We start from the raw sequence: 104,152 nt of genomic DNA on the forward strand, positions 1-104,152 counted from the left end.
GGTCAAACCTATGCGTACATTTTAAAGGTCGTTTCTTGTCCTGAGGCACTAACAGACAGGCGGCACAAATCTTGTTTTTAGTGCTAGAGCAGGGATTAAGAATACAGCTTACACCCGTCACAAACATAAAACTACTTACCGACTAATTCTGTGTGGCCTTTGGAGGAAGCATTTGGAAAACAACTTTGCCATCTTCTCCTGGGATTTAAGGTTTGACCTAATTCTCTGAAATAATGAATGAAAACTTGATTTAAAATTACTTTCAAAATCCTCTTTATTAAATTTAGAAAACACCATTATGTTAACAGTTTCATAGCAACAGCGGGAAATAAAATGAAACTGTCCAAGAGAAATGGGGCCTGGGCCAAGCCCTGAGTTAAAAACCAGTTTGTGTTGTGATGCTAACTCGTGGCTACGCTCTAGCTCTCTGAAATCACCTGCTCAGCTCCGGCATAGACTACACAGACAGAGAGAGACAGCGTCAGTGCAGAAGTCAACATCTCAGCTCTAAAAGAAAAAATAAAATAAGAAAACTTCAAAGACATCAGGTAGAAAAGTTGATTTGCAAAGTCACTTTTCAAGTCAAGATGTTTCCTGCCAAAATATACCGAGTATACCGAATATGCAACATTAACACGTAATTAGGTTGCCAAACTGTATCGGTATGTACTGGAGAGGTCAGGGGAAGAGTTTCTGCACAACTTTGAGGACAAGGGCTCGGGGAAACATAGCAGTACAGATGTAGTCCGAGAGGAAGTGCAAACAATGTCTATTAGGGGTTTGTTGGAGGGCTGGGTGGGCAGAGGGTGTTGGGGTGTAAGCTTTAATGCCGCCCAGCCATTACGTGTCAAGGTGCCGAGAGTGGCGACTCTCTGGAGGGGGAGCCTGAGATGTCCTCAGGGGGGAACACTGTGAGCGTGCAGGCCCGAATGCCTCCCAGAGACTCGGGTAAGTCAAACACTTTGTGCCACTCGTCCTTTTCCGGGTCGTACTTTTGCACTATTTCTACCATACACCGATTGTTCCACGAGTATCCGCCCACAACGTAGATCTTATTCTCGAACACGGCCACGCCCACGTCGCTCTGACCGCGCAACATGGCGGCGATAGGAGTCCACAAGTCCAGAGCGGGGGAGTAATACTCGCAGCTGAGCACGTCGTCATAGTCACTGGTGCCTCTGAAGTGATTCCCTCCGATCACATAGAGCCGGTCCCCCACGGTGCACATGCAGTGGAGGCCGCGCACCGTCGTCATGGGCGCTTTCTGAGTCCATTTGTCCGCATCCGGGTCGAAACACATTAGCTCTTTCTGGAAAGTGTCGTGAGTGATTCCTCCTGCAACAGCAACACAAGGACAGACTCGGATTAGCCTCAAGAACACAGCGAGCTTTTCGAGGCGCAGAGAAAGAAAGTTCTCTCAGTGAAAGAACGATTAATGATTAATTTAGTATGTGCGCTTTACAAATAAAAGAACATTTATCACTGAACTAGACATCGACTGTAATTCTTCACAACTGGAAAAGCAACAAAAGTAGAACCAGCGCTTTGACAGAAGTTTATTCTCATGGAGCAATCAGGCAGACTGCTTCAAAGTCCCTCTGGTCCAGGCTAGAACAATAGTTACACCCATCAAATATTCTTCTTATTGTGGCCCGATTCCTCTTTTCAAAGCACTAACCACACAGCTGTTGAGAATTTCACTACAATCTGGAGTAGCATCACTTCTCATTCAGTCTCTTTTCCCGTACAAAGTGAGTTAATGTCGATGATGAGCGGTTTCTATAAAAAGGTGCACATTGCAAACCATCCGTGCGCACAGAAAGATTTTTAGACATAACAGAAACACGCTACAGGAAAGTGGGGAGGAAAACGCGAAAAAATACAGGACATGTCTACAGGGAAGGCTTAAAATAAAGAGGAACGCCATCCCAGCATGCATTTGGGTTGAATTTACCCCCACCCCCCCTCCAGGCATAGAGCAACTAGGAGCAATAGGAGAATGGCAGGATCACTCTGCCCAATGATGGTGCACTGTCACGATTGTCCAAACAACAACTCACATCTAGGAAGCTGGACGTCTCGGGCCGATCACATTCAACAACCGCGCCACGATCAATTTCCCTTATCCGAGATCTTTTCAGGACAAGCGTGCCATTAGAGTGTGACAAGAAGAGAGGGCTGGAGCCGACATCCAGTCTCTCTAATTCCTCTCAAGAGGCTCCTGCTGTTATTTCAAGTCTGGACACTGTGATACAGCGATGTCTGATCACTCTCCCACTCTCCCACACTGAAGTCAGACAGCGAGCGCAACAATTAGTCAAAACTGATTGGAGAGCCGCCCTGCGCTTTTGGCTGCCTAAAAGATGTGTCCAAGATGCATTATTGTTCAAATTAAATGTTGCTCTTCAGAGTGATTTCTTGATAAACCAACACAAAATGACACAATTTCTCAACAGAATGCGTTCAACACAAGCTGCAGCTCAATTAAAGAATAAAAAATAATGTGTGAATTAGCTGAACAGACTATTAAAACAGCAAGCAGGGACACGTGTGTAATGAAACCACAGGGAAACATCTTTGACTCTCTTACACAACGTTTTATCCCACATCTTTCTGTGCCTTTTTTTAAATACTTTCTGGAGTGTCTCAATATGCTCTGTGTATTTGCCAATTTGTGTCTTTATTTGGTCGACATCCTCCCATTTCCCAGTGCGTTTTCGATTTTCAAGAGGGCGCCACCGAGGCCATTTTGTTGCCATGAAGATTTTTTTTAGACACTGACGGAATCTGTTCTTGTGCAAGGGGGTCAAACTTGAAATTCCTTTTGGCACAATAAAAAGTACTGCAATCTGCGGATATAATAGGGCTCGGTCTTTCTCATGAAACCGATTGTGAATGTTAACTTCAAATCCTACCATGCTGCACATATGACAGCAGCATGGGCTTGTTCGGCAGCTCGACTCAGTGCTGGCACAGGCGGGACCTGGGGACGAAGTGACTGAGGACGCACACAGGTGAGGCGGAACGGGCGGATCAGCGATTTCCAGAAATACTCTTTAAAAGATTAAGTGTCCAGACCTGAGCCTCTGTATCAACTTATAATGATCTGACTTTAAGCCCCACCAAACCACTGTACATCCAACCCCTGTAGACTCAGTAAAGTGAAGATATTATACTGCGATATTGCTAAGGTGTTACCCTTTTATCCGAAAATCGACATGTTTAATTTTATGTAGCTATACTTGGATCATGTAACTGCTAACGTATTTAAATAGGGGACACAGGGAAGAGCGTGGTCGCCTCTAACTTCACCCCCGTTTGGCCCCATGGAGGAGAGGAGGAGAGGCTAAATGCCAACAACATCTTTGGTCTTTTGTGTGACTGAGTGCACGCGTCAAGACCAGACAGGTACGCATCAACTCGTCTAAGCTCAGGTAAGAATCTCAATATGTAAAAACAGTGGCCTATTCCTTTAAGTTGTGCCACATTAATAAAACATAAATGAAGCTTGTTTCTTAAATAATGAGATCATGCAATTCCCACTGTATAAATATATATTTTTTGTTTTCAATCACAGTATCGACAGGACAGGAGGCGCGGTTGTGATTTGAGAGGATTTGAGTGTCATTACAGAAATGGTTTTAATTGTGAGCCTGCAGCTTGTGTGTGCAGATGTTGATCCCTGGTGCGGTATGTGCTCTGCGAGGCTGGGCGTTTGTCAGGGTGATGGGGCTGACAGGATTCCTTCAGACAGCTCAGCAGTGCGGCCCGCACACTGTGAGCTGATCCACTGTGACAGACGCACACAGCAGAGCACTGCTGCACGGGTCACCTTGTACAGGACCCCAGCCCAGGAGATCGCAGTGCAAAGGTTTATATGTAAAATACTGCAAAGTTTATACTTAATAAATAAATAATATATCACATTGTTTTTATTTTCATTTTTAAATTAGGAATAAAAATGACATATTTCTATTTAGGACACGTTAGCTATTTTTTGGGTTTGTTTAATTCATATTTCTGTAAGAGATAAAATGTTTGTGAGAAATTTAAGTTCTTTTGTGTCTTTATTAAGAAGTCTAGCATTTGGAAATGCTACTTTATGGCGCTCTCAAAACAGTTTCTATAACCAAAAAACAATGTCTACATTAAAAAGAGGCCTAATGAATAAATAAGTCATGGGCTTCATCATTATTAAGCATTGGTAATGGGGACATTGTATAGACTTGTATTTAGCCCTGGTCTGTCGGTGCAGAACCTGACATCGTGTCACTGCTTGTCGCGGCTCCACCGCGGTCACATATAAAGGTTGTTGGCCGTTCAAGTGAAAAGAGCGAAACATGAGGCTAACAACAAAGGAGTCCATTAGAAAGAGCAGAAAAGCCCAGAATCAGTGTGAGGCAGCAGAGTGAAGCCTGGAGCGAGAGGGACTGAAACAGCTGGCACGCAGCAGATTAGCACAGACGCGGCTACTTTCTTATTCACCATTTGAGTTTATTTATTTTTTTAAATGTGAAAAAGCGGCTTTCATCTGGTGCTGCTCCGATTTCAGGGTTGGTGAATTGTGTAGTCCCTCGTAGACACCGAGTCCCAGCTCATTCTTGAGCCAAATGCAATATTGGCGCTCCAAAAAGTAAGTAGAGGTAATTGAGCATGCTGAGTATGAGTGAAAAGCGGACAGTCAAGTAAGAGGAAGTAACAACAATGTGGAAAACACAAAGGCATGAGCTGCATTTTTGTTAAAACATCCATTAGGATGTGCCACAAAAATCAAAGCACTCTAATCTTTGGAAATTGGTGGCTATGTAGCTGTAAAGTCCAAATTGAAAGTAATTTTCTCTCATAAAAAACATAAAACAGGAGTGATGCGAGACAAAGGTTTCATCAGTAATAAGACAGATGGATTATGAAATAAATGTAGGGTCTGAGGCGCGGCATGGTGCAGCTTGAAAGGACAAGATCTGAGTGAAAAGATTAAAGTCTCCTGGAAAGAAGAAGGAAATGGGGGGATTTTAAATGAACAAAACGGTGATTTGAATGTAAATGAGGACATTATTATTATTATCATACCCAGGTAAAGTAGTCATGTGAAATCTCCAGTTATGAAATGAAATCATTACAGCAGTTGATGAAACAAGATTTACCGTAATCCCCGGCATTTTGTAAATCACATAAATTAGTTATAACAAAATAGTTATAACAAAAGGTACATGCTCAAACTAGTCACACAAATGTATAAAAAGACACTACACCATCATCTTCATTCAGCCGAGTCATGGTGTAGATTGTTGACCATGATGACTCGGCTGAAAGAAGATGATGGTGTGTGACTGAAATGAAAATGTTTTGTTTTATATGAACACACCTGAAGCATGCATCGAGTCAATAATGCGCCTGGTTGTAACAAAAGAGCAGAAGGCCAAGACAGATTAACTCAGGGCTTTTGTGCTCACCTCCTACACAGCCTCCAGTCTCCTTCACTCTACTAGCTCCTAACGCTCCCCTCCCTCCTCTATGGAGCGTTGCACTGGATTAGTCACACACAGAAACTGGGGCTCATCTCCATAACGCTGGGTTTTGGTTCAATCCGAAAAAGCGAACAAGGGCTGAGGAGACGCCTACGAAGCGTGAGCCAGTTTTATTGTCTAGTCACCGGCCCCAGCTCAAGAATCATCCCTTTACCTGGATTCAGGAGCCGATACAAGGCAACGTGGGTGTCTCATGGAAGAAATATCTGAGGTAGTGTTTGTGGCCTAATCCTAACACCAAGTTTAAAAGAGTGCGCAGCAAAATTCATCTTGAAAAGGTAAATCGCACCTGCATATTTGCTTTTGTAAACATGGATAATACCGAATAATTATGATTCTGCTTACATTTGTGTTGCATTTGCTTCAATTGAAACATCCATTTATAATCATTTACAATCTAGAGTCATAATTATACGCCTCTGAAAGTGTGATGTTGTGGAGAACATTTCCTGGCATCTAGGTCAATGGTGACAGAATCTCTTTTTTCCTTCTTTAAAACATGACCTAAACTCAGCCTCAACCCGGTGAGTCATGGCGATGATGCACAACTCAAACACTGAGAGTTTTAGACAGTGGCATATAATTATTTTTGAGGAAGAAATAAAACTGTCCATCCAGAAAGTAAAGAAAATATACAGTATGTCTGTTTTATTCAAAGCTTGAATTTCATTTGAAGTTGGGCTGCACAATCTTGGAAAAATATCTGCCGTATTTTCTGAACTATAAGTCGCACTTTTTTCACAGTTTGGCTGGGGGTGCGACTTGTACTCAGGTGCGACATATATATCAATATATTTAATTTCACTTGTTCGTTATTGTCACTAGAGGGGGCTTTAGGCTTGTGTACCGATGAAGAAAACAAAAAAACGAGAACGAGTTTGCATTATGCATTTTTTTTGGGCTGGTGCGACTTGTAGTCTGGAAAATACGGTGTTTGTGTTGTAGCTCGTTGTGTATGCCATGGTAACAGGATATTATGTTGTTAAGTTAATATGACCCATGCAACTTTTTATGTGAAAAAAACCTTGATATTTGCATGTATTTGACCTTTTCATCACTCTGTAGCGTTCTGGGTGCAGCATGGCACCTTTGCTTTCCCTCACAATGGCCTTTATGACGCTCCAGAATCAATTGTTTTTGGGTTAGGAACCCCTAAAAACATTTGACCCTGGCAGGGCTGTCACGATAAATACTATATCGACTAATTGTTCAATAGAAAACAGAAAAACAATACATTTTTTGGGCTCAATATTAATCGTCTGTACATTTATTAGCATTAACCCCCCTATTCTTTCTTTGTAGCACTTAGATTTTTCACTGAAGCAAATTGAGTTCTATTATTTGTCATGTTCATTGCAGCTCGTGTGGTATTTTAGGATATGATGATGCACTTTTAGAACAAAGGTTTACTTTAATTTTTATGAGTTGACAGTATCTGGCATCATTAGAGTCAATAACATCGTTAGTCGCGATACTTTCCTGCCTCAGTATATCGAACTGCAAATTTGTTATCGTGACAGGCCTAGATCCTGGAGCGTCATAGAGGCCACTGTGAGGGGAAACAAAGGTGCCATGAGGACCCATAAAGCCACTGACTCATTAAAAGGGTGAAATGCGCACAAATATATATATTTTTTCTCCCCTCCTAAAAGGTTGCATAGTACACGTTTAACAGCTACATTTGTGATTTGCTTATTGCTACCATTCATATTTGTGATACAGTTTGCAATTAATCAAAATCTGAAGCAGGATATACAGTATAGTAACTATAATACATACCTGAAATATACATGTAACCGCCGTACACCGTCCCGGCGTGTCCATAATGCGGCTCATTCATTTTGGCAACGTACGTCCACTCATTTGTCCTGGGGTTGTAGCACTCCACGGTAGCTTTAAGAGAAAGACGAGGAGAGAGGAGAGAAAAAAAAGAAGAAGAAGCCGGCATTAGTAGAAAGTAGGTCGGGACACAGCTAAGGAGGACAAACAGAGGCAAATAAGGCCTTGGAGGGGCTCGGCGTGGGAGCGAACACACACTTAAACACTACCCCACCAGGCTGCACAGGAAATAAGGAGATCGAGATGGGAGCCCGCGTTATCTTACAGCCCCCGTGGATCTTTTCACCAAATCCAGGAAACGCAGGCGATGGGGTCCACAGGAGTGATGCTCATTGGGAGTAATTGGGGGATACGTGACCCCCTAACAAACAGGGAGCGACTTTTTCAGGTTGGCAGGGGGAGAACTTGCAGCTGATGTTTGAAACAACTACAAGGGATTTTTATTGTCAACATGCTGCTTTTCTAGGAAAGTTGTATCGACCTATTTCACTAGGAGCTGCAGGATATGAGGAAAAACTGCAATATTGGCCTATGATTGTTATTGCGATAATGATGTTATTATATTTTATCTGAACAATGTGACACAGAAAGTTGATTATTATATAAAATACGTAATACCTATAATATCACTAACTCAATGTCAAAATCAGCACTAATGATGGAACCAGAACTGAAACAAAACTAATTATATATTGTATTGTAAGTCTTAAAGGTGCATTATGCAATTTTTTATGTGGAAAAAAAAGTTTATATTTGTGCGTATTTGACTATGTAGTGACGAGCGGCTGTATGAGTGCGAGTTACTTTCCATCATAATGGTCTCTAGGACGCTCCAGGATCAATTGTTTGAAGTGAAGGTTTTCACTGTGGACGGAGCCGCTCACCAGAAAACCTACAAAACAATTGACTCTGGAGCGTTTTAGAGATCACTAGATTAACTCTAAAAATGTCATCAAAATCAATAAAGGGGAGATAATGAGAGTCGGTGTCAGAAGAAGTCGTCAATTCATCAAATCAGAATTTAAAACATTTTCCACAGTGTAATTCTTGAGTCAGTTCATGTCACTGAGCTGTAATTACCAGCGTATTTAGGATTAAAAGCTTTTTGTTAGCTTGTTCCTGAAAGAAAATTAAAGACAATCAATGAAAGACTTCAACTAAAACAAGTGTAGTGTAGGAGTAGCATGAGTAAAATGATATAGTATTTAAAGGGTAAATCTGTTCCACTCGGGGCTGCGAGCTGCAAACGCAGGTCCCGGGACAGCTGGGTAAATCACAGTGGGGGAAAATGAGCCGCTACCCTTCTTTGCTTGCTCAACAACTCTCATCAAAGTCACCTTGAGGATGCACATAATCTAGCAGATGCTGAATGGCTTGAATTACAGATAAGACAATGAATAACATGCTGAGGTACTAACAGTAGTGATGGGCGAAGACGGGCGCGCCCAAGTCCAAATATATAGTGCGACTGTTGTGTAAATTAAACCTAAAATAAAGACAAAAGTATCAAGCTCACGGTGACTGACGATGTAGTAAAAATCTTTAAATATATCTTTTATAATTCAAAGCCTGTGTATTTTTACCGTCTTGGCTTTGAGACTAAACAATAAAACCCCACCCATTATACGCCCTGCACAGAATAAACAAACACAATAAAAGGAGGGGCTGGGCACGGTCTGAAAAAAGAAAACTTCAAGGCGAAACCACAGGCAGCAGCACACGGGCAGTAAAGCTAAAAACAGACAGTAGTGTAGACAGCCAATGAATGGGGCCCATGTATTTTGGTCTAATTATAACCCGGAGAAGCAGACAGCGCTGTGTCCGCGGCTCTTACTCACTGGCTTTAAACACTGGGTGGCACCGCGCTGTGGGTCACTACTACAGAGCCCACACCAGTTACTCAGCATCAACCAAGAAATGTCTGATCACATTTTCAAGTTAGTGAAGACTGACCTCCAAACGGCCAAGTTACGAATCAAATACGTGAAAATGATTGAAACAAATTTGTAATAAAAAGTCACCGTTAGAATGAACTAGATAAGATGTAAAGAGAAGAATATAAAGAGTTCACCAATTGGACAAATGATAAAAAAAGATACAAAATAGAGATATTAAAGAGGGTGCGGTATGCTTTTGCAGCTATTTGGTAATAATCTCAAACTCATTTTTATTTATCTTAGGTTGGTTAGAAAATGCAAGACAAAATACTGAGTAGCTTCAGTTCATGGTTTTTACCCTACCTCCCCGTAAACCCCTCCCATCCTCCCTCCTCTTGCTCCCCTTTGCCGTGCAGCCGCTTCCCCCAATGTGGAGTGTTTTAAATCTCGTCTTAAGACCCACTTATATTGTCCGGCTTTTAACACCACGTGACTTGTGTGGTCCTCTGTTTCTTTTGTTTTGTTTTTTTAGAGGTTTTATCTGAAATTCATGTTTTATTGTTTTATATTTATATATTTTTTTCATTAAATCTATTTCTATTTGTATTGTGTTTATTGTTTATTGGCTGTTAATGTTTTATTGTTTCTTAATCATTTGACTGTTTCTGGTTTAATGGTGTTTTATTTTCTTAGCAAGAGATCGAGAGCTGAGGAAAGCCTTTCTGGACACGTAGGACCTCAGGAGGATCTACAGTGATATCATTTTCCAACCCCTTCTTGGCATTTAGGGATCGACTGCTTCATACAATATTTATAAAAGGCTTCAAAGTCAAAAACAGCTTACCGAGCTCTCCGGCAGCGTTCCTCCCCCCCACGGCGTAGAGGTGTCCCTTGAGCGCGCTGAGGTGGAAGAAGGTGCGCTTCTCGTTAAGGCATGCCACCTGCATCCACTTGTTGTAGCGCGGGTCGTAGCGAAACACCGTGTCCACCGCCGTCTTGCCTTTGGTGTCGTAGTTACTTTGGCCGCCCACCACGTAAAGGAAGTTCCCGATCACCGCGATGCCGTGCTGGTACCGCGGCGCGTCCATCGGTGCCAGGGCTTTCCACTCGTGCGCCTTTTCGTCAAACAAACGCAGCTCTTTGCTCACGACCAGCTGTTGCCGCAGAACACCGCCCAAAGTGACCAGGTGGGCACTGTCCGAGCGGATGGCTGTCCTTTCTGACTGCATGACCGGCTGCATGTAGGGCATCATTTGGTAGTTGCTAGCTTCCAGGAGGAGGTTGACACAAGTGTTATCTGTGCGCATAAAGTCTACTGTCTGAACGTGGTTGATGAGCTCTTGAGGGTTCATGAGGGGGAACCTGATGTTCTTCATGAGTTTGGAGGCATAGTCCATTCGGCCGTCCTCGTAGCGCAGCCAGCGACACGCGGCTTTGAACAGGTCCAGTTCGCTGCAGTGTTTCAAGCTGTTGCTCGACAATACAAAAGCCAAACGCTCAAAAGGTAACTTCACAAACTCTCCCGTGCCGAGCAGCGAAGGGAAGTTTTTCAAAATGAAATTGTTGACATATTTGTCCACTTCAGTGAGGTTGTACGTGTTGGCGATGCGACCGACCTCCACACAATTGTCAAGAGAGACCTGTGAAATAGAAGAACAATGTTACAAGACGCCCCAATAATCCCAAACTTAATATTTTCAAATGATATGCAGACACAGGAACAAGTGCATACATTAAACACATTTTAGAAGCAGCGATAATGCTCCAGCGTAGAACCAATTTCCATAAAAGCACAAGCACAAATCTTCAGCAAGAACATTTTTGCACTTACATTTACGAGGAGATTTTGGTCCCTTTCTTATCACTTTTAATGTTTGTTTTCAGATACACGCTGCGCTAACAGAGCTGGCTCCTACTTCATATTTCTCTCAGGGTTACGGCGTCACCATAAGACAACTTTTACAACCATTTATATTAGAAAATGTAATCTAAAATGTTTGAAGTTACACAGGCAAAAGTCTAGGCCTAGGATATTTCTTTGATGACGAACTTACCTTTCGGCGTAATCAACACAAAGAAAACTGAAGATGCAGACAATTCAACGACTGATAATCACACATATAAAACCCAAATTGACACATAGATAAAAGGTAGACATGACCAGCTTTTATTCCACGCGGCGTCCTTACCCCAGATATGAGAAAAACCTTGCAGAAATCCAGCACGGGGAGGATTTGGAGAAAGCTCGCAGCCTCGAGCGTGTCCTGCAGATTCTCCATGTTGAGCGACAACTTGGCCGTGTAGATAAAGTCAATGATCTTCTTCAGGCCTATTCGGTTCACCCCGTGGAGCTTGATGCACATTAAATCCTGCTCTTTCATCCCACCTGCGAGTTGAGAGCAGAGAGCGGGGGAATAAGACGACTTCTTAAAAGTGGCAGAGGAATGCATTCATAATCCTATTTGGCTGAGTGGTTCGCAAGCAGCCACTTCCATCTGATTTCAAGCGGCACAAAGTAAGGCTTACATAACGAAAATTACTCAATTGGGCTCACAACCTAGAACACATTAGGTTCTTTTTTTATTTTTTTAAGGCAAGTGTTGTTTCGTTGTCTCTTAGTCTTGGTAATAACAACAGCAGGTTTCATAAAAATGTCTGAGTCAACCTTTGTCCGGGATGAAGTAAAACAGACTGATCTAAGGGTGAAGGCAGCAGATTGTAATATGCAGAATGTTTAATGGTGCCACATAATTTCAATGTAATAAACTTTCAATGTCGGAGAGATTCTTCCTCATCATCATTTGCCTCCAAGGTCAAAACTTTCAATCATTTCAGAGGTAGCTTTGGAAATGATTTACCGAGAGCAACATTTTTCTGAATACAATAAAAGGAGCCACTTAAAGTTAATGAACGAAGACGCTGCACATTAAAAACACGATTAAATAAAAAATAAAGAAAATACTGGCAGAAAATGTTGCTTACTGAACACAGAACACTTTTAATTACTGTGTGAAATCATCTTAAAGCTACACTACCTATTTCCTCATGTTTTCAAGCCTGAATATACAATGAATATACAAATTGTATGTAGCCAGATTAAAGCAAAGCTGAAAATGTACACCTGAAATAACTGTTAGCTGCAGCCCCAGACTCGTTTCTGGCTCCCACCATACATCCTGATTGGTATCGGCAACAAATATCTGATACTGAAAGTTTTGGCTCTCACTGCTTTAAAAACAACAACTTCCACCGACTAAATGTAAGTGCTGTATCTCATTTTGAAGCTAAGAAGAGAATTCAATCACGCCGTTAGTTTAAACCTGAAACGTATCTTTGATCGCCGCGGACAATGCTGCGACTAGCAACATCATGCTAATGCTAGCGGCAACTAATCAAAGCTGGGACAGAAACTATGATAGAAATACCTAAAGTGGCATAATAAAATAAAATTGGCCACTGATGGAGAGGCCAAGCATTTGTATTTTAGTTCATGAAATGCTGTTAAATAATAACTAATAAGATATTTGTGATGCACAAGTTGTAATGATCAATCTGATCATTATCGCTTTATGCGAGTTGTTAATGTAAAATAGCCTGACCCAAGGATAGTGTCGAAAATCAAGTGATCCTTGTTAAATGCTTTCCAATAATGACGAGACTTAATTGATCTCACAATGGAGATACGAGGACCAACCGCTTTTTCGCTCAGAGAAAGACAATTTAAAGGAAGTTGGTTAATATCGGATATTGGCAGATACTCAAACCCCCAGTATCAGTATCGGAATCGGAAGCAAAAAAGCTGGATCGGTGGAACTCTATTAACAACATCACGAGAAACTTAATCGACTACAAGATAATGTAATGGCTGCACCCCTGTTAATACACTTTAAAACCCTTTTGTTCCTAAGTGTGCTGAGGAGTGACCATAACCAGACATCGAGCGTGTGTCAGGTAGCAACCTTTATGAATTATAGATACACACAACACTGGAGGCCAATGGGCACAAAGTCTTTGTGGGCGGTTCTCATGAGGCAAAACGGCTGTGACATAACTGGGACTGCTCTGAAGCACTGCATCGTCCATGAATAAAAAATATGTTGCTTTTTAATCATACAATACAAGAGCGGCTAAATGAGATGCATGCATAAGGGTCAAAACATGCACAACTCTTGCATAATGCGTTATATCCATGCAAATGTTTAATCATACCGACCTGTAAACATGGCTTTGAAATAGTCGGAGGAGGAGGCCATCATGGCGCGGTGCACAGGAAACGTTTCGTCTCCATCTCCTGCCACCAGCGTGACGTCACAGAGCAGGCCCTCTATCCTCAGCTGGTCAAATCCCTGTGGGGAAAGAGCACAGAGGGAAATGTGAGCTGTGGGAACTCAATGATGTTACATGGGCGTGGATTAGTAACAAAAGACATAAATTCAGCAAAGGTCTCTGATGCACCAATTAATAAAGGAGTAAGCAATGCTCCTTCAACACAAAGTCTACGTGAGTCCGTCCCACGTTGAGATAAAACAGTCAGGTAAGCTATATTTGGAGTAAGAGGTAATCATTTCACACGAGGAAACAGAATCTGCTGCATCAACGTTACAGTAAGAGAGATGTATTGTTCTTCATACCGGGTTAACAGGCGAAGGCTATACTGCCACATAACGGTTTAAGTATCCACAGTGGAATAGTTGGTAATTAAAACAAAGAAAGCAGTCCTTTTACTTGGATCAATGGGGTTACTGGCGGTGAGAAAGGCCCAGCTGTTTGCTCCTGCCATGGATCCAGCTCAAGTGACTCTTCGGAGAGTCATCTTTTGCACATTAGTTCACACTTTAAATGTGGTTTGTGCCAAAGCCAGTCTACACATGATAAGTGCTGCCAGATTATAGTTTTCCCTCCACCATCCTCACCCAGCTTCCTTTGCTTTTAAAACATCCAGGTAGTGACTTTATTTTATAGCTGAAATCAATACTAGTACACAGTAATATCTGAATGTTTATTTCTACTACGACTCATGTTTTGTCATTCATAGGGCACATTTAAGGCACATTCACAAAATATAAACTGCTAAACTAATACAAGAATGACATGCGGAAGTGTAATCAGGGATTGCAGTTTTATTCATGTAGAAAGAAATTGGAAAGAAATTGAAATTTGCCAACTGCAACCATTAAAATTACGATTTCAATCTGTATCCACTTAAAGGTGCAATATGCAACTATTAATGTGTGGGGGAAAAAAAGTTGATGCGTATTTAACCTTGCAGTGACCCAGCGGCTGCGTGAGTGGTCAGCATGGCGCCTTTACTTTACATTAGTGGTTTCTATGACGCTCCAGAATCAATTGTTTGGAAGGTTTTCACTGCTGATTGTCCCTCTCACCAGAAAACCTACAAAACAATTGATCCTGGAGCGTTGTAGAGGCCACCATGATGGAAAGCAAAGGCATCATGCTGACCACTCATACAGCCACTGGGTCACTCACTGCAAGTTAAAATCTGCACAAATATCAACTTTTTTTCCCACATACAAAGTTGCATTATGCACCTTTAACGCAGTGACCAACTACGATCACACTGTGCGGTTCCTATCGTCAAGCTTTTTTGTTTCAGTACAATGTCCCTGATGCTTTCACTGATGCTGTAGCCCCACATGTTGTTGATTACACCACAGTCTGTAAATATTGTTTAAAATGTGAACACAGTATTTGGTAATTAGCCCAGTGTGATTAGGTACACAAGCTAACTGTGTCTGCGGGGCAAGGGTTCAGCTGCCCCAGAAAATCATTATCATTCATTACGGCGCGGTGACTACAAATGATTAATGAAGAGAAAAAGAGGCCAACACCCATTTATTTCCACCGAGAGAGAGTGACACGGCCGACACTGCAGCAGCCGCACAGTCCAACGGCAGAACCGCGCTGATGTAGCTGCCACGAGCTGATGTAAACTTTATGCAAATGAGCGGCGACAGGCGAAGCAGCCCCAGTGTGGATAACGGATCGATTTGGGTTTCAATATCTCCCTCTATAAAATATCAGCAGTTTGTGTTGCATATATTCTCCTTACGGTGAAGGTCTCTCTACTGCGATGCAAACGCTCGATCAAACTTAAGCATTCCCGTACACAAACCGTGATACTTCAGAGCTTTGTATGAAGAGAAGGACATTTAGTTTAAACGGTGAATAGATAATAAAAATAGAAAGTGAATAGTTCAACACATTTTTTGAAAAGTAGGTCAAACTTTAGAGACAAAGGAGAGGTTTGAACTTACAGGGGAAGATGTTTGCTCATATTTTCCGCTGCCACAGGGCTTTTAAATGATTATGACTGTAAAAATGGTTTGATACGAAAAAACAACAAACAGACACATGATGCAAAAAGATGAACTGAATAAACCCTTTAGTAAATATTGTACTAAAACTAGAGTATCCAGTCTGAAACAAGAAATTGACAAGCATTTTGAGTGTCGACTGTAGGTGGGAAAGCGTGATATACATTTTGAGACCATTTACCAAAACATTAACAGGATAAAATCTAGAAATATCCATGTAAAGTAAAAAGGTCCTATTATTGATTATTTTGGCTACTTTTGGACATTGGCATTTCAGGTTTTATTGACTCATTGGTGACTTCAACATGCATGAACCAAGTGAAACACAGCTGTCATCACTTCCGCTAATTGCTAATTGGTTTATTTCACTGACAATCTGTGCGCGTTAGGCCCGCCCGTTCAAACTGCTCCAATTGCTCCGTGACCAGATTAATTGAAAAAAAAGGTGAATTGGAACAATATGAGCCCTCTAAAGCAGAAACATTGCAAATAACAAGAGAAATCAAACCGCTGTAAAACCTGTAATCGAGCAGCAGAAAGTCTGAGCGAGAAACTTGTGAGGGACTGGCAAAAAGCGGAGGTTACTCTTACTGCAATGAGGAAAACAGAGAAAGCTAATCGCAGGCTAAAAGCTAGATGGCAACAGCTAGCCTGATAAACCACACACACCTATTTCTGCGCGAAAGAAGGTGGGTCTGGCCACACACGGTAAACAAGTGTCTGATTGGCGGCTAAGGCCGAACCAATCACGACCATCATAGAGAAATGACAAGGTTACGTCACTCGCTGCACCAATATGCTGTTAGTTCAATTAACATTAACATTAGCCAAAACTAATCATGGATGAATTAGTTGAGGATTTTGCCTCTCGTTGTCCGCGTGAGTTTATATTCACTTCATATTTTTTGAATTGGACTGGAGCTGTCATCACTTCCGCTAATTGCTAATTGGTTTATTTCACTGACAATCTGTGCGCGTTAGGCCCGCCCGTTCAAACTGCTCCAATTGCTCCGTGACCAGATTAATTGAAAAAAAAGGTGAATTGGAACAATATGAGCCCTCTAAAGCAGAAACATTGCAAATAACAAGAGAAATCAAACCGCTAAAGCCGCACTCAGTAAAAGCGAATGATCTGGACACTGACCTGAAGAACCACAGAGCTGTGCGTGTTGCTCGTGAAGAAGCGCGTGTTGCCTGTTTTGGAGGCCTGCAGGTGAGCAGAGATGCCCATGTCGCCATAGCCCAGGGCCACTTTCATGTGCGCGTCGTCGTCCTCCACAAGAGATCTACAAAGAGAGAGGGAGAGAAATTTTACTCAAAGAAAGGTGTAAAGGGAACAAAAAAAGGTGCATTTGGTCTAAATTTAGCCACCCAGAAGTAGGACATAGAAGTTTTCAAAGTGATACTACTTAAAGGACATATGGGGCAGTGGTGATCTAAAGGTTGCAAGTCTAAAACCAGTGGGATATTTTTCTTTTATTGTGCATTAAATGGAGGAACCTTTTTTCTCATAATGCCTTTGCACAAGCATCTTTAGAGCGATTCTTGGCCCAACGCTTCCCAGATGGAGACATTACAGAGGAGGAGCTCTCCCAAATTGTTTTTTATTCACCAAGAATAAAAGGTGCTGGTTAAGTATTTCTCCACTTAGTTTGTTCACTTTATGTACACGTGCCTTTGGAGCATAAAATGAAACTGAGGACAAGGACTGGATTGAACCAACAACCTCCTTGCGCCTACTACACCGAAAACTTGCAATACACAATTAAATACTTGCACTTACATCAAGAACTCCACTGAGTACTTGTACAGCACTGCAGTACACTGTGTATAATTCCTGCACCAGGTACTTGCAGTACTTCCCTGCCTGTGTGCATTTTCTCTCGAGTCTGATTCAACTCTGTGTTAATCCTGCACTTTAAGACAATACGAGCGAAATATGTTGAGGATTAAGTGGAAGTTGGATCCTGTGCTTGTGATGAAACGAAGTGTAAGCCGCTCGCTGCTGCTGCCGCCGAGCGCGCACAGAGCACTGGGGAGAGTGAGTCAAAGCTCCAGGGGGCATCCTCTTGGGACGTGGGTACATTTAGTGCCCGCTAAAACAACATCAGAGTGAGGCTCATTTGAGTCCAAATGGTGAGTCTCAGAGTGAAGGCAGCCAAGCATTCGTCATTTGTAAAAAACAGTCTCTGAACATCCCGTAAGTAAACACACTGCACTAATAGAAGGTTATTCAGCTCCTCTGAGTCCCCCCCCCCCCCTCCTGCCAAGTGTCCTGCATATTCATGTCCAAACAACAGCTCAGCGTGGACAGAAGGATGTGTTATGTCAAGAGAGAATACTCCATTAGAAACCAGCAAGGCCAAAGAGTCAGATGCTCTGTTATAAAGGGTGTCAATTATGGAAATGAGTTTGTTGTGTATTCAAATAAGATGTGCTACGTGACGTCTGAAGCTTTACATTTACAACTCAGGCCATATGAGCAGATGCATCACATTAGATCATGGTTAGGAAAAAAAAAAGGAATTTGGATTTAACTGTGGCGCTCTCTTTGATTAGTAGTTTATTCTGAAAGCAGACTAGTAACTACTTGACTAGTTGGCGCTGTACAAGATTGAACTGTTTGGACTAACTTATTGAAAATCAGTAAACAAGGCCTATTACAATTCATCCAAGTATTTAAAAAAAAGCTTAATACAAATATAGTACAGATACAAGCGCACCGCTGTCTGCCATAAACAGTGCCATTACTCAAAAAGAATAAAGTTGCAGGCAGATGAGAACAGTGTCCTCATCACAGTGGTCTTCAGAGATCTGCATTGCTCGGCCTGGATGATTGTGGGCTTCAAACACTACACAACTATCAGCTCAGCGCTATGTGGAGATGACAGAGCAGTCAGCGCATGTGGCATCGGAGTTAAAAGAAACTAATTTTCCATTTCCAACGAAGATCAGCCCCGTTATGATAAAATATTCTTTTTATAAAAAACGACTGGCTCAGCATCGCAGTAGATTTGTGCTTTTAAATGGTTTAAATGAGCTGGCAGCACTCGTCAGATGTGGAGACTAATGGGTTTAGGTGGATGTTTTATGTAATGAAGAAAGTTTGGAAACGCACGTTGGATTCTGTTGTGGTAAGCAAAACAGTTTAGGTCTTTTTCTTTCTATTTAATTGCCTGTATGAACTTTTCAATTACCTTAAACATGATGTGAAACAGCCTGTGTAATCGGTTCCAGAAATTGGACCTGGGATTAGATGTTAATACGTTTGGGAGCTGCTTTATGCGGCCCATGTTACTGCTGTTTCTGTAAAGGCAAGTGGCACGGAATGGCAGTACCAACCGTATCGGTGCGCCCCAGGACACACAGCAATAATGACCTTATACCCTATGTCAGCAGTTCTCTTTTATGTCTTGCGAACCCCTTCGTTGTCCTTGTACCCCCTCACTCAAGGGTGTGGCAGTTTATTTAGGAAGGCATTACTTAAAGCAGAACTAAGTAACTCATGCCCCTAGAGGCCATAAATGCCACTGCGGGTGTCGTAGCATGTGTTTTTTTTACTCATTAATTGTCCGTGAGAGTAAATAATACGCGGACAGAAAAGACAAAAGGAGAGAGGGATATTGTACATTGTGCCACAACCCAATGACACAATGGAGATAATTTTTTTCACTCAAACCTGTACACTGCTAAAGTGGCGCTAGCCTGCAGTTAGCTTGGCCTGCTAGCCTGTTAGCTTCCTCTTCGTGATTCTATTAGTGTGTATTTCGCCTCCGACCCAGAGGCAGGGAAGTTGCAAGGTTGTTTTTCTGTACAGAGACACAAGGGGAAGATGAAAGACCCTCCAATCATCCCATTAACAGTCTTGTATTACGAAGTGTTAATGGGATATTACAAAAAGGATTAAACAAGCTACTTAGTTCTTCTTTAAGTACTTTCTGATGATAGTGTTTGGTTTTAACTTCCTATTCACGTTGAAATAGTTCCAAGTACCTGCTGCTTAGTCCTTGAGTCCCTGTAACCATGGTTGGAAAACACTGCCCTACGTGACTAATGAATGAATGTAAAGTACTTTAAAAACTTGTAAAGCTTTAAATGAATATGAGCAATTTACCTACAGATCATTAGAATAATATGTGTGGGCTGTGGCTGAAGAGAAAACAAAAGGTCTCCTCAAAAGATACCCGCCTAGATGTCACCATTCACCTCTAAAATGGAGCTGGATGTGGATTCCAAACCGCATTTTCATCTTGCACTGTGTCTGAGTGGTAAAAACTCGACTTCTACAGATATTTCTCTTGAGGCTCAGATTGTGTGAGCTCACAAAGTCGGATTGATCCAACGCCTTGTGTCACCTCATGCCACCTCGCTCGCAGTGGCTTCTTCCACGTGGTTTATTGGGATGGATAAACATCAAATCGTCATTCCCTTTCACATGCTACAACACTGAACCGAGACAAATGAAGACACGGGAGCTGTCGGACTTTCGGGGTGGGGGGAGGTCGGTTATGGAGCAAACAACACATAGACCAGGAGACTTATAGGAGGGTGTGGGTGGGCGGATGTGGACAGCGGTCACGGACACACGGCACAGGCAAATGCAGTGGTACAGTTACCCCATCAGGTGGTAAGTCGGACAGGCAGCCAGCAGCGAGTGGGTTGTCCAAACCACAAAGGAGTGTTGGTGGCTGCCCGGAACAAAAAGCAAAAAAAAAAAAAAAAAAGAAGAGGGAGGAAAAGAAACAGCATCTGACTGAAGCGAATCTACGGAGGGTTTGTTTAAGACACAGCGGATGCAGTTTGCACACTGGCTATAATGTAACATTTATTGGAGGAGCATCATTATTCAGAGACTGTCAAAGGCCCGCCACTGCTGTAGGACTTATTCCATAGCTGTGTATTTAATAATTTACAGATTAATAAGCATAATACAGTTCATTTATATTCATTGTAGTTTCACACAGTAATAAATGAGTGCGTTTCACAATTGTTTTAAACATTGCATTAGAAGCAGTGAGTGTGCACATTGTACTGTATATTAACAAAGAGGTTAAAAGTAGCACAAAAACATTAATCATTTAAAGCGAACAAAGCATTATATTTGTTATAGGGCTGCGCGATATTGAAGTCACTTGCGATATGCGATACGGCTGTGCAATATCGCGAGAACGAGATTATTGCGATATTTTACTAAACCTATTTCCAACGCGATACGGTTCATCCTCATGAAACACAAATCACCAGAATCGAGCTTTTCCAGCAAATTGTGTCAAAAGAAGACTTAGAAAACACAACATCAGGACCAAAATGACTCAAATTGAACTAATTCAGGAAATGTTGGAACTAAAACTGAACTTTTACACATTCATAAGTTCAATGCATTGTTTGTTTTTTTGGCAGAGTTTGCAAAAAAAAAGTCGATCTCAGTCAGATGAAGCTGCGATATATTGCGGCTTTTTGCGATATTGGATATTGCATCACCTAATATTGCAATATGAGATTTTTTGCGATATATTGTGGCTTTATGCGATACGGACGTCATGCGATACGATACTTTTTGCAATATATCGTGACTTTTTTGCGATACAGATATTGCATCACCTCATAACACGATACGATATTTTTGCGATATATTGCGCAGCCCTAATTTGTTATTTAAATTACTGTGATTAGTTGTATTCATGAAGACACAAAGCTCAACCTGAAAATAAGCATAATTCATGTTTGACCAGACTTCAACCAGACATCTGTCTATTTTAAATTTTATGCATCTAATTTGACATACGAATACACCCGCATCAGGAGCGCGAAGGCTTCATTTAAATGTTTGCACGTATAAATTTAGACTTTAAAAGCCGAGACCGCATCCCCCTATCGCTTCAAGATTTGCTCAGGATTTGATGAGTGCAGAAATAAAAATGAAAAATGGATACGGAGACAAGAAGGACGGCTGAAAATAAGTCAAAGTACAGGGGTGACAGTGGATCCAGCGCGAGGCTTAGACACGTCGCTCCAGCGCTGACAGTTTGAGGGAGCTGAAGTCTCCTCGCCGGCTCCAACTGAAGGGTCTTAAAAGATTAAAAAGAGTGAAGCTATATGCCGTCTCGTCATGTTTAGCCGTGCATTGATTGAAACTTCATTAATTGTATCTATTTTGGTGCTCGGGACGAGAGAGACCCAAAGTCGGGCGTTCTGAAGCTCACTCTCGTATATGCGGCGTGACAGGGCTTTGCGTTTTCTCTTAATCGATTCAAAAGAAAGTTTAAATAATCATCTTTTGAGTGAAAACTGCTGATATTAAAGTGATTTGCTAATCAATATTGTGGACTGAGGAAATGGCAAGAAAGGTGAAGGCGGATAATGAGACAGGAAGGACGTTATTCACAAAAAACAGACATTCAACAGAAGGATGCAAAGGAAATGCAAAAAGAGAGACAACTCAAGGCCAAGAAACGGCCCTTTTCTGCCAACGCACTACAACGTAGTGCCGTTTCACCCGGCAACAATAAAAAGTACAGCATGCTTCCATTTTAAAGACACATCTTGGAAATTTGTATTTTTTATTGAAACGTTAAAGAGGAGGTATTGTGCTTTTTAGAGCAGCCCTTCCTTTTTCTTTCCTATTTACAGTAGAAGTATCATCTACAAGATATAATTTAAATTGCTGTTTGGAAGATGTGGAAATTTACAATATCGAGTTTATGTTGACAAATGTGGGAAAACAAGACAAAAACTGAGAGAAAATATTGTAAAAAATAAGAAAAAAATTGAATAAAAATGTGAAAAATTATGAAACAAATGAGGGAAAAAATGGTAAAAATTGGGAAAAATGTGGAAACCGTTTCTTTCTGTCATTTTGTAAACTGTTCAGGACAATTATCTTTTTGTGCAACAAAGCAATGAAGGTGTTTGCAGCACATTTTTGCATATCTGATAAATACCGCTTCATCATCGTTATCGAGAAAGTCCCCAAAAATAGACATATTAATTAATTTCCTTTTGCTCCCCTTTGATGTGCAGTGATAAAAAAAAAAAGGAAATAAAAAGTTCTTGTTTGGCTGTAGTGAACCAGAGGAGGATTACATTTATCAAGAGATGGAGAGGTGAGGAAAGCATTTCCTCGATATGTAGGACCTGAGGAGGAGCTTTTTGGGAGCTGTCACCGCAATGCTAAGCCATTTAATGATTTACGCTAAGAATAGCCTCTGGGGAAGATGAAAAGATTACTGAAAGATGCGCTAGCGGCTCGAAACACAGCTCCAGGTATGTTTTTGATGAGAGAACAATGTTGTCATATCCAATTTGGCATAATACCCCCCCCCCTTAATAAAAAAAAAAATCTAAAATATTTTAAGACCAAAAAACTTCCTAATAATGCCAAAGAAATGAGGCATTCGTCGATGATACTGTATGGGTGGAAGCTGTACGTTAATTAACACAATCAAGTTCTAATTAGACAGAAGCAATATTTTATATCTGGCCGACGCCATTTGCATCGGAGCTGAGGACTTCACTAAGAATCTAAAAGCAGACGTAGGCAGTGCGGCCGGCGACAGCTGAAGTGCACTTCTTGGTGTTAATGATGCTTGACTGTACTGCCCTCCTGTGTGGACCTCTCTCAGTCTGACCAGGTGTGACTAATGTCTAAAAAGCCCATTACTGATGAGGTCTCCTGACATTTTAAAAGCCACTGTAGCTTGACACGTCCATGCGAATCTATGATAAACACCCTAATCACCGTTAATAATCGTTTAACAGGCGACTGGTTAAGCATCTATGTTGTCCGTCTCAGATTTTAGCCCACGATGAAAGAGTGCTTTAAGGTGAAGGTAAACACTTAAAAAATAACATTAGAGCCCAGTTATTAGAACAATCGCTTCACCCAACAGTTTTCTGAAACGTCCGTGTGGGTGGATTGCTGTTGTTGACCAAGACTGTAATCCGAAGTAGGGCTCGCCGATTGCATCAAATGGAGCAAGGTTACAACATACTATAGAGAACCATATATATAATATTACACAAGCAAGCATGTGTGAACTGAAGGCCTGTGTCTGTTCTATCAGAGACGTGTCAAAGCTGTAGGGAATGGTGTCAGTGTAGTTCAAATGAGTGCTGAGGCGTGGCACAGCAGCGTGAAGGATTTTGCATTCATTGGAGACATTCCACACAGTTATTGGAGTATTTGTGCCCTATCAAATCGTATAGCAATCTTCCAACTCTAATTCATAGAATGGAGAATTAACAACTCGCACCTTTACATTTTCAACTATTGGACATTGCCAACTGCAGCATTATGATCTCTACAGTAATAAAAGTTTGATGTTTGATAAATAAGTTGTCAGTTTGAGGGCCATGGTCTCTTTTTTTAAGCATCCTGTATTGCGAAGCTGGTTGATATCATCAAGGATAAGTTTCTCTTATCTGACAGGAGTGTCGTTGGATAAGCAATACAATGAAAAGTGTGATCAATTGACTGTGTTAACGCTGGATTTCTGTGTGGAGCTCTGAGCATGTTCACATAGAACAGGTGAGTCAGCACTTAGCAGCAAATCACGGCCATAGACACCAATGGAGACAGTTCATCTGAATATCACTGAGAAAAAATCCATGCACTTAACTCATGATGAATATCATGCAGCGCCATGAACAGAACAGTGTGTCTGAACTGAACACTCATATTGTGTGATTCAGGAATTAGCCACTGAAATCTGTATCTACACAGGTCTGAAAAGGTGCTGCAACTTTGGGCGCAATTCTCAAGCCACTTTTCCTGCTCCTCGATCTACTCTACACATCGGCAACGTTTTTTTTGTGATCAATTTTTTTATTGAAGTGTTACATTACATTGGCATTTTGCACTTTTTTGCATGTTACACTTTCATTTTATACCCCTTTCTTTTTTACCCACATCCCCATTTCCCTTATGATGGGCAGAGAGGCTCAAAACTGCGTAAAAAGCAGTCCCCAAAAAATGAAAAAAAATAGACAAATAAAAAATAAAAAAATAAATAAAATAAAACAGAAAATAAAACAAAAAATAAAACAAAAAATAAAACCCTGTCAACACAACCCACATCAGCAAACATAACCTCTGATTGGTCAAAAAAAAAAACTCTTATCTTAGACGGGGACTTAACCTGGTCCAGAGCAGGGCAACTATATCCTTTGTCCTTAAACTGCACTCGACACTCTTGGTTAATAATTTAAACTTTTAATATCTTTAAAAGCTGTCACCACTTTAAAGAGGGGGTATTATGCTTTTTTCAGCCACATAGCACCAGTCTATAGGACACTACAATGATGACGAAACCTTCTGTTGGTCTGTCAATGCAGTAAATTAGAATAACTGCCTTGTATAAAATTGCTCTTTCAAAATGGCGTTAGCAAATGACTTGAAATAGGCCCCTGTCTCTTTAAGAACCTCTGACCCTTTCCGACACGCCCCCTCCACACGCTGTCTGTGGCATCACAACAACACTCCGCTCGTTGTCTCAAGTATTGAAACTACGATCGGTGCATTTTAATTTTTATTGTTGGAAAGGACCTACTGTTTATCACTTTGTGAACAATGGCCACACAGGATATTATTTGGAGACGAACCTTCCACACCGGACGCTTGGAAGGGGCTCTTGCCTGAAAAATAACTGCTGTTTGGAGGCTATCTCTTTGCATCTGCCATGCCCTATGGATCTCTAACTATACCCCCATGGACGACACCAGGATCTGCAGGAGCCCATACGATTCAAAGACGGACATTATCTGTGCAAGTGGACAATGGTTTTTCGAGGTTACCCGTTAGCTTGTTATAATCGACTACAGCTCATTGTTGATGAAAAGTCTGTAATAAACCACAAATGTGTAAAGCCAGGCTCATTGTGTGATCATCGTAAAGGCTGCTTCGAGTAGTTGCCGGCTTTATTGACGTTATTTGTGCATAATGTGCTGCCTGTTTTCAATGAATGTTGTGAAGGTGAAGGTTGTTAGCTTGTCGCGGCTAATAGTGCCTTAGCTCCGAGAGAAACCACTCGGCTACGACTCACTGTAGATGAAATGTGAGCAATAAACTACACAATCAACAAGCCAGGCTCCGTGTGTGATCATCATAAAGGCTGCTTCAAGCAGTTGCCTGTTTTAGTGACGTTTTCAATGCATAATATGCTTGTATTCAGTGAATTTTCCCGTTAGCTTGTCGCGGCTAGCTTGTTAGCTCCGGGAGAAAACCACTCGGCTATGACCCATTGTAGATGAAATGTGAGCAATAAACTTCCAAATCAACAAGCCTGGCTCCGTGTGTGATCATTGTTAAACGGTTCTTTATGTGTGTGGTGGTTTTATTGACTTTATGTGTGCATATCTCTCGTTTTCACGTGATGACTCGAGGTTTAGCTTAGCATTAGCTTTCTCCGGAGGCTCTGTGCATCATCAAGGCCCAGCGCAGAACCAGACACTGAAATAAGCGTTCCTGTCACCGGTTTTAATCCTGGGTGTTTCGGTAACAGAAACACTGATGTGTGTCTTTGTAAAAGTCTGCTGTGGCTCCGGTTCACAACACATGAAGCTAATCATCCATGATGACTCTGTTTACATCTTAGGGCTAGACACTGCGGGGAGGGGGTTCTGCTGAGGAGCAGTGGTTGGTTACTCGGCTGGTGACGAAAGGTCGGAGGCGTATCCTGGAGGTCGAAGGCGTTTCCTGAAGGAATCAGGCGTTTTATCCCTAAAATGGCTGCCATCAGAGTTTCTACAGATTACTCGAAAATACGTGAATGTGCCAAGGCAACACTTCAGGCATGGTTTTAATGAGGGAATGACTTAATAACATGATGTAAAGCTTGAAAAAGTCGATTTTGCATAATAGGCCCCCTTTAAAAGCTTTTCTGAACATAGCGACAAGACACAAAGCTACAGTGAAACTACATTGTCCAACTATTTAAAGGTAGGATGCTTCCACAACAGCGAGGGATGAGCAAAAACATGACTGGCCTGAACAAAGGCTTTCTGCTCTCTAAATGAAACAAATGATCGCAATGTAGCATCAGCATTCAGTTCAAAATCTCCACACTCAGCAAGAAGAAAAGGACAGGTGAGGATTAAGCTGCATGACTTTTTCGGATACTGCATTTATTTATTTTCTCTAGCTCTGTGTCTGTGTATGGGAGAGAACGCACGTAACCAGAGCCCTGATGTGGTGCCAGAGATGGGACTTTAATATTGCTCACACAAACAATGGAGCTCCAACTCATCTGAAATGTTTTAGCAAGGTTATTACTACAGGTCTCCCATTTCATTTCACAACGAGTAGTCGATATCTGGGCTGACATTCGCTCAATAGGAATAACTGTGGAGGAAGGGGATGCAGAAGCCGGGCAAAGCGACACAATCTATACTGAACTTTCCAGAGCATGATATGGAGACAGCCAAATCACACATGTTCACTCAAAGTCGAGCACTCCAATAAAGACGTGAGGGTGAGGCAAAATGTAACACTTCATCCAGAAGGAGTTCACTTAGGTTAAGTTCATAATCAGCTTGACCAAGTTACAAATAGGTTGTAATAGTGTAAAATGCCACTCCGTTTTGCAGAGTATGGTGTTTTTTTTACTCTATTTTATTCACCTGCTGTAGCACTTTGGAATTTCCTGGACAAGTGAAGTGCAATACAAACAAAATTGATCATTCATTAAGATATGATTAATCGATTACCACGTTAGTTGACAAGAGGAGTTGCAATTGATCCATCTTCTTAACCATTGCAAGACATGGCTGTGACTTAACTGTACGTAAAGTTTGGGCTGAAGGGATCGCAGCAAAACACTATAAGGGGGAATTCACAGTTTTTATTTTGGTGATTACACATGTTCGGACAAATGATGATGGTCAAAGCATTGGGAATGAGTGGTTTGGCCTTTGACGTCTCAGCGGTGTTGCGCCATAGACAGTGGACACAGCATATGAGGAGAACAGGACCTGTACCAAAGGTCTGTGGTTGCAGCGGAGCAGGGCGGTGGCACTGAGGACAGCTCGCTCACCAGGACATCCCCATGAGGTGATTACCCACGACAGCGGTCACACACATTAAGTGCTTAGCCCCAAACCCCTGTAGGAAGCCAGGATCCGCGTGCAGAACAGAGTGCTGACATTCATTTGAAGGACATTTTGTGGAATTACAGAAACAAGACTTCTGAACAGATTATTTCATGAGCTGCACAAACATTTCTCCAGGATGTGAAATCAATGGTACTTCACCAAGTTTAAAATGTGTCTCTGTTGGATTAAAAATAAATAATCTATAGTGCACCCCGAGTCCTAAAAGCAGACCTATGAAAGAAAGTACCCTGTAATTGGGAGTCTGATATCAGCCTCTGAAAACAGCGCTCATGATATAGCTGGTTTAAAATAGTCAGCGGTCTGTAGTGCATGGCGCTGTGGGGCTGTGGCGCACCGAAGAGAAAAAGGTGGAGCCTCCGATTTTAAGCACACTCCACTTGCCCTATACTCTCCTGAGAAGACAAGACGTGCCAACTCCATCTGCTGCCACTCATCTGCACATGATGCACATGTATTTGAGACGGCGTTGGAGGCTCGCAACACTTTGTGATGCTAGGTGCTGCTATATTACAAATGCAGCGGTTCATTTCACACAAGATGCCAACAACATGAATACGCTGACATTACAAAGTTCTCAGTGCAAATGTGGACATAAGTAAAAATGTCATGTTTTACATAATTGTTTGTCAAACACTGCGTAGCGTATCTGTACACAGTGTACACAGAGCTGAAATGCCAGCCTTAAATTAATATTAAAAACATCAAGATAAGTGAATCAATTGTCAGTAGTAAACAGTCATGGCTTTGCTTACAGAGTGATTTTACTTGGTCCAGTTAATTCAAGTGTAAAAGATGTATCTACCTCTAATGTTTCAGTTCACAATATACAACAACACTACTGAAAAGTTAAATGAGTGGGATCAATGGGATCATAAGTGCCTGTGTGAAAGATGAGAGCTAATTAATAGCAGACAATTGGCCGCCTCTGTGTAGGCCAGTTCCATGCGACTAATCAAAAGTCCCACTCCACACTTGACTTGTCCATTTGAGCAGCACATGAAAGGGCAGAGAGGGTGCTGGTGCACGGCTATGAGAGGCGCTCTACCCTTCCCCCTCCTGAACAGTAGCAGATGACAATAGCTTCTAAACCAGGGCACGCCAGACATCCTGACAAAGGCAGGCTCCTCCCAAGCTGCTGAGTATCCTCTCCCAAATAAACACAGGCGCTGGAAGAGGGCAAGAGTCGAAGATGTCCAGACTTGCCGCAAAAGCAGCCCCTCGCCCCAGGAGCTGAGCACAGAGCCAGATAGCCGTAAAACGCATGCTGGACAAGGCAAATCCTATCACACGCTACAATGCTCCAGTCACATTCTGTCCAATTAAAGCTTCTCTCACAAAATACTGCTTTCATACATTTGCCAATCAGTGCAACCTCGGAGTAGCAAAGCAGACTAATCCACCTCTGAAGCACTAATAAAAAGAGGCTTAGCGACGTAGCTCATACTCACATGTAAGCGGGCGAAAGAGGTGAGGACCGGGATGTCTTAAGGACTGGCACTGGGAATTTCCAGCTGACAGGAGAACCGCTTTTCCATTTTAACGGCATGTTGTTGTCACCAGGTCGGTGCAGGAGCAAAACCAACAGCAAAGACCATGTCCATGAAAAGGCTCCCAATGCAGTCTTCCATCCCACTCTGCCCACACCATTGAAAGGGGAGGGCAGCGGCGATGGCAGCGGTCGATCTACAAATACACTGATCGAGGCAGTGCAGGCTACACTTGGGCTGGTGACTTTAGCAGCAGCGCTCAGAAGCCAATAGATTGTATCCACCGCGACTGCTTGCCCTGCTGCATTCACGGCTGTCTTGTGGTAGGAGGGGGAAGCAGTGCTCCCTCCCCACAGCCTCACAGGGTTCATGAATAGCCCAGTAGCTAAGCAACAGTGCCACCTTGTTAAAGCAGTTGTGATTACACTGGTGGCATGCTGTTAAAATAGACGCGCGCACTCAGGACCAAATGGCAGGAACAGATTAACAATTTGTATTTTTACACTTTTGCAATTTTTTCAAGGATCCAGTTTCTCTCCACACAGCACATCATCTTAGAGTTAATCTTAGATCAAGCTGAAAAGCTCCATATACCCATTGACCGCACCTCACTAAAGATCTATGTTAAAGATGTTTGGTCCCTAAAACAAACTGGATGGATTGGCAGGTCAACAATGAGGAGAAGATCAAAAAATCTAATCATCTAAATAAGTCTTTAGTGTAAAATTTCTTCACAGCATCTGATCTTTAGCTGGAAATCTCATTCTACACAGTCAGAAGGGGGCAGTAACAACCAAAAAACATATTTGGGAGATAACTTTTGATTTATTTGTAATAGATTTACTTCAACTGCATCATACACAGTCAAAGTGTAATAAGGAAATCAGCATGTTTTTTTTTTATCTTGGTGACTTCACTCCTTTAAAGCTGTGCCAAGCAGCAGCGCACACATAGTGGAAAGTATTAAAAAGAAGAGATAGCCGTTATCTTATTAAAAACAGATGCCTCCTCCCCATAAAAAGGTTCCATTGTATAATCAATTAGATTTGTCGGATTACAGCAAAAGACATAAAACACAGCCGCAATTTGTAAACAAACTACTTCACTGCACAGACTCTTTTTTTCTCTTTCTTTTTTTGCTCTGTCTACTTGATGATGGTAATATACTGTTATAATTAGGGATGGAAATTTTAACCGATACCGATAATGACACCCAATATTTATTTTGTGACAAGAAATCAATGTAACAGTTCACAGTTCTGGGTTGGGGTAATCGGGGTTGTCGTGCTGCCTCGTTGTGGACATTGGTTTGGTCTTCCCTGGGGACTGCTGTTCCCAGGGTCTCGGGTCTCGGGGGTCTCATGCTGTTGGGGTTTGGCTTCAAATTGGAAGACATTTTGGGTGGCGAGGTGTTTCAGTGTTAACCCTGACTGCACTTTATCATGGGTTCGGCCCGGGGGAGAGCGTTCGATACAGGATTTGTTTATTGAAGGTGTGTTTGCGTCTTTTAATCGGCTGCGTCAGAATCTTTATTTGCGGTCCGTGTTGGATCGGTGTTCCCATCTTTTCCTCTTCGGCCTCCCAGCTCAGACATGAATGCTGCACTTATGAAGGATCCATTGAGGAAGGGTTCAGTTTCTAGAATGTGTGCCTTCGCTTGGTCCCCTGGAGCTTGTTACCGGTGCAGCCAGGACCAGGCTTCACTAGCTCAGACTTTTTGGAACGGTTTACTGGACTAAAACTTGATGTCTGATGTTTGTGGAATATAGTTACACCCTGATCCTGCACCATTGGAGTACCCCCAGTAACTGCTAATCTTGCTAACAAGCAAGAAAGTTTTTTCTCGAAGACTGATCCTACTAAGATGGAAGAAAAACGCCAACCTACATTGATTTGTTACTTGATGTAATGAAGCATGTTCAATTGGAAAAAACTTAAAGCAGTACTAAGTAACTCATTTACCTTAATAAATCCTTCCCGTAGTCCCTGTGGGGGTAATACAAGTGTTTATGGGATGATTGGAGGGTCTTTCATCTCCCCCTGGTGTCTCTGGCCAGAAAACCATGTTTGCAACTTGACTGCCCCCGGTGCGGAGAAAGCAATACACACTAATGTAATCACGAAGAAGAAGCTAACATGCTAACGGGCAAAGCTAACTGCGGGCTAACGTCACTTTAAACAGTATTTACAGCCAAGTTTGAGTGAAAAAAAATGTTTCCATTTTATAATTGGATGCACAGTAACCCTCCCTCCCTTCGCCTTTCCTGTCAGCGTAGTATTTACTCTCCAAGACAATTAATACATTAAAAAATCGTAACTTGCTACTACACCTGCAGTTGCGCTTATGGCCTCTAGGGGGAAGAGTTACTTAGTACTGCTTTAAAGGGAAGGTGGATGATTTTCATTTGATATGGGATCCGTTTCTGGAGTACTTCAACAAGTTCAAACAAACAAATGTGCGAGTATGAAATATAGCACCAAAGCGAGACACTCTCTCCTGCATTGGGCTGATTTGTGCATTTCTACATTCGTATGGCAGAAAACATGAGCTGCGCGGCTCATTTCTTCAATGTAAAACTTCTCTCGTTTGCGCTTTGACCACAGGGCTATCCGTCTTTATTTTCTCAGAAATACAAAGAGAATACATCGGTTTAGGACCCGCTTTGTCCGAGTGACAAACGTACATTTGCAAGCGCTGGTTCTCGCTGTACGCATTTTGTAAAATGTTGAAGTGACTTCGATGTAAAAAGTTAAAAAGCTCTTACTTTAGGGAGAGCGTCTGCCCAGTGTTGTTTCGCTGGATTATGATAATATTGAGCTCTGCTAGCTATAATAAATCTATTTCATCAAACATTGCAAAATATATCAATCTGATTTTTTTTTTTCCATTAATTTATTCATTTATTTCAGGCAATGGCACAGAAAGTACAGTATACAGTATGTAAACATGATGATCCATATTAGTGGTGGTTAAAATGAATTATGGCCTTTGTAATTAATTAATTGCATTGAAGCATCATTTTTTTCGGGGGTTGTATTGACTTTTTAGAGGTATATTTTAGATACTTCTTTGTATTTTCCTACATTTTAACATATCTTAAGTGGCGATGCGAGGCCTGTGTGATCATTTCAAACACTTCAAAGACAATAGCAGTTTGATTTATTTTTGAGAATGATCTTTTTAAATAAGTTTATGTCAGATTAACTGTGTGAATAAACAAGTCTGACAGTAAAGTAAAATTGTTTTTGGCTTTACGCGGCGAAAAAGTTAATTGAAAAAGTGCCACTAAAGATAAGTGTGATTATTTTTGATTCATATTTTTAATCGCTCTAAACCTTATGTAAATAATTAATCGGAATTAATCGAAAAAAGTCCGGGCCCAACATTGTTTGCATGACTAGAGCAAGAGTAAAAGATTTGTGAGACGGAAAGGCTCCAAATTTATGCAACACACCTGCCCAATACCACTGTGAAGGCAAAAACATGTCCAAAGAAAACCCTCCCATTTTACCGCTATCATCCAAAACCTGACTGAAAACTCTCCTACTAAACAAAGGATCCTATACCATCAATGAATCAATGAAATGTCTTCTGGAGTTTCAGTCACACGTGAGTCCTTTGCAAAGATGCACGACACGTACAGTCAGACTTTTCCCACCCGGGGTAGACACTTTGAGGGCCCTAATGCTGAGTGCGGCTCGGTCAACTCGTGGTAAGCTGGTGTTTGTATGTGTGTGCATCAATGTGCGCTGTACAGATGACTGTGCACAATAGATTGGGGACTTAAAGTGAAGAAAAAAACATGCATAGGCGAAAATTATATTGTTGTGACCGAACTTCTATATAAATATTTCTCTGTTATCTTTGAGTTGCTAGTCATAAGTCACAAATGTGCTGCGCTTTTGTTCTTCATAAATCAGAAATCCAAAGTACCGTCAACTTTTATGACACGTCTGTACTTCTCAGAGCAGGACAATAGCAGTTTACGGCACTCACAGATTAATCGCATTGTTTGTAAAAGGCTATAGCAACACAATACAACTCTATAAAGTAAATATGTGTATACGTCATTGAACAATAGTGCTACGAAATTGCGTAGATCAAATATTAGGGTTAGTCCTGAGCTGCTGAGACTCTGCACATCGCCATCATGGGCCAACCTGATCAGGATGAAGCTGTATAGAGAAAGTTGAATTTGCGTGGATTTATTGACGTGTTCTGACTCACAAGGTCTTCATCAGAATTACTAATTCTGATGAAGACCTTGTGAGTCGAAACGCCTCAATAAATCCACGCAAATTCAAAGTGCCCCAGCTTTCTCTATACAGTCTTACTAATTTTATGCCCTCCAAGCCTGAGGAGCACCTGATTTTGATAAGTTTTTTTTCACAAGAAGATTTCTACTTAAGCCTACACTTTTGATCCAGTGCAGCACTCTCCACCTCTCTCCTGATCTGGAGGATTTTCCCCCACGATTTGGGAAAAGTACTAGCCAAATTATTGTTGACTAAATACTAGTTAAGTATCAATACAGGCCACAACAAAAAATATCATACAAAGAACGGGTGTTACATGAAAAAAACACAGCAACAGCAGATACAAAAGGTTTAAAAGAAAAAGGGGAAGTGACATGATGTACAAACATAGACATGTGTTGATGGAGAAGATTTCTTGCAATTTTAATTTTAAAGTGCCTCTCCTGTGATGAGAGCTCTCAGAATAATTAGTTTTTCCTCTGTCACCCCTGTTGTCTGTTTACTTGAAAGTGTTAAGCAATTATATTTCAATTGTTCAAGTTGATAATCTTTGGGAAGCTAAGTAATAATTACATTTAAAATTTAATACGTAGGTGGGAAAAAAAAAAACTTCTTGTAAACTCTGGTACAGATTTAGATAGTTGCATCTGGGAATAACTAACCCTTAAAGGCAGAGCCAGAACTTAATCACAGTCCATTAATATAATCAAGTTCATACCTGTCAGGAAGTCCAAGAGGCATCGTTTCTCCTCTGTGAACAGGGTGCTCCATACCCTCGCCAAAACCACACCTCTGAAAGAAATCCAAAAACGTTCTGAGGACTGTTCTTCATCCTTAGAGAGTATTGTAAGATATAACCATTTACTATTTACTGTTAGTATATTTCAAATGTATTGTATTAGAGTCCTACTAAACAGTAAAGAAGGCCATTATCTGAGATGCATCATGAATGTAGCTTGTTGCTTCACACAAAACTAGGCTAATTAAATCTAAAAATATCAAAGCATGAAGCATGGTCTATATTCTGACAAGAATAGGCCTATGCCTATTTCGAAAAGTACTAGTTATAGAAATATTAGGCCTAATATATTTGGAAACGATGATGACAATATTTAACAACAAGGTCTTCTTGTACCAATAACAAAACAAAACAAAAATATGTTATTGTTATTTTTGTCAACACTTAACTTACCAAGAAAACACAGCAATAAGAATTTCAAGCGTTATGAATGTAAATGTGTGTGTTAAATGCAAGCATCGTTTGTTTGTGCACAAGCTAAAACATGTTCCTAACGCAACAGGAAACTATTTTTGCAAGAGTTCCAGTGAATTTGTCAGCTGGGAGCTGTCCCAGGCTGCCCTGGTGAAACATGTGAGTGTTTATAAGCCTGGCCTCACCACCTGCACTGTCACTGAGGCAGCTCGGCAGGCTGGAGATCCGAGCTCTGCTAATTTTATGGCCATGTTGCTGTGCACTGCCTCCAGAGGGAAGAAGCTAAGTGGCTAAGCTAACTAGCTATGCTAACCTTTACACCAAACATATTCTTTCTTCATAAATTGACGCCTGTCTAGTGTTTACGTGCCACACTAACTCGCGTGTGAGCATCACGATGGTTCAGTGAACATTAAGGACAACCAACAACACAAATGTTAAGGTAAGTTTGTTGCGCTAGTTGAGAGTTGGTGTGGTTTCTTTGACACCATCTCCAAATAAACATTACAGACGAAACGTAATCGTTTATCACAGTAAAAACTAAAATAAGTAATAATCCTTTGGATTATATTAAAGTGTTTAATAAACTTGTAGATTGTTAAATCCATACCTTCAGCGGAGAGAGAACGATAGCGCCCGTGTTTTCCTCCCAAGCCCCTCTCAAATCCACTTAAACTACTGAGAGCTCCTTCCTTGTTTCATCCAATGCACTTGGAGCTTACTGAGAAACACGGAACATCCTAACTTTCTATTGGCGAGAGTCTAAGGCAATCTTTTACGATTGGCTCAAAACTTCCGTTACTAAATAAAGTATCTCTAAGGGAAGTTCTGTCAAATCTGTAACAGCTGTCTTTTATCTTGATAACAATATGGTGAATATATGGTAATAAGCCTTTGTAAGATGGTAATAGGTCTAATAAACAATCAGTACAACTTCCTGTCCTTACATACCTTTGGTGGAAACTCACTGTAGTTAGGCTATATTACCATATCATATTCTATTTTCTGATGTAGACATATTGCAATATTAAGAATTATGATAAATAAATATGATCTTTGTTTTCATGTTATATCTATGATAAATAGCAAAAGATAGCGGCTGAATTATATGTTTGGAAATTCATTAAAGATTAATCAATTTCTTAATCATAAAACAAAACTAAACTAAACATTGTCAAAGACTCCATAGACTATCAATGTGCTCTACACAGCTAACCTCAGGGCCCATTATTGTTGTTACTCTGTGACATCACAGTGGATGTTTATTTTTACAAGGTTCCACTGGCTTTCCAGTTTGCCTCATGTTTGCCTGCATCAGTGTAACTTTTATTCGTCCACTAGAGAACGCTATAGTATCTGGATCACAGCTCCCCATAGTAGAAAAAGTGCACCACAGAAATGTACGCTAGATGAGTAATTGCCATGGTAATCTTTTTGAACTCATGTCCAGTCCTGGTGGCCATGTTGCGATGGTCCATTCTACTCAAGAGATGCAAAAGTAAATTAATGGGAGACTCTTCTTCACAATTTGTCTTTCAGTTTACGTCGATATTTAGAATTTAATATAGTTTTGCTTTCTCTTCTAATATAAATAAAAAAATCAATCTTCAAAACTGTTTGGTTTGCATTTTGCTCATACAAATCTCCAGTCCTTCTACGAAATTGTTGAGGAATAAATATAGAATCAGTTTACCCATCTTTTTACATTGAGTACATTATTTTCAATTAGAATTTGACAAATCAAGCAATCGCAAGATGACCGCCACAGTTGCCATGGCAACGTTAACCATTTCCCACCCTGCCCATTTATTATAGACATGCGAGTGCCCCGCCTTTGTGTCACTCCTCTCCTATGCTTTCGCTGATGTGTTTTTCTCGTCTGTTTTGTTTATACGGGATCACTGATTCCCGTTAGATTGCTCGGCAGCTTCATTACATCGTAAGACCGGCTATTTATTATACAGGGATAAAATTGTTCACCCTGTGCAAGCTGATGCAAAAGTGAACGCGCTTTTTAAACTAGTAGTGGTGCGTGTAAGTGCGGTTTCTCAGTGTAGCAAACGGCTAGCACTACTACGGCTATGACATGACAGGAATATGGCCCTTTGACGACGACTGTCACTTTACAATCAGGACTATAAAGACAGTTTTATAAAAGGAGACGGTCGATGTGACTACTTCACAGGTCGTATCTAAGACAGTTGTCTGCCAACTTGGATTTGCTGGTGCTAATTTGTTAGCATGGCGTCTGATACAAGTGACACTGAAGAATTCTACGATGCTCCAGAGGACGTCAATTTTACTCCGTCTCCAAAAGTGTAAGACATGTTGGTTTATAATTTTGTTGACTCTGGAGAAAAACATCAGCAGTAACTTGAACTTTGAACCGCGTTAAAGCTCTCGTTAAAAAGAAATCTGCTGGTCTTAATAAAAGTTTTCACATCCAACGCTAAATCGTTTGTTCGTGCTTTAACATTACCAGGCATTAGTAGTATTTGCCATTATCTGTTCATTGTGGTTTATGCAGTTCATAGTATCTGCACTCGTGTTTTACTGAGCTGTACTTATGTGTGTTGTAGGTCACCTGCAAAGTTTGTCATTCCCTCACCCCAGGTATGTTTGTTTAGACCAAGTTTCTGTTTAACCAAACTGTGCATGTGGAGTTCAAAGTGAACCTTGTTATTTGACTTTACTGATATTATTTACTTTGCTTAAGGGCTCAAGTTAGAAAGTAAATCTGATTTATACGACTTAATTAATACTTAATGATACTATGCAGAAAAGAAATGAGTGTTGAGTATTATTTGTTTGAGTTATGATGTTTTTTCCCTCTCCTTTTTCAACAGCTTGTACAGAGATCTGTAAATACTGTTAAAAATGATACCTGTGATCCCTCTCCAGCTTCTGCCCCACAAGATGATTCCCTTCAGGTAGATTACTCTTGTCAACCCTGACTGTTATTCAGGTGACACTATCTGACTGACATATAGATTGATTTTAATGTGCAGATGCAAACACATTGCTTTGCCAGTTCAATTAAATTCAAATTGACAGTTAAATGCCAAATGACACGTCATTAGTCACTTCTTTGGTGAGGTTAGTGCAGTTCAAAGCGTTTTTCTGGTGTGTCCAAACTTTTTTCATTGAGGGCCGCATATTGAGGTGTATATGGTGTGGAGGGCCACAGATCGGTGGTCAATGCAGTGAAAATTTCCACCGAGTGAGTTTTATCCATGCCCCACACCTTAATGTCGGCTTGGAACAGCTCTTTCCCACAGTATAATGTTAGTTTTTGAGTTTATAATTGTGTAGAATTATGAAAGTTGTTGTAAAATAACCGATGTGTGTCAATTCAGCAAGAGGCCTTGGGCCAAATGGCCAAGGCCTCTTGTGTAAACTTTAATTAAATATAATTAGATTTACACTTACACACAAAAAATGTAAAACTATATTGCATGAGTTTAGTCTTTACTCTGGAGAGCCAATTCTGAGGTGTTTAGGAACAGCACTGGGGTGTTATTTTTTCAACCTGGATGTTCACACTGAACAACATAAATCTATTGGGAAAAAATCTGATAAAATATTATAGTCCATAACATGTAAACAAAGGATTTCAGATCTAACAGTTTGTTCCCTTTTTCATAGATTATTGACAGTATTATAGAAGAGAGCCAGAAAGGAAGTGTTGATGAGGTGGCTGAGCTCCTTGATAAGCCTAATGTTGATGTAAGAGTGGAGTCGGCGCCAGCGGAAGGCGATGATGCTCAGGAAGTTCCTGCAGAGCACGGGGAGGCAGCTGGCATGCCTCAACCCCTGGAGAAAGAGCAGGAGCAGCCACACAGGGCAGAGGCAAACGGAGCGTGCTCAGAAGCAGCACCTGAGCCACTGGACATCCCAGAGATAGCAGGAGCCTCACAGGAATGTATTCAGCCCCCAGATATTACCAGCACTTTAAGACAGAATGATGGGCCGTGTGCAGGTCCAGAGGGAGAGCAGAGACCTGCGGACATCTTAGACCAAGTCCCACTCTCAGACCAATCAGTAGACTCTGACCCATCTGGACCGTCTAAACCTCCACGTCAGTTCACAGTGGAACCGGACATTGTAGCTAGCACCAAGAAGCCTCCCCCTTCACGACCACCACCTCCCAGTGGAGGTCCACCCCCAAGGCCACCCCCACCTTCCAGACAAACTCTGCCTTCAAAAATGTCACAGGAGTCTCTCAGGTCTAGTGGACTGGACGGTAAGTCTGTGCACGGTACATTTATCGTATATACTGTAGGTATTACAGTACATATGAATTAACTGTTAAAGCTGCTTTATTGTAGGATTGTACTTAAGCGTTTTATTCAACTTTTTAGTTTTTAGTAAGTAAATATGTTTTTTGTAACATGCCACTGACAGTGAAAATTGTAATTCATTGGGTGAGTTGCTACTACTGTTGGCAAAATGATTTTAGTGAAAACAATGTAATGAAACTCTTACTTAGATACTTAATATTGATCTAAGAATGTGCAGCCGATAGTCAAGTGGTTAAGGCTTCAGTACATGTGGCAGATCATTGTTCTATTCTAGTGTCGTGGGTTCGAGTCCCAGCTCCAGCAATTCTGCTGAATGTCGCTCTGTCTACACAGAGAGACATTGTGCCTCTGTGCCTTCACCCTGTGCCTTCCTGTCCAATGAAACGCCTAAAAAAACACAATAAAAAGAATGACATTTCAGAATATGCATATGTTTTACTAAGATCAAAGCAAAACTTCTCTCTGGTTTACCCAGTGACTGCAGTGAACCCGATCAGCCCCGAAGTCCCAGAGCCTTCTGGCCTGTTGTCTCCGAGCAGCACAGTGAGGAGTTTGACCAAAGACCTTCAACATTCTCTGGATTTAGCCAGTGCTACGAGCGGGGACAAGGTGGTCACTGCGCAGGTAAGAAAGGGTTATATATTTATGACACAAAGTGCAGCCATAAAATAAAAGTCATTTTTATCTGAAGGAAAATGAGGACGAACAACCCTCGTCTCAAAGTGGCAGCCCATCTCTAGGCCCTCAGCGTCCACGCTCCAACTCTGGAAGAGAACTGACTGATGAGGTTTATCCTTTTTATTCATTTTTGGATTATGGCCTTAATCCAACAGAACATTTATTACAATTTTAAACTGAAATCAGGAAATCCTGGCCAGTGTGATGATCAAGAATCTGGACACTGGGGAGGAGATTCCTTTAATCCAGGCAGAGGAGAAACTACCAGCTGGAATCAACCCACTCACTCTGCACATCATGAGGAGGACCAAGGAGTACATCACGTGAGCAGGAAAAATCATATTACGTTGTATTTATGTGTTCAGGGGGAACATTTTTATATTTAGATCTTTTCCTCTTAAGGAATGATGCTGCACAGTCTGATGATGATGACAAATCATCAGCTCCACTGGCAGACACTGATGGAGGGAAATTGAAACAGAAAACGTAAGAGACATCCTATTATTGTGTTTTGTTTTTATCATACACTTACTGACTACATATTTCTGATTAAGGACCCAGTTTAAGAAATTCTTGGGCAAGTCTGTGAAGAAAGCCAAACATTTTGCAGAAGAATACGGCGAGAAAGCAGTGAACAAAGTGAAAAGTGTCCGTGACGAAGGTATATATTGTAATTACAAATTAAAGGGTTTAAAATAGTAATTAATTGTAGAGGCTTTTATCAGGCAGGCACGTTCTCCCTGTGCCTGCAACTGTGTAGGTTTCCTCTGGGTGCTCGGGTTTCCCTCACTACTAAAAACTTGCACAATAGGCGAAGATGAATGAGAGTGTGCTTGTGAGCACAAGTACATACATGCATGTCTCGTGTGTTCATTAATATGCACTGTCCTGAGTAAGTAAATAAAGAATGAGACCATTGTTTGTGTTGGTCTCAGTGTTTCACACGGATCAGGATGACCCGTCCTCCAGTGACGATGAAGGCATGCCGTACACAAGACCTGCCAAGTTTAAGGCAGCACACAGCTTAAAGGGACCGTTTGACTTTGACCAGATTAAAGTTGTGCAGGACCTCAGTGGAGAACATATGGTGAGGGAAGCGTTTTTGTCGACATATTTTCAGAGATGTATGTAACTAAGAAGTCCTGTGTTGTTCTCTCAGGGTGCTGTTTGGACCATGAAGTTTTCTCACTGTGGGAGGCTGCTGGCATCCGCAGGGCAGGATAATGTTGTTCGTATTTGGGTGCTAAAAACTGCCTTTGACTATTTTAATAACATGAGAAAAAAGTACAATACTGAAGGTATACACATGTTCTACACGTGATAAATAAATTCAGTGTACGTTAATGTTAATTTGTTTTGTAACATTTTAAACTCTTGCTCAGGGCGCGTTTCACCCTCTCCATCTCAGGAAAGTCTATGCTCCTCTAAATCAGACACAGATGCAGCTGTAAGTACAATCAAGTATGGTGTAATAACCAAAAGGTGCTTTAGTAAATATTCCTTTTCACATTTCAGGCGAGTTGTGTCCCAGAAGATCCAGAAACAGATGACAGGAGCGCTCCTTTCCGTCCGGTCCCTTTTTGCAAGTACAAAGGTCACACAGCTGATCTGTTAGACCTGTCCTGGTCAAAGGTGACACCCTCCCGCCTTTCTCTGTCTACTTCAATGTGTTACTTTTATAATTTGACACTTTTTGTTGTTGTTGCAGAACTTTTTCTTACTGTCTTCGTCTATGGACAAAACAGTGAGATTATGGCACATATCCAGAAGGGAGTGTTTATGCTGTTTTCAACACATAGATTTTGTCACAGCTATCGCCTTCCATCCCAGAGTAAGTCTTGTCACTTGTATTACATAACCATATTTGGCGTATATTTACACAAATGCTTGATTATCTTGTTTTCTCAGGATGATAGATACTTCCTTAGTGGATCTCTTGATGGAAAGCTGCGACTCTGGAACATTCCTGACAAAAAGGTGGCTTTGTGGAACGAGGTGGACGGACAGACTCGGCTCATAACGGCCGCCAACTTCTGTCAAAACGGGAAGTATGCCGTGATTGGGACCTACGATGGCAGGTGCATCTTCTATGACACAGAGGTAATCAAATTCCACAGAGTATTCCCGCCTTTTTCCCTTTACAACGCTAATCCAAAATATGAACTTGTAGCGTTTGAAATACCACACCCAAATTCATGTGAGATCGACAAGAGGTAGAAATAAAGTGGGACGCAAAATCACTGGCATTGAACCGTTACCAGGAGAGAACAAGGTACGTGTTTTGAACATTTGTGTTTTTATGCTTCTCACTCAAATCAATCTTGTTTTCCCTTAGATTTTAGTAACATCCAATGACTCCCGCATTCGCCTTTACGATCTGAGGGACTTATCACTGTCTATGAAATATAAAGGTTATGTCAACAGCAGCAGCCAGATTAAAGCCAGCTTTAGGTGAGCATTTTAGCATCCGTTTCTACCATTCCCTATTCCACGGTCTAAACTCTCCATGTCACAATTGAATGAGGCAACAGTGGTTTTGACATGCTTTGTTCCCACAGCCACGACTACTCCTTTATAGTGAGCGGCTCAGAGGATAGGTACATCTACATATGGAGCACTTACCATGATCTGAGCAAGTTCACTTCTGTACGACGTGACCGCAATGACTTCTGGGAAGGAATCAAAGGTAGTAGCGCTTGATTTGTTTTTTGTCCTATAATCTACCATTACTTTTGGAACACTCTTGTAACTTCGATGTTACTTTCAGCACACAACGCGGTGGTCACTTCAGCTGTTTTTGCACCACAACCGGGTCTTATTGTCCCACAGGAGACGGGGGCAGAGAAACCTGACGCCGAGTGCAAGAGTCTGGACTCCACAGACTCGGAGACAATACCCTCAGGTATGTAGCCAAAATATTGAATCAAGAGAAAAGTTGGTTTAAAAATGTACCTAAGTTGAAGTAGTCATTGGAATCGTTTATCAAGATTGGTAAAGTATTTGGAGGAAATGCTACTTATTTACTGATCAACTGTTTTAGTGGTGATGTAATCAGACAAAACAAAATGCAGAAGGTTCTTATAATAATCAAACAATAGATGAAATATTGTGTTATGTTATTTAGATGTTAATATGAAACTTGTCACTCAGATTGGCAACAAAATGTTTTAGCTCATAAATGAACCATCATAAAACTATTTAGAAGTACATTTTCTTCCCAAAGTAAGAGTAAATGTATTTGAGTTTCTTCCCAACGCTGTATAAATATCTTTTCTCTCATATTATCTTCTTTTTTTTTCCTTCAGGTGCACTAAAGACGGATCACACAGAGGTTCTACTTTCTGCAGACTTCACTGGAGCCATCAAGGTTTTCGTCAATGTTAAAAAGTACTGAGCACTGGACTTTTTCGAAGTGCGGCGACAATAAGGAAAGTGGATTGACAAAATGAGAAGTTGTTTCTCTAGTTTTAAACCTGTTGAAACACTGAACTGCTCTGGAACACAAGTTGTAGACATGGTCGTAACAGTGTGGATGTGACAAAACCAGTGTGAACAGTAATGGGCACCTTACTGCTTCTCTTTTCAAAAGTTCTATATTTCAAGGCTCTTTCCTCAGATCTTGTATGTTTCTTGTGTGTAAATGATGTGAGTTGGTGGTGGTTTTGAAAATGTAATTTACCTGTTAAATGTGCCTACAAAACCCAGCTTTTAAAATCCTCTGTCCTAAATATATCAAGCTAAAGAAGCTACAGTACATGAGTATATGCAGTTCATCATCAGGACTGCAGTTTCTGGCTCTGAATCACTTTTGATACAACCTTTCGAAAAGCACATTTCATTATTAAACTGTACTTGTGTAACATTGCGTACTTACTGCTTTTGTAAACCAAATGCTCTATTATTTCCTCAATAAAAGCCCTCACAAACAGGACCTCTCGATACATAGTTTTACTTAAAAATGCATCAACCACAATCACTCTTGTTAGACATACATTCATCACAATCGTCATTTTTGTTCTTCGCTTTCACAGATATGCAGCAACACGTCTGATTATCCCTCTAAAAAAAACATTAAAACAGAAATCTGAATTGTTGAAAGGTCATTATACAAAATAGTGCTGGAAAACAATGTAACGCAGTAGCGGTTGCATGGACGGTTGTGGAAACAGAAGTCAGTGTTTGCTCTTCTTTGACTTTTTGTGGGAGCGATGCGGTGATCGTGAGCGGGACCTCTGTCGTCTCTGGTCTGGAGATGACGATCGAGAGCGCTTGGATCGTTTCGGTGATCTCGACCTGGCCAGGAAGTAAAATACATCATACAAGTTGTAATTAAGGGAAAACGGCGTGCAACTTAATCATAACACAATATTGCTTCTACCTAGATCGGGAAATGGTTGACCTCCTCCCGTCTGAATCTTTGCTTCTGCCGCGTCTACTGCTAGTGTCTTCTCTCTTTCGGTCATCTTTTGATTTCTCTTTTGACGTCTTGTTATTTACACTTTCTTTGTCAAACTCCTAAATTAAAGAGTAAAAATGCTTATACTTTAAATCAAATGTAATGTGTCCCATGGTCGACTTGGTGAAGCTTACCCTTTGTAGCAACTTGTTCCTGTAGTAATCCACTTGCTGTTGTATGCTCATCCCCGACTTCCTCGGCCTCTTCCCCAACTCTAGTTCATCCTGCATCTTCAAAACTTTGACCTTAAAAAGACACCCATTTGATCAAACATTACTTCCTGCTCTCTTCACGTGTGTGGCACTCATGGTGGAATAAAAAGGACATGAATCTCTCCACAAGGATTTGACCCACCACTTACTAATTAAGAGGCATAACAGTAAACCACTGCAGTGGAGCATTCTAGTTTTGTCTGAAATGTACAAATCCATGTTAGAAAGACACTTGCCTCCAACTCCCTTAGACGCTTCCTTTTGGTCTCTGACATTTGGAAACTTTTGAGGGAACTCTGGAAGTCTGCACTTTCATATTTGGAGGATGAAGAGCAGGAGTCACTGCTGTCACTGTCTGAGTCGTCTGAACCTTCATTATTTTTTCTACAGTTGGGAAGAAGATGACATGTAAATCTTCATTACAGCTTGCACTGGATAAAAATATATAAAATAAAACTACATTTTCTACCTTGGGTCTATGTCATTTTCATGCTCTTCCACATTGTCCCACTTTGAGGCAGTCTTTACTAAAAATGTAAGAAAAAACGTTGGTAACATTGAAAAGAGTGACCGAAACAAACAAGGGCCTGTGTTACCTGGAGAAAACATTGCAGAATCATTTGCCTGCTCCCATTTAGACAAAGGCACTCTGCTGTGAGGACCATCCTCCACTAGGAAATTGTTAAACTATTTAGATCTCCTGAAATCATAACTTCACAACTTATATTAAATGTACACTTACAAGGAAGACCATCAATGTCATCAATGGACGCCCCTAAAGGAACTCCATCTATATCGTCCACCGGCTCTCCATCCAGAGGGTCCCAGCGCAGTGGACAGCCGTCCAGGTCTGCTCTGTCTAACGGTAGCCCATCAATGGGAGCACCTTCAAGATCAGAGGATCCCTCCTGAGGAACAGAAACAAACCAGGTCTGAGTTTTGAACCTTTTTTTGTAAAACAGATTAAACAGTAAGTAAACAAGAGGCAGGAGAGAGAATGATATATACTGTAGGTACATTTCAGAAAATTAGAATATTGTTTAAAAGTGCATTATCTCTAATATATATATATATATTTATATATAAATTATATTCAAAAAGTGACACAGGTATTTATACTTTGAATACACACAGAGTGAAGCATCCCAAGTTTGTTCATAATTATGAAAAATATAAATTACACTGAAGAAAACCCCCAGAGTGAGTATTCAGAATGTTGGTGTGAAAACAGTGACTATTGTAAGCGGCTTGTGTCCCAGGTAAACTCTAAATGAAGTGAAAACCTTTTTAAATGTCGATCTTCATGACCCGTTAGATGCCATACTGTGATGTGGGCTGCAGTCAGTCATTACTCATCAAACTCAATAGGAATGAGGGTGGCTGTGCTTTAAGACACTGTGCTGTAAGCTCTCCAGTGAATACGCTTCGAGATTTGGATATGCATAATTAAAGTAACTCTGACCCTAAGATAGTAGTTAACTGGTTATGGACAGATCTATCAAGACCTTTCCTCCAGGAGCACACTGAGGCAGTTATTCAGACCAAACACGTCTAAAGGAGAACAAGTACTCATGATGAATACAACTGATGATCTAAATGACTTTCTTCAGTATAACTGCTTGGAATGCTTTACTAAGTGTACAAACACCTGACGTTCACTTTAATATATTTGTTAATGTACTTTTACACTTTTTCTTTTTTTCCCCCCGATGTGCCAGTAGAACAAATAAAACTGCTCACCTTTGCTGTATCAATGACTTCCACTTCTGGTTTTGTGAAGCCCAAAAATATATTTTGTAGATAGATTAAATATTGCTCTGGGTATATGGCCCACTCCTCCCATGCTCTGAAACAATTTATGACTTTTTGCTGAGGACAAAAAATATGGAATGTTTTGTCTGGCTTTTTGCAGTGATCTGTAAATTATTTTTGAACGAGACAAAAGTAATATTTTACCTTAAACTGCTCAGCCTGCAGCCTGGCTTGTATATTCTTGTGTGATGCACAGAGGTCTCCACATATCTGGATTAGCTTTGATTCAAAGCTGAAAAGACAGACAAATAAAAATTTACAAATAAAAATGCTTCTGTGAAGATAATTGTATTGATCCAAAGGAGTGTCACCTACTATTTGCGATAATATGATGCACCAGCTACTTTGGCACAGGAGTTGTGTAAAAGGTCTGACACAAGATAAAATCGAGCAACCTGAACAAAAAACAACAAATAATAATTACAAAATAAAAAAAATAAAAAAATAATGTACTGATGAATATGATAGGACAGAAAGGCACAAACCTTTTTCTGAAGAGGGGTTTGAAGCATTGATAAAGATTCAGCGATGAGTCCCACTACTTCCTCTGCAGCCTCTGCTTTCTGAAGACAAAACACCATGGCATCGCCAATGTCGTCCCTTCGAGGGGTCAGTTCTTTCAGCAGCGTCTCCAGTCTTAGTCTGTGTCTGAAAAAACATCTCTAACGTTAAACTGGTTCCACATCGTTAGCATATGGTTAGTTATGTTAAAACATACTCACTCAGCTTTGAGTTGGCCTTTCTTCACCTCTTCCTCAGGCGCAGCCACTTCCTCGTCCTCTGGTCTCTCGTCTCTTCTCAGGGAAAAGTCATTGAGGATCGGCGGTCTCCAGAGAGAACCTCCACGAAACATGCGGAAATCTGCAGTCTTCCATTTAGTCGGGGCCTCTCCCTGTAGAGACCAGCGGTCAACGACATTTAATTCTAATTCTCTTTGACAAATAGTCATAATTTTTGTAATAGCTTTAACATCGTCATACAACGATCAAAATCATAATTAAGAATAATAACAACGTTAAGACTCACGTGAAGGATGGAGTACAGTCTCCAACGGTAGTACACATGATCTTGGCTTTTGTTGTCAAAAAGAAATCTGAGAAGAAACGTAAAATAAATCTAAAACCTTAAATAACAAATCAAACCAAGCAAATCTATTTACACAATCTCTTACCTGTATTTGGGGTTGTTTTTCTCTCTGTTCATTATTATGGCTTCAAACATTGGGCCTTCACGAACCACAAACTCTATCATTCGGTGAATTAGGAATATAAGATTTCTACAAAAGAAAAAATAATAAAATGCTCAAATGATAATGCATTACAGAAGCTTAGTTGTACAGTGAACAGTATTACCTGTCAGTTGGTATAACCACTTTCACTATGGCTTCAGACAAACTCTAAAAAAATAAAAGGCAGAGAAAAGAAACTTTAAAATAATGATTTCCCTACCATTAGCAAATAATTAACTACACCGGCTGCTCAGCATTATTGCAGTGCAGCATCTAAAATAGAAAAGTCCAGGCAAATACCTTGTCAAATTCAGCCTTTGACCCACCAGGCGGTTTGGTGAAGTCATTGCGGAAGCGATCTCTGGGCTGTGCGTTGAAGGGCAGTCCAGATGGAGGTGGAGGTGGGATTGCCCTCACTCCCAGCGGTGAGTACAGTGGCTGAGAGGGGATACGAGCAGGTCTACCCCACCCCAGCTTCATTTCAAAACCCATAATAATTTTGCCTAAATGCAAAAAAAAACCTATCAGTATTCTTTGCACTCTTTATAGCCTCAGAGTTTAGAATTTAAATCACCTTCAAGTGCAGTCAAAGCTCTTTCTGCATCTTTCCGCGTCATGAAGGCCACAAATGCTCGATTAGATGTCCGGTTACGCTCCTCATCGTTTCTGGGCCACATAATCTTCACACTGGCCAGGGGTCCATATTTGCCAAACTCTTTACAGAGCAACTCCTCATTCATCTGAAGACACCATTTAATTCATCAATCAGGAAATAAAATTAAAGCTAGGTATATAGGTATATATGTGTGTATATATATATATATATATATATATATATATATATATATATATATATATATATATATATATAATATTATATATTTCTTTGTTTTTTTCTTTTACCTTTGGACTTATGGCACTAATGTAGAGGTTAGTGCTAATAGGTGCAGTTGGATCATCATATAATGCAGCTGAAAGACAACGTCACATCACACAGTGTACAGCACATTAATGTAAACAAGTGTGAGATACTTACATGCTCGTGCTGTAAATGGTACTGGAATCTCTCCAGGCCCACCCCCTGGGTCTCCCCTTTTTCGTTTATGTTTTTCCTCACGTTCTTCCTGTAATCTGCAATGTATGAGTCACATGAAAGTCACAATTATGTGATTTAATTAATTGTAAATATAATAAAGAGGTTTCACTAAAGGCATTAAAATACAGAATCTAACTTTAAGTGCACGCTTACATTTTTAGTTCTTCTTTGAAGAGTTCTAGGTTACTTTTCTTCTTTTCTTCTGTCTTCTTTTTGAAAATCTGTTATTTGCAGAATAATAAAACAAGAGATTTGTATGATTATTAACTTGCTTAAATGACAAAGTACAATAAATAGAAACAAACATTGCACCTACAGTTTTTTTACTCTCTGGAGATGGTAGTGGTGCGACATGTTGTGGTGCTGGGGCAAACCTTGAACTGGGGCGATAAAGTCGTTCTACTTTGGTCTCTTCGCCTCCTGCATTAAAAACAAATGTATGTAAAGCTCAAATGCAGTGTGTTTTCTCTCACAATGAAAAGTCAGCTTCTTCATTATTATCACTAAGAAGTCAGGGTCAACATTGGTACAGCCTATCAAATGCAGGAAAATGAACATACTGACCTTTGGCTGGATTGGCAGTAGTACCACCGTGGACAAAGGTTTTTAACCCACTTTTGTTACTTGGCTCAAACGTAGCCAAAAATTCTTCAAAAACCTCAGCTGCCTTTTCCTCCTCCTGTGAAGAATATTCTGTTAACTGCAATAGTTGTCAATTAAATAACGTAGTAGCCATCACACTTTGCTGGATTACCTTCTTCTTTAGCTCTTGCTGTTCTTTCTTTGACAGTACTTTGGCTGGAGTTGCAATCTTTCCTTTTCTCTCGGCCATTCTCTGCTTAAACAGGTTAGTATTAGTACCTGCAGTAACGTTAGGTGTGAAACCTACAAGAATAATCCTACAAGTAATAAACCCAATAAGTAATAATCAGGACAATTTCTGACCAGGGTAAAAAAATATATAATAATAAAAATATATATATATATTAATGCGTCTAAGCCTAAATCCCCGACTCCCTAACCCATAAAAGATTGTAGAAAATATATGTAATCGTTATTTTTGTTCTTTCTTTAGGAGCATGACACGAGCCCTACTGTAAAACATAGTAGGACTTGCATTGCTACACTGAATATGTTGAGCATCATCCAAACAGTCACAGCAATAACTGCATTATTATTATATTTTTTACACAACATGTAAAAGCAGAACCATGAGGGGCCGGTGGGTATTGATAAAACTACAACGTGCTACAACACAGTATCTTGAGTAAGCTATAACATTGCATGCCACTGTTTTGTTAACGGTGGCTAACAACATTTAGCCGTTTTAGCTAACATGCTAACTGTCACATCAACACTGAGCGAGGATGGAAGAGAAGTAAAGCTACATGCAACGTACCCTTTGAGACCAGCAAAGACTACAATTTCTAATTCATTTACAACCACCGTATCAAGGTAAGCGGTGAAGAATAAATGAGAAGGATTTCGCTCATGCAATTTGTTTAGCATTAGCCTACATATGCTACAAACAAGCTCCCCTGTGAGACCACCTAATACTACTAGAGATTGTACATTATACATGCATTTACTGTATATCTGAAGGTTGGAGGTGTCACTCACAATAGATGTGTGCTACTGCTTCAGCATTTTGGTTTCGATGATAAAATATTTCTTTTACTACAGGCTGCTGAGAAGGGGTGAGACATCCGAGCTGCAGAGAAAAAAGCACGCCTGCTCAATGGGTTCATTCTGCTGCACAGACAGGGAGAGGGGACAGTTGTGTTAAAGGGATATCCTTACAGCACGAAGAGGGATGTGAGAAATGTATATATTCCTACAAAAATCGAAACCTCAAAACTTGGACCTACATTGAAGTTAAATTATGAATGTGTCAGTGCCTCCAAGCATTACCAGGGCCATACTAAACCAAAGCAGACCTACAAAAAGATACAATAAAATATCAATTCAATTTGGTGAAAACAAGAACAAAAGGCTCTGATTTAAACAAATAATCAGAACGACTGATCAAATCCAGTGATGAAAGATTATACAGAAGTAAAAGTATAAAATCACTCATATGTAGACATGTGATGCCAGCAGATGCCAATAACCCATTATTCTGGTCAAAATTTGAAAGCATGTCAAATTAAACGCAAGGCAAAGTTATACATGAAAATACTGAATGAAGGTCCAATATTCTGTTAAATCAAATTAATTGTTTTTATTCAATGTGGCGTCTCCTGTCTGGGGTTGTGACGTTATGTGAATTTCACTGACTGAAAGAGTTTTGTTGTCAAACAGGTCTAAACCTTGGGCCAGGTGATATGACGATTAAAACTGATCGCTGACCTGATCTCAATGACGATCTGCTATTTTGGAAAGATCGTCATATTTCGATTCAGTGTTTTTGTATGTTAAATGCAGCACAATGCTCAGCACAATGCTCAAACACCAACTCACTGTTTCTGCTGGTCGGTCTTATCAAGCTCAGAGTGAGAGAGAGGAGGATTTCAGCGATCACAGTGAAGTATACCATCTTATCTGGCAACTCAGACTGACAAAGGCATGGCAGTGGGTCTTCACCTGCAGCTTTGTGCCCTGTTTATTCCAGTCTAAACAACATCAAATCAGTAGCAGATGGGCCTTAGTTGCTTCTAAAAGGCAGTATACAGAATATAGGTGCGCGATTAAATTTAAATAGTCATGTAGGCCAAAGAAAATATAGATTACAATGTTTTTTCCATCATCCAGCCCTATCTAAAACAGGACTAAACTGTCTTAACAAACTCTTAAACAGCTCGAAACAAGGTCGAACGTCAGAGACCAAATGAGCCACTAGTGTGTTCTGACTTCATTAATGTGATGTTTCTGATCAGAATAGCCTCACTGAAGCTTTAGGTTCACCGACTTAAAAGAGGTAATTGTGAAAAGACATCAGTTTAAACCACAATATGAACTAGTTTTCACTTTTAATTCAGGTAAAAATTGTTGTAAAAAGTTGCACCTGGATTTAAATAACTGTTATGATCTGGGGTCGCTGCACCTGAACATCCTGAATGACCAGGTTATTCCTTCCTATTTCTCCTTCCCGGATGGTATGGGCATATTCTAAGATGACAATGCCAGGATTCATCTGGCTCATGTTGTGAAAGAATGGTTCAGACAGTACGAGACATCATTACACATGAATCTGCCTGTCTGGCAAGGGATATCAGTCGGGGCACCATGCCCTTGTTTGCTGCTCAAGCCAAACTCAAATGGACCCGTTCAATCAGATTAGTTTATTTACAGTCACGTGTTGTTCGCGAGCAGTGTCACTCTGGGGATGCGGAAGTCCCCTCAATAACACTCCATTGATGCTGCACAGAGGCTGATAGTTTGTGATTTCTAATTCTGTTAGAAATTTTGTCTAGTGCCAAACTGCTAATAAAACCGCAACAACGAGACACATCCTTCGCTGATTGGTTTACCCGCTGCCTGTTTGCACCACCTCAGAAATGCAGTTGATGCCACAGTCACCAGACTCAATTGGCACAACAGCAGTGAGCCTACATTTCAAGGATTGGCCACCACAGAATCCAGATCTTAACCCCAGTGACAATCTTTGGGATGTGCTGGAGAAGGCTATGCGCTACGCTCACACTCGCCCATCATCAATACAAGATCTCAGTGAAAAATGAATGCAACACTGGATCTTTTGACATCGCTGAACCGTATTAAAACACTATCACAGCAAATGTGTGCTGTGGTCACAGCTAAAGGTGGTCCCACCAAACATTGTGTGTGTGACCTTTGTTATTTGTGGCATCTTATAATAATTCATTTTAGAAATTTAGGATTTGGCACAAATCACACTAGGCAACGCATCACCACAACCTTTTTGAGGGCCCCTTTTGGCACTGGGGCCTACAGTAGGCTACCCTTTGTTCCCCCAGTCTTTTCTATGTCCTCAGTGCACTTTTGTAATAATCTGGCATGGCTTTTACAGCCTCAGGTAAAAAAGCCGCAAATTTGTCTTAGTAATTTCCCTTTATCCTCCTGACTGTAGTGCAGGAAAAAAAAAAACACTGGAGATATCCTCTTCAATCATACTCATGTGGGAAGTCCATTGACCTTCCTTTTGTTACAGCAGATCCTGTTTTGTCTTTGTATGCTCTGGAATGTTAGTGTATAGCACTGAATTAAGCAACATGTATTGGCTTTGCTTTGTTGTGCCTATTATGTTTCAGAAATGTGTGACACCTACCTGGTGCAATAAATGTGCACTGGAGTTGACCCTTGACAACAGCGCTGCAGTGTATTCAATCTATCACAGTGGTAAGCATTTTCCTATTGTGTCCATTACAATGCAATGCATCATGAATTGGTTTAGTCTTTTATTTGAAATATTCAAGTTTACTTAACAATAGGCTTGTAGGCAAGATGAGCATGGGTCAGGATATAATTTTTTTGCAAATTCAAGTCAATTTTCTGTAATCAGCTTTTGTGTTGGTATACCAATAGATTAGCTTTATAGAATCTCTCATTGTGTTATCAGGAGGATATCTCGTGCCATGCCAAGCACTTGGGGGTCCCTAATGGGAATATGGTAAGCAGGTGTAAAGCCCTAAAATGGCCTCCATACCATGCTTATCACAATTACCTCCACCCGCAGCAGCAGCAGTAACAGCAGCATCATCACCACCACCTCACAAGCCCATCCCCTAGCGCCCGTCCCCGGAATGAGCCGATAGTAGTCTGTGTTTGCGCATGGGCGGAGTGGCTGCCGCTGTGCGCTCTTATTATTGAAAGAGTAATTTCTTTTTTACGAAAATGGCGTCTAGTCAGGGAGGTGTGGGAGCTGTCCCGGCGCTACAAAGCCATCATTACACCACTGGACCTCACTGGAGTCCCGGTAACAGCCAGTACCCGCACCTCCAACAGCAGCAGCCCCACACGACGCGCAGCCTGGACCGTGCCCTGGAGGATGCCGCCTGCTCCGGGATCCTCAACCTCAGCGGGAGGAAGCTGAGGGAGTACCCGGGCATGAACTACGATCTCACGGACACGACACACGCAGGTGGGTTGGGTTAGCTATCTACAGTGGATCCTCAGACCACCGCGCGTCCTACAGAAACAGCTCCCTGATTTGTCTGATGCACCACGTCCGCATTGTGCACAGATAAATGTCTGCTTGTCAAGAAATGTGCATGACAGCACCATTAATGAGGAAACACTACACCCCTTTATCGCCCTTGTAAATTCACATTCGGTTTATTGAGCCGTCGTTTACCTCAAATCATTGTGTTTTAATGCTGGTGTACATTGGTAGACGTTAACAGGCTTTAGTAGTGCTCCCCATGAGACATGAATGAGACGCCAGGCGCACCCAAGTCAGGCGCTGTGCAGCGGTTTTGGACTGCGAGCTGCAGTTCATTTGGCATCGGGAAGCTTGAGCAGAATATGAATGAACCTAGAACCACGTTTCCCATCACTATAGCATTTGAATGAGAAAATAATAGCCGACCTTTTTAATGATTTTTTTTTCCTCCATTTTTTTTTTTTTTTTTTGCATTTGGCATATTTGGCACATGCAGACAAAAGATGCATGGTAGCTGCCTCACTCGCTCCCTGCCTATATAATCTGTCATAGGGAGGGAGACAGATTTTGATTTGTGCATTGACGTTGCCTCTGCCTGCCCTCCTTCTGTCTGAGAGGTGCTAATGGGAAGGCCTAATGGTGCCCTTTGCTGTGCTTATAGGTCAGCAGTAGGTTGCTACGATGGTAAGTCATTTGTTATTGCTGCACAAGGTGATTTAATTGTGAAAGACAACACACATTCCTGGTGGGTGTTGGTAATTTAGTACTTTCACTTGTTTTTAGTATTTAAGATAGTTTTTCTTTTGTGTTCAGACTCATAACCCATCCATGATGCTTGATGATTGTCTTTAACAGAGGTGTCCACAAACCATATGGTGATGCAATTTGTCATGGACGCTTATTAACAAGCCAGTGATTTGTCTCGGAATACCAGCTATATCATCGCATAGGCTACTTACCATCTTCTATGCAATTTAAACACTAAGGTGCTTTCGAGATATTTTAGTAAATCAATGTTCCAAATTAGCTTCAACCCATCATTTGAGCATTGCATTCAAGGCTCATAAGAAGTGCACTGTTGTATTTGTTATAACAGCGTATTGCATTTTATTGTTCTCATGAGCACTAGTATTGTTGAAGCCTTTCAAGGGGAAATGGATAAGACAGGAAGTGAATGTGAACTATTTCTGGACCGCTGCGTTGAATTTGCAACTTGGAGCCACATGACCACGTCTCTTTTAAAGAAAGTCTGCCTAGATCTGTCATGCTTGTTGCATAATACATCAGACAAGCTCTTCAAACGCATAAAGAAAAAGCATAAAATTGTTCCTTTTCCTGAGTTCCTTCCTATGTCTGGACTCGTGCGCCGTGGCAAATGCATCAACTGTCATCATTGTGCTTTTCCGTTCCAAAGCTGTGCCAGAGGGATGTCGCACCTTCCCACATGCGCGAAGGCAGATCTGACACTTTGCAGTATCACTATATAACATCTGTTGGGACAGCCATGAGACACAATCATGAATAGTAGCGTTGCAATAACTAATTGGATTAGTTGTGGCCAGCCGACTATTAAAATACTTATTGACTAATTTGGAAATTGATTTATAAATGATGTATTATTTACAAACGTTATCTTCACTTGATGGCTATATACAGTGCTATTAATATGACCAAGATGATAATTAATTGCAACTCTTGATTAGTAATGAGTGGTTAGAATGTCAAAACCGTCCCTTTTACATTACACCACTGGCTTGTATTGCTTCTTGTTTGACTAATAGCTCTATGTGGAGAGTGCGGGGCCTGCTCTCACATTGGTGTCTGTTTGCACGGTGCCACTGGCAGTTTGGCTTCAGCCACATTGAGTTCCCATGGGAAAGTGCTGAGCTTTTGAGTGCTGGTCCGGACCTTAGAAAGAGAAACCTGGACAGATGTTCAAGTTCAGCGTGCCTCAGCCAGCCATTAAGTCTCCAACCCCAGGGGAACTTTTGCCAAGCGTAGGGATTTTTTTTATTTAGGTACTGGTAATTGTTATTTAAAGGGACTATATAGAGTTTTCAAATGTTTAAATTATGTATTTTCCTCCCCCTACATGTTCCAGCAATGTCCTAAGGTGTAGAATGAGCCTAGACTCATTTACCACAACTGCCTCTAAAATCCTGCACTGTCTCTCAAAAAGTTGTTGCCATCATGCACGAGCTTAATATAGAAGGTGCAGTTACACGTATGACCTGAGGTGGCAGTAGTGAGTATAAAATGGCCAACTTGCATCTAGCCCTTTTAAACTATGTAATAAATCATCATTATTTCATTCTTGTAATATGTTCCTTTGTAAACTAGTATGAGCATAAACACAAAGTCTCGAGCAGTGGTTCTTAACAGTCATGTCGGGAGCTAAAGGTGGGTCGTGTGATTGTTTTCAGTGGTCATAGGCTTTTGCTAAAAAAAACAAAAACAATGTTAAGTTGTTTTTGATTGTTGTTCTGTGATAATCACTGCACAAATCAACTGATCTCTGCAAGACAATACTGCATTTTGATATTTTACACTAACAGTTATTAGCTCATGTTTTGTTGAATACTTCTTTTTCGGGTTGGGGGTTGCCATGAAAGGTTGTTTTCAAGCTTCGCCAGTTGGGAACCACTGGTCCAGTGAGCTAGCAAGTTCAATAGGAGAACAAAGAAAAGAAAAGACATGCAATTTTGCCACCATCTGAATGTAAACATGTTTTACTCACATCTAAAATTCCATCCGAGTGCAGGTCTGCTCTTGTTATTAGCTCACACAGGCGGGAACATGAACATGGTTTCTTCATCTTTCATAAGTTGTCAGATTTCTCTTTAGGTCTTGTTGATAGAGACTGAAGGCCATTCATTCAGACAAGGACACATGTGTTTGACATTGTAGCCGTTATTTCAACGCTCATTTGTCCTTCTTGAAACAACACTAAAAAGTTGGCCTCATTTTGCATTTTTTGTCAAATAAAGCATCAGTCAAATTGGTGTGTTTCAGTGTAGAGGCTTGTCTATTAAAGAAATATCAAAATTCCTTTCTGATGTTTCGTCCCTTAGGCCTCCCTTTAATGTGCAAGTGCAAGTCTAGACAAGACAAAGACAAACGTGCTGTTGCAAGAAACTCAGAACGCCTTGATACACTTTGGAACCATTTTCTCATGATATTGGCTGAGCTGTAGGTACAATGCTATTTCATTGACATCAATCATTTTATTATCCATAATACAGTTGTCTGACATATTGCTACATGTACCATATGAAGTCTGTTTGTCGAATGCTCAACAATATGCTTTAGTAAGCAAGTCTTTCATATAAGTCTCGTTGCATCATTTTCCAATAGGAATGTTAATGATGTTTGCTGAGTAAATTCAACAGGAGCTTGCCCTCTCTTTGGATACGCCGACAAACCCTTACGAAAAGTCTCTCCTTCTGACCTTGTCCTCCTAAGCTCTTTCCTGTCATTGATTAATAAGGTTTTTTAAAGTCAGAGCAGGATCCAAAATGACCTTCCCAAAATTCACCGAGCGTATACGAGGTAGGGCTGGCATGAGCAGACAGCAGTTACTACAGGTTCAACTGTTGGGTTTTGGCATTCATCTTTGTTGTTATGCTTTGTTTTTTTTTCTCAATTATCTAGTCTTGCTTTCACAAGCCACAAAGAATCTGCCACAGTAACTAAAATAAAATCTGCATCATTTTTAATAGCTTTAATGGGGTTCCCAGACTACAGAGCCGGTACATAAATAGAGTAGGGGTTCTCATACCTTTTGGGACAGGGACCTAAAATGTCCTCCACACCCAATTAGTTCAATGTTGCATTTAATTCAGGTGTTTACAACCATACGTAAGAGCAAATTTAATTTAAGATGTGTTGTTTTGAGTGATTATGTTATTATGTTATTTGAATAGCTGTTACATCACTAATCATTTAAAGAGGGGGTATTATGCTTTTTTCAATCACATAGCACCAGTCTATAGCACACTACAATAATGACGAAACCTTCTGTTGGTCTGTAAATAAATTAGAATAACTGCCTTGTATAAATTGCTCTCCCAAAATGGCTGTAGCAAATGTCTTGAAATAGGCCTCTGTCTCTTTAAGAACTCTGACCCTTTCCGACACGCCCCCTCCACACGCTGTCTGTGGCATCAGTGGGGAGGGGGTTCTGCTGAGGAGCAGTGGTTGGTTACTCGGCTGGTCGGGGGCGTCTCCAGGAGGTGGGGGCGTTCCTAGGAGGACTCAGGCAAACCTATCCCTAAAATGGCTGCCATCAGAGTTTTCACAGATTACTCAAAAATACGTGAATGTGCCAAGGCAACACTTCTGGCATGTTTTTAATGAGGGAATGACATAATAACATGATGTAAAGCTTGAAAAAGTGGATTTTGCATAATAGCCCCCTTTAAGAATACAGTTTGTCATTGTTATTGAAATCACATAATTATTAGGTCAATTCCTTATTTTTTTTCTTATTAGTTCCTTGACCCCACTTTGAGAGTCACTGGTAAAGAGGTTGTGCACTTGAATTATTATCTAAACAGAATCCTCAACGAGTCTGAGTGACTCAATGTTGACACTAATTTGGCTTCTGTTGCCAAACTTGCTGTACCGTTTTTTTTGCTTTCACATCATCTGAATACCGTCTATCCCGGAAACTCGGATGCAGACACAATCCATTCTGGGTTACCCCAGTTTTACATTTGTATTTGTAGTCTTTGTCATATTGGTAGAATTATTGGATATAGATAAATCCTTTATTTGGATTTTGTCTGAGCATTTGCCCTCTAGAGAACACTTAAGGAGTAAATGAGCCGTGAGGCCAATTTTCCATCACAGAAAACTAACTTCCCTTTGTCTTACTTAATTAAAAAAAATACACATGCGGCTGTTGAGGAGATTTAGAATTAAATATTTGCCGGACTGCTTTGACCAAGTGATCTTAGATTAGCTCTATTTTTATTACTTAGATTAACTCTTTCATGGTGCTCCTTCCTGTATTTCCACTATTGTTTACACAAAGCAGAAACGCTGGTGCACTGACAACGCTGATGTGACTCAGCAGCTATCTACAGTCTACAGTTTCAGTCCACAGCTTCTGCTTTTCTCCAACGTGATCCTGTGCGTGATGTCAGTGTGGGTCAGAGCTGTGACTGGGGTTTGAGAATGTGTAGCTAAACAAATACCCCTGACTCCAGGTCGTCTCTGTGTGCACACGGGCCGCATCAACTCCATTCCCGTCATCACATTTGTGAACTGTCAACAGTGAACTGCTGATTTGTTGACCCCCATAAGGCGTATTATGAGCCATAAGCTTTTCTGGACGGGATAATGATGTGCTAATGCTTTTAAGAGGTTTCCCCATGGGCAGCCACTCTTCCATATTACCAGAGCTGCTCTTCAAAACCCAATTATGAAACTGGACTATATCCTGTAAACTTGTTAAAAGCAGCATTTAGCAAGTGGCATAATCTGAAAACATGCCTCCTGACATACATGTCACTGTTGTCGGCAACAGTCTGCAGTGTTACGCTCCTTTTCGTACGTTGCCAACTGCAGTTAAAACTCAAAGAAGAAGTGGAAGAAGCAGGTCTGCATGTACAATGTGGGGACCAAGTGGACATGTTACGACACAAACACTTTACAGTTTAAATCATTTATAGAGTATATCATAATCAAAATAACGCAATTAAGCATTTGTGTAGTGCAATTACAAATAATGACTTGATAAACACTGACAATTTTCTGACCCACTTTTGGGCCCAGACCCAGTTGAGAACCAATATGCCTGTGAACCTCTATTCGGTGTTTAAGCAGCATTCATGTTTTAGGTTACATTCTTTTGTTACTTAAATATCCCATGCTCATCCCTAATGATATATATATATATATATATATATAATATATATAATAATTCTAACAACGCTGTTGAATATAGTCGTCACTCACTGTGTAAAATTAGCTGTGTAACTGCAGGGCTCTATTTGTAAGATAATGCTTTTGTGTGCAGCAGATCAGACTCCGCAGAGGCCTTGTCTGTTTGGCTTTGTACTCGTGCAGTTTAGGGCAACCACCAGCAGGTGACTGTGGCCCCACTGTAGCCCACAGATGGTGTTTGGCGCTGGGATGGAGGAGGGAGAGGAGCATGTGTGAAGTGACAGGCTGAAAATGACTGGCTCACCCACCCCCTGCTCCATCGACCCCTGACTCCTCCGTGCAGGACTGGTCCCTGTTGTGGGGCGGCTGAGAGGGGGTCGAGGGGTGTTGTCTAAATGCAGCTGGGTCTAAAGCCTCGGGGAAAGGCAGTATTTACTCTTAATGGGGAACAGCTATTGTCTGTGGCCTTTGCTTTGGTCTTTCCCCGTGCTGTATTTCAGTTTCTCTTAACCTCTCGACTTCTATTCCCCGTGAGCTTCCGCTTGGCCCAGTCTGCTCCTCGCTTCTGCTTTATCCACAGAGGTACAACAGTACACTAGTCTAAACATAGGGTCCACGATTATTCACTGTTTTGAAATGAAAAAGATGCTCTTCTCATTATAATGTGTTATAATTTCTATAATTGTTATAATAAAGTCATATTTTAATAAGGTTAACACTGAAGACGAAGTCAATGAGCAATGTGTCGAGAGCAAAATATTTGGCCATAAAATGAGTTGAACAATTATGCTATTTCTGACAATGTTTCTCACACCATTATCCACTGTTTGTTATTAGACCGTTTGAATTGCATGTTTTTTTTTTTTTTTTTTTTACCAACAACTCTACGTAGATAGCCATGTATGGTATTGGTGTGGTGGTGGTTACCTTTAGGCAAAATGGGAGCACCTTTTCATTGGCATTATAATTTAAAGCCTTTATCTGGGAGAGCTCAGCTCCTCTCGTTGGACCCTAATCATTGTGTCCTCCAGAGATAATCCTGAAGACAGGGTCATTTACTCACGCGCAGCACTGTTTACAGCCTCTCGATCAATACATGTTTGGCACTGATGATATGCATTGTTGGAGCCTTTATGCAAGACGCTGTTATTGTGATCACTTGTTATGTGAAAGGCTATTTGTATAACACTTTATTTATTTCTGTTTTTGAGTCACCTGAAGTCTGAAAATATGTTATTTTTTGTATTACTGTATATATATTTTTCTAAAGTAATAGGTCATGGTCCTACATCTGTATCGGTGTAATAACAAGACAAGAGCATGGTTCAAGAACTTTTAATCCAATAAATGTAATTAAATATAAGCATTAATAGTTTTTTTTTATTGGTGTTATATATTTGGTGTTTTCATTTGTGAGCCGGCTCACCTTTTCCCACAGCGTATTCGTAATTTTGCTGGGAGCAGGACAACACTAGCCAGGCCATAGCCATTCATAAACTCCGGTCAATTATAATTTCCCTACATGTTCGTCTGGGTCTGTTCTCAGTGGCCACGTTACATCGGTTGAATTTCAACCTACCATTCAGCGAGCGGGGGAGGCGGGTGTTGTAGGAAGAAGTCATTTGCGCCGCATTTGATGGTTGTAGTTTGGCAATGGCGGCGGATAGTAAAGGAAGTAAAGGAAGCTCTTCAATCCATTCTGGCTCGTTTCCCAAACATCCAAAAATTGTAATTGAAGCCTTGGAATACACAAGGAATGCCCCAAAAGTTATGATAGCTTGCTGCACTCACCCGGGCGTATTACACACATCATGACCAAACGCTAGCGAAAATCAGATCCAATCGTTTGAAAGGAGTTCACCCCTCCCACCTGATAACGGAGCTCAATTGTGAAGGTCCAGACCCTTGTACGAAACGCAATGAATACGAGGGTATGATAAAACCAGGCTTGAACAACACTGGCCCATCTTCTTTGTTTGCAAGCAGCTGATTTAATATAGTATGTTCTCTCCCAAATGCTTTATTTGATAACCCACTTCTAAAATTGCATTGTTTATGTGTCAGCGTTTTTACAACATTGCACAGTGTAATCTGGCTTGGTCCGCAGTGTGCATTTCAATAGGTCAGTGATTGTCAAACTTTCCACGTCATAGAATATTTGACCGTCCAAGTACCATCAGGCCGAGATCAAGTTCAAATCATAAATGAATAAAGTCTAAAAGTGCAGTGTATCAGGGTATTTTTCCATGATCACACACATTGACTTGCCACTCCTCACTAATAGCATAACACGCATATACAAAGCAATTGGACTGCAAGTGTAGTCAGGTCCAACACACAAGCTTACACAACTATATTGATAATTCAAAATGTATGGGGACTCATATCTTAATTTAGGACCAATTTCATATGTTCTCTTTGTTTTGCAGATCTGTCCAAGAACCGTCTGACAGAAATCCCCCCTGAAGTGTGTTTGTTCGCGCCTCTCGAGTCACTCAACCTCTACCATAACTGCATCAAATGTATCCCAGAAGCCATTATCAACCTGCAGATGCTTACTTATTTAGACGTCAGGTCAGTCTGCAACTTTATTGATCCAAGCCAGAACTAGAATGATTATGTTGAGGAGGTTATTGATGATGTTTATTGATTTTCCATGATGTTACAGCCACTGCTCTGTTAATATTAGTTGATATTACATGCAATATGATGTGTCTTTTGCAGCCGAAACCTTCTAACAGTTTTGCCAAAGTTCCTGTTCAATCTCCCTCTCAAAGTCCTGCTTGTGAGCAACAATAAACTGGTGTCCATTCCAGATGAGATCGGCAAGTCCAAAGACCTAATGGAGCTGGTATAGAAACTAAATTACTTAAATAGATGTTACTTGAATTGTAGTGTGACTCATTTCTAACTCTCTGTCTCCCTCTTTAGGACATTAGCTGTAATGAGATCCAGGTTCTTCCAGCTCAAGTTGGGAGGCTTCTGGCCTTACGGGAACTGAACATCAGGAAGAACTGTCTCCACATGTTACCAGAAGGTCAGTCTATACGCATAAAGTTGAAATAGATTTACAAAAGTCTAGTGACAGAACATTAACTGAAATATAAGCATTTATTTTCACTGCTACGCCGACGATACCCAGCTCTACATCTCCACCAAATCCATCAGCCCGGTTATCCTCTCCACTATCACTGACTGCATCTCCGATATCAAAACCTGGATGGACAATAACTTTCTCAAACTCAACAGCAATAAAACAGAACTCCCCCCAAATCTCTCCTCCCCTCTGTCCAGAACTTTACCCTCCTCATCGACGGCCACAGTGTCTCCCCCTCTGTGCGCAACCTCGGATGGACTGCACCCTCTCATACCCAACACACATCAACCACATCACTAAAACATCCTTCTTCCACCTCCGCAACAGCCCTCCGCCCCTCCCTTACCCAGTCTACAGTTGAAATCCTCATCCACGCATTCATCACTTCCAGACTCGACTACTGTAATAGCCTCCTCTACGGACTTCCCACCACTCATCTCCAAAAACTACAATACATCCATCCTGCTGCCCACCTCCTCACCCACACCCTTCCTCCAGCAGCTCCACTGGCTCCCTGTTCAATATCATATTCAATACAAGCTAACCGCCGGACCTTGGGAGACCGAGCCTTCGCCATCGCCGCCCCCACCCTTTGGAACTCACTCCCAAAGCCCATTAGAAACACAGACTCACTACCAACCTTTAAATCAGTACTCAAAACCCACCTGTTCAAACTAGCTTTTCCTCAAACCCCTTTTATTTTTATTATTTTGGGTTTTGTTTTGTTTTATCCCCCATGTAAAGCGTCTTTGAGTTTTAAAAAGCACTATACAAGTTTGATGTATTATTATTATTATTATTATTATTTTATGACAGATGTTTTCAGCATTGAAAAATACCTCATAAATGTACAAACAAACATGTGCTTTTGCTGTGAACGGCTCAGCTCTCCAAAGACATGACTATACTTGTATTTACCGGGAGTGGGTACGTCTCCAGCTCGTTTCCGTGGAGATGTGACTAAAGGCAGCAGAATTTGCGATTTAAACAGGTTAGTTTAGTTTATTGGTTTATTTGGTCGGGACAGTGCATTTTAATGAACAAGCCACATCGGATTGTAGCCTTGGGCTAATTTCCATCTGTCGTCCCCCATGCGCACTCTCAAACACACTCTCATTCATCCTTGCCTATTGTACATGTTTTTAGTGGTAGGGGAAACCGGAGTACCCGGAGGAAATCTACACAGACACGGGGAGAAAATGCAAACTCCACACAGAAAGGCCCCGTCCCTGGTGGGAATTGAACCTTCTAGCTGTGAAGCACGAGCGCTAACCACTGTACTACCATGCCTCATCCAAATCATTCTTTGATCACCCACTGCAGCAATAGCATTTTCTGTGTCGAGCTGCTCATTGTTTTGTAATAATGGCAACAGTATAGACCAAAGTGTTACGCAGTGTGCCTTTAAGTTTATGATGTTAGTTATATATTTGTTACAGGACATTTCCCGCTTTTCATTCAGTAAACCTAGAAACTGGGATTGTAGACAATGGAGTCTCTGGTTGTCTTCTTTAGAAGCCTCAACACACTCACGTCACTGCCCGGTGACATGCCAATATATGCAAAAATTAACTGTTCTGTGGTAGATCAGATACACTGACATAGACCATTCACTCACAGCAATACCGGGCATGTATTTCCATGTGTTACAGTAAAAGCTGCTCATTTGAATAATGTTTTTGTCTGTTAGAGCTGGCAGACCTCCCGCTGATTCGACTGGACTTTTCCTGCAATAAGATCACAGAGATTCCACCAACATACAGGAAACTCAGGCAACTGCAGGACATAGTTTTAGACAACAACCCTATGCAGTCCCCACCTGCCCAAGTGAGTGTTCAGCCAGAGAATCACCTTATTCAATTTCGGTGTTTGCAAAGGACAAGCTACATTTTGTAACGATTAATGGTGAACTTCACTTAGTTTGCATTGTATGTTTTCAGATTTGTCTCAAAGGTAAAGTGCATATATTCAAGTACCTGAACATCCAGGCATGTCGCATGGACAAGAAGCCCGACACGTTAGACCTGCCTACGCTGAGCAAACGCTGCCTTCCCCAGCCCCTCACCGACAGGTATTTCTAAACTAAAGTTCCTGTCTATTAGATACGTATATGATCTCAGCTAGTCTACGCATTCAGTGTTCTGATCTTGTGAGTTATTACCAAAAATGTCCACCCTAGTCCCTAACCGCCATTCACTATATAGACCCACACTATATACGTCATTCACTATATAGACCCGCACTATATACAGTAGTAGACCAGTGGTCCCCAACCTTTTTCCTTGATGCCCCCTGCACATACCCCTATCTATATACTCACCCGTCGCCGGTGGGACAGTCATGTGGAGGCCGCGCGCAGTGCCATTGGCTCTGGGAAATAAAATGCCGTCAACCTATGAAGCTTTTTTCCGCACGAGATATGCCCTATCCCACGTAATCATTGACAGAGAAAGTGCATATGTCACACTTCTGTCGAGTGTGTTGGGAAAACGTTAAATACCACCGGCACCGCCCAACCCGGAAACCGCAAAGGCTTTTGCATTTTTTATTATAAGATTGGTAGTACATACCATAATCATTTATATATTTCATTAACATTTTTTTGCAAACAAACAATTTGGTAGAAGTGGTTTGTGATCCCCCAAAGAATGATCTGTACAGTGCATTAATATAAGACATATAAAGTTAACGGAGTCCAATAACATAATTTGCTGAGGCAGCGGCTTTGTCTGCCACGCAAAGGCATTCATTTATTTGATCTCTCACTTATTTTAAAATATGTAATGGATGCGACCTCAGGCAAAGTTCTTTTGGCTCCTATACCTCCGCAGTACATGATTTATAATTGAATTTGTTTTGTGCCGTCTGTTTCCAGCATAGAAGATTTCTATCCGAGTAAGAACCACGGGCCTGACTCTGGAATAGGTAGTGACAATGGAGACAAGAGGCTTTCAACGACAGAGGTCAGACTTCATATTTGGAATTTAACAAAGACTTTTTTTTGCTGGATCTTGACCTGTCTCTGTTTCTGTAGCCCTCGGACGATGACACAGTCAGTCTCCACTCTCAGATTTCAGAGACGGCCCGTGCTGATGCTCTCTCTCTGCTCTCCAAAATGGACTCTTGCAAAGGTTATCCACAATAAGTATCACCTTTAGACTTTGAAAGCAATAGACAAAGACAAAGGGGCTTATTGAATCAAGTGCCTAAAATGTGACGTTTATGTGAACGCGGATGCTTCCTCCCTCTATCAGATCAGGATCTCTATGACTTTATAGAGCCCAACCCGGACGACGATCCTGCTCTGTCAGAGAGCAATGGGCACCACAACAGTCATGTGTCTTGTGTAAAGGTGAGTGGAAGCACTGCACACTCAATTCACCCACAGAGCTTCATTACTTATTAGCTTCATTATTATGTGGTTTGTGTTTCAGGAATTGGAGAAAGTCCTAAACATGTCTCACCAAAGCAAAGATAAAGACGAATCAGGGTAAGCTCCTGTTTTCAATATATTTATATTTCTGTTACCACCAATACATTGCACTTGAAAAACACATAGGAAAATAACCAAAAAGTATTAGATTTGTGATTAACAAGACTGCTGAAGTAATTAAAAAATGACATGAATCTCAGAACATTGTTTCTAAAAGGTCTAAACTAGAGTGTTTTGTACATAATAAGATCTAGACACGGGATATTTATAGCAGCTTTTACAATTTGGTAATAAATGTAGTCTTTGATACGATTGCGATTAATCTTGCGGCCCCATAAAAACATCATATTTAGTGGTTTGTGTAGTCGTGTAGTTGCACCGCTGTACTAAATGTGTTTGATGTCGGTGCAGTTCAGACAAAGAGCAGCTGGCAGAGGAGGAAGATGATGACCTGAAGGAAGTCTTGGATCTGAGGAAGATCGCGGTCCAACTTTTACAGCAGGAACAGCAGAACAGGTTTGTGGTCCTGATACTCAAACAAACGAGTCTCATGCTTCTCTCAATGTCTCGACTATCTTCTCTTTCTGAGCGCAGTTTGACATAATGATCGGTATTTCATCGATGTTTACTGGATCTATGTTAATGTAGAGCTACTGTATCTAAGCCAATGCAAATATACTCGTGACCCACAATCGAAATAGGAAATACTCATTGTCATACTTATTAATTCATTTGGTTGAGTAAGAGACTTTGCCGTATATGTTTTATTTTTTGTTATTGATTAATATATCTGATCTGAAATGGGTCACTTATAAAGCCAAAGGGAATGCAGCTTAAACCTGTCTCTTACTGCTCACTTCCTTACTCCTACTTTGTTATTTATCATGACAATTTCTCTCTGATTACATAAAAAAACTTTTTTTTTTCCTACTTCTGCTTCTGCTGCAATCGCTTTCTACTCCACTAGGAGACGCTCCTTAATTTGCAGAGCTGAGAGTCTTATCCACAGACGGAGGGTGACCGGCCGAGCACACAGGTAGACGGAGCTGGAGAAATACTACAGCAATTAAATACATGCACAACACTGAGTAAATAACAAACCGTTCTTTTTTTTGAGGATATTAGTCTTGAACACGACTCACACAACATTTACTAATCATCACTGATCAACAAAACAAGTAAACTACATGTCTTTGATTTTATGCAGATTCTTGAGTCACTCTGGATCCAGCAGCAAGTCCAGGCCTCCGATTCAGGCTGCACGCAGGTTTGTATTTTCCACGACAATACAAGGAGCTGATTTTTCACTGTAAATGCTATATTAGCGTAATTTTAGATTTGAAATGCATTTAATTTGTTGGAACAAAATTCAAAACATACTTTCGGCTTCTAATTTTGAAATAATGTCCGCCATTGATGATATCGAGCAAATGGGACGTCTGAAACATTTAGAAAGATCAAGTCCGGTCAATCAAAACAGTTTTCTTTCATTCTTAATTAACTGTGACTGTATGAATGTGTATACGTAGTTTCAAGTTCAGGAGCTCCATCCTTTTCCAAGTAGCTTTCCAAACCTAACATTATAATTAGGTGAATTTGATGACTTTCTTGGCAAAGCAACTCCTATTTATCAACTCACATTTATAGATCGATTATTGTTTAGCACAATGTGTGAATATATAGGTAAATATCATAATCTCAAGTGTCTTTAAAACAGAAGAAGCTCTAAGCTGTTTTATTTTTGTAAATGTAGATCACAGATAAAAAATGGTTGGACATCAGTTATGTAAAGTACATCATGTTGCCTGATGATGTTATATTTGTGTATTTGTATGTATTTTAGTGCATCCCTTGATGAAGGGACCAGTGGAGCATCACCACTGAGTGGACAGGTAAAATATTTACTTAATTAGAATAAAATATAAAAATATTGTGTGCATTTATTGTATTCTTTTTTTTGTCAGCCCTCTACGTCCTGCTCCTTTGACGGCAGCTTGAAATCAGACAGTGACTCTGAGCCTAAATGGTCCGACGTGTCAGTCCTCTGCCAAAACGATGAGCGCCTCATGAGGAAGTACCTGAGAAAAGACTATTTAAAAGTATGAATCATTTTAGCATGAGTGATGTACTGTTTGTTGTCTGTAGCTAAAACTCAGAAATGTACATACATAACAAACTGCCTCTTAAGTCTTACGCAACAAGAGAACTGTGTATTTAATAATTACTTTTATTTATTTAACAGTACAAGTGTCCGAGTGCACAAAAAAATGGGAATGATGACAGTGAAGTAAGTTTTCAAGCTTCTAACTCCACAGCTGTACATTTAATGTTGTTTTTACTTATTGCTTTTTGTGTGCAGGAGAGTTTGTGCAACGCAAATGAAAACACCCTGACAGTGTTTGGGCTAAAGCCAAGATCAGGTCAGTTCCAACTTCACCCTATTATACTGTCATTGGTTAATATATTAGATGTGAAAGCACATGTTGCTCTCATCGTTTTGCTTAATCACAAACACGGAATTTTACACATGAATGACGTGCCCCCTAGGGCCAGTTCAAATTAAGCCTTCATAAATATTCTGTAATGCAGTTTGCTCTTCTTTTGAAATGGAGCACTTTCTGTGATTGATTGTATTGTAAAATGAAAAATCAAGAAGTTTACAAGGTGAAAGGACCATATTTAGGAAAGGAAATCCACCTAGTGACCTGAAAGTGACCTTTTTGCTTTTCTGCTTCCTCTCTGTCTAAGCGTACTAGCGTTCTGATTTATTGAAATTGTACTTGATTTAACCTCACAGCCTTCACCAGAGCAAGCAAACAGGAGATAACGTCGAGTGACCCCAGTTTCACCATGAGGAGGAAGATGGAGCACCTTAGGGAGGAACTGGAGCAGATCGCTCTCTTACGACAGGTCAGATATCTCTTGATATATCTGTCATTTTATTTTGTTGTATGTGATTTTAAAAATATGTATAATCTGCAGCATATATTTAAAATTGCATTGTAAAATCACATCTATTGTCTTTTAGTCCAATTGGCGACAATCTTTTCGAAAAATTTAAGAAAAAGTTCAACCAGCTTACAAAACAGACATTTGTCTAGCTCCTCACAGTCTACTGCTCTGATCCACAAAGCAGATCGTGAGACCAGACAATGTGAAAACTTTCAATTGTATGTCATTATACGTTTAAAAAGCTCACATGCCTAGACACGATGCATAGATCATGGCCTTTCTTTGTCCTGACAGAACATCGAGTTTCGGCTGAAGGTGCTGCTCCCTGATGACGTGGGCGCGGCTCTAATGGATGGGGTCGTCCTGTGTCATTTGGCCAATCACATCAGTCCTCGGTGTGTCGCCAGCATTCACGTGCCCTCACCTGCTGTGGTAAACATAACCAGCATCGTTCCTAGTCACGCTGTTAATGCAAACGTTTTTCCTTTTTGCAATTTCTCAAGTTGTGACTTCATTTTTAGCCCAAGCTCAGTATGGCAAAGTGCCGGAGGAATGTGGAGAACTTCTTGGATGCCTGCAAAAAGTTGGGTGTCCCACAGGTAAGTAGTAAGAACAAACTCTAAAAGCATCTTTAAGCACTGAACAGCTGAGTGCTTTAGTGGTAACAAGTTTTGGGCTTGGCTCTGCTGTGTCAGAAATACAATAACCATTTGAAGAAATGTTCGGTACCTTAGGCATAGGCGTTGCTCTGTACTTTCGTGTGTTAGTTGATCAAAACACATTTAATTATCTTACCAACGTGATACTTCAACGAAGTGTTTACTGTGTGTATAATGTATTCACTATAATCTGACCGTTGCCTTAGCTAGGCCTGTCACGATAACAAATTTGAAGTTCGATATATTTAGGCAGGAAAGTATCGCGATAAACGATATTATTGACTCTATTGATACTAGATACTGTCAACTCTCAGGCATTAAAATGACAGTAACCCTTTGTTCTAAAAGTGCATCATCATATCCTAAAATACCACACAAGCTGTAATAAACAACTCACTTTGCATTAGTTAGAAATCAACGTTTTACTAAGAAGAAATAGGGGGAAATGCTTTTAAATGTATAGACGATAAATATCGAGCCCAAAAATATATCGTTTATCTGTTATTTATTGAACGATAAGTCGATATAGTAATTATCGTGACAGCCTTAGCTAGCCTTAGCTCAAGCTATCATCAGTAGCACCAGTGCAAATTTAAAATGTTTCAATGTTGGATGTCAAGAATAACAGTTTCCTCGATGGATAAGACACTATGGGGGTCATTTATCAAGTATTTGGTCACTTGCTAAATGGTGACTATTAGTAAAAGTGGAGCAAACTGCATGAATAATTTAAATTTGCATCACAGTTAAATCAGGTGCAACAGGCCTACAAAAAGCACATCCCGTTTTCCAGCTTGCACTTGCTATTTAACACTTGTCTTGATAAATGACCCCATTTCTCATGATTTGCAGACAGTTTCCAAAACACTAAGCGCACATGAAGCAGAAAGTTATCTCATCATAGATATTGATTGAACCGTGTGTTTTGTTCCCCTGTGTGTTGTGTCTGTTCGGAGTGTTCAGGTAAAAATGTTCCCTCTTTCTCACTTTTGAGTTAAGAACTGCACTGCACTGTCCTATTATTGAGGAAAAACTGCAACTTGCCGTCTCCATGTTTTAGGACAAGCTGTGCCTGCCCCATCACATCTTAGAGGAGCGCGGCCTGGTGAAGGTGGGGGTGACGGTCCAGGCTTTATTGGAGCTGCCCGCCCCGAGGACCGCGCTGGCTGCTATGTGACACTGACCATGACTGTAGTCTTTAGACCGAGCCCCCACAGCCCGTTGCCCCTGTCCCAACTTGAGAGGGTCCAGGGAGCTCTTTGGCGAGGACCCAGAGCTCTGTGTGTGTGTGTACGTGCGGAGCTTATCTGACAGATTCGGGATATCAGACGCTCCCCTGTCTCTGAAATGACGTCAGTGCAGCCCATGCCCTTCCTCCTGTCCCCTGTCCCGCTTTGGGGCAAATGTCCGTGTGCTTGTGTGTGTGGACTCCATACTAAGTGCACATAGGAGGGTCTAAAACAAGGCCTGCCCTGTACTGTATATCTCTCCAACATGCTCAGTGATTATTGAGCCTGCAAGTGCCAGAACTGCTGTGGTGACGACATGGGACTCAAACTCCAACTAAAGCAACATCACATAAAAGAACCTTGACAATGTTTTTGCAGATTTCTTCAGATGTTGCCACAAAAGGTGCCAACATGTTTTCGATGTGTTTTCTTGTTTTTTTTTATTTATTTATTTTACTCTCTAATGAACAAAACTGTATGCATCACAGATAGGATGACATTTGACCACTGTGAGCAACGTGCACAGCTGAGGCCAAACTCTTGTAGCTTTTATTTATACTTCTTTTGAGTTTTAAAATGTATTCTGCTGTAAGTCTACCACGCTGGACTGCTCTGGGTTACCCGGTACTGTATATAGTCATGTCAATCAGACATGCTCCATGCTGTGGTTTGTTTCTATTGTATCAGGGAATCTAACTGATTTGTTTATTTGTACATTTGTTTCATATTTATGCTTCACGTCTTTTGACTGTAGCGCGGAGTTTCACGGTGTAACATAACATTTTCCATATCTCAAAGTGATATTTGGAAGGCGTCACAGAAATTCCCTTTACACAGAACATTTTCCATTTTAACAAGTTGTGATTGTAATGGTGTAGCTTTACCCCATATGAAAGGTTAACTCGGACTCTGCCCTAAAGGTGTGCATATTTGTTGGTATTATTTAGGCATTATCTGTGGTCACACCTCTGGAAATGAAACATTATAATTTCGCACATACACGTTCCAATGTCCACGATGTAGCTACAACTACAACAAGGCTATTATTACAACGACATGCTGATCCAAACATCTGACTGTGATGCACTGTGCCTTAAACGTGCTTGATTTCACTTTCTTAAATTTGTCCACTTTTTCGGCATCTGTTTTGTAAAATATTTAATATTGAACCTAAACCTGTGTCAGCACCGAAGAACTTCAGTTTATTATTTTCCTCAACAATTTAATTTGTGTTAATAATGTTTATGGTTATCACAGATGATGTTTTGTTTGGAAATAAAAGTGCTGGAAACTGGGCTTCCAATGCAATGGAATAATGCTGCCTTAATGTAACCAGTAAAATCTAACATGATGTAAAGTCCATCTTTATAACATTTAATGTTTCAATTAAGTTAATGATTTGGCTTTTATGGTCTCAAGTTGGTAAAAAAAAAGCTTGTAGTGTGTGTCGCTTTGCACATGGATATCTGTTTTAATGCTGAAGGATCTTTCAGACTCGACACTTTTCATTTTTGTGTTATATTTATCTGCACCAATATGTGGGAAATATGAAACAATCAATGAATTGTTCAACTGTAATAAAAGATGATCAATATGTGTTCATTTAGGCCATTCTCAGATCTTCCTCTTCAGCACCTTTTCTGTGATTTTTCTTGTTTCAACTTTCAATTTCTTTGAAGTGAGTTTAGACCATAAAACACCGCTGCTCGATCACAACAGTTTTATTGTGTACAGTAATATTGCAATTAGTTTTTATTTAATTGAAAATGTGCTCCAGAGCGAGTATTTATTATTTTAAGACACACCTTGGAAACTTGCCTCTAAGTATGACTGAGACAATGGATTCTTCATTGAGGCCATGACACAACTGCCTTTGGGATGTTTGTAAAGTAAACGACAGTGTGGCATGTCTTTATGCAAAACTGCCAGGACAATTTTTTGTATTTCAGACTGGATGCATGCAAGAACCACAAAGCTGTACATATCATGTGTAATAATAAGACTTTCTTAACAGCAACAACAACATGGCACTATTAAATAAAGTTGATTCTTTGCAGTGCTATTTGTCTGTTTTATTCCGCCTTTCCTATTTAAATATATGTGCGTCAGACTCCTGGTATGTAAATCAATTTAAGGCCCTTTAACCGCTGAATCAATGGCCTTTCAACTGATAGTGTTCCTCTGAATCCAAACAAATAGGCCTGTCTAAACAAATTACAGGCTCTTCACGTTACTCATGACGTATAGGCTTTTTTTTTTGTTTCATTTATCACTGCTCAATAGCGTCCTCCTCGGTCCTCACTACTGCTCTGTTGCAGAAACGTACGTGCCAATGAACTTACGGCTCAGGCTGGTGGCACATCAGTTCCACAGAACTCTCGTGGCACTGCCTGGAAATTCACAGGGGACTCGTCCAATAAGTCATCGCTCGCAGCGTGTCCCATAAACTCTTCTTCACGGATAGCGCTCTCACGCTCCGGTTTTTTTTGTATTTTTCTTTTTTTGGTGGAATTATTATCTGAGATTATTCCGTATTTTTTGTGCGTTGCAGCCGCGTCTCTTGATGGCGGGAAAGAGTTCTCTCACGCTGGTGTTTTTTTGTATTTTGAAGTTAGTCCACTGCAAAGGTTGGTGTTGCTGCTCTGCTGAACATCATTAATTGCCTGTTACTGTGCGTTTGTGTCCTGAACGTGGACTGTGCGCAGCAGAAGTTGCATGACAGCCCTTGGCCAGAATATGGAGATGATGTTAACAGATTCTATGCAAAATAATGTGGAGGAATATCTCCACATTCTTTGGAGATATATTCTCTAAAGCGAAATGTTAAGATTTCCTCTGCTTTTGATTGCAGTGGACCCTCCTCGGGACTTGGTCATAACAGACCCGGGGCACTTGGGAAACCTGGAGATCCACTGGAGCTCCTCTCAGGAGCACATCAGAATGAAGGAGCTTGGCCAGTGCTCAGTGAAATATGAGCTTCACTACTATGACAGCTACAGCAGCAGCTGGACTGTAAGTGTTCAGCCAATAATACACATGATTATTTACCCTCTGTTCTGTAAATGTCATGTTTTACTTGACAGAGTATCAGGACATCCCAGACTTCATTCAGGGCACAGTTTGATCTGGCACAAGAAGTGAAAGTGTGTGTTTACACTCTCATCTCTGGAGAGTGTGCAGGAGGAACCACTGCTAAAAGCAAAAACTGCACTGAAGTAACTGAAAAGCCAGACAGGGCAGGTCAGCACACGACCTCACACCATCAGTCATTGGTTTGCATCACTTTTGATAAGCGTTCTCTACAGGTGTGGATGGCATCCAGGACCTGACGTGTGTGTATTATAACATGGAGCACATGGTCTGCAGGTGGAAGAGAAGCTCAAAGATGCCGGTGCGATCTCAAGCGGCGCTGCATTACTGGTCAGTGCTTTCAGGTTGTCATATCTTTGAGTGTGGAAACTTTAGCGCTGCTCAAGTGGCTACTGATCATTTCAATCATATAATGCCGTATTTATACTTTATTGTAATCATAATTAACTGAGTAGAATTTCTGATAAAAATTAACCCTAACCCCAAACCTGGGATGTGTATTCTGTGTATTCTGCTGTTGTGTTCTTGGGCAAGACGCTTCACCCACCGTGAATGGGTGAATGGCTCCAATAGAAACATACAAACATAAATGTGTCAGGTCATAGGCACAGGTGTGTACAGTAGCCAAAATATTTACTCAAGTAAGAGTAATGTTACCCAAGTACAAGTAAAGTAATGACCCAAACAATTACTCACATAAGAGTGAAAAAGCACTTGCAGAAAATGTAACTGGAGCACTGTCATTTAGGCAGTACTCAAGTGAGTACCGAGTAGCGGTTTGAGTGAAAAAGTCTGATTTATTTTCACTGACCCCATAAATTGTGTGAAACAAAACATAATATCATATGGATGTCTTAAGTAAGTTCCAAAGTAATCCAAGAAAATGGCAGGAAAAGACTAAATAATTCTCAAGAATAAGCAGCACGAGACGATCTACATCTAGTTTATAGATCAAATTGAAGCATTTGTCGCTTAAATATTTACTAACAGTGGAAAAAGTGAGTTAAATTTTCTTAATGTAATGCATTGTTGCATTTGTTGTAAATATGTAACCAACTTAATTGTTTAGTAAGACACCAAGGACTAAACTATGTTACTGTAGCAACCACATTATTATTTAAGTATATGAATAGGGGGTGGGAGTAAACAAGCTTGTCTTCTTCCCACTCCTATTCGAGCTAGAATGTTATTTTTTATTTAATTTTTTCGCTTTTGTGCCTGTGTTTACGTGTGTCAAATCAAAAGATGTACTTGAGTAAATGTAACTGAGTACTACCGGCCTCTGGTCAAAGGTCAGATCAGTTCCAGTAATAATTGAACTGTGCTTATGTTTTTTGAATTATTACTCAATTGAGCCTGTAGTTAGAATTAATTATAGTTTTACACCAGTGAATCTATCTATTTTTAGTGACACATCAGAGAAAAATAAGTCACTTTTTTCAGTAAAACCTTAACTTTGCTCTCATGAAAAGGGTCAAAAGTATCATATGCAAATCGGGCCACTGTATTATCTCTTTTAGCCACAGGTGGTTGCAGAACATTTGGCTTGTTACATTATGGACCATTGAGTGTATTCAAATGTATTCTCCAGGAAAGCTCCATTGAGATTAACCATCTCTTTTACAAGGATGTCCTGCCCAGAATGAGCAGCAGTGCGCACAAATGTAGACAAATCATGTTACAATGTGCTGTGTTTTTTACAGGCACAGAGGGCTGGCACATGCAAAAGAGTGTCCACGCTATGTTATTTCAGAAGGCTTCAGGAGCGGCTGTAACTTCTCTGGGACAGAACTACCCACTTTCTCGGACATTAACCTGTGTGTGAACGCCTCCGCAGCCCGTCCCGTGAGAGCCTTGTACTCCTCCTTGCAGATCCAGAACATTGGTAACAAACAGACTGTGGGACATGACCTGCTGACATTACCTCACGGAAACTTACTTATTGTGTTTCAGTCAAGCCTAAAGCGATTGGAGAGGTACATGTGGAGACAGGTGCAGACGGGCAGCTGAGGGTTCTCTGGGACAGTCCAAGTGGGAGGATACCCCAGCACTGTCTGCAGTGGGAGGTCCAAGAAAGGAGAGAGAGCCATGATGGCGAACAGACTATGGTACCATTTCATGTATTAAAGGGATATTTCAGGATTTTTGACATAGGGCCTCACTTCCTAGTTATTTTAAATTCATGCAGTCCTTCATTCAGTGCTAGGCTAGCGCATGTCTATGGTAACTAGTAGCCTGCATTAAAAACAGTGTGACCCAAGCACAGTTCACCTGAGGTGAATAAATGTCTGTGTTTGCTGAATAATTTTTGAATTATGACCATTTTGCATTTAAAAGAACTTATATTTGAGCAGCATCAGCTTCCTGGTTGTAAACTACACAGCGACGGAGTTACCGGATCTACAGTAGTTTGTTTACCTGCGGCCGGCATTACTACACGTGGAAATCACAAAGGAGCTTTCTACAAATCAGATATGGCAACGTTTGGAGGACTACCTGATGATGTTGATGAGGTTATTAATGCAGGCCACTAGTTAGTATAGACATGCACTAGCCAAGTATCACTAAACTCTTCAAATATAAGGACTGCATGAATTAAAGAAAAACATCAACAGCACTCTGGGAATCCTGAAATATCCTTTTAAAATCCTCACAATGGAAGAAAATGTAACATGCACTAAAAGGACCTTTCTATAAAACCTTGGTGCAATAATTTATAATTCATCAAACCGCAAAGCATAATGAGTTAGGTGGACAGGAAGTCGTAAAATAATAGTAGGCTTGAGTGTATTTTCCGACAGTGATGTAGCAGCTCAATGGCTCATAGATAAAAACATTGTGACTAATGCATTTCTTCACGACGCGCTTCTAAACAACTTGTCACTCTTGTTTAGTACAGTTTTTCTCAATTGATGAGACATTGTTCTTTCACTGCACTAAGCTACCGGGAAAACACAACTCTTATTCTTCATAACTTTGATTCATGGTTTGCATTACATTTTTACAAGAAAACGCAGTGTTTCATTATTACTTGTGGAAAATTTCACAGAATCATTGTTGTCACCCAGCAACAGAAAATCCAAACAATAATAACTTTGTACAATAGTGTCAGCGGCCACAAAAGGTCTTGTATGACCTGTTATAATTATACTTATCTATAATTATCTAAAGGGCACACAACAGGTGTGGCATTTTTACTGTTAGTTCTACAATGGTTGAAGTAAAGGCTACATCAATGCACTGATGAGAAATGGTATTACCGCTAGTTACATTTTGGGTTGAATCCTATCAGTCTTGTTATCAATAATACTTATGTTGTAATGAGCAAGTAATGAGTCATGAGAAGTATGATGAATTCTTCTGATAATTATTGTGCCACTCAATTTTCAGACAAACTAAACTCTAGTCTATGCTTGTTTTTTTTCCTCCTAGCGGCAGAGTACCTCCACAGAAACAGCTTTGACGTTGTCTCTCCCAGATAATGAGACCAGCTGCCTGAGTGTCCGGTCCATGCTGAATAAGTACTGTGCTGCGAGGAGTCTGTGGAGTGACTGGAGCCCACCTGTGTGCTACCCAGGTATACACCCCACTGTTGTTACATCCAAATGACATTAGCACCTCTGTGTCTGTCGTGTGGCTCAAGGGCAGAGGTGCAGCACTTCCGCACGGTGTGAGCTCAGTCCTCTTCCCTCTTCCTTTGTTCCAAAACCATTTTCTTTCTGGAAATTACTCAACCAAATGTAAACACTTTAGCTACTTGACATGTTCTGTATTCCAGAGAAGACGGATTCGACATCAGCACCAAGATGGGACATGTTACCTGAGTACATGTATATCACTGTCATCGTCATCGTTGCTGTGCTGGTGCTGGGTTTGTGCCTGTGGACTGCCGTCACTTTGTAAGCTATACAGTATTGATGTACAAAATATGAAGACGCAGTGAGTGAGTTGTGCTTTAATTTCAGGAGACGGTTGAGACAAGTGAAGACAAGGGACTCCTCATTCAGCAGCCTGTTTGACAAGAGCTTAGCTTAGCTTTTACCAGGGGTTCGGCACAATTGAAAATCAAGATTCTGCAGCTCACAGTGATTTAATGAAGAGTAGACCATTTGATTGCCAGACTTGCCATTTTTTACTATTTTATTCTACTTGTATGTTCACATCCGGATTACAGTATGTAACTGCCAGGATTTTTGTTGAGTATAGTGCCATTATTATAACCACACTTATATACATGTATGGTATTTTTTTCATTGTGATGTAACGTAACTGTAACGATTGTATTGTAATAAAGTGAATATTCATGTACATGTGTCTTCCATATATATATATATATACTTTTTTTTTTTTAACATACACTGTACATTCACATCACACGTTCAAAAGGCTTATAATATTATATAGAGGCAAAATTATTTTGTTTTTGAGGAAATGTTGGTCTTGCTCAGAGAGATCACGGACCCAGTGATTGATATTAATGATCATTTTTGTAATTCATGCATTTTCTTTTTAGCTACGACTTGTGAAAGCTGTTAATAGGAGAAACTGGGTCCGGTGACATCATAACATTCTAGAACCTGCACCCCAATACACATACAGTGGATTGCATAAGTATCGGCCCCCTTTAACTTTTCTACATTTTGCCACGCTATGGACCATAAACATAAATATATTTTATGTGAAAGACACACTCTAAGTGACACAATCGTGAAGTGAAATGAAATTTATAAATGATTTTGTTTTGTTTTTTAATAAATAAAAAACTGAAAAGTGGGATGTGCATAAGTACCGGCCCCCCTGAACACTTTGTGGAACTGCCTTTTGCTGCAGTTACAGCTTCAAGTCTTTTGGGGTATGTTTCTATCAGTCTTGCACATCTTGAGACTGGATTTTTGCCCATTCTTCTTTGCAAAACCGCTCAAGCTCAGTTAGATTAGATGGAGAGCGCTTGATGCCTTTTTTTCCCCCAACCATTCCATTGTTGCCCTGGCTTTATGTTTAGGGTCGTTCGGTCGTATCGGTTGTTTTGCTGGAAGGTGAACCTCCGCCCCAGTCTCAAGTCTTTGGCAGACTCCAACAGGTTTTCATCCAAGATTGCCCTGTATTTGGCCCCATCCATCTTCCCATCAACTCGAACCATCTTCCCCGCTGAAGAAAACCAGAGCAGGATGCTACCACCACCATATTCTGATCAAAGCCCCTTCTTCCACATGTTTCTGTATCCCCTTGTGGCTTCTGGCAAACAGAAAACGGGACTTTTTATTGTTTTCTTTTAAAAATGGCTTTCTTCTCGCAATTCTCCCATAGAGCCCAGATTTGTGCAGTGTACGACTAATAGTTGTCCTGTGTACAGTTTCTCCCACCTGAGTAGCTCTCTGCAGGCTTCTTGGTAACAGCTCTGGTCAGTGCTGTCCTTGTTCGGTCAGTAAATTTAGGAGGACGGACGGGTCTTGGTAGGTTTGCAGTGATGCCAGACTCTTTTCATTCCTGCATGGTGTATTTCACTGTACACTGAGAGATGTTCAAAGCTTTGGACATCTTTGACCTGTCTGGTGTGGTCTTGGACTTCATGATGCTGTCTGCTCCCCAATAGTCTCTTAACAGACCTCTGAGACATCACAGAGCAGCTGTATTTGAACATTAGATTACACACAGGTAGACTCTATTTAGTTGTGTGGTCAATATGTGATCATTCAGAAATCATCATTCAACTTCTGAAGGCAATTGGTTGTACTAAAACCAATTTTTCTCGTGTTTTATTTATAAAATATAAATAAAATCGAAATCATGTATAAATTTCATTTCACTTCATGATTGTGTCACTTAGTCTGTGTCTTTCATATAAAATTCAATTAAATCCATTTATGTTTAGGGTCCTATTGGTGGCAAAATGTAGAAAAGTTAAAGGGGGGCCAATATTTATGCAACCCACTATACATACTATCCACTAGGCCAGTGGTTCTCAACCTTTTGGAGTCGCGACCCCCATTATAACAGTTAAAGGGGTTTGTGACCCCTGCTCGGGTCACACCGTGAGAAATAGGGACATTAGCCTATACAATTCTTTAAAAACAAAGACAAAAATAAAATGGCTAAAATAAAATTAATCAAATTAAGAACAAATAATGGTTCTCTGGTAAAATAGGACACACATGATACAGTAAAATATTATTTTAGATGCTAATAAAACATATATTTTTTATCTACAAGATCTGGCGACCCCCCAAATTTGTCTCGTGACCCCCTTGGGGATCCCGACCCCCGGGTTGAGAACCACTGCACTTGGCGATGCATCATCCTCATCGCAAGGAGCCACAATACATCACCAACCCACTGTTTACAAATAACTCAAATTCACTTTTATTTAGCATTAATTTCATGAATGTGCAAAAGCTTAATTACAATTCTTCCAGTTTAGTTTCACTTTAGCCCTATTGGTCCTGATTTAATAATTTACCACAGCATACTGAAAAACAATACCTGCATCACACCTCGCGAATGCCTTCAACATCAAGCCACCCTAGAAACACCTATTATGAACATCAAGAATCCTCTCAACCACTCACTTTTCAGCGTTGTTCTTGTCTTAGTCTACAAATATTTAAAATTGGTTCAGTTCAAAATCAATTCTACTGTACCATATCATCCAGCCCTGCTTGTACAAGACAGGACAGACACAGACATACATGTATACGTGCACTTTATATACATGTATGTTGTAAATAAAAAGTAATATCAAAGAAATGATCAGAATGGGCGGTTATAATGTCATAAAAACACTTTGTCATTTCTGTATTCTATACCTTTAAGAACCATGCAATATGTCCAATACATCATTATTTAAAAGCAATTACGTTATATTTGGAATTGTTTTTGTTTCATCTTTAAATAAAATACATTCATGAATCATTGTCACTTCTAAAGCACAGCAGCTTTGACACGAACCAATGAATGAAATTGCCCTCTTGTGGTCACCTTTTGCACCAACGCATTGCAACTAAAACCATTTATATTTTTATTTATAATAGACTTCACAAGCTCTAAATCGTGTATTTTCTGAGCTTGGGAACATGTCCAGGTGGCACGAAGCTGATAGAGTTTGTTTATTGAAGATCTGGATACTCAAGGTCACGTCTGGACATCTGTGTGGTTCCCAAGGCTCCGCATGTTGGGGCCTGGGCATAAAGGGTGCTTGTTCTCTCCTTTTAAGTTTTAAGAAAAATGACAAAGACAAAGGCTAAAGTGGAGTAAAAGAAAGTATGTTTTATCATCATCATATCACTCAAGAAATAGCCCAAAAAGCTGCTTGTTCCTCAAAGATATAGACCACTTAGAATTTGTACCCGGGGTGGCACAGTCTGAGCAGCAGTGACTTCCCACGGGTTAATGTGTAATTTTGGTGGGGCTAGGATGTGATAGAGGTTTGGTGGGAGGCTAATGTTCAGCCAGAGAGTTAGTGTCCTGTCCATTTCGTTGCTGCTCTGGAAGGTGATGGGCTCGAGAGGCGGCAGTAAGGACCTGTTTCATTTTCACAGTGTAATAAGGCCAGGTTTTACTTTCAGACTGTGTTATTCCGGGGAGACCTCCACACCTCGCTCTGCCCCCCGGGATCAGTAACTGGAATCTGTCCCTGTGTTGAAGTGAGCGCAGGGCCTGGTCAGTTACTGCACCAGGGCGACAGCATGCTCATCAGTGGGACCTCGCGTCTATCCAGGGATTTCTGTCACATGATGTTGTCTCGTCATGGGCATTTGATCATCCACAATGAACAGCCATGCTTTTATTTGTTTATAATAAGGGCTTCACATCACTATACATGTGTTTTTCTTTTAGTTCTTGAAATGCAAATTCCTACTGGGTCATGTGAAGTATTCCATGCATTGTATAGTTTGTATTTATTAATGTATTAATGCAGTGGTGGTGTTTGGGTTTCTTCATATTGTCTGCCGTTTCATGTTAGTTTCATTTATCCTTTAGCGATGCATTCAGGTTTTGTGTTGATCTGGCAATTTCAGTGCATTTCAGACCCTTTTTTAGACCTTTCACTAAGTCTTAATGTTAACTTTCTTCGGAAATGTCAGGGAAAAAGTCTTTTGTATAGTGGGGTAAGTCAGAGGAATCACTAATCCGGGGATTGACCAAAACATTTTAGAAACAGCTGCATGAGAATGACTTCACCCACCGTGAACAAAAGTCGATTGTGTAACCAGTTTAATTTATTTGTTTGGTGCCACCACTTGTTTTTCATTCTCAGCTTCTCTTTCTCACCTTCTCTGAGCCTTGTTAAATGGGTATAGGTGTTATATCCTAGAGCTATATTGCAGGTTGTAACTTTTACTGTCATTCCTGGAGTGATGGTAGGTGCCTGTCGGTGCTTCTTTAATGCACTGTATCATGGGAAATAAGGACAATGTATTGTGTGTTTTAAAATAACACAATTAAAAAATGTCTTTTTGATGAAACAGCAGGCTTAAACAGCCACGTCAAAGCAATGACATCAGCACCTTTTTACTATCTGAAAAACATTGCCATGATCAGAAGTATAGTGTCAAAACCAGACTTAGAGAGACTTATGTATTTGTCTCCAGCAGGCTAGACTACGGTAACGGCCTGCTCACGGTCAGACAGCTGCAGTACATCCAGAACGCTGCTGTATGAGCCCTGACAAGAACCAGGAAATACGACCATATTAGTCCAGTGCTCTGGTCTCTGCACTGGCTTCCTGTCGCTCAGAGAGTAGAATTTAAAACAGCTTTTTATGGTTTAGCATCTAAGTACATCTCTGACATGTTAGAGCCGTATGAACCATCTCAGGCCCTGAGAACTTCAGGGAGGGGTCTCTCTTCCCAGAGTCAGGACTAAACACGGTGAGGCTGCGTTTCAGTTTCTTGCAGCACAAATCTGGAACAGTCTTCATGAGGATGTGAGACAGGCCTCAACTCTGACTATGCTCAAATCCAGGCTGTTATTTTTGCCCGTGCGTATGACACTGAATGTATTCTATCTGCACTCTTGCTTTTTACTGTGATGAATTAACTTTATGCTGATGTTTCATGGATTGATTTGATCTCCTTTCTTGTAATTTTATGTGACAGTGAAGCCTTTTGAATGACCCTGTGTATATATAAACTACTCAGAAAAGTATGCACTGTTTTATTGTCATTTCTAAGAATTCACTTATCAACCCTTGTTATTTATATGACGCGCTTGACCAACCACAGACAATCTAAGATACAGGCGTTTTCTGCCGTCAGCAGTTCATGTTGCTGCTTGAACACTGCATTTTGAAACCTGCAGTGCCTCTCGAAAGTATTCATACACCTTGAACTTTTGCACATTTTGTCATGTTAACAACCCTAAACATAAAGATTTTATTTTGATTTGTTTACTGAACGTTCACACACAAGTAACCGACAACTGTGAAGTGAAAGCAAAATGATACATGATTCTGTTATTTTTCAAAAAATAGAAAACCGAAAAGTGGGGCATGCATAAGTATTCATACAGCATGAATGAATACTTTGTGGAACCCCCTTTTGCTGCAGTAACAGCAGCAAGTCTTTGGGGGTTTGACTCTACAAGATTTGCACATGTAGAGACTGACATTTTAGCCCATTCCTCTTTACAAAATAACTCAATGTCTGTCAAATTAGAAGGAGAGCGTTTGTGAACAGCAGTTTTCAGATTAATCCACAGATTTTCAATAGGATTTAGGTCAGGACTTTGACTGGGCCATTCTAACACATTAATATGTTTTTATTGAACAATTCCATTGTAGATTTATCTTTGTGTTTAGGATAATTGTCCTGCTGGAACGTGAATCTCTGCCCCAGCCTCAGTTCAGTTCTCTTGCTGACTCCAGCAGGTTTTCCTCGCTCCCCCCGTATATTTGACGCTGGGGATGGTGCACTCAGGACGATGAGCAGTGTCAGGTTTGCTCCATGCATAACGTTTTGCATCTGGGCCAAAAAGTTAAATTTTTGTCTCATCTGACCAAAGCTCCTTCTTCCACATGGAGCTGTGTCCTCCATATGACTTCTAGCAAACTTCAAACAGGATTTCTTATGGCCTCCTTTCAATAATGGCTTTCTTCTTCAACTGGTTCTTGAAGGCCAGATTTGTGTAGAGTACGACTTATAGTTGTCCCATGTACAGATTCCCCCAGCTCAGCGGCAGGACTTCACAGCTCCTCCAGAGTTATCTTGGGGCACTTGGTTGTATTTCTGACCAGTGCTCTCCTTGTTTGATCTAATATTTTAGATTGGCGATCATGTCTTGGTAAGTTGGCAGTGGTGCTACACTCTTTCCATTTCCGAATGATGGATTGAACAGTGCTCCGGGCGATGTTTAAATCTTGGGAAATCTTTGTATAACTTAATGCTGATTTAAACTTCTACAGAACTTTATCCCTGACCTCTCTGGTGCTCCTTGACCTTCATGATGTTGTTTAGTGACCAATACACTCCGACCACAGCTCTGAGGGCCTAAAAGAACAGCTGAAATTATACTGAGAGTAGATTACACACAGGTGGCCTCTATTTAATCGTTAGGCCAAGGTGTGAACATTCTGGAGTCATTAGGAATGTTATAAAGGCAATTTAATGCACTCAGAAAATGCTGTATGAATACTTATACACGCCCAACTTTTCACTTTTCTATTTTTTGAAAAATAACAGAATCATGTATCATTTTTCTTTCACTTCACAGTTGTCGGTTACTTGTGTGTGAACGTTCAGTAAAAAAATAAAAATAAAATCTTTATGTTTAGGGTTGTAAACATGACAAAATGTGCAAAAGTTCAAGGTGTATATACTTTCGAGAGGCACTGTATTTCTATCTTCTTAAGTGCATGGGTCTCAACACTAGATGGTGCCGTGCATTAGAACTGCACTGAAAGGGTGTGGTCGGAGCAGCTTAAGCACAACCATCACTGACTCATTGGGATACAGATGCATAGATTAAATTCAAATTGAGTCTTTCTTTTATACAAATTCAAACCAATTTTCAAAGGATTAATTGATGTTGATACATGATGTTGTGTCCAGGAAAGACCCCTCTTAGAGACAGATGGGACATTACAGGCCTACATGTTGCCTGCTCTGACATCTGTGTACCTTCCTTTAAAAGACCAAGAGGTGGTGCTCTAGGGAATGCGTCGCGGTCACTTCAGGCTTGAGGTCAAAGGCCAACAAATACACACAGTGCTCGGCTATAATAACATCACACCTGCTCAAAACTACTCAGGTTTATTTTCTCCAGGTAAAAATACTCTGTACACATTTACAGTCTCCATTTGAACACATATTAACACTGTTTCTTCATTATTGTTTCAAATGATGTTTATTTAAACTTCTAATAGCAGAAGCTTAAGTACAAAGAATAACACGTTTTCTACAAGAGGAAAAATAAAACTATAAATACAGTAATTACAGGCCTCAATATTTCTCAACACATGAAAAATAATTGCAAGTTCATTCAGGTCTGATATGTATGCCTGTGCCTCTCTAAAAATAGAGATTCAGGTCAATTTGAAGAAGAAACGTCCAGCTTCTCTGGTCTAACCAGAATGCACTGCGCCCGGGAAGGGGTAGAAGTCCATGCAGGCCTGTCCTAAATTAGACCCTCTACCCTGTGTAAAAATAGCAAGGATGTGTGTGTGCTTTCTTTCAGACAGGGAGCGGAGGGTGAGGAAACCAAGCACCCCTTTTGTTACGCAGGGTTTTTGTTTGACCGGGCTCAGTACATGGCGTCTTCGTAGATGTCGGTGCGTAGGCAGAAGAGGATGCCTCCTCCCAACATGAAGATGGTGGCCCCCCAGCCCAGGCCGTAGCCCCAGTTGAACTCGTGGTATGTCTGGAGAACCGTGCCGTCAATGAATTTGATGGGGTACAGCACCAGAGCACAGGCCTGGAGCACCACTGGAACAGAACAATAAAAACATGTTGTTAGCAGTGTGTTATTACAGGACTGGTCATTGTGTTATCTCAGGGGTTCCCAAAGTGGGGATTGGGACTCCCAGTGGGGTCGAATAACAAAATACACCACATAGATATGATTCTTACAGTCTTTTAGGGGGCCTGATTCACATAAGGTTAACCCCTTAACCAAGTACATTTTCTTCAGTTCAGCTTCACCCAACTCTAAAAGCTCACCGCCCATAGGCCAGGGTAACGCCTCATTTGAAAGGATCTTTTTCCTCGCATTGTTGCTGTGTTTTTGTCAGTTTTGTTGTGTTTGTCTTTTTTTCATATTTTTTCACAAATTTTTCAGCCTTTTTTGGTCACTTTTTCATCACTTTTTCATCACTTATGTGTCGTTTTTCCATAATTTTTCATCACTTTTTCATCATTTATAGTCCTCATTTTTGTCCTCATTTTTGTCGCTATATTGACAAGTTTTTTTTGAGAAGCTTTTAGATTTGGTTAAAGTCGAACTGGAGATGATGTGCTTGGTTCAGGAGGGGGTAAAGAGGTTCATGAGTGACCTGTTTGATGGCAAGTGCTTTACAAAGTAGGTTCGTGCTAATCTTTTCTGAGCATTTGGCTGAGCAACATTTGACAAAAGACTTCAAATATCTTCTGCAGTCCACTTGACGTTAAAAGCTTGTGGGTGTGGAGCGGACTGCGATATTGAGTCAGCCCTTTACCCTTAACGTATTTCCTGTAATGTAATCCTATAACACTCGGCAACGCTGCAATTATGTAACTGTAGAGTACATTCCCAAGACGATGTGGAAAATGCCTTGAATTCTTGTCTGGTTTTTCTTTTCCTGCTTTAAAAAGGACATTAGTCATAAAGCTGAACAATAGTGAGCGTTTCCTCTGCTCAGTCAGAAGTCCCTGTAGTCATCGTGTCACGTTTGTCCTGCACATATTCTTTCAGTGACTCTCAGGAAAGGTCTGTCCCTTTCCTTCCTAAACACACTGAGCACTGGATGACCAAGGGTGATGAGGTGTGGTGCCCCCGCAGCCTCACAGAGTTTATTTGTTTATTTGGTCGGGACTCGGGACAGTGCGTTTAAACAAGCCATGCTGGATTATACACACTTTCATTCACCCAAATAGTTTAATATTGATGTAGAGTGGAGGACAGGCCAGGAGTGAACAGTAGAAAACTAAAACATGTCAAAAGGCACATGATAAACCCCCAACTGAACTGAGCACATTTTCTCTAGTTCGGCTTTACCCAAATCTAAAAGCTTTATGAAAAAAAGCATCAAAAGAGCAACGAAAATGCAACAAAATGTGACAAAAAAACGACGAAAATGTAATAAAAAAAAGCAATGAAAAAAAGGCCACAAAAAAGTGACAAAAATGCAACAAATGAAGCAATAAAGAAGCAATGAAAGAGCGACAACAAAGTGAGAAAAATGTGACGAAACATGACAAAAAAACTACAAAAACAAGACAAAAAACTACAAAAACACGACAAAAAACTACAGAAACATGACAAAAAACTACAAAAACACGACAAAAACTACAGAAACACGACAAAAAACTACAAAAACACGACAAAAAACTACAAAAACACGACAAAAAAACCTACAAAAATCTGACAAAAAAATACAAAAATCTGACAAAAAACTACAAAAACACAACAAAAAGACAATAAAAAAACTACAGAAACATGACAAAAAACCTATAAAAAGCGACATAAAAAAATGTGACAAAAACTAAACAAATTAGTGACAATAAAAAGCGACAAAGAAGCAGCTGTTGCTGTCCAGTCAAGAAACTTTTAGATTTGGGTAAAGCCAAACTAAGTAAATGTGTTCTTCTTAACCCCCGAGTCCATTTTCTCCAGTTCAGCTTTATCCAAATCCATAAGGTCACAGCCTAAAGGCCAGTGTAACGCCTCATTTGAAAGCTAAGACCTACAAAACTCATCTTGATGGAGCTTTTTCTTCACGTTTTCATCACATTTTTTGCAATATTTTCATCACATTTCACATTTTTGTCACTTCTTCGTCACTTTTTTCATCTCATTTTTGGTGCTATTTTGAGCCAAAGCCAAACTGGACAAAACGTGCTCAGATCAGGTGGCGGTTAAGAGGTTAATGATTAATATTGCCACATTTCCTGGGCCCATCCATGTGAAACACAAACCATTTGAAAGTTTGTAAATCACGATCCCGTTGCGAACACAACCTATTGAAACTGCAGGAATGCGGCGGTGCTGTGGTGCGCCCCACAGCCTCACAGTCTGGTTCAGGTCAGATTTCGGGACAGAAAATAAATCCCACGCAGCCACAGCCCCAGCCAAAGGGCTTTTAACACAGTCGCACCCTCCACTGCTGCTGCTCCATAGAGAGGCCTTATTCTCACCGGGCAATTACACACCGGAAAGAATAACCCAGCACCCACCATCGCTAGCTCTAACACTAGCTCATTGTGACCTCTGCCTTAGACACAAGCCGAGTCCAGGGCTGGTAATGAAATGCAGTTCAAAGAAATGGAAACTATGAAAGTACAAAGACAGTACTCGGTTATTAATAGCCAAAAGAGCCAGTGTTCTGTATATTTCAGTAGCTTTTAAGATGTTAGAGCTGTGGATCTTAATTTCTCACACCAAAAAAAAAGCGCTTTCCGAGTACCACCAGTTCTAACCCAGGACTATCTAAACTAGAGCTAAACAAGGACTAAACCACACCTCCTTTTCTGCACAAGGACTAACCTAAAAGAGGACTATAGGCGTAAATAAAATGTATCTTAATCATAAAAGTCCAGTAACATGGAAGAGAAGCCTGGGAACCATTTGGAGCACCCCGTACCAATGTCAGTTTACAAACAGATAGAAAATTGTTAGGACATGTCTTTGTGTTGTGGATTTAGAAAGAATTGCTGTATCTGAACATCGTGTACAAGTTCGATACATTGAGATGAAGTTCTATGTTTTTTATAACATTGTGGGTGTGACACAAAAGGCTCCCACGGAGACTGTCAACTTAAACAATGCAGCTGTTATGGCCATTACATAAACAAAAGTTAGACTTGCTGAAACTGCCTGTTATGATCTCATTATAAAGTTTGAGTAAGTGCAGCCAAACAAGGTTTATGGCTTTATTATCTGACAATAGTAAACTTTCCATGTTTAAAACGACGCCTCAAGCAGCGCAGTCCAGAGTGTGTACAAATATGCAGCTGCAGTATCTTCCCCTCAGTGACTTCACTTCAGCGGTGAATCCAAAGATTCTGTGGTCGGCTTTTTCTTGCCTCATGCTGCAGCAGCTTTCCAGTTTCTTTACCACAGAAAAAGTGAGCTCAACAAACATGCCTTATTCAGAAACCTCCAATTTAATGTCCGCCCTGGAAATTGTTGTGGTTACTGTCAAAGCGTGTGGATGTGTTGTCCGAGACTGTAGCCTTAACAAAAAGTGTTTCCAATCCTATGATTTGTTTTATGACATTTAAGGTCCATGTTTCCAGTTGGGTTTCCTTCGAGGGCGATGCAGCAAATGCACTACACTGTCCTGATGTCATAATCCACAGCTCAATAGGAAAAAAAAACTTCACTAATCTATTCCTAGAAGTGGTTTGATTTCCCATTTCTTCAGAATGTGCATAACATAAATACAAGATTACTTTGTGGGAGGGGTTAGCATCGCCAGCCCGAGCTTCACAGCATAGAACCCCTGACCCAAAGAGGATTTTGATAAATATTATTGCACAAATTAGGGACAAGTATCTGTTAAACGGGCTACATGCAAGTTGGCCATTTTATACTCACTACTGCCACCTCAGGTCATACGTGTAACTGCACCTTCTATGTTAAGCTCATGCATGACGGCAATTCGGACCCGAAGTAACAACTTTTTGAGTGACAGTGCAGGATTTTAGAGGCAGTTGTGAGTTTTGTGAACAGGTCTGGGCTCACTCTGCACATTAGGACATGGCTGGAACATGTAGGGGCAGGAAAACACATGATTTTAACATTTTTAAACTCCGTATAGTCCCTTTAAAGTATTCCCCTTAACCTCTTAACCCCCACCTTAACCCACCCACCATTCTCTTCAGTTCAGCTTTACCCAAATGTTTACAGACAAAAGGCCAGTGCAACGCCTCATTTGAAAGCCAAGACCTACAAAAATGATCGTGACTTTTTTTGTTGCATTGTCACTGTGTTTTTGTCACTTTTTTAAAACGTTTTTTTTTTTTTAGTCACTCTTGTTGTTCTTTAGTGGCTTTTTTGTGGCTCTTTTTTTTTGCTTTTTCACGATTTTTTTAAACATGTTTTTGCCACTTGTGTTTTTGTTTTGTTTTTCATCCTTGTTTCCATCGCTGTTTTGGCGCTTTTTTCAAGAAGCTTTTAGATTTAGGTAATGCCGAGAATGAGCTCGGTTCAGGTCAGGGTTAGGAGGTTAAACCCTGTTAGGTTGTAAACGCTGACCTTTGCAGATAGCGCCGTGTTATGCACATTTGGGATTCGGCTCTTGATGTTTTGACGATGAACAAGCAAACTTGTCGACCCTGATTATGGGAAATGTCTTTATATGTAACAGGATGTGATGTAGATGAAGAGGTTAAACAATCAACAACAGTCTCTGTACATGAGGGTCTTGACTAAGTTACATAAGACCATATGAATTTTAACTCCTTCCCCATGTCTTCTTTATAAAACTGCTGCTTCACAGTAGTTCAGCAAAGTCCGTTACATTACATTAACATTATGAGTGTGTTACTGTTTGTGTCCGTACCTGCAGTGAAGAGGAAGACAGCCACGGTCCGGTAGTACCGCCTGTGCGTCCCGTGGCAAAGCGAGATGAGCGCCACCAAAAAGGCCACCAGAGTCGCTGCAGCCCCCGCCACGAGCAGCACCAGCGTGGCAATCTGCCAGTCTACGGGACAGGGACAAACAGGTTAGAGAGGGGCGAGAAGGCAGCGGCGTCCCAACAAAAGGCTGATTCACTGCTGAAATGAACTGCTGTGCTGACAAACACAGGACAAAGGACACACCGACAAAAACAACACCAGGAACATGTTTAGATACACAATACAGAATAGAGCTCCACAATATTTTTGATATTCGACAGTGGTCTTCAATATTGAGAAAATGGTATTAAACCAGGAGAGAGAACAAGCTTACATATAGGTTGTTAATCTCAGTTAGACATAAGACTTCTCCTTGTGATGTGGATGATGCAATAACAATACTTTTCCAATACACTGTGCTGCCCTAATGGAGCGATAAGGAGAGGGAAACGCTGCTGCGACTTTGTTATTTTGGAGATTAAGTGCATGTAATTCAAACTGCAAAAGTATCAACATGTTATTGATCGATGAATCCTCTTATGGAGCGCTGGAGGAAGAAGGAAAGGGTTGGTATTTTGTACATATGTGAAGTATTACAGTTTTTTTCCCCCACTCACGTGTGTAATGCATGCGGTCATCACTTTATACTTGCCTTGAGCACAGTATTTCATGTATTTTCTGCCTCTAATTAGTTGGTGGCTACAACAGACGATCATCTTCCTTCTATGTGCTGTACTTGAGGTTTCAATGCGAGATCCTCTCTACATACAGTATCCACAATAAGTAGAGAGTGCCTTCTCGTAATGTACCTGATGATGTGCCTCATTAAATATTTTATGCTTCGTTATTTCATTATAAATTCATTGTTCAGAAGCGTCCCCTCCTGGAACCGCCACCTTAACGTGGTGGAGGGGTTTAAAACGCCCGAATGATCCTGGGGGCTCTGTTGTCGGGGGCTTCGTGCCCCTGGTAGGGTCTCCCATGGCAAACAGGTCCTAGGTGACGGGTCAGACAAAGAGCGGTTCAGAAGCTCCTTATGAGAGACCAACAGGCCTGGTTAGAACCATGAGGCCGTCCTTCTGTGGACCCACCACCTGCAGGAGGAGCCATAGGGGCTGGTGCCATGTGATTTGGGCAGCTCCAACAGCTGCCCCCACGACCCGGCAACGGACAAGTGGAAGAAAATGGATGGATGGATGTTCAGAAGCGTCATCCAGATTGGCAGATATGGACATTTTTGTAAACACATTTATTTTCTAGTGTGGAACAATCATAGACTACGTACTGCATTAAGTTGGGATTATATTTTAAACAGTAAACCAATTAATGCTTACATTTGGAGTTTGTTTTAGAAGAACCTCGCATTAGCTAATACCTAATCCATCTTCTTCAAGGTCTGATTATCGTCTCTCAGGCTTTTTGAAACACTATTTGAATAGGGCTGGGTACTGTTAAAAAAAATTCGATACCGGTACTTTAACAATACTTGGTTTTCAATACAAAATACTATAATATTTGTCACATGCAACAATTAAAAAAGATGAATCATGTTCATTTATTTATTCCTTTTCAATTCCATTTAATTTCTTTTGCATTTGTATCATTTGTTTGAGGTGAAACAACAAAGACACTTCCTTTAACTACAGAAGGGTGGAAATTAACACTATTTTTCCTCCAAATGTTCCAGATTTTTTCCCTAAATGTCCCCCTTTAAAAAAAAAAAATTATCTAAATTTTTCTGTGTGTTTTTCCCCAATTTTATCTTTTTGTTGTTGTTTTTGTCCCATTTTTTTTCACAATTTTTCCATGTTTTTCCCCCACATTTTCCCCAACTTTTATCAATTTTTTTCCCCTTTCAAATTTGGATGACCAACCGAATCAAAATGTTCTATTTCTTTTTGGTACCTACTTTCGATACTTTAATTTTTTCGATACCAGTAGTACTTAAACTTTTCTTTCCGATACCAGACTGGTATTGTTTACCGGTTCCCAGCCCTACCTTTGAACACCTTAGCATTAGTATTTCACATGTTAATGACATTATAGTGTATTTAGGGAAGGGGCTGAAGTTGTTATGACCATTCAAAAGGACTCAACCTCTGATGACACAGAAGAGAGCGATATTAATGTGACGAAGTTTAATAACTGGTGAAGCTTGCTGGATGCTTAACAGAATCTGGGCCATTTTCAACAGAATGTAATTTTGTGCCTCATCCTTTTGTTCAAACCGTCTTTGATCCCTCACATTCAGACCTCCAAAGACTCGGCTCAAAAGAAGACTTGATGAAGCTCCACCATTGTCCCCTGAGCTTTTGTGTCATTTGTCTTTGGGACAAAAAAAGAGAGAGACACTGCTCCAACTAACAGATGGACGTGTGAAGTCCAATCAACCCTGACAAGAAAACATTACACTGTGTACAACTTTATCATTATGTAAAAAGGCCGACTGTAATACTTTCCCACACATATTTATGGCCCAAGTGTCAGATTACCCATTCCAAAAATAAACTGAAAGAGCAGAATCCTGGGAAAGATAAGATATGTACATACATAGTAAGTTTGCCTTGCCCTCCACACCCCGCCTGTGCCTCTTTAATGAGGCCAACACCCTCAAAGACACTGTCCCACCCCCTTTTCACAAAACACATTCCAAAATATTAGACCACGCTCAGCCACACCAACATGTTTTGGTCCATATATCTTATTTTGGTTGGCTTTTCCTCCATACACGAGCCAGGGATTAAGATGCCAAACTATTCAAACAACAGCATGGGTGGAAGGAGAGTGTGGAGGTATTTGAAATCTGTGCATTCAAAGCCGATTTCATCCCCAGTGGGTCAGAGAGGGGGGGGGTGCAACTTAGCATCCGTCATGGAGGACAAAAGACAACCTGCCAATGGAGCAAGTGGATGTTGAGATGTTGCTTCAAGTGTCTTCCTAAACAATGCATTGGTTACATAATGCTACTACAAGCTAAAACATTTATTGACAATAGTGCAGGCAATTTCTTTAAAAGGCATAACTGATTCAGATATCACAATGTTTGTTTTCCTGACAGCAGCAGCACGTCATCGCTCTGGTATGAAACAGGGATACAGAGGAATGCCGGAGTACCATGACTGCAGCTGGACAAATATCACACAAATTAATGTTTGGACACACTCTGTTTCAGGCCCACTTATGGTAATTCTTAAAAAGTGAAGTGCTACTGGGAACTTCGTATACATTGATGTTATAATAAAACTTTGTAAGGTAACTGTTGTAGGCTGCTGTTTATAAAACTAAACAGACCATATAAGATCAGGTTTATTACGGCACAGCTCGTTCATCCTGTGCAACTTTTCGTTTAAACCACAAATGTCCCGAAGACAAAAACATCCCCTTCTTCATCAGCGTTAATTTTGGGAACCTACAAAACTCCACAAAGACTGAGGCAACAGCGAGAACAAATGGACATTTCATACCCGAAGAGAGCGTGGAGAAGCAGCTCCACTCGGGCTCCTGTCCACTGCGAGCCTCGGACTGCGTGCAGGACTCCCACAGGGACAGGGAGAAGTGGTCCGCTGTGACCCAGGCGGGACTGAGCAGAGCCACCACGTCCAGACACAGCGCCAGAAACACGCACAGCAGCGCGATGAGTTTGAACGGGCGGAACACGTACGTCTCGTCCACGGACATCTTCCTCTGCAAAGATCCGAACTCTGGTTTAACGCAGGACCCAAACAAAGACTGGCACACAGAGATGGTCACACGCGAGTTTCCCAGAACTAGAGCTGCTGGGACTGTGCGTCCTCGCGCACACGCACCATGACATCTGAGCTTTGGTGAAGCTGAAAGGCTTTGCCTCAGGCTTCCGGGAGGCGCTTTCAAAGTTTAAGAGTGCATAACGTGGGCCTCTGTATGTTTGGGCAAGCTGCACGTGTTCACATGTTTAAATTATTTTTATTTTGAAAAGTACTGGGCCACTGAAGAAGTTCTTTAAAAAACACAGACCCATGGGCATGTGCCATGAAACTAATATCAAGGTGGTTTGAAGACGAGCTGTTCATTATGTGACTGCCTTGTCTATAACATTAGGCTTTTTACTGTATAATCATGTGGGGCTATTGTCATGAACTCACAAAGTAACTTACTACTACTACTACTACTACTACTACTACTACTACTACTACTACTACTACTACTACTACTACTACTACTAGCCTACTACTATGTTCCAAATTATATACAAAATTATCTCTGGCTTAGAGATAATTGAACTACCATACCGCTTGTGGTTCGTAAATAGAGGGGAAAAGCCTATGAATCTGATGAATCTGATTTTAACATAGTCTCTTTATAGAATCCGCATTCCCTCAATTTTCCACCAGATGGCACCCGCGCACAATACAGCACAGTGAGAATCCTGAACGCTCTAGTGACCAAAGGTGATAATATCCTGGTGCACCCATTCTAGTAGTGACGAAAGTACTTTTTACTCTTTATCATAATAATGTCAAATGCTTGGCCCTTGTTGGGAGAGAGTTAACTTCATGCATTCGATTATTACAACATTTAAGAGCAAGTTTTAAATTGCTGCAGCAGCATATTTTCACTACAAAGGAGTGAAAATATAATATATATATATTATATTCCTAATTGTTTTCCCTTTTCTCCACACCTCCGCTGTGTTTTTATATTGCTGTATTAGTGTGACAGATATCAGGTGTAAAGAAAGCTGCAGGCCCAGACAATAGAGAGCCTGACTCCTGGATGTGATGAGACGAAAATAACACTTTTTAATGATCATACCATGTATAAACTTTCATTGCATCATATCTGTGAATGAAAGACACAGAAACTGGAGCATGTTTTATCTTTAGAAACCCACAGTATCTTTAGTCTGACCCATTTAACACGAGCCATCACTGTGGTCTGTGAAATGCATGAAAACTCTTCAGTTTCGCCTACAATGAGACAAAAAAATAAAAAAATAAACAGAGGGATTGAGATATGAATGATGTTCTGGTTCCACTCATTTTCACACCTGTTTTGGTGACGGATTTTAATGACTAAATCCCGATCATCCTTCTGTTAACTATGAACAGCCATTAAAGTTAAACAGTTATATAACATCAAGTAAAAGATATTAAAGGAAAAATACCTGATTGACGTTTGGAACTTATCACTATCAAAAAGAGCAAGTGAATTTGCAGCCGTAATGCCTCAAAAGGGCAATGTAAAGAAATATCTATAGTGCCATAACTGCCTAAACCAGTCCAGAAAGTCCATATGAAGACCAAAGAGAAACCTCTTCAAATCAACCAAGATCTGGCTGAGGTCAACATCCGGGACAGCCATGATGAATCTAACCAACAGGTGGACCAGCTTTTGAAGACAAGAAGTGAGAGGAAGGATCCAGAAGGCAAGTTTGACCAAAAAACCTTGACAGGAGGTGGGGATGGTCCAGAGCAACAAACTGCAAGAAGATGATCAACTTTGTGTTCCCTGAAAATCACCTTTACACGTGAAGAGGCCAAGGATAATCACTTACTGTAGCGTTTCTGGATTGTGATGTGAACATAATGGACAGTCTCTGACAAGAAGTCTACCGGGAATCCACGCACACTGATCAATACCTGCATCCACTTCAACACAAGTTAGGAGGGATTAGAACATTACAAACAGAGCTCAGCAAGTGCCTACAACTACAGAAGGAAGGGCTAAAGAAGAATATACTCGAGATGGTCCTTTGATAAAGTGCAGAGGGCCAAAGAACCAAGAGAGGCAAGAAACAGAGTCGAGAAACTGCCCATTACCCAGTGTATTTCAAACCAGTTTCACTCACTTTGAGACAGAAGTCAGTCCATCCTAAACATAAGACACCCAGCAACAAACAGAGTAGTGTTGGATACCCCATCCAGTGTCGGGACGATTGCAGTGAGCAGTGCATAGATGAAAACAAAAGAATGGCCCAGTATTGCAGGGAAGCAGCAGTAGCCCACATCTGCAGCCAATAACCATACTTTTGAGGATAAAGAAGTTAAAATATGTGCTAGGGAGAAGAGATGGTTTGAGAGAGGGGTAAAGGAGGCCATTTTTGTCAAGTAGCAGCTCAACAGGCATAAGGGACTAAGGTATTCGTTGTCCCCTCTCGAAAATATTGAGATCAGGTGAACGACAAAGACTTGCTAATTGAGTAATACTGTCGAAAACTTCAGTCGATGTTGTTGGCAATCTTTTTTCTCTTGCTTAAGTACTAAGTCCGCTCAACGATTTCAGACAGAACAATAAAACCAGCTCGTCTGTGCACCGCGCTTGTCTTTTGGTCCACTCTTTTGCAGTCTTACCCCTATCATTTCAATGGTGCAATTAGAGCTTTTCCACATATGTGACATAATGGGAGTTTCAGACTAATGCCCGCCCTCTTAGTCCACACAGCGCTGCCAAGCTGCCAGCGGGGCATCTGTGGGCCTTGCTATTAGCTGTGTCTGTGAACGCTGCACCCCACTCCTCCTCTCCTCTCTCCCCTATACTCTCCACCCCCCCCCAGACCTCCCCTCCTCTCTCCTCTCCCCCCTTTTCCAAAGTGCTGTCATCCGCCTCCCACACCCCCTCATTAGAGTGACTATGGTGCAGACAAAGCTACTTGAGACAGTGACCGCCCACCCAATGATCTGAAAGCATGGCATTTTATCTCTGACCTACAGACTCCAACAACCAGCCATTCTTATAACTAACACCAAAGATTAGATCAAACTGTGGAAAGAGACTAAATCCGACTCCAATGAGGCTTAATTTCATATTGTCTGTGATAGTTTGGACTTGATTTTGACTTATCTTTATACTTGTCTAAACTTTTTTGGTTAACTCCGAGGTTGAGCTTTTGTAAAGTCGTACTGTAATCCAGTGTTAGGTTTATTCAGTCCTGATTTACTTCCTGTCTGTACACTGTTTCAGAGTGTCTCTTTTTTCATAATGGTATTCTAGCAAACTGACTAAGGTGTTAAGCTTTTATGGTTTTCAAGTTGATTGATGAGAATTGGAAGACGGTGGCACTTTACTACCAATGGTAAAGTCAACATATGTGAGTCAATTCTATGATTCAGCAAACTCTACAATGTACACAGCATTTTTCTCTTTGAACAGCATGACGTCACCCCGTGTGCCTCATCAATCTCCTTCAGCAGCTGCGCAGTATTAGAGTCAGTCTGAGTAAATCCTCTCTGGCTTCCTGGCAGTGAATGGGCCTCGGAGCAGATGATGAAGCTTTGTTTAACTGAGCGGCCGTTAAAATACAACACACACTCGTGGCCAGTGTGGGATCCTCTTCTCTCTTCCTGGAACAACGCCTGAGTCAGGCCACGGTCATACAGGAAAGTTTTGAGGCCAATTGGAAAGTCTAATCATATTGTTTTGGAAATTCTCTCAATGCTGTGCTACTAAAGTGCATGGGTCAGGTTAGACGACTAATTTCACCAGAATATATTAACACAGTAACAATATTCAAGCCCATGTATGCACCTATACTGTACCAGTGGCCCATGAGATAGTCAGAGTAATGTGCAATGTTTCCGGCTTTTCTTCATAGAATGTAAAAACATTGGCATTATCCCTTCAAATTAAGTCATTATTATTCTTGGCAAAAACATACAAATTCTCATAGGCTTTGAGTTTTTTGCTGTGTGTTAGATGTAAAATGGAAAAAGATAGTCTCAGTTTATATGGCCCTTTTTCCATCTAAATTTGGCATTCAAATCAAGGAACCACTCACACATTCACACTCTCATTGATTCACCAGTGTACACAAACACTGGAGGGTGAAGTGTCTTGCCCCAGGGCACAACAGCGATGTGTTGTCCTCCGATTCACGTGAGACTCATCAATCCGACCATCAGCGTGCCCCGTCTTCATTAAAACTCCAAGCTGCATATTTACATTCTCTACATCTGAGCCGTTTGCCCTCAGTGACCTTGACAAGTCTCTTTGATCACAGCTTTGTTTCTCCTGCCACTGCCATGAACGCTCGTCGAGGGGCTGCCTCAGAGCGGGCGGCAGTCGAGAGCAGCTGAGTATGAAGTGGAGCGACCAAGGTCATGTTGACAGCGCTCAGGAGGCAGCGGCGCGACTCTCTCACTTCCTGCCCCTCAGAGTTAGCGGCTTGTCACAGGATTTGGACAGTTGTTTCAAACTGAAGCATTTCTTTAGACACTTTGTGGTGTGGCACTGCGGCAGAGATGGCACAAAGGGGACACGATTTTCAACATTTTGTATTGGAATACCAGAAGGGGGTAGAGTAGTAAGAATGCTTTGAAATTGAAAAAGTACAAGTAAAAAGTAGTGACCAAATAAACTATAACTAAACATTTGTATTTGTCAAATTCCGGAAGAATGAGAGATGGTAGAATTGCCTTTAAACTGTATATTTTGGGTCAAACGGTTTGGATTTCCTTCCACAAGCTTCTCACAATAGTTGGGAGGAGTTTTGGTCCATTCCTCCAAACAGAACTGGTGTAACTGAGCCACATTTGTTGGCCACCTTTGCGTGCACAAGCCTTTTCAGCTCTGCCCAAACATTTTCAACTGGATTGAGATCAGGACAAGTGATGACCACTTCAAAACATTTACTTTGTTTTCCTTAAGCCACTTTGTAACCAGTATTGGCAGCATGCTTGGCAATTGTCCATTGATAAGACCCATCTGCACGCAAGCTTTAACTTCCTGGCTGATGTGTTGAGATGTTGCTCCGATATTTCCACATAATGTTTTTTCTTCATGATGTCATCTATTGTGTCAAGTGCACCAGTCCCTCCCGCAGAAAAACAACCCCACAGCATGATGCTGCCACCCCCGTATTTTCACAGTTGGGATGGTGTTCTTTTTTTGTACGGCCACAGGATATGCCTCCAAAAATTAAAGTCTTTATCCTTTATATATTTGCAAACTCCACTTCTTTTGTAGTAAGGGCATCTTCCTGGCAGAGTTCCCTCTCAGCCCATGTTGGGACAGTACTTGTTTCACTCTGGATAATGACAAACTCTTACCAGGTTCAGCATCTTCACCAGGTCTTTTGCATTTGTTCTTGGGCTAATATTCACATTTCAGACACAGCACATTCATCTCTGGGACACAGAACCCGCCTTCTTTCTGATCTGTAGGATGACTGGACATTTCCATATTTGTTTCAACCACTGAACGTGACACCGTGTCTGGAAATTGCACCTAAGGATGAACCAGAACTTGTGCTTCCATGACATCGTGATCTGGACTTTCCCAAATTGTTTAAAGGTATAGTAATCATAGTGTATGTATTTTTTTTTAAATTATTATTCTAATTGATTAAAAAAGTTCATTCTGGCTTCATGTCAGACAGTGAGAAAAAAATGCAAATGGATCTTTTTATGATGGGTCTTTTTCATTACAATATTACTCACGTAGAAGTAAAAAGTACTGAATGATATAACTACTCTAATGAGTACACTTTCTTCAAAACGTTACTCAGGTTCTTATACTTGAGTAAATGTAGGTTACATAACACCAAAGTGGTTTGAATATATTCTTAACTTATGATGACATTATAGAAAACTCTCCAGCTCAAGTAAGTCCTAATTGAAAGCATTTGCATTTCAAGGAGGAAAATGTTTTCAGCATATACATTGGTGTTGCCCTCCATATGCAGTCTCTGTGCGTCCTCACTTGTCCACCTGTCTCTCTCTGGCCCGTCCACTCAGGGCCTGTCTGCCAGCTTGTGGACATCTGTTTACTTCCTGCTCCATCAGTTGTCATGGCTGCGACCCTCCTCACCACGGCACAGACCCCTCCCCTTGATCGTGTTTCCTCAGACACCAGCTGGGACACACTTATGCTTGTGCTGCAGTTGCCTTCAGAGCCGTGGCAAAACATTCTTCGAAAAATTTGGCTGTAAATCACTGAGTTTATTCAAGGACTGACTAGAACTATGTTTCAGCGACAACTTAATCCCACACTGTAAATTAACAACACTCTTTTAGGGCATTAAAGCAGAGATAATAAGCTGTATAGAACTTTTAGTAGAAGTTGTAAACACTATTTATCTTATATAGTCTACAAAGTAATTAATCAAAGAGTCAGACACCCAATTCATATTGACATTAATACAACAGTGTACAGAGACACTGGGGCCAAGGCAAGTAAAATGTCTTACCCAAGGACACTTCACTGCAACTGGGATTGAACCGCAAAACTTTGGGTTCATGGACTAACACTCTAACTAGGTCATTTTAATCCACTAAATAGACAGTAATACATTTGCAACACTAATTTGAGTTTTAAAAAGAGAAATTATACTGGGTTTGTGCAAAATATACACAATGCGAGTATTTTTCCATGCTTGGGTGTCATCTGGAAGCACTGTTGCTCTCCAGAAGCGGTTGCCATGGAAACTCAACTTGACTTTCTCCGACCTCCCCAAAAAACTATTTTCAGTTTCTCATTGTAAAGCCAAAAACGTTCAGCAAACCCAAAGCATGCTATTAAAATTCAGTTTTAGTCAAGAAAGAAGGTCCTTCAAAATCATTTATTTGGCAGTGAAACACGCTGAGGTCATAGTGATTAAGTAACCTTCACCGTTAAATTATTCAGAGCAGTTGTAAAATCCCTGTCCTCGGCCTTGTTAAAAGGCACAAGAGCAACACTAACATACGGTAATTCAGTTAATCTGATCCTTGATTTTTGTTTAGGATGATGAAAATGGATGATGCTTTTGTGTTTGTGCTTCAACCTATTATGACAAGCAATAAACTACTACACAAGTAGTTTATAATAGCCTGTTGTGGCTATAATAATATTAGTTATTCATGTCAATTTAAGCATTGCTTGTGAGATTGATTATCAAAGTCATCTTGACCTACTTTTGGCTCCCGACCCAGCAGTTAAGAACCACTGGTTAAACTTACACAAAGCCAATTATGAGAGGACCTGAAAAACAAAAGATTATTTTCATAAAGTCACTGAAGTCAGAAGACATTTGCAACAACATTGTTTGAATGTTCATATGTTAATCAAGCAACAATGTTGGCTCAGAACATTTTTAATGAACATGATTTTTAGTAGCCTAATATATGGCAGACCTTGTTGTAGAATGTGGCATCAATAAACTTTTGAAAATAACGTCTGTACAACACTTTTACTCTCATGAGTGTTATAGGTGACACAGCATCTTTAAAAGATTGCTGTCATGCGTTTGGAGCCCTGTCCTGTCCAGCCCATCATGAGCTGGGCAGAGAGAGGGGGTGGGTGGAGTGTGGAGTGCACACACCAGCGATCAGCGTGAATCAGAGTTATGTGTGACATGCAGAGGAGAGGCTGCAGTATGTGACAACAGCTGACCGCACTGCAAGGCTTTTCCCTGAAGAGAAATATAGAGATAGAGAGGCAGAAGTTACTGTATTCGGGTTGAACATCACATTCACACTTATCACAGCCTATTGTATGCCCAAAGGGAGGTAACTGTGCCTGAACCATAGTAGTTTTATTTGTGTAAAACTGTAGTATTAGTGCTGAGTTGTGGTAGTATTGAGTGTTGAGTTGATTAATATTATTACTCATGACAATGCAAACAAAAAGTTAATTTTCTATACAATTAATTAGCCTATTTAGGTTGAAAAAACATATGGGTAATGGGTAACACGGAACTACAAAAAAGTTGGAAATAAAATCCTATGTACCTACTTTAGGAGCAATTATAATTTTGTAAACATGATACAAATCAGTGACTATATTATTGTGGTTATATTATACAAAGAGGCTATAATTTCAATCTATTGTTTTGTTCTTCCCATAGTGTAATTGTTCAAAAACCTCTTACGCTGCAAGGTACTTAGTGGAGATAGTGAAAGATAAACAGGTGTAGTCTTCAACAGAGAGGAGCAGTGTATGTGTTGACAGATGTCAGAGTAACATGGCAACAGAAGTAAGATGGATTATGGGACAGTTCGGGGCAACAATATTCAGTTTCCACCAGAGTCCGCCTCATGGTCCACCTCGTTTGAACGCAGTTACAATAATGAACATGTCAGCGCAAAACACATTTGTATTTTGACCCAGATGAAAAGGCCCAGAGGTCAAAGTGCCCCCAGCCTTTTACACAACAGCGGCAGATACTCATTTAATCATTTCCAGATTGTGTCTTTCTCGCCCAGCGGGAGTATCCAGTGACACCTCTCTAGGTCCGCAGCTCACCTTTCTTTCACGTATGACGCCGCCTGTGAAGCCTAAACCAGGAGAAACGTTGAAACTAACACCACAAAAACCAGCACAGGGTCTTTCTTTGTAAATGAGTTATGTAGCCACAAGGCCGAGCGGCGTTTACATCCTGTCACCTAATATGACATCATTGTGAACAAGTTTATGTAGCTCATACTTTTTCCTGTCAGGCTTAGGTTGATTTATAATTCGGGCGGCAGTGGCTCAGTGGTTAGAGCTTCAGCAAACTGTTATTGAGGTTTGCAGCCATGTTCTGTTAATCTACTTCAGGGAAATGAAACAGGAGCACACCACCTCTGAGTATGCAGTCAGTGTGAATGAATATGTAAAGTCCTTCTGTTGTCTTGAAGGTAGAATTTTATGATCATTATAAACTGTCTCATATTGAAAGACATGTATTAGAATTACTACAATTACTACAGCCAGTTGCATTTACAAATATTACAACATTTGGTAAGGGGGGCAAAAATGTATCAAGTGCATCAATAAAAGGTTTTTTTTGGCTCCTGAGGTTTGTGATTAGAAAAATAAACTTCTTGAGTATAGTGACTTTGAACCCTTGGGCTTGTCATATAAAGTATATGCTACGTCTACGATTCATTGTGGTTAAACGCCTATGTTGACCTATAGATCATGTTGCCGGACACTAAAACACTCGGTGGGAAACAGGGGAAGAGGTCAAACACAAGTGCACAGACATTCATGCCTTTATTCCCCCTTTACAAAGAGACCAAAAACATCAAACTGGGCTTTGTGTCCTGTAACCACATCAGTGGATCAGTCTCGGCACACAGAGCACCTACAATGCTGCGGGACATGAAGAGGACATGATGAGAAATTACTGTAGGGCAGACTTTTTGTTTCTGCACCCAAAGTTTATCAAAGCCTCTTTCATGTGTGAATTGGGCATAAAAGAGTAAGAATGCATGGGGCATCTACAGGCGGAAGCAAGTCAAATGTATTGCTTTTTATTTGTAAGATTTGTAACCACTCTGTTCTAGACCATCGTTATTGTATTTTTGACGAATGTATTAAGTAAAAATAGTTGAGCAATGTCATTGTTGTGGGTTCTGTGTCTAAGGAAAATATATATGTTCCAAGAAATGTACATTTTAGTTTGAATACGACTTAAAGCAGTACTAAGTAATTTGTTTACCTTAATAAACCCTTTTTGTAGTCCCTCTGGGGGTAATACAAGTGTTGATGGGATGATTGGGGGGTCTTTCCTCTACCATTGGTGTCTCTGGCCAGAAATCCACACTTGCAACTTTCCCTGCATCGGGTCAGAGGCCCCAATACACACTAATGGAATCACAAAGAAGAAGC

The 104,152-nt window shown here is 40.8% G+C and overlaps 6 protein-coding genes across 11 annotated transcripts; 3 read left to right on the forward strand and 3 right to left on the reverse strand.

Annotated features, from left to right (window-relative positions):
* Positions 1 to 256: 256 nt before the first annotated feature.
* Positions 257 to 35,333, reverse strand: klhl13 (kelch-like family member 13). 4 transcript variants are annotated; one of them, XM_079565506.1, is made up of 9 exons: positions 35,255 to 35,333; positions 34,150 to 34,223; positions 20,196 to 20,267; positions 16,724 to 16,865; positions 13,458 to 13,590; positions 11,434 to 11,630; positions 10,089 to 10,884; positions 7,308 to 7,421; positions 257 to 1,335 (listed from the first exon to the last, which is right to left on the reverse strand). In XM_079565506.1, exons 2-9 carry the CDS (start codon positions 34,200 to 34,202, stop codon positions 848 to 850), a joined length of 1,995 nt encoding a protein of 664 aa, XP_079421632.1. In that variant the 5' UTR covers positions 34,203 to 34,223; positions 35,255 to 35,333; the 3' UTR covers positions 257 to 847. The 4 variants fall into 4 exon arrangements, with proteins under 4 accessions (XP_079421632.1, XP_079421633.1, XP_079421634.1 ...); XM_079565507.1 differs by lacking the exon at positions 20,196 to 20,267; XM_079565508.1 differs by lacking the exons at positions 34,150 to 34,223; positions 35,255 to 35,333 and adding an exon at positions 29,136 to 29,553.
* A 1,138-nt stretch (positions 35,334 to 36,471) lies between these two features.
* Positions 36,472 to 43,494, forward strand: wdr44 (WD repeat domain 44). Its single transcript, XM_079565863.1, has 20 exons — positions 36,472 to 36,962; positions 37,224 to 37,257; positions 37,491 to 37,574; positions 38,290 to 38,887; positions 39,421 to 39,569; positions 39,637 to 39,732; positions 39,810 to 39,946; positions 40,026 to 40,109; positions 40,178 to 40,284; positions 40,559 to 40,710; positions 40,783 to 40,921; positions 41,006 to 41,070; positions 41,139 to 41,255; positions 41,332 to 41,454; positions 41,532 to 41,723; positions 41,794 to 41,895; positions 41,959 to 42,074; positions 42,182 to 42,309; positions 42,391 to 42,525; positions 42,929 to 43,494. Exons 1-20 carry the CDS (start codon positions 36,886 to 36,888, stop codon positions 43,015 to 43,017), a joined length of 2,724 nt encoding a protein of 907 aa, XP_079421989.1. The 5' UTR covers positions 36,472 to 36,885; the 3' UTR covers positions 43,018 to 43,494.
* Positions 43,495 to 43,631: 137 nt separating this feature from the next.
* LOC306970041 (U2 snRNP-associated SURP motif-containing protein) lies at positions 43,632 to 50,174 on the reverse strand. Its single transcript, XM_079565864.1, has 24 exons — positions 50,048 to 50,174; positions 49,182 to 49,262; positions 48,992 to 49,106; positions 48,744 to 48,847; positions 48,581 to 48,648; positions 48,368 to 48,462; positions 48,235 to 48,302; positions 47,906 to 48,071; positions 47,632 to 47,834; positions 47,456 to 47,499; positions 47,275 to 47,379; positions 47,130 to 47,196; positions 46,826 to 46,995; positions 46,589 to 46,751; positions 46,419 to 46,498; positions 46,248 to 46,335; positions 46,032 to 46,160; positions 45,034 to 45,199; positions 44,888 to 44,962; positions 44,761 to 44,818; positions 44,528 to 44,675; positions 44,214 to 44,324; positions 44,002 to 44,138; positions 43,632 to 43,916 (listed from the first exon to the last, which is right to left on the reverse strand). The coding sequence occupies exons 2-24, from the start codon at positions 49,257 to 49,259 to the stop codon at positions 43,796 to 43,798; spliced, it is 2,559 nt and encodes an 852-aa protein (XP_079421990.1). The 5' UTR covers positions 49,260 to 49,262; positions 50,048 to 50,174; the 3' UTR covers positions 43,632 to 43,795.
* Positions 50,175 to 53,145: 2,971 nt separating this feature from the next.
* On the forward strand, positions 53,146 to 70,930 carry lrch2 (leucine-rich repeats and calponin homology (CH) domain containing 2). Of its 3 annotated transcripts, XM_079565906.1 has the most exons (21): positions 53,146 to 53,486; positions 61,826 to 61,970; positions 62,121 to 62,247; positions 62,328 to 62,433; positions 64,184 to 64,320; positions 64,434 to 64,564; positions 65,369 to 65,456; positions 65,528 to 65,624; positions 65,748 to 65,845; positions 65,928 to 65,983; positions 66,338 to 66,442; positions 66,894 to 66,962; positions 67,134 to 67,193; positions 67,770 to 67,818; positions 67,891 to 68,025; positions 68,169 to 68,213; positions 68,286 to 68,346; positions 68,724 to 68,836; positions 69,173 to 69,310; positions 69,400 to 69,477; positions 70,598 to 70,930. In XM_079565906.1, the coding sequence occupies exons 1-21, from the start codon at positions 53,240 to 53,242 to the stop codon at positions 70,712 to 70,714; spliced, it is 2,202 nt and encodes a 733-aa protein (XP_079422032.1). In that variant the 5' UTR covers positions 53,146 to 53,239; the 3' UTR covers positions 70,715 to 70,930. The 3 variants fall into 3 exon arrangements, with proteins under 3 accessions (XP_079422032.1, XP_079422033.1, XP_079422034.1); XM_079565907.1 differs by lacking the exon at positions 68,169 to 68,213; XM_079565908.1 differs by lacking the exon at positions 66,894 to 66,962.
* Positions 70,931 to 73,229: 2,299 nt separating this feature from the next.
* Positions 73,230 to 78,070, forward strand: il13ra2 (interleukin 13 receptor, alpha 2). Its single transcript, XM_079566490.1, has 9 exons — positions 73,230 to 73,393; positions 73,618 to 73,778; positions 73,850 to 74,006; positions 74,072 to 74,186; positions 75,560 to 75,741; positions 75,810 to 75,964; positions 77,289 to 77,433; positions 77,635 to 77,755; positions 77,822 to 78,070. The coding sequence occupies exons 1-9, from the start codon at positions 73,330 to 73,332 to the stop codon at positions 77,889 to 77,891; spliced, it is 1,170 nt and encodes a 389-aa protein (XP_079422616.1). The 5' UTR covers positions 73,230 to 73,329; the 3' UTR covers positions 77,892 to 78,070.
* Positions 78,071 to 85,134: 7,064 nt separating this feature from the next.
* LOC306969828 (transmembrane protein 47-like) lies at positions 85,135 to 94,434 on the reverse strand. The gene is made up of 3 exons (XM_079565525.1): positions 94,069 to 94,434; positions 90,550 to 90,690; positions 85,135 to 85,774 (listed from the first exon to the last, which is right to left on the reverse strand). Exons 1-3 carry the CDS (start codon positions 94,280 to 94,282, stop codon positions 85,593 to 85,595), a joined length of 537 nt encoding a protein of 178 aa, XP_079421651.1. The 5' UTR covers positions 94,283 to 94,434; the 3' UTR covers positions 85,135 to 85,592.
* Positions 94,435 to 104,152: the final 9,718 nt, after the last annotated feature.

This window comes from Gobius niger, assembly GCF_951799975.1.
Source record: "Gobius niger genome assembly, chromosome: 11".
Taxonomy (NCBI): Eukaryota; Metazoa; Chordata; class Actinopteri; order Gobiiformes; family Gobiidae; genus Gobius; species Gobius niger.

Coding starts and splice junctions, on each gene's coding strand:
- klhl13 (XM_079565508.1), bottom strand. CDS start 29,545: ATGAACCCTGTGAGGCTGTGGGGAGGGAGCACTGCTTCCCCCTCCTAC. Junction 20,268..29,135: donor CCTCTTTCGCCCGCTTACAT/GTGAGTATGAGC, acceptor TGTTCCGGGCAG/CCACCAACACTCCTTTGTGG. Junction 13,591..16,723: donor ACAGCTCTGTGGTTCTTCAG/GTCAGTGTCCAG, acceptor CTTTCCCCACAG/GGATTTGACCAGCTGAGGAT.
- wdr44 (XM_079565863.1), top strand. CDS start 36,886: ATGGCGTCTGATACAAGTGACACTGAAGAATTCTACGATGCTCCAGAG. Junction 40,285..40,558: donor GAAAAGTGTCCGTGACGAAG/GTATATATTGTA, acceptor TGTTGGTCTCAG/TGTTTCACACGGATCAGGAT. Junction 40,922..41,005: donor AAAAAAGTACAATACTGAAG/GTATACACATGT, acceptor ACTCTTGCTCAG/GGCGCGTTTCACCCTCTCCA.
- LOC306970041 (XM_079565864.1), bottom strand. CDS start 49,259: ATGGCCGAGAGAAAAGGAAAGATTGCAACTCCAGCCAAAGTACTGTCA. Junction 46,161..46,247: donor TGCAGGCTGAGCAGTTTAAG/GTAAAATATTAC, acceptor TTTTGTCCTCAG/CAAAAAGTCATAAATTGTTT. Junction 44,139..44,213: donor GGAACAAGTTGCTACAAAGG/GTAAGCTTCACC, acceptor TCTTTAATTTAG/GAGTTTGACAAAGAAAGTGT.
- lrch2 (XM_079565906.1), top strand. CDS start 53,240: ATGGCGTCTAGTCAGGGAGGTGTGGGAGCTGTCCCGGCGCTACAAAGC. Junction 65,457..65,527: donor AGAGGCTTTCAACGACAGAG/GTCAGACTTCAT, acceptor CTGTTTCTGTAG/CCCTCGGACGATGACACAGT. Junction 65,984..66,337: donor AAAGATAAAGACGAATCAGG/GTAAGCTCCTGT, acceptor ATGTCGGTGCAG/TTCAGACAAAGAGCAGCTGG.
- il13ra2 (XM_079566490.1), top strand. CDS start 73,330: ATGGCGGGAAAGAGTTCTCTCACGCTGGTGTTTTTTTGTATTTTGAAG. Junction 73,394..73,617: donor GAAGTTAGTCCACTGCAAAG/GTTGGTGTTGCT, acceptor TTTTGATTGCAG/TGGACCCTCCTCGGGACTTG. Junction 77,434..77,634: donor CCCACCTGTGTGCTACCCAG/GTATACACCCCA, acceptor TCTGTATTCCAG/AGAAGACGGATTCGACATCA.
- LOC306969828 (XM_079565525.1), bottom strand. CDS start 94,282: ATGTCCGTGGACGAGACGTACGTGTTCCGCCCGTTCAAACTCATCGCG. Junction 90,691..94,068: donor CTTCTCCACGCTCTCTTCGG/GTATGAAATGTC, acceptor CCTGTCCCGTAG/ACTGGCAGATTGCCACGCTG. Junction 85,775..90,549: donor TGTCTTCCTCTTCACTGCAG/GTACGGACACAA, acceptor GTTCTGTTCCAG/TGGTGCTCCAGGCCTGTGCT.